At 40.2% G+C, this 144,179-nt stretch overlaps 1 protein-coding gene across 2 annotated transcripts; it reads right to left on the bottom strand.

The window, feature by feature from the left end:
• Window positions 1–58,744: 58,744 nt before the first annotated feature.
• On the bottom strand, window positions 58,745–130,476 carry Faxc (failed axon connections homolog, metaxin like GST domain containing). 2 transcript variants are annotated; one of them, XM_047559502.1, is made up of 7 exons: window positions 130,361–130,476; window positions 129,739–129,860; window positions 124,106–124,241; window positions 113,661–113,857; window positions 104,725–104,948; window positions 73,788–73,904; window positions 58,745–64,600 (listed from the first exon to the last, which is right to left on the bottom strand). In XM_047559502.1, exons 2-7 carry the CDS (start codon window positions 129,843–129,845, stop codon window positions 64,311–64,313), a joined length of 1,071 nt encoding a protein of 356 aa, XP_047415458.1. In that variant the 5' UTR covers window positions 129,846–129,860; window positions 130,361–130,476; the 3' UTR covers window positions 58,745–64,310. The 2 variants fall into 2 exon arrangements, with proteins under 2 accessions (XP_047415458.1, XP_047415457.1); XM_047559501.1 differs by lacking the exon at window positions 130,361–130,476 and having other exon boundaries at window positions 129,739–130,031.
• Between the last annotated feature and the right edge of the window lie 13,703 nt (window positions 130,477–144,179).

Raw genomic sequence — 144,179 nt, 5'->3', positions numbered from 1 at the left:
TTCAAGATTTGTTTTTCATGTGCTCTAAGGTGCTAGGCAAACTCAAACAACCTATCTATGATGTATGGATAATATAAATCTAACAGTCTGTTGTTTTAGTTTGTGCTTTCATTTCAAGACAAAAGTATCATGTCAAAATCACTCAAAATTTCATTTCCAACCAAAAAAAAAAAAAAAATCACCCAGCTATAGATGCATATGGGAACCACATCACACCCATTTATACTGACCAATGTGATAGCCATTTTTGTGCACATAACTTATCTAAGCAATGATTTAAAGAAACATAAATGGTAAATACCCCTCTCTGGGCTGAAAATATAAATTATGACTAACATTATTTTCTTAGGTTACTTGGAAAGAAAAAGCTTTTAAAGCACATGCAGATTTCTTCAAGAGACAAGAGTTGACCTTTGGTAGAGTCAAATCAATTTCATAGTAACCTATTACAACAGGCATCTACTGTATTCATAATTGCCAGATCCTTCAAAGCTTTTTCTCAATATAAAGTAAGTATAAAGAGATCAAAGCTCCCAGACCACACATAATGCAGTTGAAAGTTGTCCCAACATGTTCTCTGCCTGCAAGACAAATAAGTTAAATATATTTGCAAATGTCAACTTCTTCCCTTTTAATGCCTCTTAAATCAGGTCGGTGAGACTGTTTTGGAAACAGAAGTAGGATGACTCACAGATACTTCTTTGGCTCATTACCCAAGCTTAGATAACAAAACAACTCAATGTTAAGCACTCTGGAATTGCCCTACAATCCAGATCCTTAGGACATTGTTATGCTCTGACCATTTGCATTCATAGCCCTGGAACTTTTTCAATATGCTTCCATTGTACAGTTGCATCATTATCATGTTATCTGAAAAAAAGTAAACCATTTTTGAAAACCATTTAGCTCTTTTGGTTCTAAGACTAAATGCTGGCTTGCTCCTATGGTTGCACTGAAAGTTTTGACTCTCAAACCAAATTTTCCCTGATCACTAAATTCCCTTAAAGGTAAGATGAACCTTTGTAATAGATAATCTGTCCCATTCTAAAGATTCCAATATCTCAACGTGCATATTTTATCTTTTATCCAGATTTCTCCAGGAAATATTGTTGGGGGAATAGGTATTGGGTATAAAAACTAGCATGATGGCTCCTAAACAGAATTCTCTCTCTTCCTTCAAAATGTGACCAACCAGAATTTATTCTAGTCTCATCTTTTCCCAAGATTCCTATGTCCTAAGCTAAGTCAGAAACTTCCCATGGCTCCTACTTACCCCCAGCACTACCTCCCATTATATCCTTTCCATGTTCCAATCAAATGCTTATCCACCATGAAACAGGGCTCAGGTACACGTTATCATACACCCAGTACTTAACGCTCATGGAACTCACCATCATAAAAACTATAAAATCATTTCCATGAGGTCTGACAACACTATATCCGAGTCTAGCTCCTCTGTCTAGCACATAGTGGTGCCCACCCCAGAGTTAATAAAAAAAGAATAAATTAATGGACCCATGTCCTTTCCCGATTTGGTAAACTCATTCACTGACCTTTGTTTGGCTTCAATTATAAGCTCTGCCTGTATATGTTCTTTTTTTTTTTTTTTTTTTTTTTTTCTGAAGTACAGTTCAGATCCAAACATTTCCAAACATACTCTTTCAGGATTTCTCCAACTTCCCTCAAATGTTTATTCAGCATCTATCCTACATCACGCCTGTTTTCCACCTCTGACTTCCCATTGTCCTCTCTTCATACCTGTTCTAGTAAACTTGCCACAGTTTCTCTTGTAATTGAGTCAGTTTTATTTTACCTATCTCAGCAACTCCACTAGAGGGTAAATACCTCAGGGGCATATCTCATGTCCTCACTCTCAGCCTTCCCATAGGTTTACATTTCCTGAGCAGGGGAAATGGATCCTCATGCCAGCTTACACAGAGAAACCCTGAAGTTAATATGCTTTAGATAAATAAGTGAATGGGTAGTTATTTATAGTAAACCCAATGCTTTGAAGACAAAAATCTTTTTTTATGCTTCTTATTCTGAATAGCACAAACTTCCTGAAGTAACTGTCTAGAATGAATAAGAATTTTTTCTGTTTCTCTCTTCAACTGATAATGACTCTTATGATTGCACTGAACTCACTTGTATAAACCTCCCATCTTAAGTATGATCTTCCCATTTTAAAGTCAGCTAATTAGCAAACAATTCATCCACAACCTTATTTGCTTTTGCCATGTAACATAACATATTCATAAGTTCCAGGAGTGAGGACATGGACATCATTGTGGGCCATTACTCTGACTACTACAGGCATACGCAGTAAGAGAATCAAAGTCTCAAAGCCCTGGGAGGCACTGGCCCAGGATGGAGCAGGGAAGGCTCACAGGCTAGAGACCATTGCCAACAAACAGCCACCAATTGCGTATTAACACTGCTCTTCATCCTGGTGAGTCTACCAGTCTGCCCTGCCTGGAAGGTGGTTCCAGTGCTCCTTTCAAGAAATGCTGTGACGTGATGAACTCATTCATAATGAGGAACTTCACCTGTCCTTCCCAAGACATAGGAGGTCCCCAAGGAAGGTATGATACAGAGATGCAGAGAGACGATTTACAATTGGTAAAATTTCAGACTTCATTTGGGAAGTTTTTTGGATGATTCTCAAAATACATCATGTACTTGTTCCTCAAAATACCTTTGCAATTAAGCTGACCTTATTACAAAGCAAAAACAGATCATAAGATCATCCCATGTGAGAATGAGAATGAGGTAGCACACAAAGACACACACACACACACACTTTATTATATTGTTCTTCAATGTTGAAAAGGTTCTTTTTTCAAAAAGAATGTTAAATAGGAAAACAGGAACTTTTCCATTACAATTTGCTGCTGCCACCCCCTTAGGGGTGCCAGTGAGGGTCAGTTAATGTCCTGTGACAAGAAGGGGTGAGATTCTTTATGGGGTAGTGTTTATCCTCACCATATGTTTTCTAGTGTTGACTAGAGTGTTAATTGATGTTTCAGGAATCAGGAGGAGGAAGATCAAGGGCATCTAGGGAGACCTCATCATCTAGTGTCCCCCTACCCTCCATTAGTAGGTTAACACATGTCTAAATGCTCATAATTTGTGCTGATCTACTGCTTAGCCAGCAAATGGGTCCCACTTGGAACGTGCTATATGTCAGCCTTACAGTTTCTCTGACTTCTAACTTACTTAGGAAAAAAAGAAGGAGGCTCTCTTCTTAATGTGGTGGCTGCAAAAATAAAAGTGAGCATGACTACACTATTATCATGAGTGGTTGAAGGGTTAGATGGCACCTGGATGTCCCCTGCTCCAGGAAGACTCCACCCCACCATCCAGCCTCAGCTCTCCTTTTCCCATTCTTCATCCCACATCCTCACCTCTCTTCCGGGCATGAGCAGTCATTCCTTAGTCTGCCCAACGCCCTTCTCCTCTTCCTTTCTTCCTTGCCAAGTCCACACAAGATCTATTTCAGCAAACTCCCTAAATACTTCTTAAATATTCAACCCCACTACGAATAAAGACATTCAACTTAGGAATAAAGACATTCCTCATAGGAAGTGAGGAACTCCAAATGTAAAAGATCCGCAATTGATGATGCTCACTCTAAAAAGGCTGCTAACAACATAAACAAGCAGGTACCACTGTGTGGAGTGTCTGGAACAATTTATCTGAAGGGCAATTTGGACACAATTGTCAAGAGTCCTTTTAAATGTTCATGTGCTTTGACTCAGTAACTCCCCCTCAGAAATTCATATTGAGGAAGTGAAGAGAAATGCCGAAGACTTAGGTTCAGTGTGTTTCATCCCTAAATTATTTGATATTGAAACAAAATCTTGGAAAAAATGAATTTCAACAACAGAAAGGTAATGATATCAAGTGTCAGAAAAATAGTTAACAAAACAGGAAAATGGCAAAAACACAATTTTAAGCAAAACAGCAAGATACATTTCCATTCCTGAATTTGTTTCATATATTGAATTATTCAACATTTTTCTCTCATTTTTTTATTATTGCTATTCTTCCTCATGTGGCATTAATTTATGTCAGGGAAGAGATGACACAGCATAAAGTAGAAAACATAGGAGTCAATTCTTGGCTTCAAATGTCCCAACCCTGACACAGACCAAATATAAATGGGAAGAGGCTCGTGAAGAGGAACAGAGCCTCCCCACACAGCCTTTCCCAAGCTCAAATGGAGTCCTGTGCCTGGAATAAAAAGGGATGGAGGGAACCATCATAAGTGAGGGAGGACCATCATAAGTAAAGGTGTGTATGTGTGTGCGCATGCGGTGTGTGTGTGTGTGTGTCTACGTTTGGGAGAAAGCACAAAGTGTGATGATAGGTTGGCAATATTAGGAGCAAAGAGATCTAAGTCCTTCATGGGCAGAGCCCTGGGAGATCATCAAAGTGGCACAGAGAAAGAAACAGTCATGTGCTATGTCTAGATAGACTGATTAGTCCTCCAAAACACACACACACACACACACACACACACACACACACACATCTCAGTAAAATATTAGAGAAGCAGAATAAATCAGTGTGTCCAGCAATGGCACAGAGTGGGTGCCTGCAGCCCAAGACTGCACCAAAACAGCCAAGCAATGCTTATGTGATTCCTAGAGGAGGGAAGGGAACGAGAGACCCAAGTCCCAGTAATGCCTACGTTCAGGAATGAGGGGGCCAGGAACTAGGCTAGGTGTAGCTGAAAACTGCATGTCTCAGCAGTAGCAACACAGGAACTTGACACTCAGAGGACCAGGGACTACCCTCCTGCAAAGCCTTAACATCATGAGAACAGAGTTCTCCCTGACTTTGCATATCAGTGTCACTGACTCCACCAGAAAATCAGGTTGTAAGCATCTGACCTGTGTCCAGTCAGCTCTCAAATCCCATGCCTGGCCCATTCCATGGATTCTGACTGCCCCACTCAGAGGAAACCCTCCTCTAGCTCCACCACTGGATGGCAGGGAGCAGGTAAAGGCTCTCCTCATCCGGGCTCTCCGCTCCTCCGTGCTGGACAGGTAAAGTCATCCTTCTGGAACATCCCACTGCCGAGCTCAGAAACCTCTTAGTCATCAGCCCGGAGCCCAGGCTTTGCTCAGCCTGAGTTCACAGGATAACCAGACCCACCTAATGCATCTACATAAGTGCCCATTCTCTGCAAAAGAAATTCCATTTCAGCTTCTCTCTTTTCTTGCCTGGAGCATCTTTGTAACCCAAACTAATACCTCAAAATCCCAAGTCAGGTCCCATTGCCTCCAGTCCCATACATCTCCATCCTTTCAGTTTCTTTCAGCTCTCCATTCTCTTTGATTCCTATCGCATTTATTATCTAAACCATGACTTCATCATATGTGGCCACATAACTGAAGCCTGTCCTGTCTCTATAGCTTAATTGCCAAACTAGGCCAAGCTCCCAGTGGTCAGGAAAAGGTCTCCCCCTTCCACTCAGTGATGAAAGCACAGTGTGTTCTCTTTACTGCATTCGTTGAACATCAACTCTTTTCATTATCAGCTTCATGCAGATTGAAAGTTGGAAAGACTGCATAGGAGTCATGGGCAGAGTGAGAACCCAAGAAAGGATGCTAACAAAGGGGAGAGTGCTGGATCCAGAGCATAGAGCTGAGACCATTTCAGTGAAAGAGTTCACTTACACTCCATATGTGAGACAACATTGGTGAGGCTTCCATGCCTGAATAGTCCTCATACTACTAATGTGTACTTCAGACCTGAGATGGGGAGAGAGGCAAAATTTTAAAGAAAAGAATATTAGACCAGGGCTTCTTCATTGAAGCAGTTTAAACACAATTTACCAAATTACATTGCAAACCAGAAGTCACAGAACGGCTGTCTCCAGATCTAACTGTGTGTGGTTATGGCCAAGAGAGCAAGAGCTGGCCCACTACATTCACAACAACGTATTTAATCAGTAAACATTGAAACCAAAAGAGAAAAAGTCTACCTGACACATCAGAAACAGATAAGGAACACAAACAGGGAATCCATTCTCTCTCATATATACAAGATCAATAAACAGGAAAAATACTCTACTTCATTAGTCATCAATCAAAGTCTCTTCTTCCTCAAGCCTTTCCTTTGACCTAAGAGTATTATAAATGAGAATTTTGATACATAAATTCAGCTAAATTTTTGCCTGTGTCTAATATATGTCAGACATTGGGTAGAAACCTCCATGAAAAAAATGCTCTAGAAGAGCATTTTTTGTCACCTACTAGAAACATCAAGGACAGTGGCGGTAGTAGTGGCTACAATTGCTTCAAACACAAGCCACTCTCTTCTTCCTTCTGGCCTTTCTCTTTTTCTAATTTAAATTCACTTCAGCTATCAATTCTACTAGGACTGCAGAAGGGATGTTTTTATGAAAGACTGAAAAATTCTCACAAAAACTGTATTTGGCTTTTACTTTTCACCAAAGTGTTAAATTCTAAAAATTGGGAGTTTGATACAAACGTACTCAAATTCAGAAGTGAAAATGAGCCATTTATTTTTGCTGCCTGAGTTAAGTGAACCAGATAGCAGTAGACAAACACTCCACAGATGAAAAGTCAATTCACTTAAAAGAATTATTTCCTCTTTAATAAATCATAAGGCATGACTGTAAGTCACTTTGCACACCCTAGTGCTGCGTGGCTGATGGATGCATAGTAATCATGGCAATGGCGGTCACCCACCGACAGCAGGCTGCTGTGCACACAGAAATGAGGAGGAAGATGTGGGGCTGGGGTCTGATCCCAGGTCTCCAATTACAAAGATGTTCCACTTTAATTGTATTCTGTTTTGCTTGGTTTCACTTTTTCCTCTCTTTCACTCCCATCAAACAAAACAAATGCTCAGTGTTATTTTATGAGAAGCCCTAAATCTTCTCATAAGGGAAGAAAGCATAAGTTCGGCTCCCAGGAGCACTTGTTCACCTCAAATGCTTCCCTCAGCTGCTGGAGAACATGACTGGAATCAAAAGGCCAGGCTGAGGTCTGTGGAGATGGGCTCCCGGCTCCCGGCTGTCTTCCAAAAGAGCAATGTCAACATCAGAAGGTGGGATTTGGCTCTGAAAGAGCACCACATTCTGTTAAAGATGTGCACATTTGTGTCTTGGCTGTACGGGATTCCAGGTCTGTTGTTTCTGCTTGGAAAGGGTATTTGGTCAAAAAGAATAATGCAACACATTGAATCGACTCAACTGGGAAATATTCTGGAAAGGGCTCTGGCCTCAGTTTACATAACTGAAGAGAAACTGGAGCCTTCTGCCATTCTATCTTCATGAACAGCATACAAGGGCCAATTCAGGGAAAGTAGACATCAGTTAATCCAATTGCTTGGCATCAAGGAGCCTTGGTGTTCAAAGGTAGATGCACCCCGGGCCCTGAACTTGCCATGGTTTGCTATTTTTTTAAGCAGCTGAAGCAATAGAAGCTCATTTCACTTTTCAAAATTGCTTTTTGGTAGTCCCATTCCAAACAGCATTCATTCCCACTCTGCTATCTTTCTGCTCCATTTCTACAACCACTGTTTGAACCCTTACTAGGTGGCAGGCACTGTACTAGCCACAGCAGAGGCAGCAAGGACAGAGGGCTGCCTTTACGGAACTCACTAAGAGAAACAGTTTTACTATCAGGGGTCACCTTGCAGTCTAAACATTTCTCTATACAGTCGTCCCTTGGTCTCGATTGGGGATAGTTTCCAGGATCCCTCACAGATACCTACCAAAATCTGAGGATGCTCAAGTCCCATATATGAAATGGTTTAATATTCACATATAACAGATGTGCATCCTCTTGTATATTTTGAATCATCTCTACATTACTTATTCAACCTAATACAATATAAGTGCTGTATAAATAGCTGTTCCACTGTATACTTCAGGGAAATAATGACAAGGGGGAAGTTTGAATGTGTGCAATATGGATGCAACTTTAAAAAAATAATTTCAACATGAGGCTGGTTAAATCGATGAACACAGAACCCATGAATACCAATGGCCAGTTGTAATTATGTTGTCAGAGAGGGAGAAAAAAACTAACTCTCCCCCATATTATCTCTTTGGGTAATCAATGAGAATGTTTTATAACCAACAACACTAAAGGAGGATCCTTTGTAGGACCTTGACACTCTAGTAAAGGGACCACTCAAGGCATTTCCAAGTGAAGAGGGAGATGCACTTACTAAGGAAATGACAAGATCACCCAGAGAGAAGTTACCAGAAACATGTTTAAGGATCTTATAACAAAGGCCCCATCAGAGTCAGGTGCCAGATCGCCAGACTACAGAGTAACTTGCAGGCATTCACACCATCTGGTAAGGGGCAAATTCCACAATGCACTATAGAATCCCAGGTGCAAAAGACCTCTGCTCAAATCATCCAAATGGTGTGTTTTTTGAGTTTAAGAACTGAACTATCAAATCTTCCATTCACCAGACCCTCATTCATGAAAATGAAATCATGAGAAAAATGACTCATGGTGCCAGGAAAACTCAGAGACAAACATGCAAAGATAATAAATGTTTAATACACATCGAGATCCTGCACAGCCTTCCCTGGGTTTTCTCAACACCGTCCACATCTCTACCTCTAGCACCTGCCAGTCTATCTGTTATCACTTTTTGTTGGACACTTCTATCTTCACACTTCTTTCAGAGTGTGAGCTCCCCGAGGCAGAAGCTGGGCTGAATTCACCTTTGTGAGCACACAGAATAAGACCAGAGGAGCTGACTCATAAGTGGGTTTTAACCAGTCTTAGCACTTTACCAGGAACCTTGGTAGGATCCACAGAAAGAGAGGCAGTCCTTCCCCTAGGAAGGGCCTCAAAATGGGGTATGATCCCACAAGCCCCGAACCAGAGGGGAGCAAGGGACAGAAGGAATGGGATGCCCCAAAACAACTCTGTTACCATGACCAGCTACATAGTTCCCAAAACCTAATATGAAGTGAAAATGTGGGGTTCCTTATTCAAAAATTATTATGAATTTCAAAAGAGTATCAGCAGAGCCCTCTGAATATGGAACCTGTGCAACTTCACTACTTCATGTGCAGGTCCACAAGGCCAACCTGCTGTCAAATCCTTTGCTTCCCCTGCACAATGCCGTCTGATTGCACCGCCACTCATGCCTGAGCAATTCTGACTCCAATAAGTGACTAAAGAGAGAAAATGAGGTTAATATCCATGACATTTTTGTGACCTAGACAAAATCATAGCAATAGAACAGAGCTGCCATCAGGTCCCTAAAGGATCATATTTAGGCAGTAACAAAAATAATAGATACTATTTGCTATTAGATAGAAGCAATATGCAAAGCATTAACTCATTTCAACCTCAGAAGAGCCCCATAAGGTAAGCACTATCCACAATTCCATTCTGCAGAAAAGGAAACTGAGGTTTTAAAAGATTAAGTAACTTCTAAAGGTCACACAGGAAGTTGGTGGCAAGATTCACAAGTAGATCCTTCTGGAAACAAAGTCCACAATCCATATATTTACTATCTATGAGCCCCCAGTGTACTCTGAAGGGCTTCAGCCAGCCATTTAAGCTAGCAGAAAATTCCCCAGCAGAGTCACTTCCTCTGCCTACCAAAGTCTTTTCTCCTTGCACCTTGTTAACAGAAACCTTCTTGAAGACATGGTCTCCTCCAGGAAGACTTCCTGGATATTTTCCTTGCCTCCCTGATTCATACCTACTCCTCTTCTCCCTGTATAATTTATGTTTACCCCTATTGTAGAAATAGCCTCTCAACTGGACTATGCATGTTTTTCCTAAACAGCAACGAATTCCTTGAGGGTAAAAACCGAATCTTATTGATTCATTTTCTCACCTTTTGATACAAAGCCTGACTCACAATTGGGGATAGATTAAATACAAATTTAACTCAGTAGAAAGGGATAGAATGAAACTATATGCCCTGGATTTATTAGTCTAGGTATTTTCTAGAGTCCCAACGAAAGAGATTTAGGGAAAAGTGATTTGAAAAAACTCATGTTTCAGTGGTTGTGACCACCCCCACCCTGCCACCTCCACACACACCTGTTGAAAAGCAGTTATTTGTTTTTATGTTAGGAAAGTGGATTCATCTCTGCACCTTCTCTTCCTTTCTTAGCTGCAAACAGCATTTAAACAAGAACACTCTGGGTAGGGACAGATTAGACCTAATAACCTTTCCAAAATCTTTTAGTTTTCTGAATAAAAATATTCATTTTAATCCTTAAAAACAACCATTTTAAGATGTTGTGTCTCAAGACTGCTTTTAAAGGGAAATCCCTTCATAAATCAACCCTGCAGGGTTTGCAGTGAAGTGACCTAGGTCAATAGGACTCTGCTGCATTGCCTGAGTTCTCTCCCCTCAATAACTCATCACCATCAGTGCCGTCCCGAACCCTCTTCGGCCAGTGTTGGTTTGCTCTGGGTATCACATTGGTATATTGTCATTCAAGCTGTAATTAAATCTCATCTGTTAAAGGGTCAGTGACCCATCTTGGCAGCCAAAAGGTAGCACACAAAAGTTAATTTCCTAAGGTCCTAGGGTACAAAACCCTGACAATGTGCAGGGGATGCATATCTGAACTGATTTCAAGTGTGCCTGAAATTATATTGGGTGACTAGGAAAAAAATATGATGTCTTTGATCAATGAGAAAATGTTTAGAAAAATCAAGATAAGCCAACTCATTAAGTCTATTTGTCTTGACTTAAATGTTCTATGCTATTACATTCCCTGGAAGTATGTGAAGTTAATGGGGAAATTATTCAAATGGGAGGAAGTGTTTAATAAGCCATTTTGATCTAGGAATAGCAGAACTAGAAGCAAGCAGACAGCAATACTCATTGAGTCCAGTTCTCTATTACTGTATTAGTTTCCTATTGTTGATTGTGGTAACAAATTATCATAAACCTGGTGTCTTAAACAACATGGACTTATTTATAGCCCTGCAGGTCAGAAGCCCAACATTGTACTCGCTGGCTAAAATCAAGGTGTTGATAGGACTGCATTTCTTTCTGGAAACTTTGTTGCAGAATCCATTTTCTTGTCTCTTCCAGTTGCTAGAGGAATTCTGCATTCCTGGCTTGTTGCCCCCATCCTCAATCTTCAAAGTCAGCAATTCTGCATTGATCCGAATTTCTTCTGTAGTCACACATTCATCTGACCAAAGCCTGGAATGATCCTGTGCTCCTGAGACCCCTTGTGATTAGATTGGACCCACCTCAAGGTTCTTAAGGTAACTTTGCACCTCAGGGTCCTTAACCCAATCCAAGATCTGCAAAGCCTATCTTGCCATGTAAGATTAGCATATCCATGGGTCTGGGTGTGAGGACATGGACATCTTTGGGGTCAATATTCTGCCTCCTTCAAGTCCCAAGGAAGGTACTCCAATGATGTGAAGGTAGGATGAGCATGTTCATCACAACTCAGTTTCAAGGACTAAAACTTATTAACATAAGGAATTTTTTCATCATCTAATCTAAATCTCTCTTACGACCATACTTCCAAATTACATCCATCTCGTTCTCCAGCCCTACTGAAATCCCTAGACCAACATTTCAGCCCTGGACTCATCAGATTTAGGGCCTTTTTGCTCTTTTCTATCTGAGTCTATGACTGATGGGAACTGAGTTGTGCCAAGATATCTGGCCTCTCTCTCCCGTCTTTAACTTTTCCTCTTCTGCAACCCATAGGCTTCCCGTACCTTCCCCTATATTCACCTCCTCCTACATAAGGCTGCACTCTCCTTTGGTTCCTTGTATGGATGCAGACATAAGCTCCCTCATCTTGGCTTCACCCTCCAGAGACCCCCCACCAAGAGGCAGTGTCTCCTCTGTTCCTGCCCCTGCCCATCTGCATGCCCACCCAGCCTTCCATGCCATTCCCTGCAAAGCCAACAGCAACCCCTATGGCAACCACAGGTACACAGCCACATTGTTGAGTGGCTCCACTATAGGTGGTGGATAGCTTTAAGCAACCGGCTTCACATGCAGCCCTGAGGTCGGAAGAGCTGGGATAACCTCTTATTCTCACAATTTTAAGGTCATTCCATTTTCCAAAAGAAAGAAAGAGTATCTGGGATGTTAACCTAATTATCTTCACTACAAGTTTACAATAATAAAAAACACAAATCTAACCCATAATGCTTGATTAATAGATTTTTTAATACCAAAATAGAACTACAACACTGTATATCTGTACATAAATGTATTTTACCTCACTATAATTGACAGAAATCAATAAAAACACACAAAGCCCTTTGTTGCTCTGCTGAAACTTGACCCATTAGAAAAGGTATGTAGATAAATAAGTTAATAAAGTAATAGAAAGTATAGCTGTCAACAAAGTTCTGACAGAAGAGAGTCCTCATTTATCTATAATAAGAGATTTTCAAACTTATTTTCTCTCCTTAACAAAGAAGATTTGGCTTGCAAATTTTTATTTTTTCCTCATCATTCACAGCTCCCCAACAAAAATGTAAGTATTAGACCTCACTATCTATATAACATTCCTGTTTCTCTGTTATCAGGTATATACTTAAATTATAAGCTTTTTTAAACCAAAAATTATAAAGTCTTTAACTACTTTTCTGATTTATGTGGGATGCTCCCCAGACAATTGTATCTCTTCCTTTTTTTTTTTTTTTAAACTATTTCCCTCTGCTTTCTTTCTGGAGACAGACATATACAATGCCATCTCCATCAACCAATTGTCTCTGACTTTTCTCACTGTCTTAAACTGCCAAGTAGTTAACGTGCCTACCTCAGAGACTCCTCCGGCTCTAGGGTCTGGAATGAGAACAGGTTCAGGCAAGGCACAACGTGAAAAGAGTGCAGCCCCCAAACCTGGGGCCTTCACAGGCCCTGGAGCAGAATTGGAAGTAAAGGGCTCTCTACCTGTGGCTGCTCCCGACAAGGACCTTGGGAACTTTTGTGTTTCTACATGTTTCTTGGCAGTGTTCAAGAAAGGGACATGTCAGTTATTAGTTTATTACTGATAAGTATAAATACTAGATATTTCAAGAATAGCTTCTGTCAAGGGACAGAGGAAATGAGAAAGAAACAGAAAACAAGGGAGAAGAGAGCATGGAAAAGAAAAGACATATGTTTTGGGTATCTACTGTGACCAGGTTCCATCTCATAATCCTGCTAAGTGCCCTGGTTGTCATTGTCATTCTCAACAACAGGGAAGGCAACTGAGGCTGAGCATGTTCATGCAACCTGCACATGAACAGGGCAATACCTACTCACAAGTCCACTTCTCGTGAGCAGGTCCACTGGGTAACCACTTAATGCATGTTAGTGGCCTTGCCCACACACATCATTTTTGGTGAAGTCTTATCCCAATACACTAACCAGTTTCCTTGACACAAGAAGTAAGTATTAGTTCTTCTACCAGCCTGGACCCTAGAGAATCAACACAATCCACCAGCATGAAAATACTTCTTGCAGCTGAAAGTCTAAATTGGGCCCTCACCAACTCCTCAACACTTTTGCAACCCAAAGGATTATCTGCAGTCACCCCTCTCACCCATCCCAGTGGGGTCAAGTCTCAGGCCCCCAGGGGTTTCTACAGGCTGAGTTCAGCCCCTAGGGCATTATCTGAGGGATTTTAAGACTTCCTTTCAATGGTTCAGAGTAGTCTGAATTTTATAGGCTGAAACTTGAGTTGGTTTCCTACATCCATGAGCAGCTGACAGCTGTCAGAGGCAGGGCTCCCTCTTGCCGCTGGCCAGTCCTGAGGCTCATTCACAGAGACGGGGACAGAGTCCACACTGACACACTGTTTGGGTTGTTTCCATGAGGTCCTAGCAAACTGGATTTGTCTGCAAAAGCCTCTAAAGTCAGCAGAACATACAGGCTTCTTGAATACCATTGGATCAACTGATGATGAGCCAGACACAGGTCTGGTTAAAAACTCTTCTCTGCTGTCCCCTCCTCCAGATTATTTTCTTTCAGTCAAATACAATTTTCTTTATCCCACTAACATCTTTTGAGCTACTCCCTAAACCTGCACTGGAAAAGAATAAGGTGGAAGGGAACGTTGTCATTCATTCATCATTTATTCATTCACGTATTCAATAAACACATATTGAGTATCTACTCTGAAAAGTACTCTGCCAAGCAATGTGAAAAATATAAGGATACTCACCAGGTATCCTGTTCCTTAAAAGTTATACTTTAATGCCAGAGAAATCCACAGATGTAATTTTCTCTAAAGTGAGGTAAAAGATAATAAGTGCAATGAGAAAAATTCATATGAAGCCCTAGGAGCACAGGAGTACAAAGATACTATTTGCATTTGGAATATCAGGGAAGCTATGTAGAGTCTAGATTTCCCAAAAACAGATCCTGAGACAAGAATTTGGGTGCAAGTAGTTTTGGAGGGAAGAGGGGATCTCAGGACACACACGGTATGAAAGTCAAGATATCAAAGGGAGAAAAAACAATGAAGGATCCTTGACTGAGCAGGTGACTGCTGTGAGCAACTGCACATCAAACACATTAGGCTGAACATGCCTCAGATTCATTGTGAGGACAGACGAGGAGGCTGAAGTATTCTACAACTCCAACCCTCAAGATCCAGGATTGCTCCTGAAGCAGGGGCTTGGCACACTCCCCATATCCTCCTGAGAACAGTGCAGAGAATTTCTGCTCCACCGCATGTCCAAGCCCACAGAAATGGCATGGAGTCTCTACATCTACAGTTAGTGGGTTGGAGGAGGACTTGGAATTCTGGTTGAAGGAATATATAGGTTTTGGGTCCATAGCAAAACCAATCAGGGAGTCATATATTTTCTGACACCTCAATAAAAAATCAGACGTTCGGAGTGTGGTGGCACATACCTGTAATCCCAGCAGTTTGGGAGGCTGAGGCAGGAGGATTGTGATTTCAAAGCCAGCCTCAGCAAGAATGAGGCACTAAGCAACTCAATGAGACTCCGTCTCTAAATAAAATACAGAATAGGGCTGGAGATGTGGCTGTGTTCGAGTGCCCCTGAGTTCAATTCCTGGTACCAAAAAAACAAACAAAACAAACAAACAAAAATCAAACTTTCCCCACCATCTACTTACTGACTTTAATAGAAAAAGAAGTATCTATGTTCTTCAGTGTATGGAACTTAACATATTCCTCAAGATGAATGAAAAGATGAATTTTCCAATACTAGATCTTCTTTTTAATTCAATATGAGGAACTTTCTCTTTAAAGTCATTTTTACTCTATAAAATAAGTAACCATTTGTAGTGTGACTTTTAACTTCCTTTACATCCAAACTTTCACTACCATCTGATGCATCTCTTGCATAAATCTTGATGTTCTTAGAGTAGAGCACCTCTATTTAAAAATGTTGTTTATCATTCAGTTCAATTCAACAGCCCTTTTTTGAAGACCTTCAAGGAGAAAACATCAGGGACACAGAGGTCTGTCTGACTCAAAAGCCTGTCTCACACTGCACCACATTATCAGCAGTACACCTTCCTCTGCTCTGGTGCTAAGTATCCATCTTTTCTGAGTCCTCATTTGGTGGTGGCACACTGCTACTTTCAGAGTGACTGAGCATGGGAATTTTAGAACACTACTACCCAGATCCACTCTTGGGATTTGCCTTTCTGCTGCTTTATCTGGGATTCCCCTTTCTGACTACATGGCTGGGCTGTCACAGGATATTTCCTTACCCCTTGAATATCTGCCACACTGGCCAGACCAAACCTCTCTTTACCCCTAAAGGTTGAGGAGGAGCAGTTCTCTGCCTCTTCTCAGTTCTACTCAAACTGCCCCATCAGTCTGTAAGGATCTGATCCAGGGCAGTGTGAATCTCAAGAAAGAAACGAAAGCATCCAGACCCTAGGGATGTGAGGCAATTGTGCCTCACATAGAACCATGTCCAAGAGGCCAAGCTGACTTTCAAAAGAAATAAACAGGCTTTTACCCAGAACATTCTAGGCCTCTAGTCTTAGATGCTAGAAAAGTATTCAACTTTCCTCAAACTCTGCTTAGAGATTCATGTACAATAACCAGGGCTAAACCAGCAGTAACAAGAACTGGAGAACCAAGGCAATTTCCTTGAGTAACAGTGGATGACCTATCTGAAGGGAGGCCCCACTCCAGGCAAATCTGCCCACCCCCCCTTGTTCAGGCATGCCTGGGTTGAAATGAGGAGGCTCCAGAGTCTCGGGGTGTGGGAAAGTGTGCCGACTCTCAATGAAAACCACATGCTGTAGGTTCTTTGCCCCAATTTAAAAGATGGTTTCTGCTGAAAGTGGGATCATTCCATCTCAGCACTGCAGCCTCCAATTGTCTTTAAGTCATTGCAAGAGTAAGAAAGAGGTTTGTTGAGCTGAAGCAATTCTCTAAATATCTCAGGGCATCCAAGTAAAATGTTTCTCTTTAATAGCCAGGTAAGAGAGACCAAAGCAGGATGTTCTTTCTCCATTGTGCTCAGGAATCACACACTTTTTATTGAGTCAATAAAAACGGATTCACCAAAAAAGATTGACCCAAAAAAGTAGTTTGCAGATGATTTTCTCAAAATTGAAGGAAATGATGAGGAGGCTTATGTGGTCCCCAGTATAGTCATGAACATACTATAAGTACAAAATTTCTGCAGTTCAAAAAAGTTGATATATTTTTCCTGATTACCAAAGTAATACATGTTTATCATAGAAAATTAGGAAGGTATAGGAAAGCACAAAGGTAAAATCAATTATATTAATTATCAAATCAATTATAATTCAGTAACTCAGAGATAACCACTATTATCATTTTAGTGAAAATATTCCAATGTTTTCTGTGCATGTACCCTTAGTCTCTTGTATTTGACTGAGGGAAAGTTACTTTCTCTTTTCTCTTTTCTTTTTTTTTAAAAAAATTGGAGCATATTGTAAATACTATTTGTACTCTGTTTATTCCATTAGTGATGTGTCTTTACCAGTTTCCCATGATATCAGTTTTTCTTTTATGACATAATTTTAATGGTTATATAAAATTTACTGTTGATACTTAAGTTGCTTCTAATTTTCTCCATTAAAAATAACATCAGTAGTAAAAGTTCTTGTGCATAAACCACTTTATGTATCTCTACTTACTATGTCCTTAAAACTGATTCCTTGAGGAAAACAAAGAACATATGAATGTGTTTAAGCTTTTGATTTATGTTAACAAGCTGCCTACCAAAAACTGTTCACACCTATAAAGTATATCCTCTTCCCTGCACCTTTGTCAATGGTGAGCATTTCCTTGTTTTTGCCAACTGCATAATTGAAATTGAGAGCTCACCATTTCCATTGGCATTGCTTTGTTTATTAGTTAGACTGAACATTTTGTCATGTTCTTTGAATGTTTTTTAAATGTTTAAAACCTTTATCCATTTTTATATTGCAATATGTAGCTTTTTCCTACTAATTTGTAAGTGTTCTTTTACATTAACAATACCTATCTTTGGTCTACCATATCTGTCACCAGGATTTCCCCCAGGCTATCATTACTATTTAGTATTATTTAGAGTCTCTGTTTTTTGCATTGCTTACAATTCATATGCATTTGAAATTCTCCAAGTCAGAGGTAAGAAATCATCCACATGCTGACACTAATATCCACTAGTGGACTGCTGTCACATTGGAAGTGATTTGAGCAAGACCTCATGGTATACACAGTAATGTGCAGTGGCCCTGAATTCCAAACACACTGTCGTCAGAGACTAGAGAGGAAGAGAAACTGCTGAGGCTAACCACCTGGTCAAGTTGATTTCTGATCAGTGACATATGATGGGGTGCAGCATAATTTTTGTAAAGACAGTATTTTAGACTTTACGAACTTAAGTCTCATGAGACAGACATCATCACCCTATGCACATGTATGATTACACGAATAGTATGAATCTACATTATGTACAACCATAGAAATGAAAAGTTGTACCCCATTTGTGTACAATGAATCAAAATGCAATCTGTAAAAATAAAAAAATAAATTTATAAAAAGAACTTAAGTCTCTATCACCATGATTCAAGTCTGCCACTATAACATGAAAGCAGTCATAGATGTTACATAAACAAATAGAATGGCTTTATTCAAGTAAAATTTTATTTACAAAAAGGTTGCAGTTTGAATTTCACATAATTTTCAAGAACCACAAAAGATTTTACTTCTTGGATTTATTTCAAACTTTTTTTAGCATGGTAGAAGATTTTAATGCAGCTTTCTCAGCAAAGTTTTTTTAATAACAGCTTTATTGAGTTAATTCTTTGAATGGTACAATTATTCAAAGTATACAATGTAGTATTTTTAGTACATTCACAGAGATGTGCAACCATTCCCACAGTTGATTTTAGAACATAATCATCATCTCAAAAATCACCTCATCCTGTTGAATTGTCTATCCCTCCCTTTATTCACAATAGTTTTTACTTTGTATGTTTTGGTACTGTGTCATTTAGGTGCAGATATGTTTATAATATATTGTCTTTCTGATGAATTCACCCTTTTATCATTATTAAAGTTATCTCTATTTATAGTAACATGATTTCAAACTTTTAACAATAGGAACACCAGTCTTTGCCCACAGGCCATATAAAATCAGGCAGTGGCTCACATTTGGCTCACGAGCATTAGTTGGTCAACTCCTAATACTAGATGACTTTGATTCATACAGATCTACTAAAGAAGTTCAAGGAAAAGAACATGTTTTGATTTGTGAGCAGAAAAGATATGTACCACTTCCAAGTAAGGATTTTAGAAGCCATGACATGGTTCCTCTGTGTCATCACTTGTCTCATCACTAGTAATATCTGTACTGGTCAGCCTAGATCCCAGAATGGACAAAGGGACCAAGGCCACAGCCAACCTACAAGAAACATGACATAGTCTATAATGAACACAAATGGAAAATAAACTTATATTGATACAAGCCCCCAAGCTTTAGGAATCACTCTACAGCCTAATACACATCTGCACAGTGTATTCTGCGTTTGCACTTGCTTGACTCCCGTAGGCACTTTGTTTAAAAGATCTTTATAAGTATTCTAAGCTTTAGTTTCTTCATCAATAAATTTGCAACACTATGCATCTTTGCAAGGTTTTATGAGGATTAAAGTGAGATATATGCATGAAAAATGCTTCAAAATGTAGAGCACTATAGAAAGGTTTTTATTACTTATTATCAAATAGCTATAAAATAAGATAAATTTTATAATGTTCCACTCTAGAAGTAAAAAGTCTTATTACTAAGCTCACAGAAGTCTTCAAAAGAAAGTGGCATTCAAACAGATTGCAAGACTGGTGGAGTCTAGCAGAAACTCACACGTAGGTAGGAGCAGTCTTGCCCTGCCTAGCACAGTCTTGAATTCCCTTTGTCCCTGCCCTCGTTTGAGGTCCTGAGACTGGTGTCTATTCATTAAATTCAGAGAAAGAAAAAAGTTCTATTACAGGTAGAAGAGCATTCTGAAATGTTCATTCTGAAATCTGATGTTGTATTTCAAATTATTTCATTTTAACTCAGACTGAAGGCAGCCCAGAGGAACTGGCTAAATAATTGCTCTTTTAACAGTCCTGGCCATCCTTCGCACATTTAATTATTCCATAATTACTCATACTTATAGCCCAGTGTGGAAATCATGTGGATTATCGATCTTTATGATGAATGTAAAAGAAAAGCAGTCATTACTCTCTGTCCCCAGAAGGTTTCCTCCCCCCTTGGATTGAGGACAAACAGCTCTCTCTGAGAAGCAAGGGAAGTTGAGGACAGACCTGGAGACCAGGAGAATTGTGGCTGTGAGCTTGAAGATCTAGCAAAGGTCATTTTGTAAAGGTATAAAATTTTTACCCATTTCCAGAAATATTTCAACTATGGTTTATCTTATTGAGATTCACAAATCACAAATGCTCCTTGAGACATCAAATTGTTCAACTAGGAAGGTCTTTCAAAACTCAAATTTTATGAAAGTCAAAAACACTCCAGCATGCTTTTCTGTTTCTGTCAGTCCCACCTCAGAGCTCACTTTCACATCAGAAAAATAAGCATGAACTTTGAATCTATCCAACCACCCATGACTGGACTCAAAGTCATTGTTGGGCATCACTGTACTTGACCCTTCAATCTTCAGTCAGCCTTTTAGTTTCTCCTGAGTATTGCTCTGCAGTGAGTGGAAAGACAATCAATGACAACTAATGGGAAAACACACCAATAGCACTGACATACCACAGGCTTATTTGTCGTCAATTCTATGTGAACAAAATAGTATGAGAATCCAAAGGGAAAGCCTGCTCATAGCTTCTGCTGCCACTTCCAGTAGTTGGTTTTGTGTTCCTGTAAGAATACAAACTTTCTGCAACTCTAACATTTTATTATATGCTTCAACAAATAATTGTGGGAGAGAAAAATTCATGTAAGACCACTATGTCCTAAACGAGGCAGCTGTCTGCTTACATTCAGTATTACACTTCAGACCCTGTCCGTTCCAGGAGACACCATGAGCATCCCAATTGCCCATGAAGGGCACCACTTTTCTTCTTCGTGATTCTTTTAAGAACCAGCAAGTGTAAAATAAAGTTCTCAGCCCCTTATTCTTTGAACATCTCTGACTGAGAGACCATTATGCTCATACAAAACTCTTCCCAGCTGAAGCTTATCATTCAGTTAGGAAACAAGACAGACGGATGAGTCATTAAAAAAGAGCACAAGACAAATGGCAGTAAAAGCAACTTCAAGGCTGTTCAGGCTTTAAAAAACTAAGGAGCAGTTCTTCAAAAATTCAGAGCAAGAGGGAAGTCTCTATGGCCATGGGGATGCCTGAGTAGAAGGAGGGACCAGATCCAAGGCTTCCCATTTGAAGGGAGCAGACAACATTCCCAACATGCCTGCTTTAGTTGACATTTTTCATTGCCGTGACCAAAAGACCTCATGACAAAAACAGAGAGGAGAAAAATTTTATTTTGACTCAAGGTTTTAGAAAGTCAGTCCACAGTCAACTCCATATCTCTGGGCCCATGGTGAGGCAGATCATCATGGTGGAAGGGCGTAGCAGAAGAAAGCAGTCAGCACATGCAACCAGAAAGTAGAGAGAGAACTCCACCCACCAGGAACAACATATAAACCCCAAAGGCAAGCTCCCAGTGACCTACTTCCTCTGTCCACATCCTGCCTGCCCACAGTTACCACCCAGTTAATCCACATCAGTGGATGAATCCACAGATTGAGTTCCACCTATCATAATCTAATCATTTCACCTCTGAAAATTCTTACATTGTCTCACACATGAGCTTTTTGGGAATGCCTCATAACATTAAACCATAACAATGCCCAACAATACCCAGAGTCACAGAGGAGAGCTGTGTCTCTGGAGCTCAGGATCAGTGAGACCTGTTGCATCTGCATTGTTCCCAAAAATGTGCTGTACAAGATAAGACTGAAAAGGCAGATTGGGGACAAACTGTGAGAGGCTTGGCATGATGGACTATGGGGTTCAGATGCCAACCTAGGTGTAAGCAATTAGTATGGTCCTCTGTGTGGGTCTGTAACAGAGAAGAGTGGTTAAAATCTCAGCCTTAGTTTCTCTGCTTTTAAAATAGAAATTATAACATCATATACCTCATAGTATTGCTCATTTTACACATACACACACACATGCACACAGGGCTTGGCAAATAAGTTCTAGGTATGAGTTAGTTACAATTAGTTATAATTCTGGGGTATTCTTTTCTTATCTTTTCTTTTCTTTCTTTGGTAATATTTCATCATCCCTGTTGAAAAGTATCATGACCTTTGAACACAGTTTAACAGCATATTTCATTCATTCTCTGGATTTTATAGAGTAACATAAGAATGATTCCTCTTTGCCCACAACAGCTACAGACCTGTTTCCTGATTGCACTCCAAATAGAAAGAAAGTGTAGGATAGAATAAAAGGTCCCAAACGGGACTGGGTTGGTGGCTCAGTGGTAGACCACTTGCCTAGTATGCATGAGGCCCTGGATTCAAGCCTCAGCACCACATAAAAATAAAGGTATTGTATCCACCTACAACTAAAACACTAAAAATGAAAAGAAAGGTCCTAAATGTGAGCTCCTGTGACCCCTCCCCCAGCACAAAACCTGTTTCTTCCACAGCCTTCCCCTGGCACCAGGAATAGAGAGAGTCTTGCCTGTTGGAGCCCAGAAACAGTGATTGAGATGGACATCTTCTGAAACAAATCGGAAACTTTTTCTAAAGGGGAAAAAGGCTGAACTTCCACAGTATAAATATTACTAGATGGCCTCGGGCTCAGATGCCATTCACAAACTCCTCAAGCTGTGCGCTTGCAATTTATGACATTTAACAGAGCCCCTGGAGAGAACTTCAGTCCTGCCTGCACTCCAGAGCCAAATATTAGCCTCCTTGTGTTAATGAGGCCAAATCCGGGAAGAGGACGAAGGGAGATCATTTGAGTGATTTTGCTTGTTAACTCTCAGCCCTCATCTTTCTCCCCTTCTCTCCTCTTCCCCTCCCTCCTCACTCCAGAGAGAGAGCCAGAAGCTTTTAAGACAAGGATTAGGGTACCACTTCACCAAGTACCAGCACCAGGGCTGGTTCATGGCTCATCACCCCCAAAAGTCCTGGGCTGCATGGGCCCCAGGTCTTGGTGCACAACTGGGAAGGAAGGACCCAAAGATACACAGAAAGGAGGGAGCATGATGTGGAGGCCAGCAAGGCTCCTAGCCTCAGCCAGGCCTGCCTCCACAAACCATTCTTTCTCTAGCCCCCAGTCAGGTGTGGCTCTGCTGGAAACAATTTCCAGGTTCCCACAAAGGAAGGATCTGTTCTTTTGCACAAGGTAGTCCAACCAAGACCCACTCTGGACAGCAGGTGGCTCATCTGAATCAGCCCCATCTCTGCCTCCTTTATATTCTTTGCATCCTTTACCCTAAACTTCTCTTTGGTAGGGCAGTTGTGCTTTCTAGACCCAAGCCTGCTGGATTGAGCAAAAATAAATAATTTTTTTTTTTTTTGGGTGCTGGGGATCGAACCCAGGGCCTTGTGCTTACAAGGCAAGCACTCTACCGACTGAGCTATCTCCCCAGCCCCAAAAATAAATAATTTTTAATTGAAGGTGTCCCATGCACTATTTGAAACCTACTTATACCACTAATACTAAAAAGTTACTGTGTTCATTTGAAATTCAAATTTGATTGGGTAATCCTGTATTTTATCAGGCAATCCTATGAGTCTCAGTTTCTTCATTTGCAAACTGACTATTAAACTAGATCAATGATTTCCAAATGCTTTTTAAGACAAAGATCTTCTGCCAAAAGAAAGCTCACCCAGAAATACAACCTATGGAATAGATCAGAATAGAGGTGCCCTGGTTGAGGATGAGATGGGCAGCCAGAGCCCTCCTCCCACTTGTTACAGAACCCAGGTCTGCCCTGGATTCCATTCAAAACCAAGGGAGGGTACAGTGTCTGCAGTCCCTCTGTCTCTACCAACTGAGGCTTCCAGTGACCTTCGCAAATGAAGACCCTACAAAACTTGAGGCTGCTTCCGTCTGTTTAGTCTGCCACTAGAATTCTTCACATGTGCTGTCACGGGAGAGATAAACAGCTCACCTCAGATTCCCAAGGTAATAATCCCAGTCCCCAAACCTACAAGACGTGGGCAAGGCTTCTCTTCTGTCCACTCATGTCATGGAGGGTGCCCAGTGCAGCTGTGTGTGGCAGTGGAGGAAGCAATGGCTCTGAGGTCAACACTACAGTTGTTCAGCCAAATGACCTTGGGACTGAGCCTCTCTGAATAGCAGAGTTTTACAATAGGGTTATTGTTATAATAATTAAGATAATGTACATAAAAGAACTTCATGGACGAAAATAGACAAATACCTCTGCCTCTCAAAAAGAATACAATATTGTGTGATTCCATTTATATAAAAGTCTAAAGACAATGCAAACTAATCTATAGTAACAAAAAGCAGATCAGGGGTTGTTGAGATGAGGCCGGGAGGGAGAAAACGTAAAGAGGCACAAGGAAACTCTAGGGAGTGACAGATAGTTCACTGTCTTGGCTGCAATGATGGAGTCATGGTTATATTCATATGTCAAGACTTATCAGATCATAGTCTAAATTTGGAAGTTTACCAAATGTCATTTGTATCTTCATAAAACCAATGAAAAATAAATAAATAAATAAGCTTCAAATATTAAAAAGTAATGCAAAAGTAGTATTATTGTATTTATGCTTATATTTATCCTGGCAGAAAAATGCTGAAACTAACAATCACCCCTAGGTTTACCGATTGTCGTTTTCTCCCTAGAGCCAAGCATATTTCTGTAAAACAACAAAAATATTTTTTCAAATTTGTTTAGCCCCATTTGTGCTCAAGGCTTGTGCAAATGTTATGACCTCAGAGGTGCAAAGGGCTTTTGATTTTAAAGGTACACTTTACTCTTCTGCCTCCACATCCAAGTCCTCTTGATTCTCTCTCCCTCACATCTCCCTTCTCTCCACCCAATCCTCTGCCTTCAGAGTCCTCAACCAGTTCTGTAACTACCATGTCTTGCCCAGACCACTGCAGAACTCCCTCCTGGGCTCTATAAACTCTAGTCTTGCTCATCTCCAATCCATTATCCACACTTCAGCTAAAGTGATCATTTTAAATGCACCACAATCATGTCACTCTGCTGTTTAAAACCTTAAGTTACTGCCCCATTAGAAAAAAGTCCCAAAATCTCTACCATGTCCTACAAGACCCATGTAAGCTGGCCCCTGGTCATCTGTCAAGCCATAGTCTATACCACTCTGATTTTCTCTGTTCCAGCCAATCTGGATTTCTTTAAATGTGCCACACTACTCCTCAATTCCAGGCCCTCCCATGTTTCCCATAAGCTATTCCCTCTACCTTGAATATTCCCTGGCCTGTCAAGCCAACCATTCTTTGGGTTTCAGGAGAAAGTTTACTTTCTCAGAGAAGCTTAATTAATTTCCCCAAACAAAATCTAGTCGCCCTGTTCAAATTCCCAGTGCTTCCTATTTTCCCTTTTGGTAATTAATTGTGCAATATTCATTTTCATTCCTTAAAGAAAAGGACCTAAATTGTATCTATTTTATTCATTTCTGTATCTTCACCACCAGGATCTTACACATGGTAGGTGCTCAGTGAATTAATGAATACTGAGCTTTCTGCTATATCATATATTGTTCCATTGTTGCCCATGCACAAAAGTCAAAATCCTTAAAATTTTAACATATTGATCCAAATTTTCATGAAATTACAGAAGAGATCTCTGACTCTGTAAACCAGGAAGGATCGCCTATGGCAAGCCTTGAAAGCATTTTGAAGAACTTGGTTAATGGGCATTTATAACTAGAACACAAAAATTTATCTCTTGGATTAGAACACAAATACTGCTTCAGGTTGATGAAAGTATGGGGAAGCGGGACTCTCAATCATTGTCAGTGGAAATATACCTTGACACAATATTTTGGGGGTCACTTGACTTTATATACTTTCATTTAAAATATACATGCCTTAAAAAAATATGCCTTGCTCTATCAATTCCACTTGCCAGAATTTATTCTTCAGATATATCTTGTACAAAATACAAAATGTATTACTAAATTGTTTATAATAGCAAAAAGCTACAGAGTCAGATGGCCAGCAAAAGGAAATAGGTTAAAAAATATATATATCAATTAAATCCTATTGCATTGTTAAAAGAATAAAATGGATTTATATATACAAGAAAGGATAAGAATCAAATATGTAATATCAAACATAAATGTAATAAGTCCAATAATAGATATAATTTGTTAAAAATATATGTTGGTTATGCCTAGAACTAGTCTAACAGACACTTACTAAATTGAAGAGATAAATGCTTTTACTCTCTTACATTATAAATGTGGAGGAGGTGTTTTGTTTTGCTTTGCTTTGTTGTTTTTTGTGGTGCTGTGAATAAAACTCAGGGGCTCAAACATGCTAGGCAAGTTCCTTACCACTGAGCTATCTCCCCAGTTCAACTGTTGGTTTTTTTTTTTTTTTAAAGGGGTCTTACTATGTTGCTCAGGCTGTCCTTAAATCCCTGGGCTCAAAGTGATCCTCCCATTTTAGTCTCTGGAGTAGCTGGGACTACAGGTTTGTGCCACTGTGCCCAGTTCTGCTGTTTTATGTTTACACCAATACATATTAGTTTTGGAATCATATAAATCAACAAAGTTCATAAAAAAAAGTTTGAAGACTATCTTATCCAATATCTTTTATTCTATTGTTGAAGAAACTGGAGCCCAGAGAATCAAAAGGAATGATTTGTCTTTCACATTTACTTTTCTGTCTGACATTTCCCTTGGATAGTTTCCCTTCTGTCTGGTGGGGCTTTCAAACACAGAAATGGGCATATGATTCTGGCTGGCCAATCAGAATATACATACACAGGGACACAGGACTTGATTCAGGCAGGGGTGGATATTGACATAACACACTCAATTCAAATAGTTTTCAGGAATTAGTATGGATACAGGGGGAAAGGACTTGATATTTTATACCCTAGATTGCTATTTATGAGGAGTATCTCAGTTTGAAGCTACCCAGGTGTATCTTTTGCCACCTGAAAATGAACCCAAGGAGAAAAAGGAGACCTGAGAGAGAAAACAAGGTTGTATTGCCATCAATAGACCCACTGGATCTGGTTGTGCCTGTGGCTTGGTCCATCCTCTTGAAATTCCTGTGGTGGGGGGCAGGTGGGGGGTTTCTGGCTAACTTCAGGCTTTTCCCCTGAGAAAACATTATATAATTGCAAACATCAGAGATCAGAAGAGTCAGGGCTAAGACTCACTCCCAGTTCAACCTCCTCCTGTTTTGACAATTGTCCTGCCACACTGATGCTCTAGCACAAGACATGCAGGGGCAGTTGGTGTTCAAATGCTACCTCTTTGGTGCAAATGCACACTTGCATAAACTTTCTAGAAGGCACTTTACCATGTGTATCATAAGACTTCAAAATGTGTGCACTCTTCTGTGACGTGGAGGGAATGTGTTAATGAATGGTCATTTTGATCATTTCCTTTCTTGTAAATGAATACATTTCCTTTCTGATTTTAATGTTCATACTCTTGACTCACTATTACCACTTAGGAAATAGATTAGAAGAAAAGTTCCTAAATTATGAGCAAAGGTTTATGGAGAAACATGTTCATATATAATGGAAAAAAAGTGAGGTGTCCAAAGGTATAATGATGATGAAGCAAATCATGATGTATCTGTAGGACAGAATATTAAGCAGTAATTTTAAAAAGCTTTTGCATATTTATGGTTTTTAATGACAGGAAAAATACTTATGGTTAAATGAAAAGGTAGGGTTTGTTTCACCTGTATCAGTTTATTACTCTAATATATCTTAGAAATGTTCCACTAAAACTATCTCTAATTTGGGAAAGAAGCTGACCTAAGAGTTGGATTTGTAGAAGAGAACTACAATGCCACATTAGTATTATTATTTAGCTGAAATAATATCAGTACATACAATATACATTGCTGAGCACATTGCCAGTCATTTCAAATATCCCTCACAACCTAGCTACCACAGTCCCCGTGAATCGCTTACACAAAATCTTCGAACAAGTAGCCCTAGAATGATGCCCTTAAGGCAAAACAACTGAGCGAGATGACAAGAATGTATGTAGAATTATGTGAAGCTACCCTACAGGCAACTCGCTTCTTCCAAACCAGTTCCCCAAAGTCAGGCACACTAGAGCCCCAACATAACTAACTAAGGACATTTCCTTTTTAAAATGAATATTCACTATGTCCCACAGAACACATTCATAACCAAAGGGGATATTTTTGGCCCATCTTCTGCCTTCTGCATCAGTAAATGAAAAACCACTCTTCACCTTACTGGTGTCTCTGCCAAGAGCTACCTGTTTCACCAGGTAATCCTGCCTTGATTCCATTCTTGATAAATATCTTTAAATATTTTATTAATAGGATAAAGATTTAGGGGATATTGTTTATTTGGTTTACTATAGAAAATATCAAAAAAATATATACTGGGAAGCAGTTTGGGTGTTTTGGAGTAACAGAGACCAGGGTTCAAAACCTAGCTGAGCCTGTCTTGAGATATTTAACGTACCCAAGCCTCAATTTCCTCCTGAAACAATGCTGAAATGCTGCTCTGCTGGGTAGTACAAAATTCAAGCCTTGCACAGTACCCAGCATACTGCAGGAGTTTAAATTGTTTATGAATGAATGACTCTAAAATGCTCAGCAAGTGCCCTTCAGCGTCCATCCGTGCTTCACAAATTTTAAAGCACATGTGAAAATATCTTGGGATCTTGAGAAAATGCAGATTCCAATTCAGCAAGAGTTAGATGGGACTCAAGAGTTCCCAAAAGCTCCCAGGTGCTACCAACACTGCAGGTGCACAGACCAAGCTCAGAGCAACAAATCTTTGTATAACTTGTTCTCACACTTTACACCATGGGTTCATCAAAGAACTCTCTGCCCAGGGAGTCTCATTTAATCGACCTGGGTGTGGCCTGAATATTGGGACTTTTAAAAGCTTTCTAGGTGATTCCAAGGTACAGCACCCAAGTTTAAAAACCACAGTTCCAAATTGTAGATACTTAAATAAATAGGATTTATTATAATTATAAACTGAATGAGGGTCCAGATGATTGTGATCATGGTTAACACATAACATACTGCAATATTATTCCAGAATAAATAATATATACCATGCTGTAAAAAGAGCAGAGAGAACTGTATCATTTAGCAGGTAGGTCTAACTAAATTTTTTTTTAAAAAAAGCAGAAGAGAATATAAATCAGACTCTGTACAAAATTTAGAGTTTTCTGAACTTTATATGTAACTACTTTAAATGAATGTATACGCAATACTTTAAAGTGTGGGGGGGGTAGGTGTGCACACATGTATGCTCACATGCTTACCTGCAGGCATCTTTTTAGGCGTATCCCAATGCATGGCACACATAGGAGATTTCTACCCTATCTTTTAGAGGAAATGTTTGGGGTTCTTTTAACTGTACACTCTCATTTCCTTCAGCCCAAGACACATGATACAATAGGGAAAATGTCAAGACAGCGTTTTCAAATATAATCATCCAAATGTGAAGGGACATGCAGTTCAGAAGACACAGTAAGACGATACAGCAAGGAGAGAAGAGAGCAGGTGACGCAATCTGATGTGACGCTGACAAGCCAGATCAAAGACTCTGACGGGAGAGAAACATTTCATTTGGGAATCAAGTGAATTGTTATAAAGTTAAGAGAGAGAAGGAGGATTGTGGAGATAATAGGACTGGCTTTCAGCCACCACATCTAAGGACTTTGCCCAGAGGAACTATTCAAATGCTCATTCAGAACACCCTGACTGGAAGTTTAATGAAAAAGTGTCCATAGTTCCAACCTGATCTGCCTGTCTTTAAATGTCTGCACCCTAACCTGGAGACCTCTGACCTTCCCCAGAATGTCATCTTTATTCCAATAATCTTCCTCAAAAAGGACAGACCTTCCCTCCCTGAGATATTTTCATATTCTACCAGTTCACTAAGTTTAGCACTTGATTTGCATTTAGCACTTGCATTTAGACTAAATTGTGATATTTTCCATTATTTTTTAAGTTAAAAAAAAATTCCTTGGGGTGGGGGTTGTGGCTCAGTGGTAGAATGCTTACCTAGCATGTGTGAGGCACTGGGTTTGATCCTCAGCACCACATAAAGATAAATAAAACAAAGGTATTGCGTCCATCTACAACTAAAATTTTTTTTAATTTCCCGTACCATATTTCCAGATTATTAAATATCTCTCATATTTCTTTAAATCAAATATATTTTTATTTAAATGTCTTCTTAATTTTTTAACTTCTTTCTACCATTTTACTCTTCTGCAGAACCACTTCAATGGAAACAGTTTTAAACAATTTATTTGCAAATGCAACAGTAATCACCCATTAAATAGTCTTAAACTGGTTCTTTTTTCTAGTTTTGTCATTTTCTGAGGTTGTCGGAGTTGGACAAGATATTTATTATTCTTCACTTCATTTTTTTCATTTTTGGGTTCTCAAAATTATGACAGATTTTAACACAATAGTACAAAATGTCTCAGAAAGATACAACATTAAAATTTATAAAGACAGTTGAGTAGAGGAAAAAGAATGGGTGAGGGAGACCGAGGAGGGAATGAAGCAGGGGGAGGGAGGATTGAAATCAAATTCCATGCATGTATGATTTTGTCAAAAGGAACCCAACTAGGCTGGGATTGTGGCTTAGTAGCAGAGTGCTCACTTAGCACTTGTGAGGCCCTGGGTTCGATCCTCAGCACCACATAAAAATAAATAAATAAAACAAAGGTATTGTGTCTGTCTACAACTAAAAGAAATTTTTTAAAATGAACCCAACTACTGTGTATAACTATAATGCTCTAATTAAAAGCAATAATGAAATTTATCAAGATAAATGTAAGAGTGGGATTAATATTAACTATTTTTTCAATTGAGAACAAATCTTGAAATAAAACAATCATAGGATTTTTAGTTGGTTTTTTGGGGGAGGGTACCAGGGATTGAACTCAGGGGCACTTGACCACTGAGCCACATCTCCAGCCTTATTTTCTATTTTATTTAGAGACAGAGTCTCACTGAGTTGCTTAGCACCTCACCATTGCTGAGGCTGGCTTTAAACTCACGATCCTCCTACCACAGCCTCCAGAGCTGCTGGGAATACAGGCGTGCAACACTGTGCCTGACTCACAATCGTGTTTTATTGACCATATCTTAAGTTTTAATAAATAAATTTAAAGGAGTACTATAGAGTTAGTAGTAATGGTAATTGAGTTTAAAAGAGATTACACTCTATGTATGCCTATCAAAATGTATAAATGCATTCTACTGTCATGTACAATTAATTAGAGTAAAACAAAAAAATTTAAAAAATAAATACTAAGTATTTCATGATGGTGACCAGAGTAATAAGAGAAAGAATGAAAGTTGAACTGAGGTCTCTGTCAGATGTGGGCAAACATGAAGTCTCAGCAAAATACAACTAGACAGAGCAGCAGGAAGGGCCTGACAGTGAAGAATGTCCCACACCTGGATCCACTCAATGGAGTCAAAGGATAGACCTATTTGTAGGTGCTTGTAAGTGCAGCATGGTCTTCGAAGAGCACAGTCACAGAAGATAATGCCTGGCACAGAGGGAATGCTCAGTAACTCCTGTATGGATAGGTAGATGGATATTTGAGTCAGAATCCAAAAAGAGATATAATGTTACCTATCAAGGAAGCAAAGCAGGGGGCATCAGGGACACAGGAGAAACTCAGTAGCCTGGACAAACAAGAAACATCCAAGATATCCATCAGCAGGTAGAAGGTATTCAGAGAACGGAGAGGAAATCATTAAGAGTAAAACCCTTGCCCTAGCAGAACCAAAACAGTGGAAGGTGGTTGATACAACAATTTATACAAAAGCAAATAACACGAAAACTAAGGAGAAAACAACAACAAATGGATCTTTAGTTCTAGATAAAAGTTCACTTCTCAGACCTACAGCAGAGAGTGGGATGTCTCAGAAGTAGTATAGAACCTCAGTTATCAGAATTAGGGCATGCGGTCTGGGATGGACTAGCACCAAACACCACCTAATAGTGAAACGGGAGGTAGGAAGAGTCCCCAGAGCCCAGGGCAGTATTGAAACTACTGGTTTATTGAGGAAGACCATCCTGTGGCAAAAGTAGACAACAGAACTGGAAACCAAACAACTTGGGAAGCAAACAGGACCTTGATGACTCCAGTCATCAAGAGAACTGAAACAGGGTTCAAAAAAACACAGACATCAAATCTTAATGACCATTCCAACCATCATCTAAAACTATGTCCACTGCACTAATAGCCTTATGGTGGAGAATCTTGAATTCCCTGTGGTCCCACTTCTACAAGCCCAATTACACTCATAGCCTCATGTGCTAGTAAGCTAATAACACAAGTCCACTAACCATCAACATTGCCGACTTTCTCTCCATGCAAAAAGGGTGCTCCAGGCTTTGGCCAGGAAAGAGAAATCCTGTGATTTAGAATACACTACTGACAGGAACGATAAGACCAAGCAAGGATCACGTTAAAAAACATCCAAGAACTTCCTTTTCCAAAATCAAAACATCAGTCATTCACCCCATTAGCCAAGACTTCTGCCATCCATTAGGAAGGATGGAAAATGACCTTTGGAATTTCTCACAGGAATACTGCTTACTAGAATCAAAGCTCCAGAGTGTGCAGAGGGCACTTCCCTTTCCAACTCAGGTCCACACTTTTTATACCGTCATCCAGGTCAGTCTCAGTGGCTGAGATGCTCTTCAGCCAGACAGACAAAGAGGAGAGCTGAAGTCATGACTCAGTGCCCCGAAATGTGAGCAGTTTGCCCATATGGAAAGAAGCCCCCTGCATTGGCTGCCTGCTCTAAGGAGCCTCCCCACATCAGTATTCTGAAGGGGCCCTCTGATGCTCGGTGGCACTGAGGTTGAGCGGTTGTTTTGGTTTTAGTCCATTCTGTATTTTTAGCCCCCAGCATTGCCTCTAGCCACTTGCACTTGCTTAAGAGGATCATTTGCTACTGATGTTTGCTCCGAGCATAAGCAAGATGTGATGGGGCTGCCTTTGCTTAGCAAATAAACTCAGTTTCAAAGAAGAGAGACAAGCTGCCTTGCAAACCAGAGTCCCCATGGAAGATTCCAGAAGGAAGGCTTGGCCTTCCAGAACCAGGGTTTGGGGTGTCTCATCCCACAGCTTTGTGAAGCTCCTTGCAGCAGCATCCTTCCCCTGAGGCAGAGTGTTGGGCTAAAAGAAGTGCTTCCTCTGACTCTTTGTACTAAAAAAAATAATAAAAGGGGGAAAACTATCTGAACTTGGAATGTTTAAGACAGAAGACCCCAACCTCTTTAGAGATAGGAGACTGCCCCTAGATTGAGGGAAGATCCCTGCTTTGTCCATGCCATAGCACCTGATGCTGGTAATGATGCCAAGGAGCTCGCCCAGGGAGCCTCTCCCCCATCCCAATCTTTGTTCTACTCTACCAGCCAAAGAAGAACTTGTCCAGGGCTCTCATGTCTCCTCAAAAAATACTCATGTGTCAGGCCTAGAGGATCAAGGTAAAGCACACTTGCACCATTCGCTTCCACCTCCTGAGTCTGTGCAGTTTTCCTAACTTGAATCATTAACATCGTCTTCTTTCTCTGCTCCTCTTCCTTTCACCCCTCTCACCCTTTCTGGATCCCCAAAGGAGAAAGAAAATATTGGGAGACAGGATGAAAAAGCAAAAGATATCAATGAGTTGGCATGTAGTGGCCTATCTAGTCAATTTTTTTTTCCACTTTAAAAAAAAAACAAGCACTATTGACAAATCTTCCCCTTGTCAGCCTGGCAGAATGTTAAAATCCTCTCTTCTTTTAGCTTTGGTTTCCTCCACTGGGGAATGAGAATGAGAAGGCCTAGCTTCTAGGGCTGCTAAGGGAAGTAAACGATATGATAGTACACAGAGCCCAGCATGCAGTGGGCATACAATAAATGGGAGCAGTTCTCGTTGTTTTCTCTCCTGACAAGTCACGCACGTCAACAACCTGTGTATGATTGTTGCTTTCTCTAGAACTGGTCACAAGTACCACACACGGTGCAACTTCACCTCCCAAGGTGGATACAGCAATACCACAATCTAACTACCTTCAGTTATGGCCCCTGGAGAACCCAGAAAACACTTATTAAGGCTGGCTGAGCCCCATAGGACAAACTAGGCTTTGTCCTAGCGAGGATTGACTTTTTTTTTTTTTTCCAGTGTTGGGGATTAAACTCAGGGCCTTACTTATGCTGAGCAAGGGTTCTACCACTTTATTACATCCCAGACCGAGGATTGACCGTTAAACGCAAATGGAAATGAGACAGTTCATTTTAGAGTTCAAAATATCCAGGTACCTCTCCTTTCCATTTCATAAGACTTCCTATTATTTGCAATTATAGGCTGGCTTCAGAGAACAATGTTGCAATTCTAAGACCAGACCATATCAATGTTTCTTGACTCACTTGAAACCATGTAAGTGCCCAAGAAAAGCCCAGACCCTTTAAGATTTACAGACCAATTTTCAAAACCAAAGTGGTTTGCATAGACTTTGGATAAGATCTGAAATCATGTTTCCTTATCTAAGCTAGACCATTTTAAAGGAAGAAGAAGATACAGTATTAGCTTTTTCCAGGGAGTGGTTTGCAGCAATATAAGACCAAGGAAAACAATTATCTGGAAAATGAGTGTTACAAATCAACAGTTCCTATACAGAAAAGACATGATACCACATTTCATAGAGCTTAGAAGTGTACACCTGAAATAACTACTATGAAACAAAAATCACCAATTCAGCTTGAGTTGTATCATTTATTTGGACCCTGACTGCTATCTCCCAGATTATGATAGAAGGGATGTGATAAGAGGAGATACTATCCAAAAAGTGACTGGGACTTGTTGGGGGTCATAAATCTGCAGAGGTGTTAACCCCCCATTACACCTATACCCCCCGCATTCTCACCACAGAAGTAATGGTGGCCATGGGATCCATCCATCTCCAATGGAATAGAGACACAGAATTCCATTTAGTAATAGTAAATGTCAGTGGTTTCTTGTTCCCATTGCTGGATTTGTATCATGTGCCTCTAGGATGAACGGGGTTTTATTAAGAAGCCTAGAAGCATATTCTGGGAAGTGAGAGTAACCGCACACTGCTTAGAATGGTTGCCATATTAAACTAGGAAAATGAAAGCCACACCGTTTCAGAAAAATGAGAGTTAGTAACAGCCTTATATAAATTTTTCAATATTTCTCATCTTGGTTAACCATTTGAGGACTTCAAACATCATTTTGATCTTCAAATGAATTTTGGACAATTGTAACGTCTATCTACAATCTCAAAGCAGTTTTAAAAATTAGCAAGTTCCCTACTTCTCTCAGAAATGAATCTCTGAGACTAGTGAAATGGAATCCAAAAGGACAAGGTGGAGAGGATGAATGGGGATGATTTAAGAAAATGTCTGAATTTAACTTGCGGAAATTGTATACAATAAATAGACAAAAATCCGGAACCATTCACATCACTTCCACATGACTATCTTCTGGAGGGAACTGCCTCCTGATCTTTCATAGTCTTGCTAGAGACACATTGCTCAGGTGAGAGCGAGCCAGAGAAAAGTGACCCCAATAGCAGTTCTCTTGAGCACCACATCCAAGTTTCTCAGACTTTTCTCCACCCCAAAAACTTATCTCATTCTTGCCCTTTCTGCTAGATCCTTTTTGGTCAGGAAGCATCTGTAATACCTGAGAGTTTGTTAGAAATACAGACTCTCGGACCTCACCCCAAACTACCAAATAAAAACCTTCATTTTATCAGGATCCCCAGGTGACATCCTGCACATAAAATTTTGAGAATCCAGTGCCACGTTACAGATGCCTATTCCTAAGCCCTTTCCACCTAGTTCCCTGAGCGCCCTGCCCCTTTATAATTCATACTCCTAAAGTTTTTCTTGGTGGTTTCAGTCACAAGTTTTTCCCCTTTGAAGCTAACTTTCTCTTGTGCTTTTCACTCTCCGGGCTTGCCCAGGTTTACCCTTTCTCTTTCACTGCATTTGTAGTTCAGTTTCACTTGTTAATCACGTCCACCCTGTGCCAGGCACTGTGCCAGACACTGTTGTCTTAAAGGAACTAAGACACTGGACCTGATCTCCAGAAGTGCAGTCAAGAAGGTGAGAGTCAGATGCTCTTTTGTCATTTATTCCAACAGCGAGCTCTGCTGTGCATTCTCCAAGGGCACCACAGTTGACACCATAGCTTCACCTGCCAAAGTGGAACAACACATGACAACAAACACATTGTAGACACTATGAAAAAAATACCCTTTTTAATTTGGAAAAATGCTTCACTCTCCTTTCTATTCTTGGATTAGAGAGTCAATGCCCAAAGCAGAAAAGAACACCAAGCACCCTCTTTGGTGCAGTATGCTTCCCAGTTTCCTCCTGATAAAACTCTTGGTCATGCATAGAAAACCCATCAGGCTTTTTACCAAAGCAACAGTAGGAAAGTATTTGGGTTCCCTAAAATCCTTGGGGTCAGATCTATCTGTTAGCCTGTTTCACCAATATTACTACCCAAAGTATGAACATATTCTGTCAACTGAAGATGGCCATAAGTTGTCACTCTCCCCATAAAATTGTATTATTAATCCTGACTTTGAATTTTAGTTGGCAGTGTGTTTCCCTGTGTTAGTCAGCTTTCTGTCACTCTAACAAAATACCTGAGATGATTCAAATGTAAAGAGAAAAGGTTTATTTTATCTCACTTTTATTTACCCTGTTGCTTTGGGCCTCTGATAAAGCATCACACCATGACAGGAGCACAGGTTGAAACAAAACCATTTACCTCATTTCCAGGAAATAAAAGAAAGAAATGAAGGAGCCAGCCAAGCATGGTGGCACACAACTGTAATCCCAGTGGTTCTGGAGGCTGAGGCAAGAGGATTACAAGTTCAAAGCCAGCCTCAGCAACTAAGCAAGGCCCTAAGTAACTTAGCAAGACCATGTCTCAAAATAAAAAAGAAAAATGACTGGAGATGTGGCTCAGTGGTTGAGTACCCCTGGGTCAAATCTGTAGTACAAAAAAGAAAAGAAAAGAAAGAAAGAAAGAGAGAGAGGCTGGCCAGGGTCCCATAGTCCCCCTCAAAGGCATGCCCCTGATGATCTAAAGACTTCCCACTGGGGTTGAGGGTTCTCATGAAAAGGGAGACTAATAGAAGAGAGGAAGGGGACCAGTGAGAGACACCAACAGAAGGAAAGATACTAGGGAATGAAACTGACCCAATGATATTGTTATATGGTGTACGTGTACAAGTAAGTAACAATGAATTCCAGTATTATATACAATTTATAATGCACTGATTTTAAAAATAACAAAAGAAAAACTTTCCACTAGGCCCTAACTCTTAAAGGCCTTTAATACATGGGCCTTTGAGGGAAGTTCATTACACAGCAGTAGATAACCGAAACAATATACTTCTGAAAAATCAAGCAGTCTTGGCATCTCTAAAAGCTAAACTTATCAGAAATCTACCTCATGCAAAAGAAAATAAACAATGTTTCCATATAACCAGCATGCAGTCAATTCATAGGTCAGTTGCAATCCCAGTGACACTTAGCCAAAAGAGGGTGATTGATAAAGGACAAGTGAGCCAGATCCCACTACGCTTCCATCAAAATGAGATGTGAATGCTTTCAATTGTGACCAGCAAACTCTCAGGCAGCTGAGATAACTTGCCACCTTCTCCCATAAACTCATATGACATTTTCATCATTGTTGAACTCCAACTGTGTCACACTGCTGAAGAGAAGGAAAGCCCCTACAAGAAACTGGTCCGGCCTCTTGTAGACATTCTTGTGAGGAAAGTCTACAGACAATTGCAGAGAGGACAGCTGGATCTCCAAGATGGAAAAGCCCCAGCACCTTCCTTCTGATCAAGTGGGATCACCCCTGAGGTCATACCCATTCACTCCCTTCCCACGGCTGAAGGAGAACAAAGCACTCAAGACCTGATTAACTACACTGTTATTGTCACTAGGTCTCAGAGAGCACGTGGGTGAGTGCCAGCAGTGGACTACAGAGGGCCAATGGATTAGAAGTCCTGCAGAGAGAAACCAATCCACATCTCAATCCACCCAGCATTCAACAGAAAACTCTATAAAACATAACAGTCTACAAGAAGCCTATGCCCAGCACCTATCTCACATGACAAGATGGAGAACTGTGGGATGATTTTAATTACTGGCTGCAAAACAGAACCTAATCCATGGTTGGTAGTGCCCTGGGAAAAGACACTGAATAAAAACTTACATCAAGATATAATCAGGCAAAATTAGGGAAGCAATTAAAGCAATTAAGGTATATTTAAATGAAATTTATGTTGCTATTAGAAATTATGTTTAGGAAGGATATTGATGATTGGTAAATGCTCATAATATAATGCTTTCTAGTCAAGTGATCCTGGACACATGATGTAAGCTTTGTGCACCTGTTTCCTGATCTATAAGTGGAAAAAACAGCTGTATATTTCGTTAACTTTAAGATGCATGTTTCTTTACATTTTAACAACCACTAAAGGTGTCATAATTTATGGCAATTTACAATTAGTTGGTAATGTTTTTTTCTCTTTCTCTTAGTGTACGTAAAATGATATTGCATCCTAGAACCCATGGTGTCTTAAACCTGATGACAAGATACTGTGCTAGGTTTCTATGAGGATTTAAAGAATTGAAACAGGTGAGTAAACAGAACTGTGCCTCACAAAGGAAAGCACTCAAAAAGTTAGCTATTATAACTGTTACCAAGTGGTAGCACTATTGCACACAGGTGCTCACCTTGACAGAAACCATCAAATTCCTGCTGGAGAGTCCTGAGCAACAGCAATAAGCAGTCCCAACCAAAATCCTTCTGTTATTATTTAAGTGCCTGGAATTCATATTATCGATCCCTTCCCATCCACAAAAGCAGGGCTTCTAATGCTAGTTACAGAGGAATCACCTGGGGGGTCTTTTCACAATGCTAGTACCTGGGATCTAGGACACACCCTACCTCTCTCTCTCTCTCTCTCTCTGTCTCTCTCTCTCTCTCTCTCTCTCTCTCTCTCTCTCTCATTTGACTGGCATGGGATACGGTGCTGGAATTTGGATTTTTAAAACTCCTCACATGATTCTGACATGTACACAAGTCAGAAAGCCACTGCATTAGATCATAAGATCTTTGAGAGTCAAGGCTTTTCTGGAAGAAAACCAATACAACAGTGCAGTTAGGAGCCTGGAGTCAGTCAGGAGCCTGGAGTCAGTCAGGCCTAAACTCAAGTCCTTGTTCTTGCCCTCAGGTAGCTCATATACTCAATTTCTTTGTGTTTTAGAAATCATACCTACTGGAACTGTGATGTAACTCAGTGGTAGAGGATCTGCCTACCATGCTTAAGGCCCTGGGTTCACTAAGTAAAAACAGGACTAATACTTACTGTATATGTTTAAGAGATAATGAAATGTCATCAAGCAAGCAAGCTGAACATACACATTTAATAAGAAAGTTTTTATGGTCAGTGATTTGTTAGTGGAAGTGCTTAACAAATATTCACTGATGAGAATTTGAAGACTATAGAAAGACTCTCTCATGAGAGAGAAGATGTGCAGGAAGGGTAAAGAAAGGATGCCAGTGCCTGCCTGGATACCACTTCCCTCCTCTCTCTCTCTCTCTCTCTCTCTCTCTCTCTCTCTCTCTCTCTCTCTCTCTCTCTCTCTCTCTCTCTCTCAACACAGGACTAATGACATACCATACACTAGTCGGGCAGCATTCAACTCGATGATCACTGAAGAAAAGACCTCCAACCCCAAGACATCCCCACCATGTTCAGCACCCTGGGTAGGTAAATTGACAACTGATGAGCATCTAATAGGTTGGTTAGAGGCATAATTTGAGGAATCCTTATGAACAAGCAATGTTGAAACAAGAAAATATATCTGTTCTGCTAGATGATGGTATGATGCTCCTTTCCTTGGGAATAAACCCTGACCTCAAAAGCTGAGCACTCAAAAAAGATACCCTCCCCACAGACCTCTCCTGCCCACGTGCCTGGGCCAGGAGACAAGCAACCAGGACATGCCACACTCCAGTAGTAAGCTATGCTATCGAGGGTATGCAGGGAAGTGAAACCCAAGTCCCATTCCTCCCCTCCGCATCACAATTTTATTTCTTGACTAAATAGATGCTCTGCAGAAGAAAAGCAAAACGACTTTTTAAAGGAAACAAAACTAGATTGGAAATCATTTGCTGCCCTCTTGTGGGTGACTTGGTCTTCATGCTACTGCTTTTCAAGACTAGAGACGTAAATAGGGAAGATATAAATAGTGTCCAAAAGTGCTGTTCACCCCTGCAAAGGACCTGGAAAAATATCCTTTCCTTCTGTTTTCACTTATCCCATGAGTGCCTGGGATTAGTCTAGTTCTGTCCTGAACTTGGGGCTCTCAAAGGAAGTCTCAATTATTGTCCTTAGTCTATAGGAAAATAAGGAGAAGAAACAACACAAAGTGTGACTTGTTTCAGTGTTTATAGTTTTCCTATGGTACAAATCTGGATTTGGGCTCCTGGAAAACTGTAGGCCAACCATGGGTGGTGGAAGGTGAGAGAGAACTAGTAAGATGCTGTAATACAGGATCAATCATTAGGTTTACATCTTCTTTAGGGTAACAGTGGTCAGGGACTTAGACCCAGTATGAAATCCTGGACCAAATCAACTGTGAAACCAAACCAAACCTCAGGGAGCATCAGGGAGGCACATCCAAGCTGGGAACAGAAGTTGTGCCCCCGCCCTCCACTGTAGCTCAAGTCCTGTGCCCAGACAAGACTTTAGCCCATCAGGAACTAAGAGAATTGTTTTCAGAAATACTGAAAGCTATCCTCCCTGACTTGGAATGTATCCAAAGTGTATAGAAGTTGCAGTCTCTCTAGAGATCACTCGACGCTAATGAAAGACTTAAGATTTCCCTGTTAGCCACCACACAATTTGCAACTCAACTAGTGACAGATAAATAAGCCCGAGTGGATTTTTCAAATTATTACATTCTTAATATGTACATGAAATTTCATATCTTACAGAAATGCAACAGCATATTTTAATAATCAGAGGAAAGAGAGAGACCTTAATAAAACAGTACTTTATTTGCTATTATCTTTTTATTGATATATTACAGTACAAAGGCTACTAATACTCTTACAGAAATAGTGGTTTTAAAGTACCATTCATTCTGAGCCCATGAGCATCTGCAACACGAAAGCCTGCTTTATGAGCATCCTTCATCCCAAGATCATTCTTTTCATTTCATGTCTAGTAAATGTAGAAATTCATCAATGAATTTATTTTTGTCTTACTTGATTGACTGTCTTTGGCATTGCATAGACAGCTTCATCTTGATGGTTCTTCAAATGAAGGATTCATTAAACTCACACTTGATTGTATCCACACCTGGAAACTCATATGATTCCTATATTTTACAGTTGCACTGTTCAATATGGTAGCTACCAGCCATGTTTGTCTTTTTAAATTTATATTTTAAAGCATTAAAATTAAATTCCTCCATTACAGTAGAGGCATGTGGCTATCATATTGGACATGTGGTTACCATATTGGACAGTGCAAATACTGAATAATTCCAAGACTGAAGAAGGTGTCCTTGATTATAGAACATTGTGGAAATCTTTGGCAAGGCAAACAAAACCCATTACAGTCTGATCTCATCTGCCTTTGTACTCCAAATATCCCCAATACATGACCCCAATCCCATTACACCTATTGACCTCCCTGGGATGTTTCCCTCTAAGTCCCATTTGCACTACCTGTAATCTACTTACTCATCCTGTAAGACCCAGGTTAAACATCACCTCTTTCTTCTCTGCAGCTTTCCATGATCCACATTCTCCCACCACACAACTATGGTGTGCTCTTCAACTTATAATGAGGTTTTATTTGATAAACCCATTGTAAGCTGAAAATATTTTAAGTGGAAAATGCACTGGATATGAATACACCTAGCCCACTACACACCATAGCTTAGCACCCTAAGCTATGTACCCTATAGAGGATCATCTGCTTATTCTCATGATCATGTAGCAGGATAGGAGTTCTGGGTCACTGCCAAGACCCAGCATCTTGAGAGAGTATCACACTGATACCCCATAGAAAGATCAAATTTCAAAATATGATTTCTACTTAATGTGCATCACTTTTGCACTATCATAAAGCTGAAAAATCCGAAGTTGAACCATGATGAGTTGAGAACAATTCATATTTGGACCATCTGTATTTGGTATTGTATTTTTAATATTTACTACTTTGCTATGGTTTGCCCATCATTTGTCCTCCAAAAGTTCATGTGCTACAAGCTTGGTTCCCAGGATGAGACCAAGTATTGAGGTTGTGGATCCTTAAAGCAGAGGAACGTAGTGGAAGGCAATTAGGTCAGAGCCCTTCATCCTCATGAATGGATTAAAAATAGTTTCCTGGAATAGGCTGAGTCTCACAAGAGCAAATTAGTTCTCCTGAGAGTGACTTGTTATAATGTGAGACACCTCTGCATGCTTGGCCCTTCTGTACATGACCATTCCTCTTTTTGCTTCTCTACCATGTTGTGATGCAGACAGGAAGTCCTAGCCTGGATGCCAGCACCATGCTGTTTGACCCCTCCAGTCAAACAGCTAAATTAACTTCTTCATTTATAATTTACCTAATATTACATATAATGTTATATCAACACAAAGTGGACTAATACAACTCGTTATTTTTTCTTAATAATTTACCAATATATGATACATTTTACTATAAAATCTTTTCTTATTTGATAATATTAATTTTAATAATGTTACTTTAAAATTTGGAGCTGGGGATATAGCTCAGTTGGTAGAGTGCTTGCCTCACAAGCACAAAACCCTGAGTTCAATACCCAGCACTGCAAAAAAAAAAACCCAGTACCACCAAAAAATAAAATTTGGAGGACTACTATTTTTAAAATAAAGGTGATCTTTGATTCCACCATAGTTTGAAATAGAGCTCTCCAAAAACCTTTGCATCTTCCATCTTTAGGGTCCATGCTCTAGAAGGAAAACAAATTTTGAACTGGGAAACAGGAAGCCTATGATCAAATCCTGCCTCTTCTCCAATCTAGCTGTGTGATCTCTAGCAAGACATTAAACCTCTCAGTTTTCTCATTTATCAAGTGAGGAGTCAGGTCCTGTAATCTCTGAGTGTCCTTGCCTATGCAAGGAGCCATTGGGAGAATGAAAGGCAACACAGGGTGGTGAAACTAGGGAATCTGAATGGCCACTCTTCATAGGGAGGATCTCAAAAGACTAAACCTCAATCTCTGCTTTTTCCACCTTAGCTCATCCCAAGCTGGACAACTTCAAGAGCTGTTGCCTCAGTCAAGTCCCCAGAGCCACTAGACTCATAGCCAAGTCAAGATTCACTGCTGGGTAACAATCTACCTAGAGCTAGGCTCTCAGACTTCAGCATCTATGGTTAAGTTTCAAATACTAGAATTATTGGAGGCTATTAAAAGTACTGAAAGACTCAAAATAAGGAAAAAGAAGTCAAATGCTTTCAGTCCACCAATTCTATTGATTTGGGTGTCTACTGAGATGTTGAGGTAAGGGCTCCACTCAAATATCATTTTCTAGAAAGGCTTTCCCCAACTTCCCTAGTCCCATGACAGGTCTTTGGAACTCTTACCATTATCTGAAATTATCTGTCTGTTTCTTTCCTGGTCTATTATGCTCATACATGCACTAAAGTACAAACTCCATCAGAGCAGAACTATATCTAAGATTTCCATGGCACCTAGAATAATGACTGGTATGTGGCAAACCCATAATAAATATTCATGAATGAATGAGCAAATGAGGTCAGCTAAATTATGGTAGAATGACTCCTACAGTATAACCAAGTTTTGTCGTATCTCTAAACTTGTCATTAATCCCTTGGTTGCTGCTCAGCATTGTGTAGCAATTTGTGAAAATCTCTTCACTGCCCTGACCTTGCTCTCTTATGTATTAATAAGACTACGTTCTCATACATTGAGTAAACACACCCTCTTTATACTATGCTGTACCTTATGTAGGGACCCTGGGGGTGACTCACTTGCAATGCTTACCCTTCACTAGGAAGTCCAGGACATAAGAGCTGGGACCAGTGGCTCTGTATACGCATAACAAAACCTTGCACTTCTGCCCATATGACTCAGAGCAAAGTGAGACAACCAAGAATGGGGGAGGGCAGGAACCACAATAGCCTCAGGGATCTCCATGGTACCCAAGGTGCATCAATCAGATTATTTCATGAAGAATTCTGAAAGGTAGACTAAGAAAACCAAGAGATCGGGAGTCACTCATCTCTAGAAAATATCATGATCCTTAATTCTGAATTGCCCACTCTCAAGTTCTGTTGTCCCAATCTTTTGTAGCTTTGTGAGATATAATGGGGTTCTTTCAATTGATATCTAATCCTTGTAATCAAATGGACCTTAACTGATCTTAGATGAGGTATATTCCACTCCACTTTGCAGCCATGATCCTGTCATGTGACATTTTATCTGACAGATATTATTCTAACAATATTGATAATTATAGCAAAATAAAATGACACATTGATCAAAGTTGGCTGTTCGCCTGTGGGAAGCTGTCAGTGCATGGTGAAGTACAGGAACCCAGAAAATCCAGCAATCTAGAAAGAGCCCTGACTGCTGGGGAAAATGGTAAATAAAACCCCAAAATAATAATTTTATAGGAACATCTGTTAGACTCAAATTCATGTTGTAACCATCTACATAATCAGATAAGAGGAATTGGAAGGATCTGGCTTCTTGGTGGTTTATATGAAAGAGACCTGAGAAGGTCAGCTGAGCCTGCCTCACTACAAACCCACATAAGCACAACATGAGAAAATAATAAATGGATAAAATTCCCAGGTCATTACAGATAATAGTGCTTCTGCAGACTGTGTAGATTAAATATTATTTGAAGTCTTGTACCCAAATCTCTTGTCACCATACAAGGATGACAGCAAGTAGAGATCATCCAAGTGAGGCTCTAAAACGTGTGACATGAAAAAGAACCATTAGCAGACCCGGGGGGTGGGGGGCGGCAGGGAGGGAATTAGGGAAGGAAAGGCTAAAAAAGCCTAACTGCTTCTTCACATGTTTAAAGAGCAAGCTCATGGAAGTCCTTCATTGTAACTCTAGTGGACAAGCAGGCTTTGTGAGAGAAAAATCACAGGAAGACAGAATTAATTCTAAAGAATACTTTCCTTTAGAGTTCTCCAACAGTATAATAACACACTTAACCAAGAAGTGGGCTACTTTGCCTGGAAATATTTTCAAACAGGATAAATATCTCAGGATATTTAAAAAGTGTTTTTGTGTTGAGTGGATGGGTGGAGCAGCTGACTTTCAGTCTCTCAGTGCTAACATGCAATGCTTTTTGGGGGGTCCTATCATTCACTGTCCATGTGACTTGAGCAAGTAAGTTTTCTCTCAAGCTTTTCAGCATCACCTGTAAGAAGAGACCAGTGAAATGGCTCCAAGGTCCCCCACATTGCAAGATTTTGTGACGTAGAATGGAGAGAGAACAGGACATCTAAGGAGGAGGAAGGGTAGATCGCAGAAAGCAGGATAGAAGAGGTGGGGAGCAAGGGGTCTGCTATTCAAGGGAAAAGGAGAGGCTGATCAAAGACCAGGGTAAACAAGAGTTCCAAGAGGAAAGAAAATGCACAAAGTCATGTAACAGGAAAGCAGGGCAGTGGGTGGCATCAAAAAAGAGGAAAGGAAGAGGCCAAAAGGAAATGATGAAGTTCTGCCTTTCCAGTCCTTCCCAGCTCTCCTTAATAGCTGCATCTCCAGCCTCCTTATTGTTCAGCTATTCTGATAAATTTCAATTGGCATTAATGTAAAGCATGTGGTTAATACCATAGTTTTAATTTCCAATTCAGTTTTATTACTAAAGGCATCTTTTTTCCAAACAAGGATTTCTCTGAGACTCACTGCATTTCCCCTTTGTATTCATCACATATTAAAGGTTTCCAGGAGCCCCTAAATTTCCCATTTATGCGGATGCTCCTATTTGGTATGCTAAAGGTACTTCATTGCCATTCGTTATGAATGAGCTACAACAGTATTGCAACAGCACTCAGCAAACAGCTCCTGACTTTCAGGTGTCGTTACATGCAAGTTAAACTAAATGGATGAATTTTTAGCAGGAATAATGTAGTTCATGTTGACATTATTCACAGCTTTCCCAAGAAGACAAGTATTAATCAGACAACACTCGTGTAGGTCTTAGTGTATAAATATTTGGGCGTCTGGCTAAACAGTGCCCTAACCTTTAAAAGGCATATAGACCTTATGCTTTAAATAGGATCATCAGTATAAAGGGCAATTTAGGACAAATAAAAGGAAGAACTTCTTTGCACAAGAATACGGATATATACGAAACCCATTATCTCAAGAGTTTGAACAGCACAAAAATAAAAATAAGTTCAAGAAGTACTTAAGTAAGTCAGTAATCACAAGGTTCTGTGAATTGGTCCTTCAAAACCATTTGGGCAGTGCAACATGGTTGTGCACACTGTATTCACACTGTATTCAAGTAACTTGGGGAACAAGAGGAAGGCTTGAGTCCAAGAGGTTAAGCCAGCCTGGGCAACATTGTGAAAGCCCATTTCAAAAAAAAAAAAAAAAAATCACTCATGTATCTATCTTCTTTCTATTCCCACTGATCTCAACTTAGACAACATGTATTTCTTGAATCCCCTGAGGAAACTTAAAAGTTCATAACTTAGTCATTTTTTTTCTAGAAGTTCATAATTTAGATAGTTGGATATGGTACACCACAAGGGATAGTAGAAAGTGTTCAGGCATATAGTAGGTACTAAATGAACACATGGACAATAATTGCTTCAGAGTTTAAGAAGGAAACATTTCTTAGGATAGGAAGGCCTGGAGAGGGATGAACATGACATAGCCATAATGCCTGGGATGTCACAGATTGACAGGATGGAAACCCTAGGAGCTGAGACATGAAGGTGACCAGGAGTATGACACAATTTTGCATAAATCAACTGCCTGGATGGAGAATAGAATTCTTGTGAAGAAACTTCAGATACGAGATTAGGAGAATGAGAACTTTAAAGAAACTAGATAATTGGATATGTTGATAAGAATGCTAAAGAATGGAGACTCTTCTGCAAATGCTGAGGACCCATCAAAGATATGGAAGCAGGAAGTTCTGACCAGAAGCAATAAGAACTCAAGTTGAGAGCTACATTGCAAATAGGAAGGAAGGAAGGATATCAGGACACTCTGCTCTTCCCTTCTCATGCACACTGTTGCTGGATGAATCTTCCTTTCTCAACTTGTTCAACTGCCATTCAACAACTTTCATTGCATTCCCACACATAGTCCAACTCCTCTTCACCTCCACCATGCTCTAGTCTTCCACAAATCTGCTTCAGTTTCCACTTACTCACAACAGGACCTTTCCACTGCATTCAAGCAGTCAGTTCACTTCAATCATACAGGACTATATACACACAATTTATTACTAAAATATACTTCTAGGTCACCTATGCTCAGTTGTGTGCTAGATGTGAAAATGAAAGCATGGTAATATAGAGTACTCTTCTTGAAGAATCATAATCCAGTGGAATGCTTTCCACATCACTTTTTGCATAATCCTATTCATTCTTTCAGAAGCAGTTTATGTCCACATCTTTCTATTCTTGCCCACACTGGTCTCACTTATTCTGAATTCACCTGTACTTATAAACTCTTCCACTTATTTTATCATTTAATTCATCATTTATTATTTTGGCATGTTAAAAAGTTGTCACTTTTATATAACAAATTCAGGCCTTAGATTGGTTTTTGTAACTGGGTGCAGTAGTGCATGCCTGTAATCCCAGCTAATTGGGAGCCTGAGGCAGAAGGATCACAATTAAGATCAGCTTATGCAACTCAGTGAGACTCTGTCTCAAAACAGAAATTAAAAAGGACTGGGGGGGGGGGGAGAAGGGAAAAAAATGGCAGAATGAATCAAACAACATTACCCTATGTAAATTTATGATTACACAAATGGTATGCCTTTACGCCATGTACAGGCAGAGAAACAACATGTATCCCATTTGTTTACAATAAAAAAAAAAAAAAAGGACTGGGTAGAGCACCCCGGGATACAATCCCTACTTGGGATAGAGGGGCAAATTCTTCCTAGTTACTGCCCCTGCAATTTGCATATACTGTCAGCAGGAGGCAATAGCATGCCAGGAGCACAAGTTCCCATAGCACTCAGATTTCGAAAGGATAAATTTCTACTATTTTTATAAGTTTTGAATTAACCCTATCTCATATACAGGTTTAGTTAAAACAAAAATCATATAACTTCTATGAGTCATAGTTTGGGAATAAACCTGTATGAAGACTTTGCCCATCAGTTTTGGCTTTACATGTGAAATATGCAATACCTATCTGCCCAACAAATTCCACTTACTTTCCCTAATTCCAAGGATCTCTTACTAGTAAATTTCTTTTTTTTTTTTCCTCCACTTATTTTTATTGGTGCATTATAGTTGCACATAATGGTGGGGTTTCTTGTTACACACAATATACACACAATATAGCAATATAATTTGGCTAATATCACACCCTAGATCTCTCCCGATCTTCCTTTCAACTGCTGGTCCCCTTCCTCTATTCTACTGATCCCCCTTTGCTTTTCATGCAATCACCCTTGCCTTTCTTTTCCTTATTTCTCTCTATCTTCCATATGTGAGAGGAAAAATTCCAACACTTGACCTTCTGGTCTCAAGTTCCATTTTCCTGAAAATGACATAATTTCATTTTTCTTTATAACTGAATAAAACTTCACTGTGTATATGTACCACATTTTCTTTATCCATTCATCTGTTGATGGATACCTAGACTGGTTCCATAGTTTGGCTATGGTGAATTGTGCTTCTATAAATATGGGTATGCATGTATTACTATAGTATGCAGACTTTAATTCTTTAGGAAAATACTGAGGAGTGGTATAGTTGGATCATAAGGTACTTCCATGCCTCTTACTAGTCAATTTCTAAGCTAGGCTTCTTGGCAGTATCCTTGCCCACTTGCCATATAGTTTCTCACGTGTACACATTTTTATATTCCCATATTTTAAAAATGATCTTAGGGGGCTGGGGCTGGGGCTCAGTGGTAGAGCACTTACCTAGCATATGCAGGGCCCTAAGTTTAGTCTCCAGCACTATCAAAAGCATACAAACAGAAAATGATCTTATTCACAAAGCCAGGCACAGTAGCACATGCCTATAATGCCAGTGAGTTGCAAGTCTGAGGCAGGAGGATCACAAGTTCAAGACCAGCCTTGGCAACTTAGTGAGATCTTTTCTCAAATAAAATAAAAAGGGTTAGAAATGCAGCTCAGTGGTAAAGCACCCTTGGGTTCAATTCTCAGTATCACAATAAAAAAAAACAAACAAATAAAAAGTAGAATATGAGATGAGCAATAAATGGCCATTGATTGATTAGTTATATGATTGATTGTGATTGTTATATGTGGGTATTAGTTTCATTCCAGGTTATTAAAAGAAAAGGACTTTTGGAAATATCCCTACATGCTAAAGAAATATCTTCAGAATACCTCAGAATCTCACTTTTGAGACAAAATGCATGACCACATTAGACAGTAAACTAATTTTCATTATCTTATTTTGCAATGATAAAGGATGAAAGAGGAGCCTGTGAGAAGGAAGAGATAAGATGGGACTGATTGGAGCAAAGCCCTTAGCTCTTTTCACACTAAGCCTAAAATAGGAAAGAAAAAGAGTCCTCCCATTTAAGTGAGACAGTTAATGGACTTACAACCATCAAATCCAACCTAGAAAATTATTGGGCTTTCTTTCACATGTACATGCTACATTTTATAGAATGTGAAATTGGGTCTGTGACCGCACCTTCAACTGAGGCCCTAGGTCAATAAGCATGAACTTATCCCATTCTCCCTGGAGAGATCATGGATCCACTAAGCCGATCTAGCGGAGGTGGGCAAGGGGGTGTGGTGAGGGAGGTTCCAATCATCCATATTTAGTGAGTGAGGCTTAGTGAAAAGTTCAACATTTTGGCAAAGTTTCCATTTTAACATAGAGACAGAGATAATGGCACCATCTTAAAGAAATTTTTCCAAAGAGAAAACTCTGGAAGAGTGGTAGATTCATAAAAGATCAGCCAGACAAGAGGTATTGGTATGCTTTATGGGCACTATTACATGACAGATCTCTAGTACTAGGGAGACTCCCAAAGGACAATTAAAGTACCCACAGAAATGTCACTTCCAAGTATCTCCAGTCATTTTGTTGCTACATAAATTAGACATGACCTCAAAATTCCTCTTCCTTCTTCTTCCAACTCTAGACGGGTCAAAAGCCCTGGTTAATTAATTCATGTATGGGGTGGGTTAGGGGTAGGAGGTAGACAAGTTGATAGAAGGAAGAAAAATATCATTCTCTTCTTCTTATGGAGATCCAAGCACAGCAGGGGAGCAGCTTCAGTACTGAATGCAATTCAGTTTTGATGGACGTATTAATAATGGAACTGCAACATTTAAAGGAACTAAAAGAGATTCCCTCCAACTTTTCATTTTCTAAGAATAAGCTTCCCTGAAATGTTATCCAACATCAGGGGAAAAACAGCCCCACAGAACTGCTTTATAATTGTACCTGATACGTCTGCTTTTACAATACTAATTACATATATAAGACAGCATAGGAAGAGGACTAAAAACAATAACATATTACTAAGTGTTCGAATTTCTAAATCAGGAAAGAGTCATTGCAGGCAGAAGAAAAAGTAAAAGAAGGTAAGTTATCTCTTATCAACCAGGAATTTCTCCCTCCATCTTTGTAAGCAGAGGCCAGTCTAAATTCTTTAGTGCTTCTACTGAAGGAAAGAATCCATCACTAACTTACTCTATTTCCTATAGGATGCAAAAACTGAGCTAAAAATATATATATACTCCCAAACCTTCAAAAAAAGCCACAAACAGCTTAATGTATATAGTCTCATTATTAAGCTAAATACATATAAACCATCCAGCACAAAGGAATAGTTGATTGTGCTGTGTTTTGGGCAATCAGAGGTGATAGTATCTAATACCAAATCTGCCAAGAAAAGAATGTATTGAGCAATGTAAGAGTACAGGGGTGAAGAAAAACATGGTGCCAACAATGGGCAAAATTTGGAATTCAGAACCATGGTGTATGTGTGCCAAGTAAACACATGTTTGAATTATGAAGCTATAATTCCCTCAAGAGATGCTGAAGACTGCATGAACCACTTGAGCCTACAGAAATTATTACCCATATTTCAGTCACCTGTAGTTTGTTCTTTGAGTAATTTACCAGCTACCTTTGCACAGTATATTGTGTCAAACTTCAAACTTTGGAAATTTCTTTGGAATTTGATTTGTCTTTTACCTGAGAATCTATCCATTCCTGAAACAAACCCGTATTGAGCGTTTACCACATGTATCATGCTGTGGGGAGAAGTGGATTGTGCAGTCCCCTTTGGACCTCCAGCTGTTGGAGGCTTTAAACCTTTAAAATTATCCAACACCAGAAGTCAGATATCCTATAGCCAGTGAAGAAGCCCTACCTGGAGAATAAATACTTTTCTTCAACAACAGAAAATAAAGCAAATGTTTAATCAGGACAGAAACACGAGCATCCTGGAGTGGAGCTCCCATAGTCTTTCATCCCTGGGCCTCTGCCTATGGAGTTTGCCAGAACTCCACTCACAGGGGAAAGCTACTGCAGTGAATGGGGAAGTTGATTTTACGAAGAAAGAGAATCCCTCAGTTGATGCTCAGACATAAGGTACGCACACAACCAACCCACACCTCCTGCCTCCAAGCAGCATAATGCCATGGAACAAAACCAGGTCTTTCTCTACATCAGATGGCTCCCATACCCACTGGACCCTTTAAAGACACCTTGTTGCTTCCTTCAGCTCCTCAATGCTAATGCTACTTACCTGTATAAGAATCTGGTGGTGGAGATAAAGTTCTTGACAGTGTGAGCTATCTTAGGAGGATGAGGCTGTAGCAGGACTTTACACTTACTAATTAGAATTCAGGTCATGTGATGTGTGGACCACCATTTCTTAGCCATTCTCTTCTGAATTTTTTTTAATCAAAGAAAGATGTTTTCTCCTTTCTATGCTATAGAGAAGGCACATGTGAGGTGTTATGACTTGGAAAAATAAGTTAGCTGCCAGTACTATATGGGTAGAGCAATGCAGAGAGGCACAGAGTCTAAAAGGACATTGCCAAGAGACCTCTCTATTTCTAGTCTGGAAAGACTGTATCCACTATGGTGTTCAAAGCTTCTTTTTGTTTGTTTGCTTGTTTCCATTAAGTGACATTCTTTTTTTAAAAAAAATGGTTCTTTTTAGTCATACATGACAGTAGAATCCATTTTGACATAATTATAAAAGCATGGAATATATCTTGTTCTAATTCTGTCCTTAGTGCCTCTCCTTCCCCTTCCCTTCTCCTATGCCCTTCTTCCTTCCCTCTATTGATCTTTCTACCATTTACCCATAGTTATTTTTTAATTAATTTCTTATGGATGTACATGATGGTGAGATTCACTGTGGTATATTCATATATGTACATAGGAAATTTATATCAGATTCATTCCACTATTTTCTTTTCCCATCCCCCCTCCCTTCCCTTCACTCCCATTTGTCTACTCCAAATCTTATTATCAGCAAGTATCTTTTCTGCTGTGACCAAAATATCTGACAAGAACAACTTAGATGAGAAGTGCATTTGGGGCTTACAGTTTCAGAGGTCTGAGTCCATAGTCAACTAATTCCAAGGCTCTGGACCCAAGGTAAGGCAAAACATAATGGCAGAAGAGCATAGTAGAGAAAATTTGCTCAATTCATGACAGCCAGAAAACAGAGAGAAAGCAAGGAGCCAGGGACAAAATAAACAATCCCCAAGGCACACCCATGGTGACCCACTTCCTCCAGCCACACCCCACCTGCTTATAGTTACCACTCAGTTAGTTCATTCAAATTATTAATCCATCAAATGGTGGAATTCAGTCTGAATTCAGAAAACCTGAGAATTAAGGGAACTGAAACATGAACCCCAGTCTGAAGGCAGCAGAAGATTACATTAAATGTCCCAGCTAGAGTAATAAGGCAGGAGAAAGAAGATGGGGAGGCTCCTCCTTCCTCTACCTTTTGTCCTATTCAGATTCTTATGTATTGGATGATTTCCAACCACAATCTACTTTGGGCAATCTGTTTTTCTGATTTAGTCAATCATTTGTAAACATGTGGGGAAATTCCTTTAGCCTACATATTTAGGAATAGTGTTGGGAAAGCATGTCTTCAGCTTACCTAGATATTGCTGGATTGTTCTTCAATTGTTTGAACTCCTTCCTACAATATACCAGTTCCTATAGTGCTAATCTTTCCCAGAAACAGCCTCACAGTCACACCCATGAACAATGTTTAATCTAGGCACCCCATGGTCTATTCAAGTTGACACACAAAATTAGCCATCATTGACCATCAATACCACTGTCAAAGAAATGAATACCCACAAGTTACAATGATGGTGGTGGTGATGACAATGACAGTAACTGTCTCATAGGGTTGTTGGGAGGTTTGAATGAATTAGTAGATTGCTAAGAATACTGTGCTTGGTACACAGTAAGAAATATGTATATGGTAGTTAAAATTGCTTGATTTGGCCAATAAACTCTTTCCAATGCAGCAAGAAATGTCAAAGCCAGAAGTGAAATTGGTTATCTAGAACAGCAGTATTCAACTTCAGAGAAGGATGGAAGGAGGTTTGAGCTTGAAGATATCAAAGATCAACCTGCAAGCCCCCCCATTTTATACATGAGGGTACCACTAACATGTCTCAGGAGTAACTCTGATATTACCTTAAAAGACATTTCAACATTATGCAAATGCAAGTTGCTGATAATTGTTATTCTTTTTCCATCCCATTTGTGTCAACTGTCCTTTCAGAGTTGTGGTTTTGCTTTTATCCCCATCATAAATTCCAGTCCTATATCTCTTATTGAATCCTCAAACCAAACTCCTCTCTCCCCCAAGCCCATTCCCCCTTTTCCACATATCCCACATCTGACAGCAGCATCAGTGGGCAGCAGTGTCACCAGCATTATCTCCCTCCCTAGGGCTCAGCACATCCAAGGAGTCCCAGTGTTTCCCTGTGCATGGTGGCTGTTCTCTCCTCCCATTCTCTCCATCCTACTCTCTTTCATGCCTCTGGCCTCACTGAGCCACTGAAATCTAGTCCAGTTGCTCTGCCACAGCCTCTTCTTTGACTAGGCTACATTCAAGTCATCCTTGGATAAATCTTACTTGAATACAGTACTCTTTCATCTTTCAGTCCCCTGCTCAAAAAACCTCCTCACATTCACTAGGCCGGCTTCCAAATAGTCTGGTCCCAGAGTCCTTACCCCCTACCCATGTTTGTGCCACCAGCAAATCTGGACTCGTTCCACACACTGTCCTTCTCTGACTATCCTCCTCCTTTTCAAGGCTGCCTTGGATGTCTGTTTGACAGGGTTAACAGTCCTGACACAGTGCTGAGCGTGAGTTACCAGTGTGCTTGTCCAGGCCACACACTCCCAAGTAGGCAAACCTGGCTTCCATCCTAACAGTCCTTCCACTGGAGACAACTCTCCTATGTCTTCATAACCAGCACACTGGCACCAAAATAAAACAGTAACTTTTAGGCACACAGAACAGCAACACAGTAATTCCCAGGAGGAAAAAAAAAAAAAGCCACTTCACTTTCCTCTTGGTTTTCCAAAGTTCCCTTTCATCCAAGGGTAAGCTGCTTTCACCTTGGCAGTTTTTAAAAGAAAAGTCTGTTGCTAAATGAACCAGTCCAGTTGGGAAGCGTTTGACGTGGGCTGACATTGACGTCACCTACAAACAAAACAGGCAGCTCCTGAGAGGACAAAAAGACCAACTCTTCTGCCTCTCCTATTAGAGAAAAGAAGGACAAAAATACAAAAACAAATTCAAGGTATTCAATACAAATGGCAGCAACGCTTTCATCCTGACACTTAAAGAACACAGCAGGATGAAAAGGCCAACCACCCTTTCCCTCCAGTGACTTAGCCAGGAGAACAGGCCCCAAGGCCCAAGTCTAAGACCCCACACACAAATTCGAGAAGAAACTGGAGCCAACTAAAGTTGAATTAGATGTGTATTTGTCCCAAACCATTTCTGATTAATAAGCAGAGCTGAACAGCTAGGATTATCAAGAAAGATAAGAGGTCTAAAAGGATAAAGACCAAATCACCTCTGGAATGTTGGATTAGGAGTTTCTCTCATTTTCTACTTAATATTCTCATGACTGGAGTGGGGGAGAAATTTTGGACAGAACCTGATTATAATTTGCTCTAAATGGTAAGTTAATATTTTAATATTAGTTGATCAAATTTTAAGATACAATTTCAAGCATCCTTTATGTCTGTATAGATCCCAACCTGCCAATAAGGCCAAGCTATCCAGGGAGGTTCATTGCCAAAGTGTGGGACACTTAAATACCTGAAACCTCTCTGTGCCTCTCTGACCCCAAGATGTGATTTGTGTATCTCTTAGCCATATTACTCTATGCAAGTTTACTTCCCTAAAAGGGAAATTATAATTACTTTATTGAAGAGGTATGGGAACTCATTGAGCCAGTATTTACACAAGGGGAAACTGGTCCATTATAGGGTCTAGCTGCAGCAAAAGACTTAAGATGCATCCCCAACACTGCCTTCTCTCTTCTTCCTCTACCATGGTTCTCACTCCTCACAATGCTCTGAGGGATACATTGGGCATAAAGTCAAAGCAGGAGAGAACAGGATGGCATATTCCAGAGACCCGTGTTCCTTCATAAAAAACACTCATTTGAAATTCTATCAGAAAGTTACATGCCTAAAAAATTCATTACCTTGTTCTAATTATACAAGAGCCTTACAACTAAAATATTCTCCTAATCATCTAAGAGACCACCACTTAACAGTATATTAGATGCAAAACTTTCAGATTTTCCCCATGGGTATAAAGCTTAAACATTCAAATTTGTAAAAGAGAAGCGAATTGGAATGAAGACATTCACAGCAAGCTATTTCATATCCATTAGTTATCATTTACACATCAAATACATACAGCATTAAGACCAAATATACAGAATTTCCACATTTATATACAGTAATCAACATAGTGCACAATTCAAATCTATCTTACAATCAAGTGTACAAGTTTAAGTATGGCTTTATAAACTACTAACAATAACTGTGCTAAAGTAACTCATAGGTCCAGAAATAAAGACTGGAATGCCGCCTCCATGTTGGGCTCTTGATCAGCAAGATGCTATTCATTGTGTTACAAAACAGATGATGCAGGTAAATGTCTTAGGCAGTGTCCAACATCAGCCCTCAAGCAGCTGAAATGTGGCTTCAAATCATACCAGCATTGGCCCTTGCTATCTCAGATAAGTGAAAATAAATCTGTACATCTTCATACATTTGGATACATGAGGTTATAAAAAAATAGAAGAAAGACATATAATCAGTGAGATGATGATTACCATGTATTATTAAAATGCGTTTTCTGATTGGTGCTGAAATTCTCTGGCAATACATCTTGCATTTGCATTATTTGGGTCCCTCCCCCGCTTTCTTTCCTTGTTTAGATTAAATCAGTGTATTTTATTGCAAAATCTTTCAGGAATTTTTCAGGTATCCTAGATCAAGTGGTCCCAAAAACAATGAAAAAGAGCTCTTATAAAAGTGACATCTAATTATTCCTCTCTTCCCTTCCCCTAACCCAAAATGCTTACTTTAAATACCTTAACCTAAAATCATTCCTCCAGGCCTATTTTATATCCATTTGGCCACACCTGTTATAGACACATTGTTTAATCAGTTATGGTCTTCAGGGTGCTACTTTTAAGTATCACTTGCCCAATTCCTCAGAAACACTATTGATTACTGGAGAATAAGCTTTTTAAATTTCTATGCTGGTTATGATTCTTAATGTACATTATACATCAGTAGAGCAGGATACACATATACAGCAGTATATGCATGTATGTGTACCATAAATAATATTCTGAAGAGCGTGCACAGAAAGTTTTACTGAGATGAATAAGCACAAGGTTTGGAGACCAGCACCTAAATAGAGATGATTTAGGGTGTCTTAAAACAGTTTTTTAAAATCTTCTCTAAAATAAAATGCAATTTTGAGAGACTAGAAGGAAGTTCCAAAAATCAAAGGAATAAAGATATTGGGGTTGGCCCCTCTGTCTTACCCCCCCAAATTCTCTAGCCTGGAGCAATCCAGGGGCACAGATCAGCAATTAAGATAAAGATAAATGTAACTTCAGTGCCTTTTGCACTGGTCATTTGTACATCCATGACAATCCTTCCCTGCATAGATTGCATTTGTTTTTTATTTGTAAACATGTGCTTTTTATTTTTAGTAAGCTGTCACCACCTAGAAAACATTCCGTGTGCCCCTGGATATATCTCTGTGGCAGCCATACCACTTGATTGCTTGAAGTCCTGGGATTTGTTACTGTTTCCTTCTCTCTTCCCACTCAGTGAAATTCTAATACCCCCAAAAGGACTCAGTGCCTCACTTTCCCAAACCTCACCCTGGAGAAACCCTCACCCACATTAGCCTTTAGTTGTCAGACATTCAGTAAAATGCAGATAACTGGTAGGAAAATTCATATGCTTACAAGCATGACCTGATCCATGTTTATTACTGAAGGTAAAATTCATTTTGACAGGAGTAGCACAAACACCTCAAATGAAGTAGAGGTTCATCCAGTATTTGAAAATTGTCCTTATCTTACTGCTGTAAAAAAATAATCACAGATAATTAAAGATTTAAAAAATAACCATTAGACATGTTTAATAAGCTAAGTGTGATCTCTTGTTGGGGGTGGAAGGAGTAGAATGCAATATAAAAAAACACTTCAATTATGAACTATTAAAGGGGGAAGTCCACAAATTGCTTTTTGAAAGGGGGAGAGGATAATGTTCAAAGCATTCCTCTCTTCAAGTCCTCCAATGAAAGATAATATTATGTTTTCTCTGTTCAGCCACACTAATTAACATGGCAATTCAAAAGCTGGATCCTATTTTTTAAAAAGTCATGGGGTTATAGAGCACTAATTTCCAGAATATATAAAGAACTCAAAAAACACTACACCAAGAATACAAATAATCCAATCAACAAATGGGCTAAGGAAATGAAGACACTTCACAGAATATCTACAAGCAATCAACAGATATATGAAAAAATGTTCAACATCTCTAGTAATAAGAGAAATGCAAATCAAAACTACCCTAAGATTCCATCTCACCCCAATTAGAATGGCGATTATCGAGAACACAAGCAACAATAGGTGTTGGCGAGGATGTGGGGGAAAAGGTACACTCATACATTGCTGGTGGGGTTGCAAATTAGTGCAGCCACTCTGGAAAGCAGTATGGAGATTCCTCAGAAAGCTTGGAATGGAACCACCATTTGACCCAGCTATCCCACTCCTTGGCCTATACCCAAAGGACTTAAAATCAGCATACTACAGAGATGCAGCCACATCAATGTTCATAGCTGTTCAATTCACAATAGCCAGATTGTGGAACCAACCTAGATGTCCTTCAATTGATGAATGGATAAAGAAACTGTGGTATATATATATACAATGGAATATTACTCGGCCATAAAGAATGATAAAATTATGGCATTTGCAGGCAAATGGATGAAACTGGAGAATATCATACTAAGTGAGATAAGCCAATCTGAAAAAAACCAAAGGACAAATGATCTCACTGATAAGCGGATGATGACACATAATGGGGGGTGGTCGGGGGGCAAGAATGGAGGAAGGAAGGACTGTATAGAGGGAAAAGAGGGGTGGGAGGGGTGGGGGAAGGGAAAAAATAACAGAATGAATCAAACAACATTATCCTATGTAAATTTATGATTACACAAATGGTACGCCTTTACTCCATGTACAAACAGAGAAACAAAATGTATCCCATTTGTTTACAATAAAAAAAAAAAAAGCCATGGGGTAATTTTTGAGAAAAATTACCAAAGAAACTATTTAAATATTATTGACAAATGAAAATTATTCCAGTGCTACAGAGTAAAAACAAAAGTAAATGCTTGCTGGTGTAGGGTGGAAGGTAAATTAGTCTTTTAGTAACACTACTTTTTATAAAATTAACTGATTTTCACAAATATACACATTGCTTTATGTTTAGTGGATAGTTTCGAAACATTTAAAGCTGTAATGAGGGACAAAAAGAATTTTCTTTAAATACAAATGATAGCTACCAAGTTCATTGCTGAAATTATTTAATTATGTACAAAACTCCAGGGTACTATACTAATCTTTCACTCTAGATAACTTATTTCCCCACTGAAATATTCAGGATTTCCATTAGTTATTTGTTTTCTTATTTTAATGGTTCCCTTTATTTGTCCACAAATTAGACATTTGGGGACAATAATCCTCATGAAATTCAAGTTTCCAGTTTGTCATGGTCTAGCCAGCAGAATGAGTTTTGGAGAGCCAGTGTCTGGGGACAAATTCTCAGCTTTGGCAAGATCTAGAATGATCAAGAAAGTCACAATGTCAGCTCTAAAACAGCTGAGTTCTTCATGCTATTTGTCAGTACCCTTTATAACCATCTCTAAGGATCAAGGCCAATAAATCTCAAATATTTAGGAAACTAAATATTTTATGATATTCTTGAAAGTTAGGGACTAAAACAACCAACGTTCCTGCTAAGGAATTCAAAAGAGGAAAACATCCCATAGCTATTTGCATCTACCTACGACAGTGGCAAGAATCTGATAGACGAGGGACACCTTACTCCGGACCCAAGGAGATCCTTTTGAACTGTGCAAGTTTTAGCCAGAGCACCAGAGCAACTGGTGTCAAGCACTTCACAATCACAATCAATTGATCCCTGGACTTGCTAAAGATGGGCTGGCAGAGCTCAGCATTTAGACTGGGAAGGATTTGTCATCGAGTATACTTTCACTGATTCTTGTTCAAAAGACTCCATCCTTTGAATGAAAATACACTCCACAATTGTTCCATAAAAGAATGAATGAATACAGGAAAACATGATTGTGTTGATTTTCTTCCTTGGAAAAATCTAGCTGCTTCTTTCCCATTGAAGCCCCAGACCAAGAGGTCTACTCATGCAGAAGTGGTGGGCTTCAGGGCTGAAATGAAACTCAATTGGTCCCAAACTCACTTTGAAAAATCAACTTTTGAGATGGTTAAAGGATAAACAACTGTAACAACAACAACAGCAGAACCCTATCACTTTCGAAATTCCAAACCTGTCAAAACAAAGGTAATTTCTCAAATAAAGTAAAATAGCTTTTCTTTCTTCCTTCTCTGTCACTCAACACACACTCAACATGGATGATAGTAGAGACTGCTTTTGCTTGCATAACTCATGCTAATTCTCCTCTCAGGATCTGTTAAAGAGCAAACAACAATAGTAACATTTAGAGACTGTAGAAGAAGACCTCTTCAACCAGCAGGAATGCCTAAGGAATTCATGAACAATTTCAAGCCTCTAAATCTCCTGAATTTTTATGTAAAAGTTTAGGTATTTGCATATATGTACTTTTGGGGAATAGGGTATAGGACTTTCATTAGATTATCAGTGGAATCCCTGACACACAAAAAAATGAAAACACTACTTGAGAGCCCATTTTCCGAACAACCTTTCCTATACAGCCTTCAGGGAAGGAAATGATACGCACTTTGTTTTTAGAGGAAGAGGAGATTATAATGAGGTGGGAATTCTTCATGCGGAACTGATGAATTTGGGCCTTAAGAGATGGGTATGATTGGGGCCAGTGGAAAAGAGGGTAGGGCATTTCAGGAGGGGGACTGGCATGAGCAGAGAGGCACAGAGGTAGGGGCACATGAGGCACGTTTAGGCAGCGGCAATCGGATTGACCTGCTGCACTGGGGGCTAACACAGAGGAGCCAAGGGAGATGAGCGACTAAGGAAATAGAATACCAGGTCCGATAGAGTAACCCTCATCCTGAGGCTAGGGGGCATTCCATAGGGCCAGAGTTTTCTCAAAGGATTACTCCAGTGGTGATGGGTGGGATGGATCAGGAAAGTGGCCAAGTGTGTTAAAAAAAAAAAAAGTCAATTACAGAAATCTAAATCTAAGCAAAAGAGGATGCCCTGAAATCAGAATGCTGTGTCTGTTCAATTACACACTCAATAGCAAGTGTGCATTCCAGAACCAGGCACAGGGTGGGTACTTAGTAAAAAGTCTGTGAGTGAGTTAATACCCACAGATTATTTAAAAGATAAATAAGAGAGAAAAAGGAATCTTGGTGATTTGGAAGCCCATCTTGCTACTATTCATGAAGCCTAGCAGTGCCAGCCTCAGATACTAAGGAAAGGTCTGTTGAATTGTCCTGGACCAGGCTGACTAGACTTGGCGGATGAAAGGGAAGGAGAATTCCACGCACACTCAGAGAGAGGCTGCGGCTGTGCTGGTTCTGTAAACATGAATTCATTTCTCAGGAGCACGGGTTTTATAAGGAAACCAAGCCAAGGTGGAGTAATGGAAAGAATTCTCCAGGGCAAGACAAAAGGCCCCAGTTCTAGGTCCTTATCTCTAAAATGTGTGTGTATATGAGTCAATAACAAACCTCAGTGGATCACTTTCTAGAGCTAATTCTTGAACCAGCTATATGGTTCTACGATTCTACACTTTCTTCTCAACAAATCTAGGCAATACCCATGAGGTTAACATCCTTAACACTTCCTTTCTTTGAGCCCTACCCATACATCAATACTTCTGTATATGTGGGCAGGTTATGTGTGAGAATTAGACTGCAGTTGGTGATGTAAGTCCAAACTGTTCAAACAAGCCTGTAATCAGTTTTCTGGTAGCCCCATGGCCTCAGTAGTGTAATTATTGGCAATTAATTACATAACAATAAAATGTTAAAGTCTGACAACATATAGTATATCTCTGCATAAACTGATACTGTCCTTGTATCTGTTCTGATGGACAGCAAAGCATATAACTGCTGCTCATTAATCCTGATGAGTCGGGGTGGGAGGTAGATAAAGGGGAAGACTATTTTTACAATAAAAGTTATAATAGGTGGCCCATGATTTCTGTTTTCTCTCCAATCAAAAGCATCTATTAACATTAAAGACCATGCTTCCTTAAAGTTACTTTCCAGCAAAAAAGAAACACAGAAATTGAATAAGTGAGCCAGATGACCAAAATGTTCCTTAATTTCTTGCTGTTGCTATTGTTTTTCTTAGAAGTAGCACCTACTCATCAAATTGGAGAACACTTCAAATCTGGGTAGCTCAAGAATAAAGCACATAAAAATTAAAGCCCTCTCACACTACAGTGATTTTGTTTTGGTCCTTTTGATTCCATAACCCATAAAGTAAAACTGGGATATATTCCATATATCCCAGGATTTGTTCCATACAAAATGCTGAATGCCAGGTCACGAGCCTCAGGTGGCAAAGTCCATTCATGACCTTGTGGGAGGGACCTGGATGAAATGAATGGTTCTAACCTCACTTTGAACACTGGCTCTCCACATACTTGCTCTCCAAGTAATGCACAAAAAAAGCCATGTGAATATACATACTCATACTTAATCATTCTTGCAGTGAAATGCATCACACTGGTGCTATACAGTAATAACAAATGGTAGGCAAAATTTCAGAACTTTCTTTCCAGCCAAGGGTGAGGAAAGGGCAACTCAATCTTTGTGGAGACAAGTCTACAGTCCACTTGCTCATTATAATCACATTTCTGGGCCAGGAGTTTCCCTAGTCACACAGAGCTGCTACCAGCTGGCCTCAGAACACACTTGCTGAAAAGAGAGCAGGCAAGCAGGCCTCCCAAATGTTGCTGGAGACTCACAACAGGCTTATTCATGCGTATCTTCTCCACCACATTCTCATTAAGCATCAGACAGGCCCTTCCAAGAGTAGTGGTTTGAATAAAATATTCACAACTACGTTTTCTGTGGAATAAGAATTTCTAAATAAGGGTATCTCAGCATTTATCCCCAGTTACATATGCCCTGCAGTTGCTTAATTGGTAAACAGCCTCAAAATCTCTCCCCTTTTACCTCTCTTGTGAATCCACAGCAGTCTTTTAAGATTGTTGCACATGATCTACACTCAAGAGTTTCTTTTTCAAGCAAAGTACATGAATTTTCCAGAAGCTTCTTTTAAGAAGTCCCTCTTTAAAATTAATCCTTACCCAGTCAGTTAGAAGCAAAGTAGTTTTGTTTGCAGGTATACATCTGAACACTAACTCTCCTAGCCCAAATCCACAGCCATCACACAGGACCCTTGCCCCTATTTCCCACAAAACTGGCAAGCTTCTGCCTATAAAAATTCATCAAATACTTACCCCTCACCTCTGTTAAACCCACCATATTCCTGAACTTTATTCTCTCCCAATTAATCAAACATGGCAACTTAGCACTCTGGAGGCAACAAAGAACATTCCAGTGTGAGTTCAGACAACAAAAACACTTTTCTGCAAATGCACAGTAGAACTGAAGATCATTTTTAGCTGAAGATGACGGGTAAAAATATTTCCAACATTCTTTTAATAAAAGATTTTGACTTAATAAAGATCACAAAGAGGAATGATAACCAAGTCCTAACTGCAGCTTTGCTTGTGTTTCACCTGCTCAGCTTTCACAAGTGACTGTGGTGTTTGCTCTCTGGATATGGAATTTCTTTGCCCTCAGATCTTCACACATATGAAGCGCAATAAAAAATTAAATGATGTGTTCATGTCACATCACTTCTAAGAGGTTTAAAGCGCCGCACGAATGTTACCAAATGAATCCCCACAACACCCCTGTGAGGTAGGTAGGTGGAGAGTATCGTCAGCCCCACTTTACAGGTGGGAAAAATGAGGCACACAATAGTTAAGGTTCTTGCCCAAAATCACACAGTTGGCCACTGGCAGAGCTTAGAATAAAATTTACGTGGATTAGCACCTAGCACAGTGCTTTGCACATAGTAGGTGTTCATTGCATATCTGTGGACTTTGACTCACATCTCAACATACAATATACACACATAATGTACAAGCAGCCACCGAGGAACATTCATCTCCTAGAATTTTTTCTGATGGTATCTCTCATTACTTCAAACCCTGGTGGATGAAGGATATTCAAGAATCCATCTCACAACTAAGCCTCAGTTGCCGAGGATCAGTACAAACACTCTCAGCTGATGGCCCGCTCACTCACCTGCTCTACCCCACAATATTAGTTTTCTAATGAAAACAAAAATGGATTTCAGGAACCATGCTGACTTTTTTTTTTTTTTTTTTTTTTTTGCCTGTTTGTTTTAAATGGAGTCATCTGAATGGTTCTGTTTCATTTATACAAAAAAAGAAATAAGGCGGCTACAGTCCAGTTAGTGTGTGAAAACGGCCAAGCGCGAAGATCTCCTCCCAGCTCAGATGGATTTCTACCTGGGAAATCGACCAACCCCCAGGGAGTGGTAGCTCCAAAGGAAGCCGGTCAACGAGGCCTGATGTCCCTGATGTGCAGGGATGTCACTTGCACTGTTCGTGGTCTGTGTAGTCATCCATGTCCACGTCAGAATCAAAGAGCGAGTGCCCAGTGAAATCCGTGTCGGGGGTTCTGGAAAAACTGTTCTCCGCGCCCTCGTCTTCAAAGGTCTCTGTCCTTGAGTAAAAGCTGAAATCCAGCAGGGGAGTGTGCGTTTTGCTGCCTTCGCTGCTCTCCTCGGACTCGTAGATGGTGTTATCGTCATCGCGGTGCCACTCGGGCCAGAATTTCCTCCTTATCCTCTCACAGTACATGGCAAGGTTGATCAGTTCCCCTGCAGTGTGGTAGGAAAAGCAGGGTTAGTTCTCAAAGGATCAAGCTCACAACCCTAATGGAATGTCTGTGTCCTCCCCAAACCCAACTGTTGAAATCCTAACCCCCAAGGTACTGGTCCCGACTGTGGTCAGTGCCTCATAAAAGGTGCACCGGAGAGCTGCCTCAGCCCTTCCACACGTGAGGACGCAGCGGAAGGTATTCGCTGTCGATCTAGGAAGCAGGTCCTCACCAGACACCCGACCTGCCCACGCCATCACCCTGGACTTCCCAGCCTCCAGAACTGTGAGAGGTAACTTTCTGTTGCTCACAAGTCACCTAGTTTATGGTGTCTGAAGTCAGACATCCAGCCACTGAGTTTCTGAGGAATGTAGAAGAATGAGGTGGGTAGACATTCACAGTGCTTTTCCACAGAGATACTGTCAACATATTTAGATTTTTATGACTATAATAAGAAAAGTGAGTCAGATAAGTTAAACTCAGTAAAAAGGATGAATGAAACAGAGGAAGTACTGAAGAAGTAGAGGGGTAGGTCATCCAAAATGGCAGAAAAGGTATCATCCTTTCTTCACAAAGCATTTTGTTATTTTATATTTACACATCAAGATAGTTAATGTGCCAATTGGTTCATATTTAAATTAATTTACATTGCATGAAAATACACTGACTTTGGATTGCATTACATCAGCTAGAAGTCATCGTTCATTCCACATATCTTTGTAGTATTATTATAGGTTGGGTACCATACCAAGTTGCTGAAAAAAATGTTAGAATAAAAACTTTGCCCTAAATAATTCATAAAATAGATAACTCAGAATTTTCTCTATGAATAAATGTGCCTAAAAACACAGTTAATAAAACATTTTTAATCTTCCGAATAAAATTTAAATAGCTATATCTATGGGTTCCTAGTAAATCACTGGACCACTCTTTCATATGAATCAAAGGGATGCTTATGAAGTCACTAATGTCCAGGTATTTGTCTAAAACATGACATGGTACTGGCATTCATTTCCCAATTCCAAATGAAGAAAAAGAGTGAGTTTTTGCCTTGATCCACCAGATGGCAACATTGTCTTTAAATACACAATCTGTCATTATTTCTCAAAGGACATTATAACCCTTAGAATACTGTTTGGATTTTTAAAATTATATAAACATCCAATTATTATGTAGGTAATCCATGTTTATTACAAAAATAATACAGATAAACAAAATTAAAGAATTACCAATAATCCTCTTCTCCATAATTGCATTTTTATTGATATTCTTCCATAAATATTTTATATATATATATACATATATTTACGTTAGCTATATAGAATTGACTGTATAGTTTATTTTCAGTCATCTTTTTTCCACTTAACAAAATATGGTAAAATTTTTGAATTTTATACTGTGATTACTCATAATTTCATAGTATTTCATTGTGTGGATAAACTATCAGTTTCATTTTGCTTTTACCAAACCCCTATCACAAATCATTTGAGTTGTTTTTATATTAGTAGCTCTATTGATTGTAGCCTGTAACTACTCTATTTTCATTTTCTATTAAAGAAAATAATATATTTTCATTTTGGAAAACTAGAAGTCTGTATATAGAAACTCTATAAATACATAAAGAAGAAAACAAAAAGTCCCTACAGTCTCATCAATCCAAAATAACCACAATTAATGTTTTGGTGTAATTTCTTTCAATGTATTTTCTATTTAATTACTGCCATTATTATTTCTTATGATCGCCTATAACATTATTATAGACATTTTTCCATGGCACTAAAATTTTTCAAACTTTGATGACTGTTTGACTGAACTGAACATATGCCCTACAAACATGATAAAGCAAATTCTCCTGCTTCTTGGACTCTGTGAACAAATTAACTTGTATTGGTTCCAAGTCACCATTTTCAGTCTTAGATCATAACAGTGCAATCCATACTGTGTAAGAGTTCATTCTCACTACCCTCTGCTAAAAGATATGGATGTATATGCTCAGAGCCAGAAGCTAGGAAGGCAACATCACTGCTCTCTTGAGGAGATGCATGCAAAACCTTCTAGTATTTTCACCCTCAGGGAATAATCATGCAACTCCTCCCCAGGTACTACCACTAATCATAGGTAAACAAGAATTGGGGAAAAAAAAAAAAAAAAAAAAAAAAAGATGTGGTGGCAGAAGCAAGAAGGAGGAAGAGGATCTAATGAGAAAGGTAAAGAGCCTTGAAAGCTAGATGTGTGGTGCACACATGTAATCCCAGGAACTCAGGAGGCTGAGGCAGGAGGATCACAAGTTTGAGGCCAGACTCAGCAACTTAGTGAGGCCCTTACCAACTTAGTGAAAGCATGTCTCAAAATAAAAAATAAAAATGGCTAGACATGTTACTCAGTGGTAAAGTGTCCCGAGTTCAATTTCCAGTACCCCATCCCCCCAAAAAACAGTCATCAAAGATGAATTATGGACACATCACAGTGGGTCTAGAGGAAAGCCATGTTTGACTCAATCAATCCATTCACCATGAGTTGCTCCCAAGGAGCAACTAAGAAAGCCAGAACTAGTCACAGGACCCTATGATTTTATCCACTTCTTTTGTGTTGTTTTTTTTTTTTTCCTTCAGCCTTATTGCTTCACCTTTCCTTCAGAAGAGCTTCCCACTTTGTGATCATATGACATCAATACCACTTCAGTGTGATAGAATAAAAATTAATCCTATCAGCAAACACATACTCCTTTCTACATGCCAGGCCCTGTTTGAAGTGCTTTACTCGTCTGTTAAACTGGTACTAATTCCCTTGGTCCTCCTGCCCTTCACCATGACACTACTCTGTCTCTTTGAGTGGACAGCCTGGCCTGGGAATTAATAGCTTATGTCAGAATATTCCTCTGCAGTTTTTCCTGGGTTCTCAAGAACTGTGAGGTGACAGGAGCCACCCCTTAGTGGCAATGAGCTGTCATGAAAGAAGTGAGAACTCTATCACATGGCTGAGAAAGGTCAGCCTTGATGAGCAAGAGCTGGACCCACACATCCCACCTCAAATCCTGCCCCTAAAGAAAGAGTGAAACAGAGAGGGATGGTATGGATTGGCTTTGCTCAGTCCTTCCTATGCCTAGATTCCCCCTCAGCCATCAGCCAAAAGAACAAAAATGGCTGGCAGTAGAAAAGAATTCTGTGGTGGGTGTGTGTGCACACGCATACATGAACGCACACACATGATACGCCTGAGTTAACATAAATGCCTATACTGAATATGTACACTTTGTGAAATGAAAGAAAAACTGCATTTCTTCAAAGCGTACTCAACAATCAGATAACAACTTCATCCTCTAGAATGTTAAAAACTAAAGTCATGCAGTGCTGAGGAGGACGTGGAGGTCAAGCATTGCTTTACATGGCTAGGGGAAGAACAAATTGTTGTGACCTTTTTTGGAAAGTAATCAGATGCTCTCCATTGAAATTTTAAATGTGTATACCTGATGGCCCAGAGTTCCACTTTTAGTACTCCATTCTGCTAAAAGAAAAGCATCAGTATGTAAAGATATATGTGCATGGATGTAGCATTACATGTGAGCAAAAGGAGGAAGGTGAGAAAGAGAAGGACAAAGAGGAGGAAGGAGGAGGCGGAGAGAGAGAAAGGAAAACCATGGAAACAGTCTTGGGATCCGTCGGTAGGGACTGACTGAATTATCCATTCTGTAGGGTACTGTGCAGTTATTAAAAAAGACATGATAGTATTAAGTGGGAAAAATCAGGTTACAGAGTAATGTGTATGGTTTTATTCTATTGTTTGTTTTAAAACAGCAAAAACAACAAACCAAAATAGCTATATACATGTATTATAAATGTGTACATGTAAAAGAAAGGCATAGGCTGATCCACATTAAATCCTCGGTATTGATTATTCCATGGGGTCTGTGTTGGACATGGATGAAGGGGAGGTCATGCATTTATTTAACCTATGCCTCTGTGATTTGACTTGTGACCATCATATATTACTTTTTAAACTTGAAAATCCAATAAATTACTAAGAAAAAACAGAGTGATGTTATCAAAAAAACTGAAAGGATATTTATCAGAATGCTTCTCTACCCAGAGGTCAGTCCTAGGCAGAATAAGGAGCCTTTCTCTTGGAGTTTCTCACAAGGAAATACCCTCCATTGCTCTTTGAAAAACATGCGAGCATTATTTCCTGCATCATTCTAATTTCTCTAATAATCAAAAACATTCTGTACAATTTCACACTGTAAACCATTTCAACCAGACCCAGCGTCCTGGACTCAGTTCCTTCCAGCTGCCTCTCAAGCATGGCCAGAATGAGCAAGGGAGAAGCCTGCCAGAGCCCCCAGCACCACCTGCCCATGCTGGGTCACTAGCCAGCAAATATTTGGAAAACACAAGGCCAATATCCAAAGCACTCATGTACTCTGCAGGTATGTGCCCAGCACTTCCCTGTCCCACACCTGTGCTAGGTGCTGGCAACAGCCTTGACGGCTCTCTTCAGCATTTGTCACACAGCAAGAGGCCACTAAGCATACCTTCTTCTGAAAAGTGCTAACATGCTTGAATGCTGTGGATGAGGACACCCCCTCTGCTCATCTCCTTGAAGCTAAAAATTGAGAGCAGGGACACTAAAGCACAGATCTCAAAGCACAAAACCCACAGTGGCCATTTGATCCAGCCTTTCCTGAGAGTCGAAAACCCAACCACAACCTCTTCCACAGTCATGACATTTGCCCCATTTTCTAATCTTTCAAGACATAAGCCAAAAAGACATCCAAGGACAATTAATAATCATTGGTGAAAGCTGCTGAATAAGGCTTTTCATGGAACATGGAAGGTGGTGTTCCTTACTAATTTAAAAAATAGTGTTAACAGCCTATACCCAAAGGACTTAAAATCAGCATACTACAGTGACGCAGTCACATCAATGTTTATAGCAGCTCAATTCACAATAGCTAGATTGTGGACCAACCTAGGTGCCCTTCAATAGATGAATGGATAAAGAAACTGTGGTATATATACACAATGGAATATTACTCAGCCATAAAGAATAAAATTATGGCATTTGCAGGTAAATGGATGGAGCTGGAGAAGATCATGCTAAGTGAAATAAGTCAATCCCAAAAAAGCAAAGGCCAAATGTTTTCTCTGATAAGTGGATGATGATACATAACAGGGTTGGGCGGGAGGGTGGGGGGAGAATGGAGGAAGGATGGATTATGTTAGAGGGAAATAAGGGGTGGGTAGGGGGCAGGGGAAGGCAAGATAATGGAATGAGGCAAACATCATTACCCTATGTACACATATGATTACACCAACAGTGTGACTCTACTTTGTGTACAACCAGAGAAATGAAAAGTTGTACCCCATTTGTTAAATTAAAAGAAAAGAAAATAGTGTTAAGGTCTGTGGTTTCCATATGGCTCTAGAGGGTAGGCAGTTGTGCAGCAGAGGTCTTCCCCTCTCCTTGCTTCAATTTCGTTTTTTGAGGTTTTCTTAAGTTTCCCACATCTTATTTATTTTATTTATTTTTTTATTATTTTATATTTTATTTTATTTATTTATTTTATTTTATATTATTATTTTATTTTACTTTATTTATTCTTTATTTTTTACTTGATACCAGAGATTGAACCCAGGCTTAACCACTGAGCCTCATCCCCAGCCCTTTTTATTTTGAGACAGGGTCTCGCTCAGTTGCTTAGGGCCTTGCTAAATTGCTGAGGCTGGCTTTGAATTTGCAATCCTCCTGCCTCGGCCTCCTGAGCCTCTGGGATTACAGGCATGCATTACTTCTCCTGGTCCCACATCTGTTTTAAAGACTGCCTCAATTAACATGTAATTCTCTAATAAGGACACCCTAATTAAAACATGGATTCTGCCTCCACATCGAGGGTGTTGCTGATAATAAAACAGATTCTTTCCTTACTATAAAGATGATAAAAACTTCAAAAGAAATCATATTCAGCCCTAATCAAGGAAATAAAATTAGAGATGCTTTTCAGACATTGCTCTTAAAAATGTAAACTACTGTGGCATTTCTAGAAAGCAGCTGAGATATGCAGACCAAGTTCTTTACCCATCTAGGATTTAGTGTAGGAAATAACCAGAGTGAGCAGGAGTATATGTTTACAACAATATCCACTACCAAATAGCAGTACAAATTATCTGAAACAATGCACAATTCCAAAAGAAGATTAATCACATAAAGTACAATGTAGCTACATAGGATAGGATATTATGAATAGGATATTATACTAAAAATGCATGTTTGAAAAATATTTAATGGCAAGAGGGAAAGTCATAATACTTAGTTTATTTTAGAAGTTCAGGTTATGACTGAATAAATATTATGATCACAATTTTTTTAAGTATATACATGCTTGTACTTGATAAAAGGATACATACCATGATATTAACAGTTCTCTGTGGACAATTAAGTCGCAAGTTATTTTTCATTCTTTGAAAATTTTTCTCTCTTTTATAAATTCTCTCCAATAAATACGTGATATTTCATATCTATATCTAAATATATAGATACACACATGTATGTGTATTTTAAGCATTGTTGAATATGCAAAGTCTACCCTCCTACGCACCTAAATTAAGGAAAATGTCCTACTGTTCTAGATGATTTCAGAAGTACTTTGTGTGGTTTTGTCAATAACAATTAGGACCAGGGCTGGGGATGTGGCTTAGTGGTAGGGTCTCTTGCCTAGCGTGTCAGGTCCTGAGTTCTATCCCCAGCACTGCCAAAATTAATAATAATTGCTGGGACTAAAAATTTATATTCATTTGCACCCCTCGTCAAGGCCAGCAGTGCCTTGGCTATTCCAAGGCCAAGGCGGAAAACTGCCCAATCCCAGTCACTCACACTCTGGATTCAAGCCAGTTTTAATTCATCAAGGCTCTTAGTTGTTTTCATTTATGCCTTCTCTCTTTACTTCTTGGGAAAGTCTCTACCACAGAGAAGAAAAGCAGGGAAAGAAGTTAAGTCCAAACAGTGTCTAAAGGACATGGAACTACTGCCAAAGTGAGAATTAGAGATACTCTGGACTTCACTGATTAATGATGCAATAGTCCCCAGGGACAGCTGGAAGTCACTGGCACAAGAATCAAAGTTTGTGCAACTAGTGCTAAAAGTCCCTGGATGATAATGGTGTCAGATTCCCCAGGTGTGTGTGTCTCAGGTAGGGACCCAAAATCAATCCTCCAAAAATGCTGATCAATTCCTTAAAGAGAAAAGAGCTAAATCATAAATAAATCAACAAAACATGCTTTGTTTCTGAAAGAAGGGATCCTATGAAGTCAGAGTTCTACTGATAAGGATCCCTAAACACTTCTGACTAAATAACAGATTACCTCAATTGTGTGGTGGGGTAGGGGGGTATCTGGGTAGAGATGTAGGTGTATGTGTACAGGTGTATGGGGCATGTGCATACAGGAGTAAGTGAGTAAACAAGGAACATCTTCGTAACAATCATTTAGGAAATTAAATGTCAGTCCAGTCAAGTACGATGGGTCATGCCTGTAATCCCAGCCACTCGAGAAGCTGAGGCCAGGAGAATTCCAAATTCAAGGCCAGCCTCAGCAATTTAGCAAGACCCTATCTCAAAAAACTAAAATGGCTGGGGATATAGCTCAGTGTTAGAATGACCCTGGATTCAGTCTCCAGTACCAAAAATAAATGTCAGCCTCACTCAGCTAAACTTCTGGAAGACCTTCAATAAGTGCCTGATCTATTTCAGTCAAACCATGTAATGTATCTGGAAGCCCATCCACCAATAAGAAGATCTGGAGAGATTGCCGCTGCCCCCAGGCTGAGCCTCTGGGCATGCACAGGAGTGTGCATGTGCATGCACACACAGCTGCAGGCCTCACCAACCTCCCCGCCCACCCACCTGTGGCCACCACATATACCTGCTCACCTGTCTCAGTTTCTTGTCTGATTCAGCCTTGCCAAACTCTGTCCATTCATCCATTCACCCATCAACTCACCCAACACTTACTAGTACTCCATGTTCCTTTCCACTGGTCTCATCTACATCCCCAGCCTGCTCAGTTTGATTAACTTTTGTCAATCCCCTTCCCCAAACTAAAATATTGCATTTTGATCTCCACATCCCCAGGCCCCAGGTATTTGCTTAGTTGGATAATACTTTAAAATGAAGATGACTTCAAATGGTTCCCACCCACCTACACAGTGAAAACCTCTCTGAGAGACCCTGTTGCCATGTATATCTCACCACCGTGCCCTCCTACATACACGCAAGCACACACATGCAAACCAAGATCTGACCCCTTGACATCAACCCCAGGCAAGCAGACTTTCCCTCCCCCTTTGCTACCATGAGTTTTATTCCTGGATACCAACCCCACCCGAACCTATGTACATCATGCAGCTCTGGTCCCATTCATCTCCACTTCTTACCTTGTCCCCCATAGTCAAGAACTATGATTCTGAGAGAAGTGCAGGGGATCGATGCTGCCCAAATTAAATCATTATATCATGTACATGTACAAATACATAACAACAAATCTCATCATTATGTACAACTATAATGTACCAATAAAAAATGTGGAAGGAAAAAAAGCTATAATTCTGACTAGACTTATAGCCAAGATCACAAAAAGGATACCAAGATTGTGTTTCTTTGCACACATAATAGTAATAATACTTGTACAGCATCACACTTGGCATTTTGTTGACAATTTCCTCATTTTCTCACAATCTTGAATTTTCCAGTCTACTGCTCTCAGTACATGATCTATAGTCACTACACTGGAATGGGAGGCAGCTCACATGACACAAAATCAGATACACTTTACCTACATGTAAAATATCTGAGATGAGTTCCTACTTAAAAAGAGCATGTGAGATGGGCAATGGGTACATTGGCCTTGCCTGATCCTGGTTCCTGCAGCATTAGATACACCACAAAGTGGTGAGTCAATTGTCCAAAGGACTTCAAGGACAACCAACAGAACTAGGGCACAGAGTGGAATTCAAGCCCTGTTTTAGCAACAAGTATTCAGTCCCACCTATAAGGAGCTGGCAAAAAACTGGCCCTAAACACCGCAGCCTAATGAAGCATGGCCAAATTCACAGCGCTGGCCTAGAATTCTACATTCTAGGTTACCAGTATCCACCCACCTGCAGCAACTCTTAAACCAGAAAAGTTCTTCAGGACTTGCCTTTGATCAGCCGCTCGGGTCTTGTCCCTGGTAAGGTCCACATTGCCTGTGCCAAGTGTCCAAAGACAGTGGCATCGAGAGTGGAAAGCTTGGGTCCCATGATGTACTTCTTATCACCTGTAGCAGATAGAACAAAGAGATCACTCGCTGGTCTGTCCCCCACTATCACACACAATCACAATAGCATTAAGCACACTTTCATTATATACTTATCTACCTGTGCACCAAAAAGCTTTGCAGAGTCAAAGTGCATGCAGGCCCTTTTTCTTCAAAATGCTGAGAACAAATGTAAAGTGAATAACAATTCTGGGATATATCAACCCCACAGCAAGGTAAGGCAGGGAACAAATCCAAATTCAGATAAGCTGATGGGGAAAAATGAGAACTGATCACCAACTGACCTCCAGTCTCAAACTCTCTCTCTTTTTGAGATTCAAATTGTAGTAATAAAGCTTGTGATGCGGAGAATAACCAGAAGTTTGATTAAATGAACTGGGAGGTAACTCAATGCAGCACTCAACCTCAGGGCATATATGATTAAAATAATAAATTTCCTCAAGGAAAACAAGAAGCCTAGCCTACTTAAGAAGCTTAGAAGCAAGGTTTCCCATGACACGTCTAAAGTCTTGGCAAGTTCTCAACACTGAGCACTGGCTTCCTGGGAAACATTAAGCAAAGAGAAGCTGTGAGGTTGCAAGCCCATTCCTGACATCAGGCTCCCAGACAAGAAAGTTTCACACTGCTGCTCCTGTCTCTCCATTTCCACCACTACTGACTTAGTCCAGGACTTGTCATGTGGACTATCACACCCAACCAATTAAAATAGTCGCACATTGTCTCCTGAGCCACTGTCAGGGCCTGTATTTTCTAGTGGCACATGAAGAGTTGGTTCCACAGAGGTCACATCCTGGTACCACTATGATTCATCCTGGTCATTACCTAACTTCTCAAAGCCTCCATTTTCTTACCTACTATTATGATTTGGATGTGAGGTGTCCCCCAAAAGCTCACATGTGAGACAATGCAGGAAGGTTCAGAGGAGAAATGATTGGGTTGTAAGAGTCTTAACCCAATCAGTGAATTAATCCCTGGTGGGATTCATTGAAGTGGTAGGGTGTGGCTGGAGGACACTGCAATTGGGGCGTGGCTTTGGAGTATATATGTTGAATCTGAAAAGTGGAGACTCTCTCTCTCTGCTTCCTGATGATGCAAGCTGATTCCCTCTGTCATGCTCTTCCTCCATGGTGCCTCACTTTGAGCCCCGAGAAATGGAGCTAGCCTTCTATGGACTAAGACCTCTGAGACTGTGAGCCCTCAAATAAACCTTTCCTCCTCTATAATTGTGCTAGTCAGATCATTTAGTCATAGTAGTGAAAAAGCTGACTAAAACACCCACAAAATGGGGATGATATTGAGAGTACCTATTCCTTAGGGCTCTTGTGAGGGTGAAATGACATACACAGATAACAATCTTAGTATCAAATGTGGATAACTCAAGCAACATGAACTCTCATAATGACAGCTCCTCCCTTCCTCCAGTCTATTCCACATCCCACCTGAACTTCAATCTCCTCAGACACCCTTTCATCATTCAATTCCTTTCACAAACACCTTCCGTGGTTTATGAAATAAACTCAACTTGCAAGATGAGAGCCATTACACTCTGTTTCTAACTCAAGTTCCAGCTTAGTCCCTCACTCCTCTCCCTGATTCTAGCAAACCTGGGATATTCCCCACCCATCCTCCACCATATGGATTAGCATCTGCTTATCAGAGAAAACATTTATCCTTTGGTTTTTAGGGTTTGGCTTATTTCAGTTAGCATGATATTCTCCATCTCCATCCATTTACCTGCAAATGCCATAATTTCATTTTTATTTAAGGCTGAGTAATATTCCCCTTGTGTATATTCACCACATTTTCTTTATCCCTTCATCTGTTGAGGGGCATCTAGTTTGGTTCCATAGTTTAGCTATGATGAATTGAGTTGCTATAAACATTGATGTGGCTGCTTAACTGTAGTATGATGATTTTAAGTCCTGGGGTATAAACTGAGGAGTGGGATAAATGAGTCAAATGGTGGTTCCATTCCAAGTTTTCTGAGGAATCTCCATACTGCTTTCCATAGTGGTTGCACCAATCTGCATTCCCACCAGCAATGTGTTAGTGTGCCTTTCCCCCCACATCCTCACCAACACTTATTGCTTGTATTCTTGACAACTGCCATTCTGACTGGAGTGAGATGAAATCTTAGAATAGTTTTGATTTGCATTTCTCTAATTGCTAGAGATGATGAACATTTTTTCATATATTTTTTGACCATTTGTATTTCTTCTTCTGTGACGTGTCTGTTCAGTTCCGTAGCCCATTTATTGATTGGGTTATTTGGTTTCTTTGCCTTTTTTTGAGTTCTTTATATATCCTGGTGATTAGTGCTCCATCTGAGGTGCATGTGGTAAAGATTTTCTCCCATTCTGTAGGCTCTCTTCATGTTGATTGTTTTCTTAGCTGAGAAGAAGCTTTTTAGTTTGAATTCATCCCATTTATTGAATCCTGATTTTACTTCTTGTGCTTTAGGAGTCATGTTAATGAAGTCAGGTCCTAAATCGAGATGATGAAGATTTGGGCCTACTTTTTCTTCTATTAGACACAGGATCTCTGTTCTAGTGCCTAAGTCTTTGATTCACTTTGAGTTGAGTTTTGTGCAGGATGAGAGAGGATTAATTTCATTTTGCTACATATGGATTTCCAGTTTTCCCAGCACCATTTTTTCAATAGGTTGTATTTTCTCCAATGTATATTTTTGGTGCCTTTGTCTAGTATGAGATAATGGTATTTATGTGGGTTTGTCTCTGTTCTTCTATTCTGTACCATTGTTCTACATGTCTATTTTGGTGGCAACACCATGCTATTTTTGTTACTATTCCTCTGTAGTATAGTTTAAAGTCTGGTCATGATGCCTCCTGTTTCACTCTTCTTGCTAAGGATTGCTTTGGCTATTCTGAGTCTCTTACTGTTAAGAGTCATTTCTTATTTGTACTCAACAAATTTTTGTGACATGTTCTCTACATGTTTGGCACACTTCTATGTGCTATACCCTACAACTGTCCACCTATTCTATCACGTTTGAGTGGCAGGCTAAGGACATCAGAGATCTGATGTCAGTGCATAGGTAAGACAAGAGGTCAATCAAGTCATCTGTTAGAACTCTTAAGTGCATCCCATTGTTAACCAACTTCTCTATCATTTGAGTCTCGCCCCAGGATCAAAGCCTGTTACCCAAATACTGGGAAAACACTACCTGGGAAAAATTAATAACAACCAAAAAATCCAGGTATCACTTGTTCTCGAAATTGTCAGACACTTCTTGATGGTGCATGTGGCTGATTCCACAATGCCTCAGTCATTCCCCTGCTGGCATTAAGTGATTGCAGATGGGCAGAGGGACCCCATCCCCAGAGCTCTCAGGACATCCTGCTAGGGCTAGAGAGGTATATCAGTCAGATGACCAAATGGTCCTCCCTACCAGATTGTGCCAGGGATCCATCCATCTGTGGCCCAAATAGGACAGTCTATGAAGTGGAAGCCACAGGAAGGCTTTAGGGCTATTGTGAGAAGGGCTACACACAGCTTCAAAGAGAAGAAAATAAGATTTTTTTTAAAAAAGAGCAACAGTGGATTCCTGACCAAAAAATAAATAAGAAGGAAGAAAGAAAACATTGATTTCCTTCAATTGCCAAAAAGTACTCTAAGGGAAATGCCAAAATGTAAATTGTGAGGTCTGTTGTGGAAATCAAAGATTTGGGGGACAAGATGAAGATACATAGATAGACAAATAGATAAAATATTTGAAAAATATGAAAATAGAGCACATAGGACCTTGATAAAAAGAAAAAAATCATTTAAAATACTATCATTTGACTCCATATATCAAGCAATGCATACAGTGTTTAGTAAAGATTTGCCATTTGGTCTCAGAACATTAAAAGTGGAAGGACACTGAGTTAGTAACAAAACCAGACTCAGAATGCTGGCACCCAGGCCTCCTGACTTCTGGCCCAAGGCCTTTATCTCCACAATGTCACGTGAATCATCACCTTAGAGATAAAGACTCCAAGGAACAGCAGGAGGGTTGAGCTTTTAAAGTTTGTAAAAAGATGCCTTGGTTACAAAGGAACATAAAATAGGAAAAGGAAAGAACAGAAATCTGATTTTTTTTTAAAAAGATGGTTGTAAAAAGAATGGATGGAATCTAGTATGTGAGGGAAATGCTGAATGGTAGGTACAAAAGTATATGTATACACAGTTATAAATTTTTTGAATACATAAATATCTCCTGTCATTAAAAAAATCCTCAGATGATATATAATGGGGGTAGGGTAGGGTGAGAGAAGAATGGAGGAACTTTAGATTATGTAGAGGGAAATGAGGAGGGGTATGAAAGATGGTTGAATGAGACAGACATCATTACCCTATGTACATGTATGATTACACAAATGGTATGAATCTACATTATGCACAACCACAGAAATGAAATGATGTACCCCATTTGTGTACAATTAATCAAAATGCAGTCTGTGAAAAAAAATTTTTTAAAAATTTTTTAAAAGTCCTCAGAGTACCCAATAACAGGAAGCTGTTTAAAACTTTTACTGTGAAATAATTTGGGATGTATAGAAAAGTTGCAAAAATAGCACAGCTCATGTATGTCCCTCGCCCAGCTTTTATAAATATTAATATCTTAGAGGAACACAGTACATTTATCAAAACCAAGAAATTTACCATTAGTACAACACTGTCAAGTGTATTATAGACTTTATTCAAATTTTATTCATTTTTTAAACGAATCCCCTTTTTGTTCCAGGATCCCACATTACATTAGGCAACCTACCTCCATACTCTCCTCCAGTTTGTGAAAGTTCCTCTATTCTTCCTTGTCTTTTCATAACTTTGACACTTTTAAAGAATACTGGACAGTTGTTTTGTAAAACATCTCTGAACTTGGGCTTGCCTAAGGTTTTCTTATGATAAGATGAGGTCATGAATTTTTAGCAAGAATACCACACAAGTAATAATTTATCTCTCTTTAATGGTTAATTTCATGTGACAGCTTGACTAAGCCATGGGGTATCCTGATATTTGTTCAAACAATATCCAGGTGTGTCTATGATGGTGTTTCAAGATGAGATTAGTCTTTGAATTGGTAGACTGAATAAAGCAAATTTCCCTTCCTGATATGGGTGGGCCTCATCCAATCCATTAAAGGCTGCACAGAAAAAAGGCTGAGCCTCCCCTCAATAAAGACAACTCCTTCTAAGTGTCTTCAAACTGGGACATTGGCTTTTTCCTATCGCTGGATCCAAGTGGAAGCATCAGTTCTTCCTGGGTCTCAAGTCTGCCAGGCTTCAGATTGGAACCATATAATCAGTTTTGGTTTTTGGACCTCTGGCATCACACTAGAACTCTACCAGGGGATGCCAACTCATCCTGCACATCTTGGGCTCCATAACTATGTGAGCCAATCCCTTATATTAAGTTTCTTAATATCCTATTGGTTCTGTTTCTCTGGGGAATCTTATCAAATACCTTCAGAGGGTATCATTGTATCAAAGGGTATATAATCGTACATCTTATCACATGGCATTAACCTTTATCACATGGTAAGGATGGTATCTGACAGGTTTCTTCCTAACAAAGTTACTATTTTTACCCTTGCAGTTAATAATCTTCAGAGAGATACTTTGAGCCTGCGCAAATATCCCGTTTCTCCTGTGACCCACTAATTTTAGCATCCATTGGTGGATGTTATCTGAAACAATTATTTTTATGATGTTTGCTTTATTATGGTTTTCTTTTTCTCATTCCTTCTACACGTATTAATTAGAACTCTACTGCCTCTCTACCCCCACTTGCTAATGTATTCAATTATTTATTTAGGTATGCACTCATGAATATTTGTTTTAGTCTATGGGATGAAATCCAGTACTATCATTATTTGTTTCATTGCTCAAATTGTTCCAGCTTTGGCCTTTTGGAGCTTGGCAGGAAGCATTTTTAAAAGGGAAACTGAATTAGATTGAACTCTGCCTAGAGAAAAAGAGGCCAAGCTGAGGGTTTCATTTCTGTAGCACTTCTGGGGTACAGAAAGTGGTCCCAGATTCCATGACTAGAGGGTTTTAGAAAACACAAAACACTAAGGGCAGATCTGAAGGGCACTAAAGGAGCAGGCATGGGTGATGAGGCACCTGAAGCTTCAATATTGACAGGTAGACCACCTGACTGCTCCTGTAGGGATGGATAGAAGCAGCTGCAGGACACCTGAACACCTGTAACTCTCCCTGTCAGCCTCCAGATTGAGAGTGTGGACTCTGAACCACTGGGGAGGGTAAATAAAGGTTGAAAACATGAAATCCCCAGCAGTGAAGGGACCCAGGACACATCATACTCCCTGAACTATGCTCCAACAGAGGCCAACTCCCAAGCACCAAGAACTCCTCCCCAAAGGCACACAGCTCACATCCTGACAACCACTGTGGAACTTCCTGTGCCCAGGATGAGTTGAAAGATCCATGGTTGGGTCCTCCAGTGGTCATCAGGGAGTACAAACCATGAGGAAATACAAGGACAGTGACCACACTGCCAGAGAGGAAGACTCATGTAGATTTGGAGGAAGATCACAGCAGGAATGGTGGGAGCTGGTTCTACTGAGGGGTGAGGGAATGACAGCTAATCAAAGGCATTTCAAGAATCTGGTGTGACTTATCCTGGATGGTTTAGTCAGCTCCTCTCTGTGATACTGTAGATGCAGGAACCACAGGGGCACCCAGGGATGACCAAAGTCTGAGTATGTAGTACTGAGTCATGAATAACAAGAATGTTAAGGACATTTGCTGTTTACATTCCAGACTTGAGCTCATGGTGATTGAGCTTAGTCATAGATTACTGGTCATAAAACTTTAGTGACCTCCATTAACCCAAGGTTACTTATTCTGACCTCCAAGCCTGACCTGTGGCTCTTCCCACATTGTCTTCTACATCTCCTGTCATGAGCATCAACAGAGGGCTGACCAAAAAACTATCAGGACACAACAAAGACAAAAGTATATGGAAGATGTCTGAGCATGTGGGCTAGGTCCTTCAGGCCCATTACCTACCCACCTTACCCCCCACTAGCACAAACCAAGGTGATGGTTGGGAGATAAAGGGGAGGAATGAATATGGAGGGCAATTGTCCAGGGAGAGTGAAATCAATGTCAAGTCTGAAAAGAATAGCCACAATTTAATCACGAGGACTCAAGTCAAATGGAAGGAGCAGGTGAGCTAATGCAATGAAGCAAGCTGAACCTGGTAAGGAGTAGAACCAAGGGAACATGAGGGGACAAGCATAGAGCCATGTGGACTTAAAGTCCCACTGGGGTGGGGACACACACACAGCACAGCTAAGGAAATGCCCACCATCCAAGGCTGTTTGCCTGATGCTGGACTCTAAGCCTCCTCCTTAGGGAGGGAGCATGATAGTTGACAGCGTGGGACATTGTCCAGACCCAAGCCAACCTGGCAAGGTCTGCCTCACATGAATGCTCTGTGCTTCAGTCATGCAGGTGACCAGTCCATCATCAGCACTCAGCCCATCCTCCCCTGCCCTAAATAACCTCCATTTATCTAAGCTTGAGCTGAGTCTTAAGGAAAGGGTTAGTCTTACTATGAGACAACATACATCTCTCTACAATTTCCCAGTTTCTTCCTCTGAAATCACATGAAGAATTTATAGCCAAGTTAATTCTACCACAGCACCCATTCTTAATCTACACTAACATCTGAGTAAAAATTGATCATTTGTTTTCACATATATCACTATGGGATAGCAAGTAGAAAGTTTATTCAGAACTTAATAAAGACTCTCAAATTTGGACTTCTCAGCAGTGATCGGTCTGTTCTTAAGTTGTGCCCCATAAGAGTAAAAGATAAAAGTGTGTAGGGGGATACACTAGAAGAAGCTCCTCTTCAGATTTCATACTGGAAAGCAACTAAATATTCCCATAGTTTTCTATATGGTTCTCTGAAAGAACACACAAGAAGTTCTTTCTATCCCAATACCTTCCTCATTGACCACCAATATCAATCATCCTCCCTATCTGTTCTTTGCAGATGTACCAACTCTTAAAATTCCCAAGGCATGAGACCAGAAAGCACATAAGTTCCCCCACTGTAAGGAATGGGTTGCTCTTCTGTACTTCAGTCCTATCAATGAGTCTGAGCACCTGCTGAAGTCTCTACACTCAAAGCATCCATCAGCATGTTTTGTCATTTTTGGAAACTTAGAGGAAGGATTTGTACCCATGCAGAAAAACTTGACACTTAGGAAATCTAGGTTATAGAAGTATTCCTCAGGAGGAGGCAAATGCATCCTCAGGCTTAATAATTATAATTTAACAACACTGAATAGTAGGTCCTACATGTCTTAAAGAACCATTGCTAACATCTTGAACAAAAGTGTCAATGTTACCAACTCACCAGTGACCAGCCTTTATGTTTCTCTTTCCTCAAAGTTGCAAGTTGCAATACTGTTGCTTCTGAGTCTGACCACACATTTGGTTAAAATGGTGAGATGTGAGGGCTATAAAAGTTATACAATTCAAGAGTCCCTCCCTGGGTTGGGGTTGTAGCACAGTGGTAGAGGGCTTGCCTAGCATGATCATCAGCACCACAAAAATAAATAAATAAATAAATAAATAAATAAGTAAATAAGTAAATAAATAAGTAAATAAAAAATGTATCGTGTCCATCTACAACTAAATATATTTTTTAAAAAAAGAGTCCCTCCCTAGTTTCAGTTTCTCAAATGCACTTCTGAAGCTAAAGAAAATAAAGCACTCAACTCTAACTGCATTCCAGGACTGACTTTCCCCTTAATTTCATTCCCAAGAACCAGCTCTTCTAACTTCGTTCAAAGATAATCTCTTTATAAATACTATCTGGCAGTACCCAAATTACACATCACACAGGACTCATTGTCATAGGGTAATTTAAATTCAAAGCCTTCTATAAGGAACTAACCCTTTTAAGAAAGCTGAATAGTAAGATTCTAGAGGAAGGTCTGATGTTTGACCATTATGGTCAGAGGAGATCAACTTTGCAAGCAGACTCCACATTCCTAAAGGACTTTTCTTCATTGTATGGATCCCAGGTGTCACCTTGGTTGGAATCCAGGATCCTCAACCATTTTTAGACATCTGAGCAATCACCAATACTGGCAAAGTTGCTGAGGCTGGCCATGTTGTCTTTGTTAGAAGCAAATCACCAGCCCACATTCCTGTGGGGGAAGATTACCCAAGAGGTTGCATATCAGGAGGCAAGGTCTGTTTAGAACCTTCCAGAGCCTTACTCAAATTAACTCCTCCTTAGGCACAGATCATATTGCTATCAACCTCATCTTTTTTTTTTTTTTTTTTTTTTTTCAACAGGAGATTGATCCCAGGGGTACTTTATCAATGAGCTACATCCCCATCCCTTTTTTAATTTTTATTTTGGGACAGGATCCTGCTAAGTTGCTGAGGCTGGCCAGGAACTTGTGATCCTCCTGCCTCACCCTCACAAATTGCTGGGATTAGAGGCATGCGCATCCATGCTCAGCACAATCTCATCTTTAGGCATGGGAATCCTCTATCTTCTCATATGATATACCTGTCACTCTGTTGGACATCATGCCAAAATTCTGTGTGATGCTTCTTTTCAAGCGCAGGGCCGAGTCTCTGTCTCCCACTCTATGGGAGACCTTATTACTCCCTGAATACTCTTGACCATTAAAAGGTTAAGAATGTCCACATAACTCTCCCAAGTACATACTATTTTCTCAAAGATTATTAAATTCACAAAATCCTCCTGTGTGTGAAGCTCTGTAATCCTGGAATCGGCCCTAGTTTCTTCACAGTCCAGATGAGGATATGCAATAATAATAGTCTCTCAAAAGACTGAAAGATAAGATTCTATTTCTAAAACATGTAAAATCTAAATAACTTGGAAAAAACTGAGATCTGGGGCCTGCCACCCACCATGGCAAGATAAATACTTCTCTGCTAACAAGCTGGCTTCACTCTCCACAGCTCAGCAGCACCTGAAAGAAGCACCTATTATGTTTAAATGGGATTGAAGCAATCTGTGTGTATTAGTTACTGCTAAGCTACGTAACAAATTATAAACAAATTTAGCAGGTTTAACAATATACATTTATTTTCTCACATTTTCTATGATCAAGAATCTAGGCAGCCTTAGCTACATGCCTTTGGCTCAGGGTCTCACAGTCAGGTGCGTCCAGTTTGGATCTTAAGTTCCTCCAAAGGTCCATGTGTTAAAAAGAAGTTAGATCCCTGGAGGGTGCTACTGGGAGCTGATGAAAACTTTAAGAGGTGGGGCCTGGTGGGAGATCTTTAGGTCACTAGAGACATGCTCTTGAAGGGGATAGTAGAACCCTCGTCCTTTCCTTCTTCCCTCTTTCTCCCACTCTACTTTATTTCTTACCTCCTCACCCTGCTCCCTGGGCACAAAGGGAAAAATTTTGCTCAGTTGTAGAGGCCTACAGGTAATGGCTTTGCCTGATCAAGGACTGAAATCTCCAAAACTGTGAGCCAAAACAAACATTTTCTCTTTATAAGTTGATTATCTCAAGCATTTGTTATAGTACAGGAAACCTGACTCACACATCAGAGTTGCGATTATCTTAAAGGCTGACTTGGGGAGGATCTGCTAACAAAATCACTCACATGTCCGTTAGCATACTCAGGTCCTCTCTGTTCCTCGCCATGTGGACCTCTCTGTAGAGCTGCTCACAAAGAGCTGGCTTATCAGAGCAAGCAAGTTGGAGAGCAACAGTGAGCAAGAGGGAAGGCCAAGGATAAAGCCACAGTCTTTTTGTAATCAAATCTTGGAAGGGTCATTCCACTGCTAATGCCATGCTGTATTTGTTAGCAGCAAATCACCAAGTCCAGCCCACACTCTTGTGGGGGAGGATTACCCAAGAGGTTGTATACCAGGAGGCAGGATCACTGTGGGCCATGCTGGATGCTGTCTACCACAGGAGGGAAATATCCTTACTTCCAGAGCTATATTCAAAAGGGCTTGGAGGCTAAATGTCATGATATCTGTAATTTATTAAAAATATTTCCACACATACCCAAAAAAGACAAATATGACCAAATGTTAATAACTAATAAATCCAGTTGATGACTATAAAGCTGTTTAATTATACTATTCTTCTACTTTTCTGAGAATTTAAAATTTTTCATAAAGATCAAAATCATCTGATCTTGTTAATTAATAATATGTCAAGAGAAAGTATCAATTATGATTATCCCCTATGTTAAAATAGTGGGCAGACATCCTACAGTGTTAAAATGGAGAGTGCTAAATAGCCCTCACTTAACAGAGATTTATTGGGTACCCAAATGCCCTGACAGTCATCAGAATGGTTCTAGACTGTAAATTTAGGGAAGACAAAAATCACACTAGACAATGAACTCTACTTTGAGACTAAACTGCATCCCCCAGTACCCAGCTCAGTGTCCACCCAGTATACTGCAGAAGCACAGTAAATATATTTATTTGTCAAATGAATGACTGTTTTATAATCCCTTGCTTTAAACCTTTTAGATCAAAATTATCCCATCCCATACCTAATGGCACAGCACTATAGGGTCTGGAACTCTGGGGCATGACCAAGGACGTGTATAGGTGCCTGAATTAACAATTCATGATGAACTATTTGAGCCTACTCCATACTGCTAGAGCTCACTCCCCAACAGAGGCAAACTGACTCTGTAAATAGGCAGCACAAGTCAAGCCATCAATTTCTCATAAGAGGATGTCCAAGATTAGACACTTGATGTCTAACGCAGTGAGACCTCTCTTTTACCAATAACATGACAGAACTATGCCTCTGAAGGGCACCAGAGAATTAAATGCAAAATAGCTCATTCAAGACTTTCCAAAGCTTGCCTTCTCCCACCCCAAAAGTAACTTGTATTAAAAAGTGGGTTTAAGATTAGGTGCCTTGAAATGGTTGTAGGACAAGTTATCAAAAACTCTAGATTCTCTCCAAGTTTTACCCCTATATTTTGCCAGAAAAAAAATTTAGGCAGATAGATCCCCTAAGAAATGAATGGAGTTGCAATATTAAATACTGAGCTTCTATTTAGAAAAATTTTCACAAATATTTATATTCAAAAGCCCTATCCATAAGGAAATCTACTCTATAACATCCATGGCAGAGTCTCTTCCTAAAATATAGGACCAAAAAAATTTGTCACAATTAAAGAACCTGTGTATTTACTCTCCCTAGAAAATAAATACAAACCTGACCCACATTTCCTTTTTTATTTTAGTTGCCAAAAATTCAAGTTAGATTATGCTTAATTCCAGGAGTAAGCTCATTCCAAGAACATAATTTTTTTCTAATTAGTTTCTAAAATTTTGTATTAATATTAAATATTTTATATTGTCCTGCCTTACATGTATTATAACATTGTAGGTTGCCCCAAATTCCTTTGGGAAGTTAGTACTCACTCAGCACATAGGTATTGAATGCCTACTACTTACTAGGTCTTCTGTTAGGCTCCAGGGTTAAAGGAAAATCTATCTTTCCCTTCCTTCAGAATGATAATGTCCACAGGCATTTGCAGGGAGAAAGAAGGAAAGAGGGGAGAAAAGATCTCAGACCAGTGCTAAATTTTATTTCCATGATTGACATATTCAAGTCACTCAAAGGAAAAACAACCACAGGAAAGAGCACCATGAGATTGAGGGAAGTTAAAGAGAGATTAAATTTTTAAGTGCAAATAAGTGTCCAAATTCTGTCACATTAAGCAAGGCAGGGAAACAGTCTATGCAAAGGCATGAAGCTGCAAAGTTGCACAGGGTACTTCAGTGCACAAGGGTCATGTGGAGTAGTTAGAATATAGGTGCATATAGGCAAGAAGTCCGCATAAGGATGGAGATGGGAGGAGTTTTCAGATTGTAAGAAAAGGAGTTTGGCATCTAGGTTGGTTCCACAATCTAGCTATTATGAATTGAGCTGCTATAAACATTGATGTGGCTGTGTTACTATAGTATGCTAATTTTAAGTCCTTTGGGTATAAACTGAAGAGTGGGATAACCGGGTCAAAAGGTGGGTCCACTCCAAGTTTTCTGAGGATTCTCCACACTGCTTTCCAGAGTGACTGCACCAATTTGCAACTCCACCAGCAATGTAAAAGTGTGACTTTTCCCCCACATCCGCGTCAACATCTATTATTGTTTGTGTTCTTGATATTAGCCATTCTAATTGGAGTAAGATAAAATCTTAGAGTTATTTTAATTTGCATTTCTCTAATTACTAGAGATGTTGAACACCTTTTCATATATTTATTAATTGCCTGTATATCTTCTTCTGTAAAGTGTGTATCCAGTTCCTTGGCCCATTTGTTGATTGGGTTCTTTGTATTTTTGGTGCAGATGAATGGATAAAGAAATTATATACACATTATATACACAATGGAATATTATTCAGCCATAAAGAATAATAATATTATAGCATTTGCAAATAAATGGATGGAATTGGAGAATATCATGCTAAGTGAAATAAGCCAAATCCAAAAAACCAAAGACTGAATGTTTTCCCTGATAAGTGGAGAATGATATATAATGGAGGTTGTGGGGGGAGGAGTGAGAGAAGAATGGAGGAACTTTAGATTATGTAGAAGGAAACGAGAGGGAGCAGGAATATGAAAAATGGTGGAATGAGACAGACATTACTACCCTATGTATGATTACATGAATGTAATACATACATCGTGTACAACCATAGAAATGAAATGATGTACCCCATTTGTGTACAATGAATCAAAGTGCAGCCTGTAAAAAATTTAAAAATAAATAAATAATAATAAAAAGAAAAGGAGTTTGGCTTTTAGCCTAGGAAGAATTGAGGGTCTTTAGTTCTGATTTACATTTTAGATTAACCTCTCTAGAATTAAAAAACAATACTAGAAGCTGGGATATCAACTAAGAAGCTGTAGAGAACTCAGGCAAGAGACACAGGTGCCTCTGCCATGATTGTGGGGCAGAAAGGGGGTAGAAGATTAAGGTATTTAGTGAGCATCATGCTAATGAATTATATCCACCCGCTCAGTTAAGCAAGCACTCAGTATCTGGCCCTAGAGTCATCTGAGTCCACCTTGGGTAAATTAATTTCCCCATTTACAAACCAGGCATAATAATACTAATGGTAATATAATCATAATAATACTTAAGCCCATATGCCTTTGGTAAGAATTAATGAGAACAATTTCTACCTCAACTAATTATCTCATTAAACATCACCAAACCCATATGAAAAGATAGTTATTACATCACCATGAGGATATATTCATTATTTATAGTATATATTTTACATGTATAATCAATTACACATGTAAACATGTGCATAACATGTATAAAATAACATGTTATAGGCATAAACATGCATAATATAACATGTTTCATAAATATGTACATTATTATGAAGTTACATATTATATTACATATGAAGGTATGCATTATATGTTGTATTACAATAACATTGTAAATGCTCTATAAAAGTCAGTTCTTATCAATATTATAAACAAGGCACAGTTCTGGATTCTTGGGATACAGAAATGAACAGAACACACAAGTTCTCATGGAGTTTATATCACATGGAGCAGTGACAAATCAATCAATAAGAAAGTATTAGCTAGTGATAAGTTCCATGCAGACAATTAAGGTAATGTGATTCAATATAGGGTAAGTATTGGTACATTAGAGTAGGTGGTCCAGGAAGGCCTCTCTGTGGAAGTGATATTTACACAGAGACATGAATGTCAGAAAGGATGGAAGAGGTCTGGCGTTGTAGCTCAGTGGTAGAGGGCTTGCCTAGCCCATGTGAGATCTACTAGCGCTTTAAAAAAAAAAAAAAAAAAAAAAAAAAAGGATGGAAGATAATTCAAGGCAGATAGCTAAGACACATGCCTGTGGTCAGAATAAACTTAGTGTGTTTGTGAAGTGAGAGAAGACCAGATGGTTGGGATTAGTGAGAAGGGCTGAAGGATAAGAGACAGATGAAAAGACGGGGTAAGGCCCGGGCAGTGGAGGGCTTGGAAAGCTGGGAGAGAGCTAATGCAGAAGGAACACTCAAGAATGACTTCCTGGTATCCAACTTGAACAAATGAAGGGACGACAGTGTCATTCACCAAGTGGGAGGGTGACAAGTCCTGAATGGGGATGTGCCAAAGTTTAGTTGGCTAAGGATAGCAAAATGAAGAAAACATCTGGGATTCAAAGGGAATTAGAATGGAAGATAAATACGTGTGAGTGTGCAACATGAGAGGTGTAGAGGGTAGAAGAGATGGAATCTCGACCCATGGATATTTCAGGAATCTGAAAAGAAGCAGGGAGAAAGGAAGAGAGATTCCCACAAGTAAGACAAATACTAAGAAGCATTCAGCAGTGACTTCTGGCTTCTCCTAGTCTCCATAGGTTCAAATCCAAGCTCTGTTGTTTAATAGCTGGATGACCCTAAACAAGCTACCTCTTTGGGCTTAAATATCCTCATGGATAGCATCATCTTAGCAGCTACTAATAACTGAAAGGCACTTAGAAGAGCGCTGCCATGAAGCAAAGGCCTGCATGCATTGGGGGTTATTAAACTCAACAACAGGGAAACAGTCAAGACAAGCACCTCCTCAAGGGTAGCCTGGGAAGCTACAGAGCTGAAAACAGGAGTGAGGCCTATGGGAGATGAGAAAGTCTCAATTCTTATACTCTAGTGCACCTAAGAAATCTCATTTCCATAAGTATTAAGGGAAGGGAGGCTCCATTAGTATTAGTATTAAGGGAAGAGAGGCTCCTTGATGTCTCACCTCAAGTCAAAGTTTCTTATTTCCAAAGGGCTTTTAAATGGCAGGGTATTATTTACCCTTTCAAGAGCAATTGGGGATGAAGCAAGAAGAGCTAGTAGATGGGATGGAGTGGCTCAGTGAATAAATGGGAGGTAAGGGAAATGTGGCTGCTGATACATTTCAAAACAGCTTTTGTGTGAAGGAAGACAAAAGCTAGGACAGAATTGGGGTGGTGGTTTTAAAGATTCATATGGTAAGTGGAGGGAGTCTGCAGAGATAAAGTCTAGAGAGAGGAGAGAGAATTTGTAGTCAAAAGCCTGAAGAAGGACTCTTGATGGTGAGGAGATAGCGCCTGACAGTGCTGACTGGGGCCCTGTGGAGGAAGGTGATGGGCCGGAGCAAGGGATGGGGACACTGAAGAGAGAGCAGCTTCCATGGAGCTCAGACTCAGCTGACTGAGAGGGAAGAAAAGAGCTAATAAAAAGGCAGGGGTGGGGCGTGGAGGAAAAAGAAAGACTTGTAGTCTGGGCAGTCGGTGAACAAGGGCAGGGTGGAGTGGGCGGTGTAGGAGCTCACTGGCCAGCTGCAGGGACAAGGTCAGATGTCAGACAGCCCCAGGTGCCACCTAAGGGGAGCTGACCTAAGGGGAGGAGGCTAGTAGTAGGAATGGACTACACCACAGGTTTGGGGCTTAACACTGTTAGGTGTCAGACACCTGCAGATGCCTGAAGTGGGGTCAGGACTGATGTGAAGAAGATGACATCAGCCAGGGTATTCATTCACAGAATCTTAATGATTCCATGTGAGTCTGAGGAAAGATTGCCTCCAATGCCACTCAGAAACAAAGTTATAAAATCTACACAAATTAGTTACATTTTAAAGAAAAGTTTAAGATTCAATAGAAAAACAAAGGGTTGAGACAAATCACAGGAGAAATCTAAGAAATTTCAAAAAGAAAAATATATGTTCTTAAAAGTAATTAAAGAATCAGAAAATAGAGCAACTTTAAGATACCAGTTTACTACACATAAAGTATTAAGCTACTTTTTAGTCATATGCCTTAAAAATGGTAAGCCTTCAGTGAAACTGGTACTTCAGTATTTTATCAGTCACTTGGTAAATTTGTACATCTATTTGGGAAAGCACCATGATAATGCCTGGGAGCAGACCTAACAATGCTCATAATCATTTGTTCAGTACTTTTATTCCTATGAGCTAATGTCAAATAAATCCTCAGAAGATATTTGAGTTATCTAGAATACATACATACAAAAAAAATCTGGAACAACTCAAATGAATTAATACAATAAAATGTATTAAAGGAGATACATTTTTTTAAATGTCAACAACACAGAAAAATATTTAGAGCTTTTAGGATGCAAAGAGAAATGTACAACAAAAATGAAATCTCATCAAACTGCACATGGAAAATATAGGGAAATAGGAAATGGTTACTGAGTTAGGTTGCAGAATGATGGGAGATACATACATTCTTTCTAGTTCTCTAAATGCTGGTTTACTATCTTTTAATACAAATTAAGTTATTTAAGTAAATAAAAATGTTGTTGGTTGACAACTAACAATGTGTTAGGATATATCAGGTATAGTTTATCTATAATTAATTCCTCCCAAATGCTGTCCAGGTAAATCAGTCCAACAAAACACAAACATGGAGAGCTTATGCATCTGACAAGTTAGGTGGGTGGCAGGGTGCAGGGAGCACTAAGCTTCTTGTTCTGCATTCACCTAATGTTAACATCTAAAGGACTGTGCACTGATAAAGATATTTAAGAGCCTATTTTTTTTCTTTTTTCCTTTATTGTAATCATTCAGGAATTGGAACCCTGAAATTTAAACACAAAGTCACACCACTTTTCTCAAAGAAAGAGCTAGAATATCCCAGGATAAAATAAAGTCCAGACTGAGTCTGTCCAAATTGTATCAACTAATTTGTATAACGTGCCACAAAGAATTCTAGGAACTCAACATTAATTATTAACATTTTATCTTATTCTGCTAAAAGTATTTTTTGTTTGTTTGCATGAGTAATCAACATGTTCCTACCAATTCAAATAGTAACAATGAAAATGAGAAACAAAGTAAACCAACTCTGGGTTGCAACTGTTTAGTCTCCATAGGATTCAAACACTAGTGGAGCCTTATCTCACCATCCCTGACTATTTAAGGATACCAGGCTATCAATTCCTCCCTTCTCCCTTTGAAAATCTAGAGTGCACAGATGAGCAAAAAGAGGAGTTAATGCTTTCTGACTGTATGATCCAATGATCCTCTCCATTAGAGAGCAGCAAGCAATTTAGAGTTATTGAATCATACGTAAAGACCTTTCAGAGTAAATCACTTCCACTTCAGTTGGTAAGCACCCGACTCCTGTATGAACTTGTAAAAGCTTAGGCTCTCACTGGAATACAATCAATACAGGAAAAAATAGAGTTTTATGATTTCAAATCTAATTATTACTTTTCTTGTATGTGACTTTTACAAACCACCCATGGAAACAAGGCATGGTGGAGCAGAAGGAAAGCACTTTGTCACTAACTGAATGGCCTTGATCCATCTCTGAGCCTCTGTGAACCTTGTCTAGCTTCTCATCTGCACAGTGACTGGCTCTCATCTGTACAGTCACTAACTCTCAGGGGTGTTGTTAAGACTAGAATATCTTCAAGATGCTATTAAAAATAATGTCTACATGTTATATGAATCCATTTATATGAAATCACCAGAAGGGGCAAATCCACAGAGACATAGTGCTAATTGGTGGTTGCCAGGGTCTGGGGAAGACAGGAGGTGACGCTTATGACTAAGGCATTTCTTTTGGGGCTGATGGAAATATTCTGAAATTAGATAGTGGTGATGGTTGAAAACCTTGTGAATGTACTAAAAAACACAAAATTATATACTTAAAAGTGGATTGTATGTGTATTATATCTCAATAAAATTGACTTAAAATAGTGTCTAAAATTTACCAAAACAAAACAAAACAAAACAAAAAATCTACTGTCTACATTAACAGGATTTTGATATGGAAAGAAGGAAGGGCCAGAGTAAGTACCATGCAGACAGACCCAACCAGGGTCACCTTTCAACAAAACTGGAAAGCAGGCCTAATTTTTGCTAAATTTGATGACTTCCTGTTTTAGTCAGCTTTTTTGCTGCTGTGCCTTAAAGGTCTGACCAGAACAATTTTAGGGGAGGAAAAGTTTATTTAGGGGCTCACAGTTTAGGAGGTCTCAATCTATAGACAGCAGACTCCATTCCTCAGGGCTCAAGGTGAGGCTGAACATGGATGAAGAAAGAATGTGGCAGAGGGAAACAGCTCACATGATGATCAGAAAGCAGAAAGACTTCACTCTTCAGATACAAATTATGTACCCCACAGCCACACCCTCAATGAACCACTTCCTCCAGTCACACCCCACCTGCCTCCAGTTCCAGTTACCACTCAGTTAATTCCACCAGGGATTGATTCACTGATTGGGTTAAGGCTGTAACTCAATCATTTCTCCTCCAAACCTTCTTGCCTTGTCTCACACGTGAGCTTTTGGGGGACACCACATCTAAACCATACTATCAGTACCAATTTCTGTTTTAGTCAAGTTTTTCGCTTCTGTGACTAAAATACCCAGCCAGAACAATTTTGGGGTGGAAAGTTATGGCTTAGATGTGTTGTCCCCTAAAAGCTCACGTGTGAGACAAGGCAAGAAGGTTTGGAAGAGAAATGAATGAGTTACAGCCTTAACCCAATCAGTTAATTAATCCCCTGATAAGAAAAACTGAGTGGTAACTAAAGATGGGTAGGGTGTGGCTAGAGGAGGTGGGTCACCGGTCTTTGGTATCTGGTGAGTGGAGTCTCTCCTCTCCACTATCACCTCTCTCTCTCCTTCCTGATCATCATGTGAGCCACTTCCCTCCACCACACACTTCCTCCATCCATGTTCAGTCACACCTTGAGTCTATGGATTGAGAACTCTGAAACTGTGAGTCCCTAAATACACTTTTCCTCCCCTAAAATTGTTCTGGTCAGAACTTTAAGTCACAGCAGTGAAAAAGTTGACTAAAACACCTCCCTTATAAAAGGTTACAATACTCTCTTTTGGTACCCAGATACAGAACCCTCAATGGCCCCTTCCATGGTTCTTTCCCTGGCCGCTTCCTTTTTGCAGCACCTAGGCCTCCACTCCTGGGCTATCTTGGATTACAGATATGCTTGAATCATCTGCTGAGTTTTTAAAAATATCATTCCACAGACCCCGCCCCCAGTGAATTAACCAGCCTGGTAAGGACCTGAGCAGTTGCATTTTAAAAGTACCCTGCTATACATACACCTTCCTGGGTCACTCTAAAGAGCAATCAGGCTGAAAGTCACTGTTCCAGAGGGCACCACAGTTGAAGAGCACACAGAACCTACCTGAAAAACACTACACTGAGGTTCCAGAACATTCCCTTTAATATCTATTATTTTCCTCTTTCATCTGTGGATCTATTTTAGCGAGATTGATTAATTACTCTGTCTTCCTTCTCCTCTGACCTCTGATCACAGTTCCTTGGCATATGCTAAGTGTGCTAAGAGGTGCATAGATACAATCTATTGCTTCTCAACCTTTTCCACTGCCCCGTTCTAAAGGTTTCTCCATCACCGTCACTTGGAACTATGGTGTGTGTCTGCTGTATTCAAAGCAGTGCCCCACTTGAGGCCCAAAAGGCTAATGTACAGATGACCTAGACATTCCCAAGAGGTGCTGTTTAAATGACATAAAGAAACAGAGTAGGAAGAGCAGGTACTAAAATAGCCTGTTCCCAAACTCTGTTAAAACCAAAAACGGTATGCATGAATCTAATCATATTGTACCTTATAAGTTATGTATTATTGTGCCCATAAAAAATAAATAACAAAACTATTTTGCTTTGGTCCAGGTCAAAAGCCTTTAGAAAAACACTCTTTAAAAGAAAATGAAGGTTGACAAAGGCTGAATGTTTTCTCTGATAAGTGGATGCTGACACATAATGGGGGTGGGGGGTAAGGGAAGAATGGAGGAACGCTGGATTGTGTAGAGGGAAATGAGGGGAGGGGTGGGGGCAGGGGGAAAGGAAGATGGTGGAATAAGACAAACATAATTACCCTATGCACATGTAGGGTTATACAAATGGTGTGACTCTTCATCATGTACAATCAAGGAAATGAAAAGTTGTACTCCATTGGTGTACAATGAATCAAAATGCATTCTGTTGTCATGTATAACTAAATAGAACAAACAATAAAAATAAAGAACAATAGTAACAACACTAGTGAGATGAAACAAGTAAAAAATGGTAACTGAAAAGTCATCTGAATATTTAAACTTCAATATAAATGTATGACTAAATGCAAAATAAATAATTTAAATAATCAAAAATAAGAAGGAAAAAAAGAAAATGAAGGTCAATTTAATAACAGAGATGTAGAGTAAACAAAACACTAACCACTTTCCCTAACCACCTCTTCTGGATACACACTAGTGTGGTCATTTTCCTTTAACCCATGACTGAACATTACACTTCTCAGTTCAGCCAACATTTGATGGAGGGCTACTGTGTGTCAAGCACTCAGTCAGGCTCCAGAGACAGAGAATGAATCCACCAGCCCTAGCACAGAGTTCAGCTAAGAAGAAGTCACACCAAGTTATGACAAGAAGGTGCAGAGGGTGCCCCGAGAAAGCAAGCACAAGATTTCCCCAAGCAAACAACTTGGGCAGAGACATAATACTCTGTTTATACAGGTTAAATTTTTAATAGTTTCTGTGACATTTCACCACATTGGGGACAAATCAAGATTAAAAATCAACTAAAATCCTTAAGTATTTTTCTACATGCCTCTCCACCCCAGATATGTGTAATTTGAATTCTAGACCTATGTATGGAATTTGACACTTATCCCTATTAGATTTCATCTTCTTAAAGTTGAAAACTCTGATTCTTGATTCTTTCTTTCAACTTTTTGGTTATCCTTCCACCCAGAGTCATTCAAAACCATTAAGCATGCCTTCAAAGTTGTGAATAGGTCAATGGGAAAAAGTACTGAGTGTGAGGAAGTCCAGAGCATTGTTCCTAGAGAGGACTCTTCTGGTAATATTAATCCATTAGTCAAAACTGTGAGGATCCAGTCATGATTCCACCAAGGGTTTTCCTTTTTTAACCTCGCTTTGGCAGGGTAAGCCCTCTATCAAACAAAATACAACCAATTCACAACAGATAAATAAATAAAAGAGAACTACTTTAGGTGAAGCAGGGGTGGGGACAGTCCAACCTGTCAAGCTACCTCTCCTCCCACAACACTCAGGGAAACTTGGGGGAACCATACACATCCACAAATCCCTTTGAAAAGTAGTCATTGTGCCCACCAGAATGTCAGACATAATGGTATCCAATGATTTGAAGAAATCGAGAGATGGCCTACCCAATTAGCAAGTCAAGCACAGTAGTTACTTTTTGGCATGATTCATTCACAATGAACCAATGATAGTACTTCATAAAAATAACCATTTATTTAATAACTCATCTGATATTTTATTTTCATTGTCAAAATCTACCTCTCCCTCTTCTTTTAGAAATAGGAACAATTTTCCATCTCCATCTTCTGACACTTTTCTCTATTCTCCCCAATTCTGAAAGATTACAATAGTTCCAAGATCATATGGAAAATTTTTCATACCCAAGGACGTTGTTTGCTTGAGTGTAGAAACTTGAGAACTTACATTCATAAGCTTCTTGAGAGTAGAGTCCAATCTCATTCTTTATTTTTCAAGAATCTAATAAAGCACCTAGTTAATTAATGTTGCATAATGGATACAAAAATGATGTTCAAATAATTAATTTGCTTGTTAGTCTCTTCATTATTTAAGACTATAAAAGTGCTTTCTTGCAACTATTGTGGAGTTCAATTAAATTTATCTCTATGGAAATAAATTATGAGTTGAGTATTTACACTTTGTCCCTGTAGTCACTAACTTTGTACCCTTAAAAAACAAACAAAAAATCTAGCCAGGTTTGGTGGCATACGCCTGTAATCCCAGCGGCTCAGGAGGTTGAGGTAGGAGGATCGCGAGTTCCAAGCCAGCCTCAGCAACTTAGCGAGGCCCTAAGCAATTCAGCGAGACCCTATCTCTAAATAAAATATAAAAAGGGCTGGGGATGTGGCTTGGTGGTTAAGCACTCTGGGTTCAATCCCCAGTGCCAAAAAACAAACAAACAAGACAACCAAAAAAAAAACAACTCTACCTGTCTTAAGTTGTTTTACACACTTCAGTCTCTAGATTCCAACTTCCTGACACCTCTGCACACTACTCAGTTCTTCGATGTCCCTTGAAATAATGATTATTTGTTTGGGATGGGGGCAGTATATTAGGGATTAAATCCAGGGGTGCTCTACCACTGAGTCACATCCCCAGCCCTTTTCGTTTTTTATTTTGTGACAGAGTCTTACTAAATTACCAAGGCTGGTCTCAAACTTGAGATCCTCCTGCCCCATCCTCCAGAGTCACTGGGATTACAGGGTTGCACCACTGCACCTGGTTAATGATCATTTCTTTAGGTAAGTCTATAAGCAAAGAGGACTAATGGAATTCATTCAGGTGTATAACACGAAGTCAGAATTGTCCATATTTTGGGGCTAGGGCTGTGGCTCAGTGGTAGAGCACTTGCCTAGCATGTGTGAAGCACTGGGTTCAATTCTCAGCACCGCATATAAACAAATGAATAAAATAAAGGTCTATCAACATCTAAAAAAAAATTTTTTTTAATTGTCCATATTTTGTTCCAAATGGTTAGCCAACTATCCCAACATGATTTAATGAGAGTTCATTGTCTTTTCCCCACTGATGAAGACAGCCTTTATCATAATACTGCATTTCCACTCCCATGTCTGGCTCATAGGGATCTCAAACTTGGCCACACCTGAAATTCACCATATCCACTCTTCTCCGGTGTTCCCAACTCTGCAAACAGCTACTTCTTCCCCTAAGTCTTTCTGTTCAGTACTTGACTACTCCTGAGCCCTGTCCTCTTCAACACCATCTTCTCCCCAAATACATACACCTCTATAGTACAGTTCTAATCCATAGCTTCCTGCCCAAGTGTACCACCATGACTACAGCCAAATACCATTTTATCTTTCCTAAACAGAAACCACATCTTCCTTGGACCCCCAATCCTAATTTGGCCTTTCCAGCACATTAGCTATAAATAGAGTCATACTGTTACAGGGTAAGGCCCATCAGAGAGCTGAGGCAGCCATAGTGGTTGTTTCTCACAGGTTCTTGTGATCATACCAGAGAGATTTCAGACACGTCACCAGAATAGCAGGCGTGAGTTTATTAAACAGAAAAAATGAAAAGGGACACTCTCAAATGAGAAAGCAAGTCCTCACAGAGAGGAGGGTATGCCCCTCCTGCAGTTTTATTGGTGGTCCTGATAAAGTCTCCAGAGAGTCCTACTCAGGTCCACCTCTTGACTTTTGACTGACAACAAAATGACAGACTTCCAAGTCCTCACTGTGCATGGTAAAAAGTCCAGAGCAACTACAGGTCTTTTTAGTCCATGCTGACCAGTTCTAATTGGAACTTGTTCTTACATATTTATGGTTAAAGGGAATTATCCTTATCTCTCTGAATTTTGAATCTGGTCTGTGTAAGGATCACAGAAGTCTCCCCCTCCAGGATAACTTGTGCTCTTCTTATCAGCATTTCGGGGCTTCATTTCTCCTGTAGATAACAGGTTGTTTGCTGAGGAATATAACATATACTATTAACTGCAAGTTGTTTACTTGCAGGCAGGGCTGCAAGTAAATTGTTTTTTTGAAAGAGTATGTGGCCAGGCCTGGTGGTGCACGCTTGTAATCCCAGCAGCTCTAGAGGCTGAGGCAGGAGGATCTCAAGTTCAAAGCCAGCCTCAACAACTTAGTGAGGCCCTAAGCAACTCTGCAAGGCCCTGTCTCTAAATAAAATACAAAAAGGGCCAAGGGGGTGGCTCTGTGGTTAAGTGCCCTAGAGTTCAATTCCCAGTACCAAAAGAAAGAAAGCATGTGGGGGTTAGCACAGTGAGTTCAGTTGATAGAAGTATTCCCTTAGCCTCATGTTTCATCACTCAAATCTGTCTGTTACCAGTCAATGCCACCTCCCTACTTTAAACCTCTGATGGTGTCCTTTGCCTTAGAATTATTTATGTCACCTGTGAGCTGTATAATCCTTGCATCTTCTTACCTCTGCCTCTTGCTGCCCTTCTGCTCTCATACAATTTCCAGGGACATGGGCTGGGGGTGTAGCTCAGTGATGGAGCACTCGCCTAGCACGTGTGAGGCTTTAGGTCCCAATCCTCAGCACCACATAAAAATAAATGAATAAAATAAAGGTATTGTGTCTATCTACAACTAAAAATATTTTTAAAAATTAAAAAACAATTTCCAGGGACACTGGTCACCTTTCCATTCCTTGAAAGCGCCCCACTGTTTCATCTCTGGGACTTTGCATACAGTGCTCCTTCCCTATTCCATGCTATTCTACTCACCGTCCTGACCCTGCTCCCCTTCCCCCACATGCCTGCCTAACCCTTGTTTGCCTTTCAGAGCCCAGCTTAAAAACCGCCTCTCAAAGAAGCCTTCCCAAACCACCACCCCCCCCCGCCCCAACCCACCCACAAAATTTCCCCTGCAAAATGCTCTCATTGCACCTTCATTTCTCCACTGTGGATTCTTCCCCAGTGCTGACAATATCTCCTGCAGATGGCAGCTCTCTTGGCTCAGGGCTGTGCCCAACTTGTTCACCACCAACTCTCAAGTCCTTCACAAAAGCCCACCATGCACTTCAGTACATGCATGCTTGATCATACAGTACCCTTCTAAGTATTATGAGTTTAATCTCCTCCTAAGGTCTCTACAGAGAAGTGGCTGAAGAGAACATTCTTTGATAGGAAATTACAGGTTCCACTTGGAGAGCCCATTACCCTTTCTAATCTCATCCTTTAAATGTATTCACACATTCAAATATTTTGCTCAGAAAGTGCTCTTGGATCCAGAGATTCTGGAGTCTATGCTTAATCTGCTAAATGCATTCTAACATTCATTTTTTCTTTATTCATTCAAAAATAGTTATTGAGCACCACCTGTGCACAGCTGAGCCTCATATTTGAAACTGTATTTTTATTATTCTCCCTCTATATGATTCTCTCCCAAACCAGCTTTATTTACCAATTATTCATCTACTTTGCCATGAGATAACTGCTACATGAGATAACCAACCACACTCTATAAAAGTCCAATTTAAGTTAAAGAAACATTAGATTTTAGTAGTCCCTGCTGCTCCATCAGGACCAGGTAAACACAGATTCTTTAAGACTGTCATCATCCACCACAACCATTCCTGCCCCACCACAATGCAGCAGCCTGTTGCTACATCCTGAGCATTAGGGGAGATCAACTTCAGGCTCAGCCTCAACTCACCCCTTCACCCTCCACACATAGGAAGGATCACCTAAACATTTCTTAATAACTCTTGGTCTGGCCAACTTCGTGAAAACTGCTTTCCAAAGCATCAAAATTCAATCTTACCTTGTGACTAGAAGTTTGAAAACCCCAAGAAAAGGTGACTAAATCCATAGGATGGGTTCAGCACACTCACCAAAGAGCAGTTCTCATGCTGATGCTAACACATCCCCTATCCAGTCTAGGCCCCACAAGAGTTCAGCCTCCTCTTTTGGATTCTGAGCTCACAGAGACAAGCTCTCTCTTCTCTTGGCATGGCAGAGAAGTGAGAGGGGCCAGCAATGTGGCGTTCTGACTTTCCAGGATTTCTACCTAGACTTCAAGGCATAATTGCACCCTATTCGCTTTATTTTTCCCCACACAGGTCCCTGCCTGACTCTGCTATAGTCCACCCATGTCTTAAAGAGCATCAACTCTGCTTCATAGCAAGGCTTCCTAATCTGCAGGTGCAGGACCCCAAACTCATTTCTGATAAAGACTGGGTGAGAGATTTTCTATTACTAATCACAAAAAGTTAACCAAGCTGTTCTCTGAGAATATTTTAATCTTCTACATATAATTTAACCCAACTAAGTGATTAGCCAGTTATCTATGTACTGAAAAACAAAACTTGTTATCCAAGTTGCAACTACCAAGCTGCAATTACAAATGCTGAGGAGGTAGCTCTGTTGTGCATCCCTTTACTCTGTATTAAATAATCAAGATCACACTGATCTGGTTCTGACAGATGTGCCAACCCAACATCAACAAAGACTCTGAAAAACAAAGACACACTGAATTATTTTTTGACTCAATAAAATACTTCAAACTGGCCAAAAGAAAAAAGCACATTAAATTTTTTATCCATCAAGTGAAGCTTGCTGGAAATCTGCTTTTCTCACTTCCATTTAACAAATCCCATTTATCACCTTCTCTTTCAGAAGTGGCCCTTCAAAGGAAATCCTTTCTCCTTAAATATTGATGTGCTTCAGTCTAGCTGCGGAGCAACCTCCCAGTGAAGGCCCAACTTCAACTCACAAAACTCAGGAAATTAAATCATAGTAACACTCCAGGGGCTGGGGTTGTAGCTCCGTGGCAGAGTGCTTGCCTAGCATGCATGAGGCACTGGGCTCGATCCCTAGCACCACATAAAAATAAATAAAATAAAGGCATGTGTCCATCTACAACTACAAAACATTTAAAAATTAAGAAAAAATAGTAACACTCCATATTTAATTCTGCACTCTATTTCCTGGAGCCAGCTAATAAAATGTACTTAAAAATTACTTTGGAGACCACATTTTAAGTTGACAGTTAAAGCTCTGGCAACTTTAGGAGACATTTTAAAGAGGTCAGACTAACATAATCCAACTTCTACACTTTGAAGCACAATCTATAAGGAACCTCAGGGTAATGGTGGGGTCAGAAAATAACAAGGGTCTTGAGTTTGACCTGGATCTGACTCCTGGATCCACTTGTACTGATTGTGTGACTGTTGGTAAATCACTCAACGTTTTGTGCCTCGGTTTTCCTGTCTGTCAAATGGGTGGTGTCATTTGATTTTTGTCCTGGATTCCATCTTCTATTTTTAGTTTAATCTCATATCTAATGGCCATAGCTGGAGATCTCTTTGCTCACACTAGATACAGCTTTACAATTCTTAATTTCATTCTCTTATTTTCTATCTGCTTCAAGATTGTACCTGTAGATTCAGGATTCATAATATAACAAATATGAAAAAGCAAACAAAGTGACGTTTCATCTGTTAAGTCTTATGTCAGTTTCCCTAGTTCTAAGTATGATATCAGGCTTATAAAGTCACAGGGTATAGAATATTTAATAAGAGGGAAAAAATAAAATAAATGGAAACTAACGTGTATACAGAAATATAAGCATACCCATGATTCAAAATTATGCATAAAAATATTAGAAAGTTATACATCAAAATGGTAACTGTGCACTTGATTATAAAATTAGAGATTTGTTTTCCTTTCTTGTGCTTTTCTAAACCTTCCCAAAATTCTATAATTGATTAATAACAGTAGAATTAAAACTGTAGATAAAAAGTTATAAAGGCATTTGTCCCCCCAAAAAATAATCCTAATGAAGTTATGTTACCCACAAAATCTATCAAAGTGATCATGATAACACCTACTATTTATTTAGCACTTCTTATGTAGTAAATACTTTACTTATTGCATTTAGTCCTCACACTCTATGAGATAAAGTAGCCCCCCACCCCACCCCTGTCCTCAATGTATATGTTCTAAGATCTCCAGTGGATGCCTGAAACCACAGATAGAACCAAACACTGTATATACTGTTCCCCCCACCATAGGTCCATACCTATGATAAAGTTTAATTTATTAGTGAGATGCAGTTAGAGATAAGCAACAACTTGCTATAAATTTTAGCAACTTCAACATAGGATTTTTTTCTTTCTTTATTAAGTTGAGAACTTTTATCCTTTCATTTAAAGGAATATTTCACAACTTCTCTTTGGCATATCCAAATTGCCAGCATTACTACTCTTGTACTTAGAAACATTCTCAGTAAAATAAGGGTTACCAGTATGCAAGTACAGCAACATTTCTCACAATCAAGAGGGTTACTAAATGTAGTGCATACAGCATGGATGTGGTGGGCAAAGAGATGGTTCACTTCCTGGGCTGGGTGCAGCAGGGAGTGAGGAATTTCATCATATTACATAGAACACTGTGCAATTTAAAACTTACACAGTTATTGCTGGGATTTCCCATTCAATATTTTCAGCCTGCAGTTGAATATAGGTATCTAAAACCCCAGAAAGCATGAATAAGGGGGACCTACTGTATTTGCCAGGTATCCAACCTGGCCATCAGTGATTCATTTCCCTCCAATCTCCCCAAAATTCAGGAGATAGCATCGTTTAGGTCATCAAATGTTAGAGAAATACTGTCAATTATTATCAACCTGTTCCCTAGTCTTCTCAACCAGAAATATGCCAGAAAAGGATGGTCAGCCCTCTCTGTTTAAGAAATAAACACTGTTACATTGTTAAAGAGAAGCAGCGCTTTACTGCCACAATCTCTGCCATAACTGTGGGGACTCAATTTCTTATTCACCAGCCTCCCAATAGCATAGGCTGGCGAGGAGGGGAAGCAAGTCAGGAAGAGACAGAGCCATTGTAAAGGAGGAAGTGACCCAGCTGTGGGCCTGATTTTTGAGGTCAAGAATTCAGTACTACAATTCTAAAGGAATGAGCAAGTGGAGGCTAATTCCACCTGGTCTCAGTGGAGCAAAACAAAAGAAGGTCTAGACAGTGTCAATCCTTCAAACCAGACAGAGTTTTTGAAGGAGTTCAGCCAGCATTAAGCCCCCCATGGGATATGACCCTTTATAACAAGGCTAACCAAGAGATGGATGTGGCACCACGATCTGCCACCCGCAGGCTGAGGTTCAAGGAAGGACTCCACGTGTAGCAAGTGTCTGGGTATGGAGCAGAAAAAAGCCAGACAGAGCAGACCACTCTGCAAGGAACGTACTCAACTCAGCCTCCCACAGCTCTAAGTGGACTTCAACAAAACAAATTCCAATTCCCACCTTCTGATGGAGGTAAGGTACTAACGTGCTCCAGAATAGGGATAACAATGAATCTGGGAATTCCTGCCAACAAGTAAAGGCCAATGGAAGAAAACCACCTTATATAGATGAAATCAGTAGCCCCCAAAGACTAATCACATGGGGGACTTGACTCCCTGTACCTTAGGTGTCTCCCTCTAGAAGACATTATTTCACACCTGCAGGGTCCTGAATTCAAATGATCTATTTATGAATTATCATAGGTAAGAATCAAGTTCTACCAAGTGCAGAAGTGCAGCAGCCTGGGCCACCTGCAGCCAGTCAGGTGAGCAAGAGCACACCCATCCTCAGCAGCCTGTGGACAGAATGGCTCTAAACCTCTCCTTGAGAAACTTCCCAAAGGCAGGTAAGCCCATTGTGTATAATAAATACAAAATCAGAGCTAAACCTGCTCTGAAGAGAATCAAGGAAACAAACAGAAAGGGAAGGGATGAGAAAAAGACAAATGCTGCACGTGCTCGTGGAATAGGTCAGAACCGGCACTGACAGCATGTCTCTCAAACTTTCATTGATGGGTACACAGTGGAGCCTTCTGAGCAGATACGTTCACAAGCTGCCTTTTAATCTTGAACTGTTTACAAACAGAAGAACTTCTGTGCTCAAAATCACCCTTCTCTCACAGCACATTCAGAAACGTCAGCTTCATTTACAGCCAGGTAGTGATACCAAAGCATGTCCCATACTCCCTTCACAAGGGACTTGCTACACAAATCACAGTCAAACTACTAGAGAGTTAGTGGAAAGACACATGCTCCTGAAAACTGGGAGGTGGGGGGCTTGGTTAAATGGTGGCACTGCAACCCACTTGTGGAATAGAAGAAACCAAGCAAGATGTACTTTAAGTTAGTACATCAGCAGTACTTCACTATTCATGCAAAAAAATAAGGACACAAAATACAGAATAGAAGGCGTGGTACATTACCCAAGAGCCCTGCTAAGGAGCGCATGTCCTTCTCCATCAGCATGTAAATCTCCTCCTCCGAGAAGCGGCCAATGCCATGGCCGTGCATCTCGCGCTTCACAATTCCTTTTGTTATGTGGCACACGACCCACCTCAGCAGGTTACTGAAGGGACCGCCACCACTAAGAGAGAGCATCTTCCGGGTCTCATTGAGATTGTCCACCCACTGGCAATAAGCTAATGTCCTGGAATTGTGTGGAAACAGGTTACTACCGTGCATCAGACACATGTAAGCTCCAGAGTCGCTTCTGAATGAGTTGTTCAGAACTCGGCACACTCTGGAGGAACCAAACAATTGCAGCTTTTACAAAGAGCAATCTGCGTGGCAGATATTACAACAGGCTCTAATCAATGCCTAGATTTACGGGCCTGTGAGAGAAAAGGTGAACAATCCAGATGATATTCCAATCCCACCAAACCTCTCCGGGAACCCACCCCCATACCCTCCCCACCTCTCAGAGCCATGCTTCCCCTTTCTCTTACACAACCCCACAGAAAACAAGGAGAGCCCCACTTGAAAGTGTTTTAGTTAGGACGGTGAGTCTCCCGGGCACATGGCTGCAGGCAGTGGGGGCTGGCATCCTTCCTTTCTTGAACACAAGGACAGCTCCACAGGCACAAGCCTTGTGCTAAAAACGCTGCACTGTTCTATTTCATACACTCTGTTGTATGTACTTTATATTTCATGAGATAAAATTATTTTTTTAAAAAAGAAAGCTATTTTGTCTTTTTGAAAGAGGATTAGTGAGTAGGTACACACTTGTCCCTGTTTATTATAAATTATAAATATTGTGGAAATGATTGGCTTTTCTAAAAACAAACACTACCTCAGCTTGTTCTCAAGGATTATAAAGTGAATACAAATACCAAAGGAACTTGGTTGAATCACTTTTCCCAGTTGGTGCTCTTGGCAAACTCAGCATAAGATGCGCCTATATAACATGTATGGACAGCTAAATGGTTATTCACTGTTCATGCATCTCCTTGACTGCAATACCCAGGCCTTTGCTGATTTTGTTCTCCAAACCTCTGCAACTGCAAGAATGCTTTTAAAACTAACAATGTTGGTAGTTAGAAATTACAAGGGTTTCCCACTGAAGGCTGAGGAGAAGGTAGCTGTGGGCATGAGATTCTAGTTTTTCCTCATATTGATAAAAAATGTACTGACAGTCATCTCTACTAGTACAAGTTGATGCAGCAGTAATGGGCACGTCAAAAAATCAGAAATGGGGGCTTGGGTTGTGGCTCAGGGGTAGAGTGCCTGCCTACCATGTGTGAGGCCCTGGGTTCAATCCTCAGCACCACATGAAAGAAATAAACAAAATAAAGGTACTGTGTCCACTTACAACTAAAAAAAATTTTTTTAATCATAAATGTGAACAATATTTTGAGAGGGAACACAGGGAATGAGTCAATTGTTGCAACAGTTAAATGTTATTTTCCACCTGAAGAGGGTAAAAGGCAAAAACAAAAAGCCATGAGATTTAATAATCTTATACAGTTCTGTTCCTTTAGGGTTGTCTCCTCTTTAAATATGAAAATTAGAAGATTTCTCTAAAATTCTGAAAAATTCCTCATTTTTACTGAAAAATCCTATAATCAAGTTTAAACATTTTTCTTTATTCCCTTGTTAAAAGAATATGCACAGATCTTATTAGAAAGTTTCATGTAACTCTTTTTAGTAAGTCTCTCAAAGTATTTAGGAGTCATGAAATGGATTTTGCCAAAAATAGGAAAAATGTACATCGCAATGGTCTCTTCTAGGAAAAGCATTCATTGGATCTTTCCGTATAATATATGTCACATTTGTTCTGAAAAATTCTACATAAATATGAAAATAAAATGCTTTCATATTTGCTCTTCTTTGTACACCTGCAGTAATTAAGAACACTGGCTGCTTGATGACCTTCCAGAATTCCAGAGTGTGGGTGAGGCCCAGGAGGCAGAGGAGGCAGCTTGTGAGAGAGGAGATTGGGAAGGATCAGATCATGACAGACCTAAGGCAAGGGGAGCTGACCTTCATCCAAAAAGCCAAGGTTAACCCCTGGAAAGTTTTTAACAGACAAGAAGCATAACCAGATGTGTGGCAATGCTGTAGGAAGGCTGGTTAGAAGACCACAGCAAGACCAGGCAAGAAATGATGCACTGACTGAGGCAACGGCAGAGGGGATGCTAGACGGAAGTGTGGGAGAAATGCTGAGACAGAAGAGAGTCTACTGATCACAAATTGTGTATAAGGAGAAACCGGGCATTTACACCTAGACTGGTTTGAGTGGATAATACCACTAATGGATACTAGATTACATAAGAGGGAACTGATTTGGGCAATGAAAGATGAGCTAACCAGCTGCATTTGAAAGTCCCATGGAACCACCAAGGGAAGACGTTTAGCAGGTTGAGAACTCAAGAGACAGGTGGATATTCTAGATGGAGAATTGGTAGTCAGAGGCATGTTGATAACAATTTTAAAGCTGTAAGAGGAGGTGAGGTCACCTAAGAAAGTTTCTAGAGTGAAGGGTGTTATTGAGAAAACCATGGTTCAAGGGCAAGTTAGATGAGAAGACCAGACTGGAGGTGCAACTTGGAGAGACTTAGGGAATCTCTCTGAGATGGAGGGAAAGAGATGTTGTAAGAGATGGGGGGGGGGCTACTGAATGGTTCAGAGTTTCTGCTTCATGACTTTAGTTTTCTCTGTTGAGCAGGAAATGTGTATGAGGGCATGTGTAGAAGACAGGACATAGCAATGGGTAGACAGCAGCAGGCAGAGATGGGAGGGGCATGTTTGGAGTCAGTGGGGAGGAAGCACCATCACTGCAAAGATGTAAAGTTCTCTCGTTGCAGCAGCAGCTTGAATGTAGAACACAGAAGAAGGAGAACTGGGTTCATTCATAATTTCCCAGCTATCTGCGAAACTGTCTTCCTTTGTCCTCCTTCTTCCCGTTCATTCACCTCCTGTGTCCAGTGTTATAGACCAATGTCAAGGCAAATGAGGGCCAAGCAGCTCTTTAGGGTCAAGCCCAATGAAGTGTCTATCAACTGCACACATGCGCGCGCACACACACACATACACACGAGTGAATCACAGATTCCCAAATCAGCTAGCCCAGGTAGAAGACATCACTCGGAACATGCGTCCATATCATTACAACCAACCATATACCTCCTCACACAACCAAAACTCCTGAAAACTAGGTGGAGCTTCCACTCCCTCCACCAAAATCAGTCTCATCCAAGTCACTAATCATCACTTGTTGCAACATCCAAATAAAACTTTCTATATTTTGAGAACTCCCTACAGCATCTGATACTGTTGGCCTCTCTCTTGGAATTCTCTTAGCCTACATCTATCCTGTTTTTCCTCCCACCTCTCACAAGTTCTGAAGATTTTTATCTATTTCCTCTTTTCTTCCATCCTCCTATCTACTTACTCCACAGAGATGAGGTCATCTAATTCACACCCAAGATTTCACACTGATTCCCAAATCCATATCCAGTCCATACCTCTGTCCTGAGATCATGGATCTCACATGGGTGACTCTCAGGAAATGCAAACCAATATTGCCAAAACTGAACTCATCATCTTTGTACCCTTCAAACCTGCTTCTCTTCACCCAGACCAGAATCCCAGGACCTATTTTTCATGAATCCCAGAAGGCATTCTTCACTGCTCTCATGGTCCAATTCCTCCTTGGTCTGGCCTTTCTTAGGCCCCATCTCTGCACTGTCTCCCATGTAACCTATGAACCAGCCATTCAGAATAACATTCACCTCCCTGTTAGAGACTGAATGTTTATGTCACTCCCTCCCCAAATTCTTATGTTGAAACCTAATCCCCAGTGAGATGTATTAGGAGGTGGGCTTTGGGAGGTGAGTAGGTAGTAGGGGCAGAGTCCTCATGAATGGGACTGATGCCGTTATGAAAAAAAACCCCAAGAGCTCCCTCACTCTTTCTGCATCTAAGGTTACAGGGAGAAGATGGTTGTCTGTGAACTAGGAAGCAGGTCCTTATTAGATACTAATCTGCCAGCACCTGACTTTGGACTTTTCAGTCCTCTACAATTAAGAGAAATAAATGCTATTCTTTGTAAGTCACCCAGTGCGTGCTATTCTGTCATGGCATTGCAAGTGGACCAAGACACTCCCCCAAAAACCTCCTGTTACCTCTACACTTTTGCACATGCTGACTCCCCCATCTCTCTGGACATCCTAATCTTCCCCTTCTAGTCACTCCAGATGTCCCTAGACCTCGTCATGACACCATCTCCTTTGGGAAGTCTTCCCTCTTGTCTCTAGCAGGTTCTCACTGCCTTCCCTCCATTCTTCATACTGCCCCCTACAATGGCCATTGCAGAGGCATGATGTCGGTCTCCCTTCAGCCTGTGAGCCACTTGAGGATAGGGACATGGTGCCTGGCTACTGGTAGTCATTCATTTAGTTGGCTGAAAAACGAATTATTGATTGAATAAAAAAAAGGCTTTCACTCTGAGCCAACTACTGCTAAGTAGTGTTTCTAAGTGATGACACACACTTAAGCAGAAAAATGGAAAAAGGAGAAATGCCTACAAAGGGTGACGAAAGGGCTGCCACTCTTCTGGGATTCGTGGCTCCTCCCTCTCCACTGAGAAGGAGCCCACTGCACAGGGAATCATGAATTATTAACTGAAGAGGGCAAGAAGGGCGGATTTGGAAAGTAGATTAGGCTAAGCAATTAAAGTAATTTATCATTGGAAAGTCTATTTCAGGAAGTTGAGGTACTCACTCTCCTTATTGCAACTAATGTTTCTGAGCTCTCATGCAAAAATGGGGCCAAAGAGTTTTTAAAGATTATCTTAGAACAGAAGGATAAAATCTGCTCATATATTTTTTAAAAGAGACTTTTTAAAAACAGGCAAAGAAAGGCTGATCCCTGATATTTTTAATGAAGGTATCTCTCACTATAACCTAAGGGGCGCCAGGCCCAAGGTAGAAATGAACACTGACATGTGGAAAGTTGCAAACCGTACAAACAACTGAGTCTCAGAACATGGCCTTCTGAGTCATGAGAAAGCCTCTCTCTCTGTGGGCTACATCCTTGCTATCTTTTTCTTGTACTCTCAATATTTGCCAGATGGTAGAGGAGCTTTTGATATGTTTCTGTAATTTCACCAAGTTTCTCGAGCATTAGATTGGACCTTCCAAACAGGAGCCCTCATTATAGCTAAAACTGAATGGCAAAGAAAGACAAGGTGAACATATTAATCGAGGTGCAGTCAGGGAGTCTGTCCTGCCTATTAGAACATATCTTCTTGGGTAAGTCATTTTAAAAAAGCACCCATCTCCCTCAGTCACTGAAACTACATCAAAAGTCACAAGGGGGATGCTGGAGTTGTGGCTCAGTGGTAGAGTGCTTGCCTCGCCTGTGTGAGACCCTGGGTTCAATCCTCAGGAATAGATAAAAGATCCATTGACAACTAAAAAATATTTTTTAAAAAAGTCACACAGGGCTGGAATATAGCTCAGTGGTAAAGCCCTTGACTAGTATGTGTGAGGCCCTGATTCCCAGCACGGTAAAAAACTAATAATAATAAAATTTAAAAATCTATAATAGGGCTGAGAATGTAGATGTAGTTCAGTTGTAGCAGCACTTGCTTAGCATGTGCAAGACCCCAGTATTGGGAAAAAAGAAAAGAAAAAAAGTCACACAGGAGTGACCCAGTGATAAAGTGCTTGCCTACCATGCATGAGTCCCTGGGTTTGATCCCCAGAACTGCCAAAAAAGAAAAAAAAAGTACTTCAAGCTCAAAATCTTTAAATTATGGCCAAACTAGAAGTGAATATTAATTCATTCTTTCAATGCCTATATCTGCAGATGTTATGACTACAGAGTCTGGTAGTGCAACCCTCCCTGCACACTTCTCTATGGGGTTGGGAGAATAGGAAGGCACTCACTGATGTCCACCAGGGGGCAGTATGTCACACTGAAGAAGCTACAGTGCTGCCCAAAACCAGTTCCAGAATCCAGTAATTTGATGCCCTGTCTCTCCCACACCCCTTATAACAACTTCCCCGCATTAGATCTAACTTAGGCATCCAGTAGGACAAAGGGGATAAGAAAAAAAAAAAAAAAAAAAAACTGTCTTCTTCATCTTCAATAATAGCTTTTATAATGCAAGTGGGATGTAATTGTATAGATTTCAAAAGCAAGCAAACCACTTTACAGCTGAGTGTGCTTATTTGAACAGACTAAAACAGAGCTTCAGGATGATGTGATGCTACATAATGAGAGTTTTCCATCGTCTTTGCTGCCCAGAAAATTATACTTGATGTGGAGAATTTTTAAAGTTTCAGATATGTTTTCAAATAAAACATATCTGAAACCCCCAGATCATTCAATAACTGAGTTAAACACAGTGGGCTTACTGCAGTTCCTCTCCCACCTCTGAGTACATTACAAACCAGAAGCTCAATGATTGTCAGAATTTAACAAGATCCCACAGAAAACCCATACTTGTAATATGTTCCCACATAATGAGGTCAGTTTCCTATGCTGGGCCCAGGCTTCCAGGGGTGCACATTTTAGGTGTGGTTGCTAGAACCAAAAGAAGAGAAGGAGGAGAGAAGCCTAAGGGAAGAATGTCAGAGGCTCTCTGCCTGCAGCATTTTTGTGGGAACAGGGCGAGATTTAGAGCTCTCAGGAATCTCTTCAGGGTTTCACCAAAGCAAGATGTTGGCTAAAGGCTCAGGAATTTTCAGAAACAGAAAGCGGTGCTTTTCCTGCTGCTACTAGAGACTAAAGGGAATAGAAAGAATTAGGAATATGATTTTGAAAGGTCACTAGTTACCTGCATCCTAATCAAGACCCTCCCTCCAACCTTCACTATGTCTTCTTCCAATTAACAATTGAATAGGCATAAGAAAGAAACAAGAGCTAAACTCCCCCAAATATTTTTCTAATTAAAAGGTGAATTAGAGAAATAAAATCATCCTTAGAAGTGTCTACATATAGCCCAAGCAAATCTCCAAGCAAAAGCACTTGGAAGTTTATGTTTCTTAAAACTAAGATCCTTCTCTACCAGGGTACCACCTGCCAACTTCCCACACTTGACCCACATCCACAGCCTGCTCTCCACATCTGGTAGTAGCTGAGGGCTAGTGAAAAGAAGCAATGGTGAGGGAAACCATCCATGAATTTCTACCAGGAAGTGAAGTTATATAAAATACACACACACGCACATACACACACACACACACACACACACATGCACACACAGAGCAAAAGACAATGTCGTGTGGGAGTGGGGAATTCTGCTGAATCAAAAATTTGCTAACCAGAATACATATTTTCTAGCCACCACAGATACTTTGTAGCTAAAGTATCATTTAAAATGTAGGGCCTCAGTTCTTTTGGCAACAAGGTAATAACACCCCACATAATGAGCCCGTCTATCAAATAAGACATGGGAGAGGCCTGTCAGACAGAAGAAGATATAAGGGTCAGGGTGGCCCTGTGTAGGTTCTTCATTTCCCTTCATCACTGCAGAGCTGGGTCAGGAGCATGGCAAGGAAGTATGATGTGTTCTGTCCCACAAATCTTTCTGGAAGCCAAGCAAATCACACGAAGTCATGCATTTTGGTCCACACTCTGAGAGGGGAACCCCAGAAGTTCTCCATCTGCATCATAAATAACAGAGCCAGGTATATTCCAGAACACTAAGTCTGATCTCTTCCACACTGATTTGTGCTCCTGCCTCACTACCCCCCTGTTCCCTCCTTGATCACCTTTCCTTTACCTCTGTAGTGAGCAGGGAGAAGATGAAGAGCTCAGGTCAGCTCCAGAACAAACTAAGCAAGAACCAAAAGTAAGAAAAGGAGAAGAAAAATAGAGGGTCAGTTCAAATCTGAGAGACCGGAACAGCAAATTTTCCATTTAGAAAGAGAGCGGAACGAATGAAACCTGGAGCTGAGGAGGAAGAATCCTCTACAATCTGCCCCTCGTAGAGTGTATCTCTCAGGAGGAGAGAGGCAGTTGGTAAAAGCTAGTGGACCAGCATCTGGCCCAGGAGTAACAAATAATGTCAAAAAAAATGGACTTAACAATTCTTTATTAAATCTATGGGAGAAGATAAAGTTTATAGAAATTAGGGAGAAATCCATTCTCATCTACAGGGTAGTAAAGAAAAATGCAGGACTGGGGAGATAGCTCAGTTGGTAGAGTGCTCTCCTCGCAAGCACTAAGGCCCTGAGTTCAATCCCCAGCACTGCAAAAAAAAAAAAAAAAAAGAAAAGAAAAATGCAGAAATGCCAGAAAATGGATGAAAGAAGGGGGGAAAGCCCCACCTGAAAAATGAGCTTTCGAAGGAAGAAGAGCAGACCTGCCAGCTCAAGGCAACAAGGAGCAGAACAGGGGCAGCTCGGCAGCAGAACTCCGTGATGCTTCAAACTTGAGGAATGCTAAGTAGGAGCCAGGCCACCAGGGCAAAGTCACTGCATGCTTCACTTCTGGAACACAGAGAACTCTCACTAAGAAAAACTGACAGCAGCTCGCAAAGGCTGTGCAATCTATTTCACCTAGGAATTCTGCCTCTAAGTGCTCTTCCCTGCCTCCTCCATGTATCTGATGTGATGGGATTTTAATCCAGCAGTTTGTATTGATGAAGAGCCCTGAGCCCAACCAACAGATGTATCCCCTCAGCTAGTGATCAAGGGTCAGCAAATTGTAGCACGTGGGCTTCAGAGGTTTTACATGTTTAAATGGTTGGGGGGGAAAAAATCAAAAGAAGAATAGGTTGTATTAAATGAAATTCGAGTTTCAGAGTCCATAATAAAGTTTTACAGTCATGCTTACTCAGGGTATATTACCTATGGGAAGGACAGGGTTGTGCCCACAGGGCACTCACTGTCGCCCACAGGGGACTCACCAGTAGAAGTGCTCCTCCACCATCTTGGTCACCGCACGTGACACAGCTCTTTCGTGAGGGCCGAGGTTTTTGTTCAAATTCACTCCAAGTTTCTCTTCCAGAAAGTCAATAATGAATTCTGTGCCAGAAACTTTTTCATGGTTATATTCAATCCAAGGCATTTTCCCTTGAGCAGAGAGTTTTCCACCAAAATAGTTCTAAATAAAGCGTATTTTAAAAGAGAGAAAAATAATGTTGTTATTTAAATTTCATTGTATCAGTAGCAGAAACAAGCAGTCCAACCTTATGTGCGACAGAGACTGCACCACTCGAGTGAGTGAACTCTGCATATAAACTCCGTAAGACAATAAATGGTTACCATGGGGAACCTTCTTAGCTTAAATGAAGATAGCAATTTACTCCCATATTTCTCCAATAAATTTTATCATGGGCTCTGGACTCTGGCTTATTGACCAAAAAAAAAAAAAGCAAAACAAAAAAAGATCCTGGGGCAGGGGACAGGGAAAGGAGAGTTTGAGATGGTTGAAATGGTCAGCCTAGCTCTAATGTATAAACTATCCCAAAAATGCAAAAAGTAAAAATAAATAATGAAGAGGCTCATGCTAACAAGGCTACTAAAAAACTCATTTGAAATCCAGTATCTTACACTTGAATAATGTTTAACACCGCTACACTGGAAACAAGTGGTGCCTACAATTGTAATCCGTAGGTAGGAAAAAGTGCTGCAACAGGTCCCAACACAGCAGCACAGCATCTCTAAAATGCAGATTCCTGGGCCCCACCCAAACCTCTGGTTCAGAATGCTAGGGAGGGCACCCAGAAATTTGTGTGTCTGACAGGTTCCCCCTCAATTTGTATGCATGCTAAAAGCTTACTGTTTCAGAGGATTTAATCCCAGAATGGGTGGAGGTGAGGGTCACATACTTTATGGATGTTTAAAATTACAAAGTGATATGCATTCTTTGCTGCATAAAAAGTAAAGATCTTAACATTGATATAGAGGATTCTGTGTGGATTCCATGTCTTCAATCACTTTTCTTTTTTTTTGGGTGCTAAAGATCGAACCCAGGGCCTTGTGCTTACAAAGCAAGCACTCTACCAACTGAGCTATCTCCCCAGCCCCCCATTTTTCTTAATAAATCAGATCATTAGGCCCCAAAGTTGACTGTTTAAATTGAATCCATTTTGTTGAAGTCTACACAGTCTAAAGTAGCCTGATTATTATAAACTCTTCCTCATACTTTATACAAATAGATAGTGCAGACACTGTTGAATAATGGTCAATACTGGCTCTTAGGGAGGCACTAGTACTCTCCACACCACACTGCTGGTGAGAATGTCAAATGGTACAATGGTTACTTTGAAACCATCTAATGGTTTCTTAAAAAACTAATATAAACCTTCCTTATAGTCAAACCATTTCACTTATAAGCATTTACCCAAGAGATAAGAAAATGTCCATCCACGCAAAGACATACACAAAAGTTCACAGAAGATTTATTTGCAATTATCAGAAACAGGAAAAAAAAATTCCCATTGAGAAGTAAATGAATGAATAAATCTAACATATCCTTATAATGGATACTACTCAGTTAAATAAAAAATAAAGGAATATTGATACAACATAGATGAATCTCAAAATAAGTTTTCTAAATAAAATTAGTTGTATAAAAGTGCAGAGCATATTGTCAGATTCTATTTTTAGAAAACTCTAGAAAATATAAACTGTCTATAGTGATGGAAAGCCAATCAGTGGTTACTGGAGATAGTGAGGGATGGGAAGGAGAAAGAAGAAGGGATTTTAGAGAGGCACAAGAAAATTTTGGAGGACAGTGGATACATGCAGCATCTTCATTGTGGTGACAGCTTCATGAGTATCTATGTCAAAACTTATCAAATTAGACACTGAAAATATGTGCCATTTGTTGCCTGTCAATTATATCTCAATAAAGTTTTAGATTTTTTTTAAAGAAGATATCATCATATAATTTTTTTCAGTACTAGGGATTAAATATAGGGTCTGACACATGCTTGGCAAGCAATTTACTACTCAGCTACACCCCCCAGACCTTTTAATCTTATTTTGAGACAGGGCCTCAGTAAGTTACAAAGGTTGGCCTCAAACTTGCAATCCTTCTATCTCAGCCTCCCAAGTATCTGTTATTCCAGGTATGCACCCCCACACCCAACAACAAACATTTTCCATAATGGGCCAGGTAGTAAATATTTCAGGTAAACTGAATGGTCTCTTCAGCAACAACTCAACTTTGCACTTGAAGCAGGAATATAGCCATAGACAATACATAAGTGGATGAGCATTTCTGGTTCCAATATAATACAAAAATGTTCTTCTTTTGACCTTTTCCCAACTTTTTTTTTCCCCCTGTGGTGCTGAGAATTAGAACCCAGGGCCTTATGCATGCAAGGGAAGCATTTTACCAACTGAGTTATATCCCCAGCCTGATCCCAGCTTTTTAAAAACATAGAAATTCTTCTTCATTCACAGGCCCACTAGGCCATAGGCCCTAATTTACCAACCCCTGCTCTGAGGGCACATCTCTACCCTTTCTCTTAGAGAAGAGAAACAAAATTAAAATTAAGGAACCACTGGATCAAGCCCTAGACAAAAAAAATCCATCTCTGCAAAGATGTGTCATAACAGAAAAAAATCTATGAGGACCCATTCTAGAAGACTGCTGGCCAAATTCCCCTTTTAGGCTTAAAACTGCAAAATATGAAGAGAGATGAAAAAAGTTACTGTTTCTCATGTGACATCCTTGGGATTAGCAGGGGTGATTACTGCTCAAATTGTTCTTACCTAAATCACACCCAGATTCTTGTATGCCTTTCCCAAAAGCCAAGTAATAAATCTTACCACAAGGGATTAAAAAACAAAACAATAACAAAAGAACAAAAATAAAAACAAAAACAAAAAACAGAAAAACTGCAAAACTTCTAGAACAAGTCTCTCTGCACCTAGGAACTAAGCTTCCTGCACATTGTGTGTAGTACGTACTAAAGAACACCAGGCCACAGAAGGCCTCAAGTGAGATAATGGGGTTGTGCCTGGATATCAAGGCCCTTAAGGGCAGTCATCCATCTGTGCCCACAGGACTGGGCCTGGGCTACATGTGAGGGTCATGGGCTTCTCCACCAGTGGGTGATAACACCTTTCTGGAAGGCTGAAAACCACAGTGGATGCCAGCTAACTGCTGTTTACCACTGTTTTTGACAGGGACTAAAAGGAACTTTGGTCTCTGCTTCTTACTGTCTTGATACTTCACACTTTATCTCACTGCTCATTATAAAGAATGAAAAGTAGGCCTTGTCTGAAAATGGGTAGTAACTCTTGAGGTTACTGTTAGCCATGCAGCCTTGATATAATTCAGAAAATGAAACCTCAACTGAATAGATGCAGTCCGTGCCAAGTTTCATATCTTGGCAGGTAGACACTGTTATGCAGTAAGCAACCTACACAACCCCACAAGGCAGGCCTAGACATTATCCTTGATGCTAACAACAAGAAACGTCAAATACTTCTAAAAGTTACTAGCACATCTGACATTCTTGTAATTTGTATACTAAAGATGTAAATTTCCAATACAACATAGTCTCTGTTACATATTTCTCCTGATAGCTCTTCCTAACACATTTTCTAGACTCGTCATTCTCAGATGTTGCCTTCCACAATGTCATCTGAAGATATTCTTTGCGATGTAAATGAGACATAAGAACTCTGTTGCTCAAAATTATCTAATAGCTGTAGTAGATCTCTAACCTCCCTCACACTTTTGATGTGTGAGCTAGACAGACACGATCTAGACCCAGCCTCACTGGATATCAATACTCCTGGTCTCCTGACCCAACTGCTTATACCCAGCCACATCACTTTGCACATCTACATCTTTCACAAGAATCCCACTCCCCATCCTCTGCAAAGTCCTATCCATCCTAAAAAAAATCAGTTTAATGTCACCTTGATAGTGAACTGTTTTCCCAGGGTACACTCATTATCTGCCCTTCCTTCAGGCTTCCACTGTGTGGTATATATTCCACTCCCCTGCAGAACAGTAGTTCCCACATCTACCTCTACACCTCATCCTCTCCTGGGTCCTTGGTACATTTTTCATCTTGACCACTTTCTAAAACTGGTACACAGGAATAAAAATAAGTGATCAACTTTTATGGAAATGAAGGCTCTAGTATATTTGCATAATCAGAAATGTTATTTTGCTTACTAGCTAAAGAGACAGTATAATATCTAAGTAAAATTTAGATGAATTAAAAAGGAGGAACTCACAAAAATGTCCAAAGTAACTGGCAAGACTATGAGTGAAATAAAGGTGATCATTTCTTTCCCATGCATTTCAGCTTTTTGGAGTGTGGTTATACTACTTATAAGATTAAAAAATTTTTTTTTTTTAAATAATACTTATTTTTCCATAACTTCCTGAAATATATTAAGGAATTCCTGGCCTATGGTTATTTAAGAAATTGGAGCCTGACTAGTCCACTGAGGATAGTTTCTGAAAGCAGTTTTCGTTGGGGTTTTTTGTTTTTTTTTTTTGGTACTGGGGATTGAACCCAAGGGCGCTTAACCACTGAGCCACATTCCCAGTCCTTTTTTTGTATTTTATTTAGAGACAGGGTCTCACTGAGTGGCTTATGGCCTCACTAATTACTGAGGCTGGCTTTGAAATCTTGATCCTCCTGCTTCAGCCCCCTGAGCCACTGGGGTTACAGGCAAGTTCCACCAAGCCCCTCTGACAATTTTTTTAAATTGATGTTGCCTTCTACAAGTCTGTTCCAGGTGCGAATAATGCAGCTATATGTACACATTATCAGCTCAGCAGAAAAGCCATAGGCTTTGGATTTTGAAATTTGGTTCCATCATTTATTCATTGTATGACCTTGGACTTCCCTGGGTCTCCCTTTATCCACCTTGGGCCTCAATTTTTTCATCTACAGAATGAGGATAACAGTGCAAGTTTTGAATGAGAGAATGCACATGAGGTGTTTGACAGAACACCTTCATCTGTTATATTAACATTATATCAACACCATTTAGAGATGAAAAACTTGAGACTCAAGGAGAGATCTCAGAATCATGGTTCCCTGGTTTGCTATAACAGCCCCCAACTTTTCAGCTAAATTGCTATCCATTTCATTCACTGCACCTAGAATGATAAGGAAACATATTTCATTGGTTAACTTTGAAATAATTTAAGCACCTTTCAAGGATTATAACACATTGGAAAAAAATCCATGCATTCACTACACATTGTAGTTTTGTAGAAAAGAATGTGCTTCTTTGGAGAAGCCGCATGCTAAAGTCTGTATGGTGAAAGGTCATAATGTCCGCAATGTACTTGCAAATTAATTATTTTAAAAAAAAGGTTAGGGGCTGTGGTTGTGGCCCAGTGGTAGAGCGTTTGCCTAGCACACGTGAGGCACTGGGTTCAATCCTAGCATCATATAAAAAAATAAATGGATAAAATAAGGGTATTATGTTCATCTACAACTAAAAACAATTTTTTTAAAAAAAGGTTAACAGATGAAAACATAAAGAGAATTAAAACAAAAAAAGAAACATGCTAGCCATCAGTGAGTCCAGGTGAAGGACCTGGAATGCTCCCTGTAATATTCTTTTAACTTGTCTGTAGTTTGAGAAAAAAATCAAACCACAAAAATGGAGGGGAGAGATAAGATCAAAAAATAAATAAGAAATCAAGAGTTAGGGCTAAGGGCCAAGGCAGGGAGTTCCAAAGGAGAATTTTCTTTCTGCTTTCTCTTATTTAAGAAGAATTATTTTGTGAAATAGAAGCTTTTTATACAACCAGTTACATCAAACGAGGTAGGTGTTTTTACATATATCTAGACAAATGTACAGAAGATAGTCAAAAAATATGTTATGGTTATCTCTAGCTAATAGAATGTCAGGTGCTTTTCACTTACTGTTTAAATTTTTTTTGTAATGTTTGAAATTTAGAAATTTAGACAAGGATCGCATGCTATCTATATGTAATCAGAAAAACAGTAAAGCTACTTTCAGAAGGTTTTGTTTGTTTTTCATTTTGTTTTGGCTTGCTTTTGGTTTTTGCAGTGCTGAGATCAAACCCAGGGTCTCATGCATGTTAGGCAAGTACTCTACCACTGTTCTACTCAGTCTTGGGATTTTTTTTTTTAATTAATCATATGTCCTTGCACATTTCTTGGTAACTTCCTGTGAATCTATGATTGTTACAAAATTAAATATTTTTAAATTGAATTATCATTATTTATATCTTGATTTTTTAAAAAAATAATATGTCCAATATATCAGGGACTAAAAAAAAAACTACAATCTTGTAATATTCTACTGATGGTCATCAAATATTCCTTCCTTTCCCATCTAGGTTAAAAAAATTAAAAAGCTTCAAATATAAAGTCTTGATCTTAGGAACAGGACATTTTTGTCTTTTTTAGATGTTAACAGGGAAAGGAAGGAGCAGCAGGCAGAGTTCCCTGGGTCCTGGACAAAACACCTTTGTACTGATCAGTCCCAGCAATGGGCTCTGGGGCACCTCCAGGGCATGACTGAGGTGCAACTGCACCCACAAACCCATGCTGACAGCCCAGAGTGCTCAGGGAACCCCGGGAAGTCTCACAGCATTCCTTTCTACACAATACAACCATCTTCCTTTAGGCTCTGTCACCCAGTGAACACTCTCCATTTATCCCTACATGATCTTTTTTTAAAGATATATTTTAAAAACAATAATAATTTTGGAAGGGATGAGGTCTTCTTAAAGACGCTGTAATAGAAGTCAGACATCATAGCAGGGCATGAATCCTGCTGCTTGCTTACACTTACTAAAAGGAACTGCTTTGAAACAGGAACAAAGGTGGCAGGTAGAGAGAGGTCTTTAACAGTCAGCACTTGAGGGTCTGAAGGAAAGAACGGAATGGGCAAAGTAGTCCTCACAGCAGGATTATTTCATTAAGGATTACTTCGTTAAGGGTGGGAGAACACAAAAGATCTTTAAAGTAGCCACTGGTGGCAGTTCATAACATCCACATTTTGGACTCTAATTACCCAAAAGCTGTCACGACTAAGTGAAGTGATGTGGTGAGCGATGATGGAATAGACAGGGAACTGCTGGGCAGCAATCTCTTCCTTCAATTTACGTCCCTCAGTGACACATCCTCAAATGCTGACTGCCAACACCAAGCTAAACAATGATCTTCCAAATCGGATCCAATGCATTTAGATGATTCAAGTCTGTTTTTAGTGCTATTTTCTCCACTATTGCTAGCTTCGTAAGTCCTGTATACTCTTCTCCCTGCTTCTCTCTCCAGATTCGCCCCTTGCATCCAGGTCCTAGATATAAAGACCCCCGCTCCTTCTGTTCCTAGACATACCATTCCTTTCCTATCCCCTCATCTGAAGTCCTGATTTGGTGCTACTCCACTGTGTTCCCAGAAGACTTCCATCACAGCACTTTTCAAGCTGAAAGTGTGTTGATCACCTTGTTCCAGCACAGACTTAAAAGGGTGCTGGCTCCATCCCCTTTTCTATACTGGCTCAGTAAATACAGGGTATAGGAAGTCAGGAGTTAGAGGAGTAATATCCTTATGGGGACAGCCCACCAGCTAGTCTGTTGCAACCTAAGGAGACACCTCTTCCCAGTGCTTCCACTTTGTAATAGCCTAAAGTAAACCCCAGACCAGTGAGAGTCATTTGGATGTGTGGCAACAAATCAAAAGGACCACAGTGTTTGGGGGATGCCAGGAGCTCACCTCCTTCCTTTTATTTAAGTCCTCAGAGGCACATAATCTATAGCCTGAACTTATCTGTGCCCTGGCAAGGAAGCTGGCATCCCTGGTAAAAACTCTTAAACCAGAATAACTAGACATCTGAGGAGTGCCAATACACGCTAAATATGTATGGTATGAAGTAGAATTCCTGGGACAGACAGAAAGCTTTTAATCAACACAGCTATCCCTCAAAGGGATAAAGAGATCAGTAAGAGTTTTTCAGCTTTTTGAAGCTGAAATCAAGAACACAACAGATAAGATAAATAGCACACTGGTTACAAGAACAGAATAAAGCAGTGCAATACAAGTTCAGAGAGAATGCTCCCAGAAAGCAGAGAAGAATTAAAAGATAGAGCATGAAAAAATAGAAAACCCTATCACAGATTCTAATACACAGACAATAGTGAACAGGAATGGGGGTGGGTGACAACAAATAAATAGAAAAGAAAATATTTTTAGAAAATAGATCATTAATTCCCTAGAATTAAAAAGAGATGAAGAACTCAGATTAAACACGTTTATAAAAGACTAAAGAGGACAAGTAATAACCCACACCAAGGTACATTACAGTGGAACTTAAGAATATTAAAATATTAAAAGGCATTCGCTGGTAAATGGATGGAGCTGAAGAATACCATACTAAGCGAAATAAGCCAAACCCAAAAAACCAAAGGCCGAATGTTTTCTCTGATATGCAGACACTAATTCACAGTAAGGGGTGGGAGTGGGGGTGCTAGGGAAGAATAGTTACTTTAGTTCGGTAGAGGGGAGTGAAGGGAGGGGAAGAGGCATGGGGGTAGGGAGGATAGAGGAGTGAAACAGACATTAATACCTCATGTACATATATGACTGCATGACTGATGTGATCCTAAAATATGTACAATCAGAAAATGAGAAATTATACTCCATTTATGTATGATTTATCAAAATGCAAAAATGCATTCTGTCATGTATAACAAATTAGAACAAAATTTTTAAAAATTTTAAAACAGGAATTCCATGAGAATCAAATAGTAACACCAGTGTAAAAAATACAATCAAGTAAAAAAGACATGGAAGGAGAAAAACTTTGAACACAGACTTATCAAACGTGAGGTTGTAATAAAGATGCTCAGACACTCAAAGCCACTGAAGGTTCACCATATAAAGACTCACTCTGAAAATATTCACCAAAGAAGTATTCAAATAAAAAGATAAATTCTGTAGGATAAGATATGTGGGCAATAAGGCTAGTCAAATAACAGTAGAGTGTATTGCCTAAGAATAATAAACAAAAATGGAAAAGACTGCCCAAATTTCAGAATTAAAATGTTAAACAGCAACACAATTGGAAAGATGACTGGAGAAAAAGGAGACCCAGAGTACATGCAAACTGCTAATGTATTTGTATTATTGCAGGGTAAATACAGACTTCAATAATTTAACAAATAACTTGTAACAAATAAACACAAATTTGGGTATTAAGAGCAGTTACCACAAAAACAAAATAGAATTCTTTTAAGTGACAGGAAAAATAGTTTTTATCTATCCACCAGAAAGCAAGATATGAGAAAAAAAAATTTTTTTAAAGAAAGTGTAGTAAGGAGAAAAATATTAAATGTTATAAACAAGTCCAAACAAAACAGTCATTACAATAAGTATAAACAGATTAACTAACCAATTAAAAGACTTAGATTCAATATAAATAATGCATTGCCTATGAGAAATAAATGCACAAAAAGAGAAAGCTATCTCAAGCACAACAGAGTCAGAGAATTCACCTCAATATCTGACTATACAGAATTCAAATTATAAAAAAATCCTAAAGGTAAACATGTTCAAGCAAGTAGATATATAAAGAACTCTATATCTACCTACTATGTAGTTAATTATTTCACTATTTTTTTAAAAAGTAACCACACACTACGCAAAAACCTCAATAGATTCCAAAGAACCAAGAATGCAGACACTATTTTATCTGACCACAAAATTAAAAACAATTACAAAAATCAAAGCTTAAAAAAAATTCCATAAGGCTAGAACTTGAGTAAAAAAGAAAAACATAAGGGAAAAATTTTTTAAATACAAAGAACTGAATGGCAATGAAAACACAACATGTAAATTTGTGAGAAACAACTCAAGCATTGCTCAGGGAAATCTATACTTTTATATGCATTCTTCTACTCATTCTTAAATGCTGAAATAAGCAAGTGTTTCCCTGAAAGCCACTTGAACAGACTGTGGAAAAGCTCTCACAATATATACAAATATCTACCAGATGCCTGTTGGGCCCTCTAACACCAAATCCATGAGAGACAAAATCTAATGCTCTCAATAAATGAAAACCTAGAGGAGAAAAACCATCAGGCAATGGCACACTCACCATTATCAACAGCCACCCAGGAGGCCTATTTGAACCATTAACCATTAACCATACTCTATGTTAGAGGAAAATATTATGGCCCTGGATCCCACAAAAATTCATTTTTTTGATCCATCATTAAAATGGACGTAAAATCAACAGATTCTGCAATCAAGTATCTCCATCTAAGGATTGGGGACTGTTACTTTCAGACCCCACCTCCTCTGGCATCCACTGCATATTAAATACTTCCCCCTGATGACTGATAGTGATGTCATGAGAATAAAACATATTTGCAAACAAGTACCTGATAGGGTAAGTCAGCCATCCTTAAATAAGTTTCCATTTTCAAACAGAAAGGAGATAAACTGGGGACACCATTGTTAGGTCTTGCAAACTGATGCAAAATAATAGCATCTTTGGAGTCAATCTCTTGCTGTTTCCTGTCAAAACCAAAACAGAAATAAAGAACAATCTGCATGTTATATGTTTAGTTCCCTTAGTTGCTGAGAGGACTCTGCAGGGTTGTAGTCCTCCATAAACATGCAGAAGTGTTTACTGCAGGGGCTTACCTCACCCAGAACTTGGAGAATGGAAGTTTAGTCAAAGCACAAGAAGCTTTTGCAAACTTTGCTATTACCATGACCCCAGTGGCTCAAGAAAGTAACTACAAATCAACCTCCTTCTGTTACCTGTAGCTTATGGGTAGGAAGCATGTTTTCTGGGATGGGTCCACCTCTTCTCCAGCTGGCTATATTTACTGCCAGGAACAAGTTGAAGAGACAGAAACAATACTTTGTGCTGACTATGTGTCATATATGGTTCTGGAGGTTTCAAAGGTATTACTTCATGTAATGTCCATAAGAACTTTAATGAAATAGGTATTGTCACCATACATGTTCTACAGATGAGAAACCTGGGGCACAGAAGATTACCTTGCTCCAAGTCAGAACTTGGACAGTATCAGGTAGTCAGCACCTATGTTCTTGGCCATAGACCATACTATGAAATAGTGTCTTCATTGTTAAGGCTCAGAAATAACATTGCAGGTTTGTTGTGCCGTGATAAAGTCTGCAGGAACTGAGATTGAATTTCCTGGCCCCCCACCTGGACTTTCACTTGAAGTGCTATGAAAAAGTGCTTCTGGGTTGGCTCCCTTGCTCTCACTCTTTCTCTCTCCGCACTCTCCGAATCTTCACAAGGTGCCCACTTTGGCCCCACAGCTCATATTTTAGTGCCCTTGCTTTCTCCTTTTTCCTGCCTTAGATGCATATACAGCTTTTCTTTTTGTTCCTTTTCAGGGTGAGGAGGTCTTTCCTGGGTAGTTTTTCAATAGCCACCACATTGTAAAACAAATGCGGGATTCCAAATCTGGACACCTGGAGTCAAGTTCAAGCCCTGCTTCCTCTCGGCCATGTCACTCTAGGCCTCTCTTCCTCCCTTTACCTGGAGAGCGAGGATAACACCAATTCTGTATTGATTATTATGTGAATTAAATAAGGGAATATCTGTAAATATTTAGTGAGATGTCAAGGATTAAATAATAGTGGAAATTATTCTTATCCAAAAAGATATCCTCAGAGGTCTTATCTCCTTTAGCTATAAAACCTTTTCATTCCTTACAGCCCCACTCACATAACACCCCCCAGGGTAACTTCTATCTGTCATTCTACCTATCAATTTTCATCAGATAAACCTCCCTCTTCCCGGTTACCCTTTCTGAGATTTTGTTTCCACTGTAGGAAACCCAGTTACATTCTACACCTACATCAGACATCAGAAACCCAGTTACATTCTACACCTATCCAGACATCATCTTTGTCATATTACATGGATGCTTGCTTACTTCAGTCTCCACTTTGTTGAACAAATTCTCTTGAAGAAGTTTACCACCCAAGGGCCCATTCAACTTGAAGAGCTCAGAATGACTCATTTTAAAAATATCAATCAAGACAGAAGAATAAAAATATTTGCTGTTTTTCTGGCAATATTCACAAACAAAGGTTTTCATTTAGATGAAATATTGGGAGGTCAAATATTAAAGTCAAGAACCCACTTCAACTATGTTCCTAGTCAGCATAAACTATAGACTTGATACTCAAATAACTGTTTGCAGCTTTCTAGGCTTTTCCTTGTTATAGTGAATACATTCAATTGTATGGATGCAGAATATTTTGTCCATTCATTCACCTGTTGAAGGACATTCTGGCTGTTTGTAGGTTTGGGCAACTATGAAGAAAGCTGTAATAAACATTCACATGCAAAGAAAATTAACTGATTTTGTCCAGTAAAGTAATTCACATCACAAAGTATTTTCATGTAAATTAGTGAGGCAAGATTTTAAGAACTGAAAGGAAAGGAGATAAATATAAAACTCCCTGCTACACTGGACAGAACATCTAATTCTAATCGTTAATTTGGATAATAATAAGAATGGCTGCTAATTATATGCCAGTGACTTTACATACAGCATACATGTTTACTTATTTAATTCTGACAATAACACTGCAAAGTGAGTATTATTATGGTTTAAATTTAGACCACCATACCATATTTATATTTTATAGAAGACAAGGAAGCTAAATCTCCAAGAAGTTAAATAACTTGCCCAAAGAACACCAATTTAGGATCAAGTCTTTAATAACACCAACTCTCAAGTTCTTAAGCACTTCAAAGATACCAAAATGGAAACTTCCTTGACTAATTTTACCAGCACAATCATTTTGATTTAGACTATGCAAACCATTTGTCCATAATAGCTAGTGATCGATAAGCTTTACGGAATGCCCACTATGTGACAAACTCTCTTCTAAGCATTTCACATGTGAAAACACATTAAATCAACTCTATGAGGAAGGCTACAAATATTATCCCCATTTTGCAGATGAGAAAACTGAGTAATCAAGAGCTTACTACCATGTACAAGGTACATGGTTGGCCAGAGGCAGAATTTAATTTAAACCCAGATAATCTGGGTCAAGAGACCTGCCCCCCACCCCACATCAGAATCCTCTCTCTAGCTTAGAAGACAGGTGGGTTGCCTCCTGTACAGCTATATTTTATGAAGTGGCCTTGTAACGAGGTTTGTATATGATAACACCTGCAGAGCACCAACTAGTCACTCTAGCAGGAGACAAGCTCCTACCTGTGTGGCTAAGGATATCCCAGATGACCATGCCTCTGTGCATGGCTGATGAGTGGGTTGTCCATTTGGGGAGATCAGATGTTGATTCATGGGTTGCTTTGATTCACTACGTAAGTTTTCTAAGACAGGCAGAGTCAGAGTGCCAGAAGTACAAATGAGCTACTAGTAATGAAGTCATTACTTAATCATTCACTTTACAAACAACAAATTTCCAAATGCCTAATTTAAAATAGTTCCCAGATTAATTTCCACTCAGGAAAAATAGAGGGTTGGAACAATATATGGTGGTAGAAAAGAACATGAATAAAATCTCAAATGTCATCCCAGACAAGCACCCATCTCCCTACTAAATTATCTTTGGTTATACTCATTAACAAGACTTTCTAAATAATTCTCACCTGTCATCTTATTTTTCCACTCCAAGACACAACCATAGGTCTAGGTAAAGTCTGTGCAGCAGACAGTCCAAGCAGAGCACAGAATAAATTGCAACTGCCAGTGAACTCAAACAATGTAGTCATTTCAAGGTGTATTTTCCATCCCATGTATTTCAGATTTTGTTTTGTTTTGTTTTGCCTGAGTTATACAGGCAATTGAAGCAGACCTTAAATGAGAGTCTCTATAACCTCTGTAACCTCTGAAGCCTCAGTCCTCCTGTCTTCTAGGACAGAGTTCTAGAAGCTGGTAGGATGTCAGGTCCCCACTACAGGCCTGTCTTTCCCTGGGCAATGCCTTGGTTCCCACATTTCTCCTTCTATTCCTCCAACAAGACTTTCCAGAATGGGTACTTTCTAGGAGGCACTGTAAAGAGCACAAGCTCCACTCATGGACAGACATTCACCCTTTTGGATCCTACAACTCCTACTATGTGATCTTGGGCAAGTTGCTTAACTTCCCTCAGTCAAAATTTCCTTTCTATAAATGGAGATCAAGCCTCAAAATAACAGTTATTAGGAGTAAGTGCAATCATGAATCCACAGCACCTATGTGCAGAGTCCCTCCCAAGTTTTCAAACATGGGCAGCACCTTGTTATCATTTGCATTATAGCAGGAATTAGCAATTATCTCAAACACCTGTCAGGAAATGAGAGAGAAAACTAAGGATTTGAAACTCCTTAATCCACATAAATATCTAGTGTTGGGACTTCCCCTAAATGGGGAAGGAACTGTCTATGGGCAGAGGGTTCTACAGAGTGCAGGGACCACACCTCCCCCAGTGTGGATTATCCCAAAGTGACCTCTGAGCTCCCCACTATTTCTGCAAGGTCATTTAAGTCATCTTTACATTCAGCCCTGTGAAGCCTTCACTCCTCCCTCCCCAAAGTGGAAAACTGCTCAGAAGCCACATGGTCCAGGACCTTCAAGGGTTTTACACTGGAATATAATTCAGGAACAACTAGTTACCACTTAAAATACTGCACAAATGTTCTTTATATGGTTTGAAACCTAACTTGAAATAGAGTTCCAAAACTAGCACAAACATGGAATAATCTAGGAAGATAATTCACTTTAAATTTTTTTATGTGGTTCAAGTAGATCCAAAGCACTAGATAAGATAATTAAATGTGTAACACACTTGAACTTCTCAATTCTCAGTTGTGATTAGATAATATGAAAGCCAACAAACACATTTTCTCAGACCTAAATTATTTCTCATCCTTTCAGACATAGGAAATATTCAAAATAGAGTCAGGATGTCAGGATGCCCTCCTGGAATCCCTGCAAACCCATTAAAGGTCACCTGCCACTGTCTTTGTTATAATAACATCTTGTGCTGGATGTCCACCTAAAAAAAGGTGGTGTGGGAACATTTCTTCATCTTCAGAATATACTGGCCAGGAGGGACAATCTCAGTTATTGAAAACTGCTCTGCTTCAGGTAATCTTCCAGGCTCAAAGCTGAAACTCATGAAAATTTTAAGCATAAATTGCCATTATCAATTAGCCAAAGACTGCCTCAGTATCCTGTGCTATTACTCTACACCAATGAAGATCTCTTGTGTGGGACTGGATGTACCAACAGCAGGGGTCTCCATTTTCTGGAATTTCCATGTCAATTCTGTAAACATTCTGCTGCAGCGGATGCAACTGTTTACAGCCCTGGGAGACTCCGTGTTATGTCAAACACGCCCATGTGCTAGTCCTACCCTTGGATCTTCTACTGCTCACACTGTGATATTTAAGCCTGAAGATGGCACTTAGCATTCAGTATCAGACAAACAGATAACCAGGTTAAGACTGCACCAAAACTGCACACGACTACATTTAGTAACGCATCTTTAACAGGAACCCGCCGGCTTCTAGAGCTTTTGCAATTGCAGCTTCTTGAAGATGTTGACACGGAGGGATAGTATAGAACTAACATTTTAAGTAAAAGATGAGGCTAGTAGTTGGTACTCCAAAATTATTATCTATAAAACCAGTAAGGCATTTCACAAGAGTGCAACTTAGTATTTCTACAAAGCCTAATTCTATTGTTACAAATATCTTCCTAAGGATATTACTCAAGAGTATTTTGCTGGATAACAACTAGTGACCCAGAGCATTTTTGCTTCTAGCACTGAACGGTTGGGTGACAAATGTTCCTCCTCCCAGTACCAGTTTAATTCTCCCAACTAAACTGCCCCTCACGGCCAGGTGACCAAGAGGGCCTTTGGGGGAAAGTAAGGGCAGGACGCCTGTGCATGTGGGCGGCGTGGCCGAGGGTCTGGCACAGGACCACCCCCCTAGCGCAGGCCCTGCCCTGGCCAGATGCCCCTCTCGGCGCCAGTGCGCGGGGCCCTCTCTCCGGCTCACCTAATGACCAGGAGTTCGTGGAGCAGATACGCAGCTGCGGCCAGCAAAGCTCCCCCGGTCAAGTAAAGGGTTTTCTTCCACCAGGGATCGGAGCCCAGCCCTGCCATGATCCCACCGTAATCCTGCAAAGGGAAAGCGATGATGTCCCCATAAAAGGAGAAGGGCTCCTCGGACCCGGCCCACCAGCCGAAGAAGGAGACGCTCTGGTTCCAGCTCAGATCCACCACGCACGGCCTGGACGAGGCAAAGCCAACCCCCCAGTGCATGCTGCGCGGCTGGCTCCGGGCGCCCCTCCCAGGGCCCGCGCCGCCCGCATGGGAAGGGGCCGGCGCGGCCCGGCGCGGGCTCAGCTGAGCGCGGAGGGCGCGGGCGGCGCGGGCGGCGCGGGCGGCGCGAGCGACGGAGACAGAGCAGGCGGCGGAGGCTGAGGAAGAAGAGGAAGGCTGCAGGCCACTGGCGGCTGGCCTGGCCGGCGAGGCCCCGGGGCCTTGAGCCGCAGCAGCGGCCGCCGGCTGCCCCAGTAGCGGCCTCTCCGCGCCGCTCTTTGTGTCGGCGCCTGGAGAAGGCCGCGTGATGTCATTGCTCCCCGGGGCAGGGAAACAGAGGCGGGATAGTCACCTACCCCGCGCCCTGCCCCCGCCCCGCATCTCCGCGGTCCGGCGGCCTCCGCCCGGGCGGGAGCTGCAGGGCAGGGGCGCGCCGGGCGGGCTCCGTGCCTCCAGGAGGCACGCCCAGGAATCGCTCGCCAGGCGAGGGCAGGGGCTGCGGAGGTGGCTGAAAATGCGGCTCCGCCGCCAGCAAGCTGTAGTCGGGCCTGGATCTGCGTCTCCCCACTCCCCGACCCGTTCCCCGCCTTCGCTCCAGCCCCTCCCGCAGGCCAGAGAGCTGGGAGCGCGCGGGACTCACCTCGGGCTGCGCGGAGATGCGGCCAGGAAACGCCACCAGGCGGGGTCTGGGGACAAGGGCCCGGATTAAGGTCGGGCATCCAGCTTGTGTGGCCGCCCGGAAAGCGCTGTGTATTTGCATAGCTTATATTAAAAATAAGAATTACTTAGGTCTCGGCGGTGTGCTCATGGTTTGACAAATGATAAAATGTAGTGTAGGTAGAGAAATTTTCCCTCTGACAGACCCGGCTTAAGTCTTTCCACTTTAAAGCTTTATCGGGAAACTCGCTGATATAGGTTTGATTGTCCCCCACCCCACTCACACGCCTCCCGGTGCAGAAAAAGCGTTCAGTGTTTTTCCCTCTTTGAATTCATTTTTTTAATGTTCCTAAGTACAAAGAACAGGCCGAGTCTTGTAGAAGTTGATGTATACACAAATTTTAGCAAGAACGTTGGTAATTTTAAATCGTTTAGAGAAACTGAATAAAGGAATGAAGACGCGGGGGTTCATCCCTTTTAAGGTGGAAGGTTGTGTATAGTCAGCCTCCAGTCTGTTGCCTGATGCAGCAACGGTTGAGATAAAAGGGACCCCCCCCCCCTTTCCTTTCTACTTCCCCTGCTACACCAGTCACTTAGGACAACTAGGGAGTGCAGTCACGATGTTAATAAAACGTGGGCACATTGTAAGCTCCAAGCAGATAAGAAAGGAGAGACCAGTCAGGCTGAAACCCAAACACCAGCATTCAGGGGTCCCAGTTATCACTGGGAAAATGGAAGTATGTATGACCTCTAAGGAAGAGGTGGTATGTCGTTGAAGGTAAGCCTTCCTGAGCAAGTTAACGGAGTGAAACCCAATGGAGTGACTGAAGTAGTCACCCAATTACCTTCTAGGGAGAGGGACCAGAGAGCTGCAGGACCTTTTTCAAAGGAAGCAGAGTAGATGGGTTTGGGATCAGTTGAAAAACTCTGGGAGAGGGAACAAAGAAGGCTGGCACCAGAAGTTATCTTTGCTTCATCTTGTGCCTTCCCCACTTCCTGGTCAGTTTTTGCTTTCAGTAAACCTTGAATCCCACATGTAAAGAATATAAGTTTGATATTTGGTATCAAATTATTTGCTCAAGTTTCTAGGTCCAGCCATGGGAATGGCAATAAATTTTCCTGAGTGTAGCAATCTAGAGGACAAAAAGGGAGAGTCAAAACTGCAAACCCTATGTCCGGAAAACAGGTTAGAAACCAAATGAATGTTAACACATTGACCCCAAAGAACCCACTTACTGTAATTCACTCTCAAAATTGCTTTGCTGGGCAGATCTGTCTCACCCACTCATAAAGGTGGGTTGACCCACTGCTGCTTCCTGGAAATATCAGATCCTTGTTAAGCAGTATCTGGTCTTTGCCTCATATGTGGCTTAAATTTCCAGAGATAAACTGCAGTGAATGTCTTTTCGAAGCAGGTATAGGTAAAGTAAAATCCCATGAGAGAAGCTAAAATATAATCTTAAACTCTCTAATGAAAGTTAAATTTTAGCTTTTAGATCCATGGCATAGAAGACCAAAGATAATTATTTCTAGTGCTATATAAGATTAAAGGAGGCAGAGTAGATTCGGAGAAGTAAACAACTAAAAGTTGGGCAAAGATTTGGTATCAGAACATCAAAATGAACCTTTGGGGAACACAGACCACAGGTACAGTTGTGAGGCACAGCTGCAGGGTCAGTCTCAGTTGTCTTTCAAGTTAGACTGTGTCTCAAGAGAAAAGCTACCCTGCAGGGTGCAATCCAGCCAGAGACAACAGAACCCATGGTTCAAGGCAACAGATGATGCTGATGTAATGAACTTAGGAGAAGGGAACTAAACAGCTGGGTTAACAAGAGAAGCCAGGGAGATGACTCTTCAAAGAATAGCTCATCAGAAGTCCTCTTGGAGAGCTAGGTACCAGGCTCTGCAGCTGAAGTGTCTGTGCTTCTGCTCACCTGCCCAGGCTTCACCAGCTAGTGAGATGGCATGAAGACTCCAGGAGCCAGAGTGGACATCTTTACTCCATTGCCCCAACCACCTCCACTGATTTTGACAGTCTTGGTGTCATAACCACAGACATTAGCTCCATGTGAGAGGCCAAGTTTCTTTTTCAAGGATTTTTTAAAAACTTTGAGGTGTTGAAAAAGGGAAAAAACTAATGAAGCACCTGCCTGTCAAGTCTAGTGATTTGTATTTTTTCAGTGATTTTTTAAAACAAGAGTTTCTTGTTTTCCTCCCAGTTTTACAAAGGAGGAAACTAAAGTTCAGTAGACCAATTAAGTACCTCAATTTCCAGAGCTAAGTAATAGAGTCAAGATTCAAACCAAAGCATGTTTTGCCCTAGGGGCCCTGTGGGCTTTCAACCACCTACATAGTCTCTCAGGCCAAGCATTGTGAGTTGGAGCGCTGTCTGTGGTATTCCTTGAGTAAGCTTCAGTCTGTGCCTCAATTCTGAACTGTCTAAATCTAATGACTACAAAACTTCAAATGCCTATTAGTTATGTTGTCATCTTTTGAGAAAGGTAGCTTCAGAAAAATTCCTTATGCATCTATTGCTATGCCCTGTGCATGTTATCTTGGGTCTGCAGCCTTGCCATAACAATGTCAAGGGACAACCAACTCAGTTTCCCAAACTTTTAAGTGCATGTGTATTACCTGATACTCTACCATGATAAGCAAACAAGTGACAATTATATCAGTGTTGTTGAAATATTTGTGCATGAGGAATCTTGTTAACATGCAAATTCGGACTCAGTAGTTAAGGGTGGGGCCTGAGATTCTGCATGTGTAATCCATTTCTAGGTGATACCAGATCACATTTTGAGTAACAGTTATCTATACTACTGGATTATGAGGAAGATAAAGAACTCTGACCATGTTGGATGGTTCCTAGTTAACCCAATCAAGTCACCATTTTTTATTAGTTTTTATTAGTTTGGCTATAACATACAGATAAAAGGATTCAGACAGCGATAAAATAAGAAACAGAAAATGAACCAAGATTCTAATTGAGCAGTTAAAACAGAGAGTAAAGTATATCTGATGCTCAAGTGCTGGGGGCTGAGGGAGGAAGCCACGGGACAAGAGAGATTCGAAAGGGAAGGGTAAAAGAGAAGAGAGAGGGCAAACAATAGGTGATTCATCTTGCCTCTGTTTTCCTGCCTGGGCAATTAATGATATTGTGGCACATTTCTCAGGCACCAATATAAAGAGCATAAACAAATGAGCAAACTACAAATTTAATTTATACTAGACAAATTTAATTTATACTAGAAAAAATTTTCTCACAATGATGTTATACTTCATGTTTTAAAATATAGCTTACAAGATTTAAGGCCTTGCTGCTGTGATAATAAGTGGATGTGATACTGGCACTATTTCTGGTTTTACAAAATGAAACTTGCCATGCTATTTTATTAAAATGTGTCTGCATTATTCAAAAACCAATAATTTAATTGATAATGTTGATCTTAATTTTATTGTAAAACTTCTGTTTTCTTGGTTTGCTTTGTGGAGAAAATATTTAATATTGCCCCTGCATAAGGAAGAGGTGGACCTTGAATCCTAAAATCAACATTATAGCTGAAAGGCACTTTGTCATCATTAAGTAACTTGCTTATGTACTTTCTGATTCACTAGACTTGAGTATTTTCTAAAGCATGAAGCAACTCTCAGCAGATCTTGCAAGATTAACTTAGTGCTGAGAAAAGTTGTGCAAATAATAACCAGACTCAGATGAGTGAAGGGCAAATAAGAAATGAGTGGCAAGAAGAGTTTAGAACATTTGGGTTTTGGGGAATTTGTTAGTTTGCTACTACAAACAAACGAACTCTGATAACATTGTGTTTAGAAGGTGATAAAGAAAGAGACGCATCCAGGAAACTGAGAAGGAACAACAGAGGCAGGAGGGAACCCAGACAGGTGTTGGAGCTGCAGAAGTCAAAGAAAGAATTCCAAGAAAATGCAGAGTGGGATCAATAGTCATATGCTCCCCAAAAGTCAAGTTTTTTTGTTTTGTTTTGTTTTCTGTGCTGGGGCTTAAACCCAGGGCCTTGTGCTTCCAAGGCAAGCACTCTACCAACTGACCTATATCCACAGCCCCCAAAAGTCAAGTTAAATGAATTTATCCAGCAGAGCTGACATTTCTGACCTAACAAAATACTTTATAATGAAAAGTTATTTAACTCTGTTTTTGAGGCTGAGCAGCATAGAGCTGGCTGTGATGAGACCCCATGGCAGATGTCAGGAGCATGTACAGGAGGAAGGATTCATATTTTGCTAGAGGAAGCCAGAGAGTCAGGGGTTGGGCTCAGGCTTTTATAACAACTTGTTCTTTCAAGAAATCACTCCAATAGGAAAGACAGTAGAATATTCATATATGAATACATGACAAAGTAACTCCACATCCTGTATAACCACAAGAATGGAATCCTAATTAGAATGAGTTATACTCCATGTATGGATAATATGTCAAAGTACACTCTGCTGTCATGTATATCTAAAAAAGAATAAATAAAAAATTTTAAAAATCACTCCAGGAAACAAGTATACCCTTTCAATGACCTAAAACCTGCCCACTAGCCTTCCTTAAAGGTTCCAAACTCAAATGCATAGATACCTGAGGGGAAAACCACATCCAGACTACAGCAGTGGGTGTGCACAATCGATTATCAAGGAGGCAGAAACCAGGCTTGAAAATTGGTACTCTCCATAGTTTTGACAGCGTCTGTTTCCTCATATGTAACTTTGTCACATATGATATTCTTAAATAGTTTGATCTCTCACAATTTAAAAGTGAGAAGGCAGTGTCTTCTTATAGTTTATTATTATTATTATTATTATTATTACAGTACTACACATAAAACCAGGATCTCACATATCCTAGGCAAGCACTCTAACACTTAGCTACATTCCCTAGTCCTTTTTTTATTTTGAGACAGGATCTTGCTAAGTTGCTTAGGGCCTTGCTAAGTTACTGAGGCTGACTTTGAACTTGCAATCCTCCTGTCTCAGCTTCCTAAGTCCCTGGGATTACAGGTGTACACCTCTGCACCTGGAAATCTTTTTTTGAAAGATGCATTTGTATTCACTTTTCTGTGAACTATTCATTTTGTATTGGGCTTTTAGTTGTTTTTTTTTAAATTGGTTTATGAGCTCTTAAATGGGAGAAACACCACCCACCTCCAGGTACTGGGGATTGAACCCAGAAGCACTCTACCACTGAGCTACATCCCCAGCCCTTTAAAAAAAATTATTTTTTAAACTTTGAGGCAGGGTCTCACTAAGTTGCTGAGGTTGAACTTAAACTTTAAATACTCCTGCCCTGGCCTCCCAAGTAACTGGGATTACAGGTATATGCCACTATTCCTGGCGAGAAATAACTCTTTACCTATGAGAATTTGACCAGCTATTGAGGGTGATCAGATATAAAGGATGAGAGATTCCGGCTAAATTGACTTAGTAGGATTCTTGCCCAAATTAGGTAATATAAAAATGCTCACAAAAGTTCAAAGTTCAAGACCTAGTTGAGCGCAGGTAGCCATCCATGGCTTGTATGACACCAAGCGTAGTTGAGTCATTAACCAGGAGGATCTGGCCTCAGGAATTCACACCTCCTAAGACTGTTCAAGAACATCTGAGTCATGTGGTTATCCTTGGCTGGCTCACTACTGAAGTTCAGATACAAGCACTGGATGTGGGAGTGACCCGCTAGAGCCAAATGGCTTGCTTACCTCCACCCCACATCCTGTTTTTCATGAAAAAGCTTCTACCCATCACTTTTGATCTGTACCAATATAAATAAAGCAAGCATGGGCTCCTTCCTTTGTTAGAACCAGACCCTTCTGGAGGGCGCAATAGGTCATGCCCCTCCTCTTAAGATAATTCTGTCCTCTGTTGTTATTATTTTTTTTTATTGTAAACAAATGGGATACATGTTGTTTCTCTGTTTGTACATGGCATAAAGGCATACCATTTGTGTAATCATAAATTTACATAGGGTAATGTTGCTTGATTCATTCTGTTATTTTTTCCCTTCCCCCCCACCCCTCCCACCCCTCTTTTCCCTCTATACAGTCCTTTCTTCCTCCATTCTTGCCCCCTCCCTAACCCTAACTCTAACCCTAACACTAACCCCTCCCACCCCCCATTATGTGTCATCATCCACTTATTAGCGAGATCATTCGTCCTTTGGTTTTTTGAGATTGGCTTATCTACTTAGCATGATATTCTCCAATTTCATCCATTTGCCTGCAAATGCCATAATTTTATCATTCTCTGTTGTTATTTTTGATAAATAAATTTTATAGCTTTTATTTCACAGCCAGCCCCTCCCTCCAACAGGAACCTTGCCCTCGCCCATGTAGAACATGTGGAAAGAATTGAGAGAATGGTGTAGTGGAGCCTGCCTGAAGTCTTATCAAGGAGAGCGTCTTTGTCAGTGTACCTGTGAAGGTAGAAGTCTCTAGAGATAATGCCCTGTCACTGATAGGTAGGACATGAACCATCCACAATGATAATTCATTAGAGTTACTCAGAAAAAATGGGAAGACTTAGGAAGAACAAAGAATTTGTGAAAGCACCCAGAAACCACTCTGGACGCAGGAACTCACGCAAGAGATTTTATTAAGCAGACAGGCAGAATGTCTGCCCATGGGGTGAGAGAGAGAGAGAGAAAATGAGAGAGAGAGAGCGAGAGTGAGAGTGAGTGAGAGAAAGAGAAAGTGAGTGAGAGTGAGGAGGAGGAGAGAGAGAGAATGGCGGGGGAACTGTTATTAAGTAGTGGGATTTCATGGGCTAATAACAATGGACCAGTGGCTGGCAAGGAGGTTCACAGGCTAACAATCTGGACCAATGACTTCTAAGAATGTTCGCAGGCTGACAATTTGGGTTGTAAAATGGTGTATGTGGGAGTGCAGAATACTGGCAGCAGCAAAATAGCAGATCTGATGCCAATATTCCTCCTTTTTTGTTTTTATAGATACCGGGGGTGGGACAATGGTCTTTCTTCTATCGCTTCTTCCTGCTGGTTAGGGGTGAAGAGTCTCATTCCTGTAAAAAAAAAAAAAAAAAAAAAAAAAGGATTAGGATTAGGTGGGAGCAGAGTTTTCAGAGCCAGAGGTGTCAATAGTGAGTCACAGGTCTCAGCTTTGGGTGTTAGGGGCTGGTAGTCCTGAAGGAGAAGCAGTTGATTGACCAATTGGGTGGTGAACTTGTGTATCTGATCTTGTAGGAACTTCTGTAGGCAATTTAGCAGGCATGGTCCTATTTAGGAAGATCTGTGGACCTTAAAACGACCAAAAATTTCTGACTCTGGCAGTTTCTCTTGATAGTTATCAGGCACTCCTGCCTAAGAATCTTTTTTGTAGCCTCCAATCTTACTTATTCTTGGGGATAACGCATATGCAGGTCTTAACTTCCAATAAGGAACTATTATCTTTCCTTTTAAACCCAGTTATGGCTGTATTTTGGTTATAATGGTTTTTGCTGGGTGTTCAAGACCAAGCTGGTCAAATTGACCTTGCTCCTGTCTGTTGTTAAGGGTCAGCTGAGTTCCCACAGGGGTTACTCGTGGAGAACTTGAGAGCAACTTCTTAGCTCCTTTAGTGTCATTTGCTAAGGAGGGTCTACTTGATGAGGTGGTTTCCTTTGGATGTATCAGGGATGTCTCCCTTTTTCAAAGACCCTCCTCTTTGCAGCAGGTGCACTGATTAGTTTTTCATCCTCTAGTGGTCTCATCAATCTCCCTGATTGGAAGGTCATGTGGCCCAGAGTTGCAAAGTTCCTTAGAGAAGCTCTCCCATTCCCTGGATTCAGGTTGACTCAGAAGGCAAAAGCCAAATACTGGTTTTCTTGGCCCTTTTGTGTTTTAATCTCAGTCTCTAAGTTTGATCTTAAACATCCAGCAAACTAGTCTCACCAGTCATAAAGTAAAAGTACTGGACTTTAATGTTTATGACTTTACAGTTATTTACCCCCTTTTATTTAATTGGGGTCTATATTATCTTATTTGTCCCATAGGTGATGGCTTATTATCTCAAATTAATTTAGGTCATTTGTTCTTGAAGCAGTACTTTTGTAAAATATTAATCAGGCAACAGTTATAGAGTTTACAAGGAATATACAAAATGGAATTAACAACGGTAAAACATTTAGTTTTTATAATAGCTATCTTGAATTTTGGCTGAGCTATACATTATATCCCCTGTTTGAGATCACAGTAATTTTACAACAAAAATAATCTTTTGAATATAACTTTAAATAAACTGAAGTCTGGCTTATTTGGAGCCATTCTAACATGCAGTAAGGTGAGAGGTGGAGCCTTATCTCAGGTAAGGCAGGGCCTTCACAAATCTTAGGTAAAGTGTTCTAATTCTGATGTTGATCATTGCTTCTCTCTTAAATGTCATTTTAAGAAATTTACATATATTGTTTCCTGAGTCTATGTGAATGTTAGTTAACACAATGACATTACATCCAAAACATAAATCAAGGAAAGGCTGAGAGAGCTTTTAACTTTCCATTTGTGTGGCAAAGTGGCAAAATGCTTTCATGTTTCAGGATATTAACCTTTAAACAAATCAGGCTCTAACAGATTCTGTTATAGAACATTAAATGATATATCTAACTTACATTGGGGTCAGACTCTGTTACAATAGAAAATGAGCCTGCAAGTTTTGAGTTCTGGAGTCAAATGGAGTGGCCGAATGTTTTTGAGGAGACAGCCAAGGGGGTGGGGGTCGCAGAGAATTTTAGATTGGGCAGAGCCCATGGTTAAGAGTTCTCAGGAGCCTGGAGAAGGGAAACAGGAGAGGAAGGGACGTCCCCACAACCTCTCTGATTTCCCATGTAGGAGCAGACTATCAGTGAGGGTCATCACCATCTCTCACAGGTCTGTGGCCAGAGCCAAGGGAGACCCTGACCCAGTACTGGGGTTTCCATAGAAAGAGAGAGACAGAGAGAGTGAGTTCAGGGGGCTGGGGAGATAGCTCAGTCGGTAGAGTGCTTGCCTTGTAAGCACAAGGCCCTGGGTTCAATCCCCAGCACCGCAAAAAAAAAAAAAAAAAAAAAAAAAAAAGATGCAGAGAGAGTGAGTTCAGGGTCACGGTAGAAGAGCTCTGAGGACTCACCGCCAGTAGAGGGAAGCTGTCCAGAGTTGAATTCTGTGGAGGGCGAGGAGGACAGCAATGGCAAGAGGCAGAAACACCTTATGGTGGACATTGGCCAGGGAGGAGAGAGCATGGTCAAGGCGGCTCCGATCCCCATGAGAGGAGAGCCAGCAGGCAATGACTGTGGATCCCATCCCAGGTTTCATCACAGAAAGACTTTACTACCCAGAAACATTTTCTTTTCCTTTCTACTAAATATATTTTTGTACCTAGAACCTTTCATTTTTCTTTCCTATATTTTGACCCCTTTTTTTCACATTCTGAAACAACTCTTATGAAATTTCTGAATTTAAGAAAAACAAACAACAAAAAAAAAAATGAGTCCTAGAAGAAAAAATGATAATGACCATTAATTATTTTAGTAAAATAGCATGAGAGTGCAAGAAAGAGAAAGGCAGAGAGAGGGAGGGAGAAGAGAGAGAGAGAGAGAGAGAGAGAGAGAGAGAGAGAGAGAGAGAGAGAAAGTTCACGTTTGCAGGAAGAGCAAAGATTGCAAGAAAGAGAAAACTTGAATGTAGGGAAATCTCTTTCCATTTCCCTGAGTGCTCTCAGAAATTAAAAAGATCCCTAAAAATGTTGGGATCTAAAGTGCCATTTGGTTTGAGGTCCCAGGTGAGGCGGAGGGACTCTTAAATTTACTAAGAGGTAACCTGGGGGGTATGGATGGGGATTGAGAGTGACCTGCCCATTGTAAGAGAGGAATTGGTGAATACAGAGGTGAGGCGTCCCTTGGCCCCCAGGGAGTCACCTGGCGAAGGACGAGTTATCCAGGGAGTCGTCACTACCACTAGTAAGCATCAATGTTAAGCCTGTAGGGGTATCTGGGTGTCCGGTGCCAGGGCTTTTATAGAGATAAAAATGTAGGCAGAACCAGGACCCGAGTAGGTCTCTCAAGAGGCAGTCCTCCTAGGAAAACATCCCCCATCAGTCCAGAGTTTTCCCACCTCTCAGGAAAGATTCCCCCATCAGCCCAGAGCTCCGCCTCTAGCAATCAGTATGGGGATTCGGTCGTTGTTGCAGGAACGGTGGCTGTGAGCTCCCCCGACCCGCGGAGAGCCTCGGGGGTGCCTGACACTCAATGGTTGCTTCCCATGTAACCAAAGCCGGGGGGAGAAGCCACTTACCAAATGAGGCCAGTGTCTGGGTGTGGAGGAGAGTGTCCAGGCGAATGGAAAGTGAGACCAGTGTCTGAGCAGGGGCATCTGGGGAGACAGATGGGATTCCACCTGCCTAATGGTGGCAGAAGAGCCCATCCAAGTCATGGCACCAATGAAAGCACCCAGAAAACCATTCCGGACATGGGAACTCATGCAAGAGATTTTATTAAGTGGACAGGCAGAGTGCACGCAGGGTGAGAGAGGAAGAGAGAAAGAGTGAATGAGAGAGAGAGAGAGAGAGTGAATGGCGGGGGAACTATTTTTGAGTAGTGAAATTTCAAAGGCTAAAAACAATAGACCAATGACTGACAAGGAGGTTTGCTGGCTGACAAGCAGACCAGTGGCTGGCTGGGATGTTCACAGACTGATGATCTGGGTTGTAAAATGGTATGGGGCGGGGCAGAATACTGGGGGCAGCAAAATAGCAGATCTGATGCCAATAATTTGCAGATAAGGGAAGTGACCAGAAGAGGAGCTTTGCAAAAAAGAGTAGTAGAGAACGGGAGAGCTTGACCTGAGCTTGAAAAAAGAATGAACTTTTACATAAGAGTAATGGCAGTGAGTGAAAAGGACATGAACCCCTCTTCCCAACTCTGAAATTCAGAGAAAATGTAAAACTGGATGAAGACTTGATAAGGCAGAGAATTAGTACATCATGAAAGAGACCTTAAAGAGGTTGGTGTAGAAAAGTTGCAAATCAGTGAGAGAAAGAGTCAGGGAAGACAAGTAGAATCAAGGCAGAGTCTAGGAACAATTCTAGGAATCAGAAGGTGGTCTCTCCATTTTGGGCAATGATTAGGAATATCTGAAATCCTTATTCAGCTGCAGGAATGGTAAAACAATCTGGCCCCAGCAGGCTCGTGGAGTGCCAGTGACCTGAGCCTTAGCTGATTGTTGTCAGAGAAAGGCATCATCTAAGGAGCAGAGACATCTGCTTCCAAAGAGTTGGCTTTGGGCTCCATCATGATTCTCAGGGAAAGTTCTGGATTCAAAAGTGCTAGTTTTATGCATGCTCAAGCAAGCAAACAGAGGCCTGGTCACTGTATGGAGGATCTGGATGCTGCCACATGGTTGTGTTTGAATTTAGGTTGATTCAGACAGAAGCCAAGCTGCTTGGATGTCCTACTGCACAAAAGCAGTGCCCATGGGCGGTTGACACTGCAGTTATCTCTCATTCATCCTCACTTCTGTCCATCCATCCATCCATCCATCCATCCATATGTCCTGACACTCTGTCATCGACCTTAATCTAATTATCTCTATTTAAAACCTGTTATTCTTTAAATTGCTGAGTCGAAGTTCCTTAAACATTGTATAAATCTGTTAGTGAATTCATATTGGTCGTCTGTGATTCCATTTTGGCAAAATTAAATTTAAATAGAATCCCGGAAAGTTTCTCCAATTCTGTTTCAAAAGAATACTCAAAAAAGCACTGGACCTCTTACATGGCTCAGGAAGCTGAGGCAGGAGGATTACAAGTTCTAAACCAGCCTAAAAAATTTAGTAAAACCCTGTCTCTAGGTAAAAAATATAAAGGACTGGGAATGTGGCCCAATGATTAAGCACCTCTGAGTTCAATCCCTGGTACAACAAAACAAAACAAAACAAAAAAACCTCAAAAACAGGCAACTTAAATCCTGTACCAGTTTTTGACTTTCATGAATTTTTTAAAAAAATTGTTCTTTTTAGTTATACTTGACAGTAGAATGTAATTTGACATGTTATACATACATAGAGTATAACTTCCCATTCTTGTGGTTGTACATGATGTGGAGTTGCACTGGTTGTGTACTAATACATGAACATAGGAAAGTTATGTCCAACTTACTCATTCTGTCTTTCCTATTCCCCTCCCCTTCATTCTTCTTTATGGTTGAGTAATATTCCATTGGGGATATATAACACATTTTCTTAATCCATTCATCTATTGAAGGTCATAGTTTAGCTATTGTGAATTGAGCTGCTATAAACATTGATGTGGCTGTGTCACTGTAATATTCTGATTTTAAGCCCTTTGGGTATAAACTGAGGAGAGGGATTCAAATGGTGGTTTCATTCCAAGTTTTCTGAGGAACCTCCATAATGCTTTCCTGTTCCACGAGTTTGCAGTCCTACCAGCAGCAATGTATGAGGGAACCTTTTTCTCCGCCTCCTCACCAACAGTTATTGTGACTTGTATTTTTGATAATTGCCATTCTGACTGGAGTGAGATGAAATTTCAGTGTAGTTTTAATTTACATTCCTCTGATAGAGATGCTGAATGCTTTTTCACATATTTTTTGACCATCTGTATGTCTTCTGTGAAGTGTCTATTCAGTTCCTTCACCCAATTATTGATTGAGTTATTTGGATGCTTTTTTGGTGTTAAGTTTTTTGAGTTCTTCATATGTTCTGGAGATTAATGCTGTATCTGAGGTGCAGGTGGCAAAGATTTTGTCCCATTCTGTATTCTTTCTTCATGTTCTTGATTTTTTCCTTTGCTGTGCAGAAGCTTTTTAATTTGATACCACTCCATTTATTGATTCTTGATTTTACTTCTTGTGCTTTAGGAATTGTGTTGAGGAATATGGTTCTTAAGCTGACAAGATGAAGAGTTAGGCCTACTTTTTCTTTTAGTAGGCACAGGGTCTCTGGGCTAATGCCTAGGTCCTTAATCCACTTTGACTTGAGTTTTGTTCAGGGTGAGAGATATGGGTTTAATTTCATTTTGCTGCATATGGATTGCCAGTTTTCCCAGGACTATTTATGGAAGAAGCTCTCATTTTTCCAATGTATGTTATTGGCACCTTTGTCTAATATGAGGTAACTCTATGTAGGTTTGTCTGTGTTTTCTATTCTGTACCATTGGCCTACATGTCTGTTTTGGTGCCAATACCATGACATTTTTATTATTATAGTTCTGTAGTATAACTTAAGGTCTGAGAGTGTGATGCTGGCTTTCCCAACTTTTGACAGACTTAATAATTCACTTTTATAATATATAAGTAAAAGATAAAAGTGATAATTTTCTTTTTCCTGAATATTTCACGGAAGTAGACCACATATTCCCACTGGAGTATTTTAACCTTTCTGAGGTCAGGGAAACTTGTGAGGCTCTAATGAAAGCTGTGGGATATCCTCAGCAACAAAATAAATAACTATACATATATATGTGTATGTGTCTATGTCTATATATATGTACGTGTGTGTATGTGTGTGTGTGTGTGTGCAGATAC

The sequence above is a fragment of the Sciurus carolinensis genome, chromosome 7 (genome assembly GCF_902686445.1).
Source record: "Sciurus carolinensis chromosome 7, mSciCar1.2, whole genome shotgun sequence".
NCBI classification, from domain to species: Eukaryota; Metazoa; Chordata; class Mammalia; order Rodentia; family Sciuridae; genus Sciurus; species Sciurus carolinensis.
The sequence above is the reverse complement of the archived record's forward strand: the minus strand, read 5'-3'. Positions and strand labels throughout refer to the sequence as shown.

Bases quoted from the DNA above. Each gene is read 5' to 3' on its own strand.
- Faxc (XM_047559501.1), bottom strand. From the start codon at position 130,004: ATGCACTGGGGGGTTGGCTTTGCCTCGTCCAGGCCGTGCGTGGTGGAT. The intron at 104,949-113,660 runs GTGAGTCCCCTG...ACACAATTCCAG, and splicing joins GTGGAGGAGCACTTCTACTG to GACATTAGCTTATTGCCAGT. The intron at 64,601-73,787 runs GCAAGTCCTGAA...ACCACACTGCAG, and splicing joins ACCCGAGCGGCTGATCAAAG to GGGAACTGATCAACCTTGCC.